This window comes from Hemiscyllium ocellatum, chromosome 47, assembly GCF_020745735.1.
Source record: "Hemiscyllium ocellatum isolate sHemOce1 chromosome 47, sHemOce1.pat.X.cur, whole genome shotgun sequence".
Taxonomy (NCBI): domain Eukaryota; kingdom Metazoa; phylum Chordata; class Chondrichthyes; order Orectolobiformes; family Hemiscylliidae; genus Hemiscyllium; species Hemiscyllium ocellatum.
In genome coordinates this window covers 6,810,194-6,918,874 of record NC_083447.1, presented here as the reverse complement: position 1 = coordinate 6,918,874, position 108,681 = coordinate 6,810,194, and the positions used below count along the sequence as shown (strand labels likewise).

The 108,681-nt window shown below is 46.9% G+C and overlaps 1 protein-coding gene across 1 annotated transcript; it reads right to left on the bottom strand.

Annotated features, from left to right (window-relative positions):
* Positions 1 to 33,050: 33,050 nt before the first annotated feature.
* Positions 33,051 to 78,959, bottom strand: LOC132836719 (B-cell lymphoma/leukemia 11B-like). The gene is made up of 4 exons (XM_060856128.1): positions 78,713 to 78,959; positions 62,945 to 63,250; positions 40,171 to 41,030; positions 33,051 to 36,732 (listed from the first exon to the last, which is right to left on the bottom strand). The coding sequence occupies exons 1-4, from the start codon at positions 78,762 to 78,764 to the stop codon at positions 35,911 to 35,913; spliced, it is 2,040 nt and encodes a 679-aa protein (XP_060712111.1). The 5' UTR covers positions 78,765 to 78,959; the 3' UTR covers positions 33,051 to 35,910.
* Positions 78,960 to 108,681: the final 29,722 nt, after the last annotated feature.

The window sequence follows — 108,681 nt, the reverse complement described above, 5'->3', positions numbered from 1 at the left end:
ACGTCGACTTTTCCAGCACCCCATTCGCGACTCCGATCTCCAGCTGTCGGAGAAATCACCCAATTGAACAGAGACCAACGAGCACGGATCAGGTGAAATTGACAAGCTGTTAGTTACAAACGATTAGGCTGGAAGACAAAATGACAAGGTGGCCTTTGTGTGGAGCCACAGGAAATGGGGGAGATACTAAATATTTTGCATCAGTATTTACTGTGGAGAAGGATATGGAAGATATAGACTGTAGGGAAACAGATAAGCCCTTCCTGAAGAAGGGCTTATGCCCGAAATATCGATTCTCCTGCTCCTAGGATGCTGCCTGAACTGCTGCACTTTTCCAGCAACATATTTTTCAGCTCTGTAGAGAAACATCTTGCAAAATGCCCATATTACAGAGGAGGAAGTGCTGGATGTCTTGAAACGCATAAAGGTGGATAAATCCCCAGGACCTGATCAGGTGTACCCTAGAACTCTGTGGGAAACTAGGGAAGTGATTGCTGGGCCTCTTGCTGAGATATATGTATCATTGATAGTCACGGGGGGGTGCCGGAAGACTGGAGGTTGGCTAATGTGGTGCCACTGTTTAAGAAGGGTGGTAAGGACAAGCCAGGGAACAATAGACCAATGAGCCTGATGTCAGTGGTGGGTAAGTTGTTGGAGGGAATCCTGAGGGACAGGATGTACATGTATTTGGAAAGTCCAGGATTGGTTAGGGATAGTCAACATGGCTTTGTGCGTGGGAAATCATGTCTGACAAATTTGATTGAGTTTTTTTTTGAAGAAGTAACAAAGAGGATTGATGAGGGCATAGCGGTAGATATGATCTATTTGGACTTCAGTAAGGCGTTCAACAAGGTTCCCCATGGGAGACTGATTAGCAAGGTTAGATCTCACGGAATACAGGCAGAACTATCCTTTTGGATACAGAACTGGCTCAAAGCTAGAAGACAGAGGGTGGTGGTGGAGGGTTGTTTTTCACACTGGAGGCCTGTGACCAGTGGAGTCTCACAAGAATTGGTGCTGGGTCCACTACTTTTCATCAGTTATATAAATGATTTGGATGTGAGCACAAGAGATACAGTTAGTAAGTTTACAGATGACACCAAAATTGGAGGTGTCGTGAACAGTGAAGAAGGTTACCTCAGATTACAACAAGATCTTGATCACATTGGCCAATGGGCTGTGAAGTGGCAGATGGAGTTTAATTCAGATAAATGTGCATTTTGGGAAAGCAGGACTTGTATACTTAATGGTAAGGTCCTAGGGAATGCAGGTTCATAGCTCCTTGAAAGTGGAGTCGCAGGTAGATAAGATAGTGAAGAAGGCATTTGGTATGCTTTCCTTTATTGGTCAGAGTATTGAGTACAGGAGTTGGGAGGTCATGTTGTGGCTGTACAGGACATTGGTTAGGCCACTGTTGGAATATTGCCTGCACTTCTGGTCTCCTTCCTATCAGAAAGGTGTTGTGAAACTTGAAAGGGTTCAGAAAAGATTTACATGGATGTTGCAGGAAAAGCACAGCAGGTCAGGCAGCATCCAAGGAGCAGGAGAATCGACGCTCCGGGCATGAGTCCTTCAGGAATGAGGAAAGTGTCCAGCAGGCTAAGAGGAGGGACTTGGAGGAGGGGCGTTGGAAATACGATAGGTGGAAGGAGGTCAAGGTGAGGGTGATAGGCTGGGGTGGGGGCGGAGAGGTCAGGAAGAAGATTGCAGGTTAGGAAGGCGGTGCTGAGTTCGAGGGATTTGACTAAGACAAGGTGAGTGGAGGGGAAATGAGGAAACTGGAGAAATCTGAGTTCATCTCTTGTGGTTGGAGGGTTCCTAGGTGGAAGATGAGGCGCTCTTCCTCCACCCGTCCTGTTGCTATGGTCTGGTGATGTTGGAGTCCAAGGACCTGCATGTCCTTGGTGGAGTTGAAGTGTTGAGCCAAAGGGTGGTTGGGTTGGTTGGTCCGGGTGTCCCAGAGGACCAGTGGGGTTCTGTCTTGGTTTCGTAACAGAGAACATCTCTGGGACACCCGGACCAACCAACCCAACCACTCCGTGGCTCAACACTTCAATTCCCCCTCCCACTCCACCAAGGACACGGGTATATGAATAGAAATGGGGTTGGAGGGATATGGGCCGGGTGCTGGCAAGTGGGATTAGATTGGGTTGGGATATCTGGTTGGCATGGACGGATTGGACCGAAGGGTCTGTTTCCATGCTGTACATCTCTGACTAGGCTGACACAGAACTGACAGCCTGTACAGGTAGTCCAAGGGTTCCCTTCCCTGAGCAGTGGGTACAGGCAGTTTTATAGGGGTTCAGTAATGTGGTGTGAATTACAGTACGATCAAGAGTATAACACAATCAATGGGAGGGCAATCAGTCTGTGATTGAGTTAAAAGATTCGGATCCTCTGAGAGAGTAGGTGATAATGTCTCTCATCCTGCCATCAACGGGCTTCCATTGGGGTTAGTCTGCAAGCAACGTACCTTGGTGCCTTTCAGTCTGAGCACTCTGTGCAGTTCCAGTATATGAGAGGAGTGAGGCTGCCCTTAGGGCATCAGGTGTGGTTGTGCTTACAGAGAACTAGGAAGTCTATTGTCAGGCCGTCTTGGGAAGTGTACTCCCCTGTCTGGAAGTGGCTTGAGTCATCCTCTGTTTGTTGCCAAGTGTCTTAGCCAGCCTTTTGGTCAAGGCTGAGGCACTCTGGGTAGTTTCTCTTGTGGCTTAGGCAGACATGGTTCCTTATGTGTTTTGAGGCCATGCTGTGGCTGGACAGGGAAGCAGATGTTCTCCCACACCAGCATCTGCAGTCCTCACTTCCTTCCTTGACACTGTCCCCATCAAACACTCCCAGGATAGGAACCGCATGGGGTTAGATACAGAATAAGGTTCCTACGCTGTAAAACTGAATGAAATGGTATCTCTACCTTTTTAAACTGAAAGTAAAGCTCCTTCTATTCTATACCCACCAAACACTCCCAGGACAGGGGCAACACCGGGTTAGATTCAGAGTAAAACTCCTTCTGTACTGGATCAGTGGTGCTGGAAGAGCACAGCAGTTCAGGCAGCATCCAAGGAGCAGCGAAATCGACGTTTTGGGCAAAAGCCCTTCATCAGTTTTTACCTTCTTCTACACTGTCCCCATCAAACACTCCCAGGACAGGGACAGCACGGGGTGAGATACAGAGTAAAGCTCCCTCTACACTGTCCCCATCAAACACTCCCAGGACAGGGACAGCACGGGGTGAGATACAGAGTAAAGCTCCCTCTACACTGTCCCCATCAAACACTCCCAGGACAGGGACAGCACGGGGTGAGATACAGAGTAAAGCTCCCTCTACACTGTCCCTATCAAACACTCCCAGGACAGGGACAGCACGGGGTGAGATACAGAGTAAAGCTCCCTCTATACTGCCCCCATCAAACACTCCCAGGACAGGGACAACACGGGGTTAGATACAGAGTAAAGCCCCCTCTACACTGTCCCCATCAAACACTCCCAGGACAGGGACAACACGGGGTTAGATACAGAGTAAAGCTCCCTCTACACTGTCCCCATCAAACACTCCCATGACAGGGACAACACGGGGTTAGATACAGAGTAAAGCCCCCTCTACACTGTCCCCATCAAACACTCCCAGGACAGGGACAACACGGGGTTAGATTCAGAGTAAAGCTCCCTCTACACTGTCTCCCATCAAGCACTCCCAGAACAGGGACAACGGGGTTAGACAGAGTAAAGCTCCCTCTACACTGTCCCCATCAAACACTCCCATGACAGGGACAGCACGGGGTTAGATTCAGAGTAAAGCTCCCTCTACACTGTCCCCATCAAACACTCCCAGGACAGGGACAACACGGGGTTAGATACAGAGTAAAGCTCCCTCTACACTATCCCCCATCAAGCACTCCCAGAACAGGGACAGCACGGGGTTAGAGAGAGCAAAACTCCATCTATACTGTCCCCGTCAAACACTCCCAGAGTGGGAACAGCATGTATCTGACCTGACGAGCAAAGCGTCTACACCAGCTTCGAGCATTGAGGTTGTAGATGCTGAGGCTGCACTTTCTGTGTATTTCCCTGCTGCTACTGGCAGAACACTGATAGCTACTGTCTCACTCATTGTCGATGCAGGAGCACTGGGGGGGGAGGATGGAGAGAGTTAATCTGAGGAAGTGCCTTTTGAGAACGACACAGAATTGCGTGGGGAAGCTGGAAGATAGAGATATGCTTGTCCTGACCGTTGAGGTTTCAGTCCGGGTGTGGGTTAGGGTAGGGATTAACCCCCCCCCCCCCCATAAATTTAGGGAATGTCTTGGCCTTTCATGTGCATTAAAGGGGAAAACTCGATGCAAATTAAGATGAAACGTATTAAAGAGTATGTGGATGAAAAGGAGGTGGTGCTAACGTGGAGAGTAAAAATATCGATCTGTTTGGGCTGGATGCAGAGAACCTGAACCCCAACAACTGGGGAGAGACAAATTGAAAATGTCAGCACTGAGACTAAGAATGGGGCGAGTTTGGGTACAAATTAGCCACGTTAGAAAGGAAGGGCGAGACGTGCATGGAGGGGCTGAATGATCATCTGTCCCTTGATTGATGCTGCTAAATCTCCCAACCCCCACCCCACTCTGGCCTTGGGAAGAAGCTGAGCAAGAGGGAAGGAGTGAACGGGGGGGTAGGGGGGAGACGCGGAGTGTGGGAAACGAAAGCTGTCAGTGGGAAATGTCAGCTCGATTGCAGCCTGACCACAATGACCATCTGTACTGACCATCGTGACTGTGTGTGTTTGCTGGTGGTTTGTGAGGCCAACTGGGGGAACTGGAGTGAGTTTCCTTATCTTCCTGACCTGCCGGATACTGTGGCTGGTGAAGTGAGTGGCCGCTCTGCTGGTGGGTAGGATCTGTTCTCAGCCAGCCATGAGAGAGGGGAACCCTGCCTCACTGGAACACTGAGGCGGGAAGGTTTCATCGTTACAAAGAATTCATCGTTTCTTTTAGCCCTGCCTGAGAATCTCCTCTCGACAGCATGTTCCTCAGGTCACCTCACCCAAGTAAAGATTCTTACTGTATATTTGTAGAGAACTGTGGCATAGTGGAGAGCAATCTTACCTGAGTCTCAGAGCCTTCGGCCCAACTTATCCATGCTGACATCTTAGGTAGAAGTACCCAGGTACAATTCTTGGATACAGCAGAGAAATAAAAGTCTTTGCATTACTTACTGAGTTAAAGTTAAAAATAGTACATCGCTAACATTGCAGTAGGGTAGGAAATTTCAAGTGGACATTACAGTGTACCTGACCTGCTGCGCTTTTCCAGCAATACATTTTCAGCTCTGATCTGCAGTCCTCGCTTTCTCCATCCCCCTCTAAACCTTTCCTATCCATGTATCTGTGCAAATGTCTTTTAAATGTTGTGATTATACCCACCTCTGACAGCTCATTCCTTACATACGCTGCCTTCTGTGTGAAAAATGTTATCTTTAGGTCCCTTTTAAATCTTTTCCCCTCTCATCCCCTCACTTTTACCTCATTCCTGAAGAAGGGCTTATGCCCGAAACGTCGAATCTCCTGTTCCTTGGATGCTGCCTGACCTGCTGCGCTTTTCCAGCAACACATTTTCAGCCCCTCTCATCTTAAACCTAGCTGCTTTGCATATTTTATGTTTAATCCTTATCAATCTGACTCAGAAGTTCATTGGTTCAAATGTCACTCATGAAATCTGAACAACTCCACCCAGGCTGTTGCACCAAGCGCAGTGCTGAGGGACTGCTGCAAGGCCAGAGGTGTTGTCGTATGGAAAGGTCTCTTTCTCAGTGCATTCACACATGTCCAGGGCAGTTCTTGACAGTGCCCGGCGCTAATATTTATCCCTCGACAAAAAACCTGAAATGGACAATCCGGTCACAGCCACGCTGCTGTGTGTGAGTTCACACTGCGTACTAGTGACCTGCTGTGTTCCCTAAAACGCTGCTGACAAAATTGGTCACAAACTTTTGGGATGGCCAGGGGTTATGTGAGGCACTGCGAAAATACGAGTCTCTTTTAGACAAACTTCAGCCCTCCCCTCAAATCGGCACACCATTGCTAGCTTTTCTAAATGATTTGGAGATGCCGGTGTTGGACTGGGGTGGACAAAGTTAAAAAATCACACAACACCAGGTTATAGTCCAACAGGTTTAATTGGAAGCCCACTAGCTTTCGGAGCGACGCTCCTTCATCAGGTGATTGTGGAGGGCTCACCTGATGAAGGAGCGTCGCTCCAAAAGCTAGTGGGCTTCCAATTAAACCTGTTGGACTATAACCTGGTGTTGTGTGATTTTTAGCTTTTCTCCGGGTGCTCCGGTTTCCTCCCACAGTCCAAAGATGTGCGGGTCAGGTGAATTGGCCATGCTAAATTGCCCGTAGTGTTAGGTAAGGGGCAAATGTAGGGGTATGGGTGGGTTGCGCTTCGGCGGGTCGGTGTGGACTTGTTGGGCCGAAGGGCCTGTTTCCACACTGTAAGTAATCTAATCTAATCTAATCTAAAGCAGTTAGTTTTGTCAGAGCTGGAGTGCTGCGAGCTGTTTTGCCTCCCCTGCACCCCGGTGTTAAAGGAAGAGTACCTTTGCATTGAAGGGGAAACAGCAAAACTTCACTGGATTGGCTCCTTCAGATGTGGGAGTTGTCCTGCAATGAGAGGCTGTGTAAATTGGGCCGATATTCTTTACATTCTAGAAGAATGAGAGGAGATCTCATTAAACAATCCAGACTCTGAAGATGAAGGGGGCCGACACAGATTTATTCCCCCCTGGCCCTGGGGAATCTGTTATAGATATAGGACACACATTAGAGGAAAGGTTCTTTACTTAGAGTAGTGTGGCTGTGGAACGCCCTGCCTGCAACAGTAATGGACCTGCCAACTTTAAGGGCATTTAAATGGTCATTGGATAAACATATGGATGATAATGAAATAATGTAGGTTAGATGGGCTTCAGATTGATTCCACAGGTCAGCACAACATCAAGGGCCGAAGGGCCTGTACTGCGCTGGAATATTCTATGTTCTAACTCAGGGAACACAATCTCAGGATAAGACGTTGCTGATCTGGAAACTGAAAGTGCGGAATCTTTTTGTGCAAAGGATTCTGAATTTTTGAAATCCTCTACCCTGGAGGATTGCGAGTCCTCCAGTGTTGAAGGCTAGGATAGATACATACTTGGGCTCTCGGTGAATCAAGGATAATGGGGAGCGAGAAGGAAAATGCAGTTGAATCCCTCAAGCTGCCAAGATCATCCTGAATGGCAGAGCAGGCTCGATGGGCCGAATGGCCTAGCCGTTATCCTAAACTCTGTGTTTCTAAAGTAAAGAAACAAAGGTCAGGCCTGAGCTGTACAGGGCTAAAGTTCAGCTGGAGGGAGCACTGAAAGTGGACTGTCAGAGAGAATAAGATAATTCATTATCCTCCCCCCCCACCACCACAGAGTAAAGTTAGATGTTGTGGAGATGAAGGGGAATTTGACTGTGTCTGGGACTCTGTAAATGGAGCTTTTCTCTGTGAGAAGATTTTTCATTCCCAAGGTATTAGTAGCAGACAGACAAGAGTCACTAATCCCTTTTACAACCCTCCAGGCTTTCAGTTAACACTGGTATTAACCTCCCCAACACCTACCAGACAGAGGTGATATCAGCAGATATCATGCTCTGCCAACCTGTCTGCATGGGGCCTCTCTGTAAAGGGTGTATTTTGTTTTGAATAATGCTTTTGTTTGGGGGGGGGGGGGGGGCTGGTGTGTGGGGGGGAGGCGAGGGGGAGGAATAAACTTGTAATGCTTTAATGTACCAAAATGCCTCCAAGGTGGATTCATAGCAATGACCATCAAGCAGAATTTGACATTGCGCTACAAAAAGAATTTGGAGATGCCGGTGTCGGACTGGGGTGGACAAAATTAGAAATCACACAACACCAGGTTATAGTCCAACAGGTTTATTTGGAAGCACTAGCTTTCAGAGCGCTGCTCCACAACCACCTGATGAAGGAGTGCTGCTCCAAAAGCTAGTACTTCCAAATAAACCTGTTGGACTATAACCTGCTGCTGTGTGATTTTTAACTTTGTACACCCCAGTCCAACACCGGCATTTCCAAATGGTTAGCACTGCTGCCTCACAGCGCCAGAGACTCAGGTTCAATTCCTGCCTCAGGCAACTGTCTGTGTGGAGTTTGCACATTCTCCCTGTGTCTGCATGGGGTTCCTCCGGGTGCTCCAGTTTCCTCCCACAGTTCAAAGATGTGCGGGTTAGGGTGAATTGGCCATGCTAAATTGCCCATAGTGTTAGGTGAAGGGGTAAATGTAGGCGAATGGGTCTGGGTGGGTTGCTCTTCGGTGGGTCGGTGTGGACTTGTTGAGCCAAAGGGCCTGTTTCCAAACTGTAAGTAATCTAATCTAATCTAGAAGAATGTTAAGCTACGTGAGAAAAAGTTTGGTCAATGAGAGGTTTTTACGAGTGGCTCAAAGGAGTGAGAGTGTGAGGGGGTCAGAAAGGTTTAGGGAGAGAATTCTAGAGCTCGGAACCCAGGCTGCAGAAGGCATAGTTGATGGTGGATCAATTAAAATCAAGAGGCTGGAAGTAGAGTCCTATGGCACGGAAACAGGCCCTTCAGTCCAACTTGTCCATGCCCACCAAGTTTCCTAAGCCGAACTAGTCCCATTTGCCTGCGCTTGGCCCATATCCCTCTTAAACCTTTCCTATCCATGTACCTGACCAGATGTCTGTTAAATGTTGTAACTGTACCTGCGTCTACCACTTCCTCTGGCAGTTCACTCCACATACGCACCACCCTCTGCGTGAAAAGGTTGCCCCTTAGGTCCTTTGTAAATCTTACCCTTCTCACATTAAATCTATTCCCTTTAATTCTGGACTTCCCTACCCTGGGAAAAGACCTTGGCCATTCACCCTATCCATGCCCTCATGATTTTATACACCTCTAGAAGGTCAGCGCTTGGCCTCCTATGCTCCAAGGGAAACATGTCCCAGCCTGTTCAGCCTCTCTTTATAATTCAAACCTTTTAGGCTCAGTAACATTCTTGTAAATCTTTCTTGCAGTTTAAGAACATTCTTCCTATAGCAGGGCATCCAGAATTGTATGCAGTACTCTAAAGGTGGCCTCACCAATGTCTTGTCGGGCTGTAACATGACATCCCAACTCCTATACTCAATGCTTTGACCGATGGAGGCAGAGATTTCAGAGGGTTGTGAAGATGAAGGTTTGAGAGAGGGTGAGCAATCAAATCGGGGGAGGAATTGGAACACGAGATTTTAATCAATACTCAAGCATTAAAGACTGACAGTCCTGAGGGAGCTGAAGAAGTGAATGTGAGGGGGAAAGAAAACTGAGAGTGTGATACCAAAATATCGACTAATAGAAAGGGATTACAGCAGAGCACAACAGAGGGAGGGAAGGAGGGATTGATGGTGAGAGACAGATATAGATAGTGATAGAGATAAGGTAAGGCCACAGGAAATAGGAGTGGGAGTAGACCATTTGGCCCCTCAAGCTTACTCTGCTGTTCACCTAGATTACAGCTGATCAACTACCTGGATGCTGTTTTCCTACACTATTAAACCATTAAAACTTGTAAATGATACACAGTGGTCCTGTCTACTTCAAATAGGATTTCAGTAATTTCACTTCCAAATATTACTGATTTCTCCCTTTGGGTATCATATCCCTTGGTATCTTTGCCAGACTTCTCGATATTAATCTATCTTGAACAAACTCAACGCTGGGGGTAGAGAATTCCAAAGATTCCCCATCCTCTCCGTGAAGAAATTACTCCTCATCTCAGTCCTCAATGGTCTACTTCTTATTCTACCACCATGTCCCCTGGTTCTTGACCCTCTCTCTAACCAGGGAGTGAACATCATTCCTGCATCTACCCTGTAAAAAATCTTGTAAACTATGAATGAGATCACCTCTCGTTTGTCTGAGCTCCCAGTAATACAGCCCTAGTCTCTTCAATCTCTCCTGAAGGGGCAATCCCACCATCACAGTGTACAATCTGGTGAATTTTCATTGCACTCACTCTATGGAATAGTGCAGAGCCTTCGACAGCAGTAAGTACCAGAGAGACTGTTTCACTGTCAGTTTGTCACTGTCTAGAGTCTGGATGGTGTTGAGACAGGCTGGGAGAGAGAATGGGAAATGGGTGTGTAAGTTATAGTCCAACAATTAACAGCACACGTGTGGTGCTGGAAATGCACAGCCAATCAGGCAGTATCCAAGGAGCAGGAGAGTTGATGTTTCAAGCATAAGCTGTTCATCAGAATGTTTATCAGAAAATACCATGTTCCATATGAGGGAAGATACCACTTTTTGACTCTGATCTCCATCATCTGCAGTCCTCACTTTCTCTGAGTTAACAGCACGCCCCTAACTTAACTGTTATATTTCAGATTACAAGATGAACATCATTTAACACTAGGTGGACAAAAAGGGTTTTCCAGGAAAATGCAACTGTGTTCACCCAAAACCAGGAAAGATGGATTTGGACAGGGCTAGGGGTTTAGAATGTGCACTACGAAGTTCGAAGGGAAATGTGGTGGGACTACACTGCAGGAGATCGAAGCCAGAGACTGGGTGAACCTAGCAATCCAAGAGTTATCTTCTCACAATCCAACTCAGGTGGTTTATCTTTTACAACCCCTTTAAAGAGGCCTTTCTGCTAGTTATGGGAAGGATACTGATAAGCTGGAGAGGGTGCAGAAGTGATTGACCAGGATATTGCCGGGTATGGAAGATTTGAGTTATAAAGAAAGGCTGAATAGGCTGGGACTTATTTCACTGGAGCATAGGAGATTGAGAGGCAATTATATTAGATTGCCTACGTGTGGAAACGGGCCATTTGGTCCAACAAATCCACTCCAAAGAGTAACTGATCCAGACCCAATTCCCTCTGACTAATGCACCAAACACTGTGCACAATTTCCCATGGCTAATCCACCTGACCTACACATCTTTGGATTGTGGGAGGATGTGCAAATTCCACACAGACAGTCACCCAAGACTGGAATCAAACCTGGGACCCTGGTGCTATGAGGCAGCAGTGCTAACCACTGAGTCACCACGTCACCCTAAGGTGACCTTGTAGATAGAGTTAATGGTAGTTGTCTTTTGCCTAGCATGGGGCAATTCAAGACTCGGGGGCATATTTTTAAGGTGAGAGGAGAGAGATTTTAAAAAGACATGAGGGGCTATTCTTTTTACTCAAGTGGGTGGTTGGCCTGTGGAATGAACTTGAGCTGAAAAATGTGTTGCTGGAAAAGCGCAGCAGATCAGGCAGCATCCAAAGAGCAGGAGAATCGACGTTTCAGGCATGAGCCCTTCTTCAGGAACTTCCTCCCTCTACAAGGATTTGAGTGAGTCCCTCTCTCACTGCACACCCCAAGTATTTTTCTTCCTCCCTCCTGTGGAATGAACTTCCAGAGGAAGTGGTGAATGTGGATAGAATTACAACATTTAAAACACATTTGGATAAGTACATGAATAGGAGAGGTTTAGAAAGATGTGGGCCAGGGGCAGGCAGGTGGAACTAGTTTAATTTGGGATTATGTTTGGCATGGACTGGTTGGACCAAAGGGGTCAATTTCCATGCTGTGTGACTCTATATAGTGTAACGTGGATATTCACAGAATCTCAGAATGACTACAGTTCCCCTGCCTTCTCCCTAGCACCAGGACTTTCTTTCAGATAAGAGTCAAATTCTCTTCTGATAGCTCCCTGCACCACTCACAGACAGCATTGGTAACGGCGTAGCCACTCACTGGATCAAAAGGATTTCTTTCACCAATTACTTTTGTATTTTCTTAAATCCCGATCTTTTCACAAGTGGGAAAGCTTCTCCCGACCTACTTTGAACACCTCAGAGGTAGATTAAATTAGATTCCCTACAGTGTGGAAACAGGCCCTTCAGCCCAACCAGTCCATACCGACCCTCCGAAGAGTAACCCACCCAGATCCATTTCCCTCTGACTAACGCACCTCACACAATGGGCAATTTAGCATGACCAATCCACCTGACCTGCACATCTTTTGGACTGTGGGAGGAAACCGGAGCACCTGGAGGAAACCCACACAGACACGGGGAGAATGTGCAAACTCCACACAGTCGCCCGAGGCTGGAACCGAACCTGGGACTCTGGTGCTGTAAGGCAGCACTGGTAAAAACTGAGCCACCGTGCAAGAAGGTCCAGTGTCTGTACATTCCTGATAGCTCCATCCCCACCCCCAGGGGAGAGAAAGACGGCGTTGGACTCCAAGGGTGAGGCAGGAGTAACCAATTTACAACATGCCCCCACTCTGTCCGAAATGGTGCTTGCAGGCATATCAGGACAACAAAGGATCCAAATTGCTTCTGCCTGTGTTGTCTCCTCGCGGTTCCCAATGCACGTTGACCCTAACCCTAATCCTAACCGCAACCTTTCCATCCAAAATCCGAATGCCCCAAACTGGGACTCTGAGGAGTAAAACCAACCAATTTAAATAGATTATACCAGAAGCAAACATCCCTGATTTCACAGAAGCTCTACAGTGTGGAAGCAGGCCACACCCACTCTATCCCCCTGCATTTCCCATGGCAAACCAACATATTCCTGAACACTATGGGCAATTTCCCATAGCCAATCCATCCTAACCTGCACAATCTTTGGACTGTGGGAGGAAACTGGAGCACACCCATGCAGACATGGGGAGAACGTGCAAACTCCACACAGTCAGCTGCCCAAGGCTGGAATTGAACCTGGGTCCCTGGTGCTTTGAGGTAGTAGTGCTAACCACTGTACCACCCTTAACCTTAATCCAATCTTAAACCTAACTCTAATCCTAAACCTTAACCAAAGCTAACCCAACCCTAATGATCCAAACCAAATGGTAGCCCTAATCCAAATGCACTAATAACCCTAACCCTAAACCAAACGTAAGGTCATGGAGAGGATGTAGGATAATGACAGAAAGGATCAGCCATGATCATATTGGTTGGTGGAACAGGCTCAAAGGGCCAAATGGCCTCCTCCTGCTCCTAGACTTAACGTTTCTAACTCAACCCAACCCCAACTTCAACCCAAACTTAACCTAATTCTAACTCTAACAAAACAAAGGGATAATGACTGACTGGTAATGTCACGGGCTAGTCGTCAAGAGGCCTGAGCTAATACTCTGGGAGCATGTGTTCAAATCCCAGCAAGTAAATTCCAAATTCACTTAGTAAATCTGGAACTGAAAGCTGATCTTGGTGATGGTGGCCATGAAACTATCAATGGTTATTTCAAGACCCATCTGGTTCACTGATGGCTGTCAGAGAAGGAAATCTGCCATCCTCACCTGGTCTGGCCCACATGGCACTCCACGTCCACAGCAACAGATGTACGTTTGCTCGCTGAGCTGGAAGGTTCATTTTCAGACGTTGTGTCACCATACTAGGTAACATTTTCAGTTAGCCTCCGGACAAAGCACTGCGGGTGTTTCCTGCTTTCTATTTTTAGGTTTGGGTTTCCTGGGGTTGGTGACACCATTTCCTGTAGATACATCATTTCCTATGGTGATGCCATTTCCTGTTCTTTTTCTCCGGGGGTGGTATATGGGATCCAAGTCAATGGGTTTATTGATAGAGTTCCAGTTAGCCAAAAAAAAATCCTCCACAGCAAATATAGCTGATTCTTAACTGCCCTCTGAAATGGCTGAACAACCCACTCAGTTCAAGGGCCAGTCGAGATTCCAGAACAGATTCTTTGCTGCTGTTATTTAACTTCTGAATGGGCCTCTCAAATTTAATGTTAATCTCACTCTTTTCTGCAGCTGTAACATGGTATTTTTTGTTCTGTTCTATTACCCCAGTGCATTTTAGATTACTTACAGTGTGGAAACAGGCCCTTCGGCCCAACAAGTCCACACCGACCCGCCGAAGCGCAACCCACCCATATCCCTACATTTACCCCTTACCTAACACTACGGACAATTTAGCATGGCCGATTCACCTGACCCGCACATCTTTGGACTGTGGGAAGAAACCGGAGCACCCGGAGGAAACCCACGCAGTCACAGGGAGAACGTGCAAACTCCACACAGTCGGTCACCTGAGGCAGGAATTGAACCCGGGTCTCTGGCGCTGGGAGGCAGCAGTGCTAACCACTGTACCATTTTGTATGGTATGATCTGCAAAACAAAACTTTTCACTGTACGTGTGACAATAATAAATCAAATCAAAAATAAAAGATGGGCAACAAATGAAGGCCTCACCCAGCAACACTCACATCCCATAAAACTGATTTTAAAAAACTCTTGGTAAACCTTAAACCCAGCGGCAAACAGTGACTGTTGAATTTTGTGGTCTCGTAAAATATGTCACGGGTCCCCAAACTCCGAGTGTCTGTGGAATTCCGGGAAAACAGAGGATGTCCGCATTTTCAGTGTGGGTTCACTGAATGAAGAGAGACAGCCAAAGTGCATGTATTCAGCAACATACACCATTCCCCAGCATGCTTCATGGTCACTCGGTGCAGGAAATACAACTGGCCCCTTCAAGGGTGCGGTTGGGGATTAGATTAGATTCCCTACAACGTGGAAACAGGCCCTTCGGCCCAACAAGTCCACACCCGACCCTCCGAAGAGTAACCCACCCAGACCCACTTCTCTCTGACGAATGCACCTAACACTATGGGCAATTTAGCATGGCCAATTCACCTGACCCGCATATCTTTGGACTGTGGGAAGAAACCGGAGCACCCGGAGGAAACCCACGCAGTCACAGGGAGAACGTGCAAACTCCACACAGTCGGTCACCTGAGGCTGGAATCGAACCTGGTCCCTGGCGCTGTGAGGCAGCAGTGCTAACCACTGAGCCACCCTGATCAGCCAGGAACAGGCAGTGAACACAGTTAGCAAGGACGGTGGATTAAAACCCCGTGTTCAGGAGAAGGAATGGGCTGGGAACGTGAAGCAATAGTGACTCAATTTAATCCAAACCTCCCTCATGATTCTTGTAAAGTCTGTCTCTGTCAAACGACACCCAGAGCTGGAAGGATTCACTGAGTTGGAAACAGGCAATCACAGGTCCCACAGTCTGGGTCTGTGAGGGTCAGGGTCACTCTCAAAGCTTCTTTCCCAGCTGAAAGGGATTCCTTGACCCCAGATGACCAGACAGAGAGGTCGCGAGGTTACCAAAAGCACCCAGACAGAGAAATAGCCGGAGGCTGGATCGAGGCCCTGGTTCAGCAGTTCCTGACAAGAATGAGACACCTGTGTTTATTGAAACCCCACCTGTAGGGGGGTGGAGGGGGGGGTGGGAGTGGGGCTGGGACCTAGGCGGTGTCTGAAAGCGAGGAGGGGCGGAGTTGGGGGAATGCAGAGAGAGAAATAATGAGGGAAGGCAGAGGAGAGTGAAGCCTGGGTGTTGGGGAGGGGGGAGTGTGGAAGAGAGCAGGGGAAGGGATAGAGGGAGGGGAGGCAGAGAGGGAGTGAGGGGGAGGAAGGGATAGGGACGAGGAGAAAGGGGGAAGTGGGAAAGGGAGAGGAGGAATGTAGGGAGGGGGATGAGGGTAAAGAGAAAGGGTAGGAGGGGAAGAAAGGGGGGAGAGGAGGGGAGATGGGGAGAGGAGGAGGGACGGGGAGAGGGGGGAAAGGAGGGATGAGAGAGTGGGAGAGAGGAGGAGGGATGGGGGAGAGGGGGATGAGAGAGTGGGGGAGAGGAGGAGGGATGGGGGAGAGGGGGATGAGAGAGTGGGGGAGAAGTGTTAGGAAAAGAGAGAGAAGAGAGGGAATGGTGGAAGGGAATGTGGGGGTTGGGAGGGAGTTTGGTGATAATGTGTGTGTGTCTGTGTGTGTGTGTGTGTGTTGTGTATGGGGCGGGGGGGGTGGTGGTGAGGTCAATGTTGGCGGGATCCCCCCAGTCCAGGGGGCTCTGACTGAATCACTCACTATCTCCTTCATGTCCGCCCTTTACCTTGATCCCAGTCTCCCCTCAGGACCTGGTGATGGAGCTGCATTTGTGTGGCGCCTTCTTGGGGGCTGGATTTTGAGCACAGGAAGGACAGTGGCCATTTTGCACACAGCAAGATCCCACCGAGAGTAGGTCTGGGAGAGACATAACCCCTTCAGGGTAATGCCCCACCTGAGGCTTCCGACAGTCCCCCCTCCCCCACCCTTCACAGGGCTAGGAGGACCCAACTCAGGCACAATGACCCCCCCACCCCAGCACCCCCCACCCCATGACCCTCACCCCATCACCCACCCTTCACGACCCCCACCCCATGACTCACCCTTCACCCCATCAGTCACCCTTCACCCCATCACCCACCCTTCACCACCCCCAACCCATCATTCACCCTTCACCACCCCCAACCCATCACTCACCCTTCACCCCATCACCCACCTTTCACCATCCCCCACCCCATCATTCACCCTTCACCACCCTTGCCCCCATCCTATCACTCACCCTTCACGTCCTCACCCCATCACTCACCCTTCACCACTCTACCCCATCACTCACCCTTCACCCCCAACCCATCACCCACACTACACCCCCTACTATTGCACACCCTTCACCTGTTCACCATCACCAACCCTTCACCCCCACCCGACACTGATCCTTCAACCCCCCCACCCACCCTTCACTCTCCTCACCCTATCACCCTCCCTTAACCCCTCTCATGCCATTGCCAACCCTGCACTCCCTCACCCTCTCACTCCATTACTAACCCTTCACCCCCTCACTCCATTAACCACCCATCAACATCCCACAGCATTGTCTACCATGACACCCCATCCCATCATCGACCCTGCACCATTACTCAACCAACTGCCCAACCCATCACGCACCCTTCACCCCCCCATTCTATCACCCCATCACCCATCCTTTACCCTCCATTCCATCACCTACCCTTCACCCATCACCCCATCAGCTAACTTGCTCCCCCACATCATCACTCACCCTGCACCCATCACCCCCCCACTCCATCGCCCACCCAACTCTAAGACCATTATCCGCTATAACACCCCAACACCATCTACACCCCACCCCACCCCCAACACCATCACCCACCCTGCTCCCCCGAGCCACTGCCACTCCCTGTGACACTATCACCTACCCTGCCCCCTAACAGTGCTGGTCTGTAGCTGTTAGGATATGGGGCCTCAAAGGAGCTTATCAGTTCATTGTTGTCTCAGGGAGATTGAGGGAGGTAGGAGGGGGATGGTGGGAGATTGACGCAGGGCAGGCTGGTCTGGAGCAAGGTTTGTCGCTCGAATTCGCCTTTCTAACATCCTTTCTCCTTGTAAAACTCAGTGAGGTAGTGCTCTCTGGCACGGGCATTGTGTAGAAACACTGACCTCGGTCATGTTAGGCCAGCTGCCTTGGCTCAGCGAGCAATGGCTGGGCATTCTATCAGCAGCCCCCCCTCCCCCACCTCCAAACCTGCCAGCCCCCACACTCCAGGACTGTAATTACCAGGCTGCTCTGTGCCCAGGTAGAAATTACCTACATCTGTTCCTTGTGGTCTCCCGTGGCCGAGGAGGGGGAGTGGAGTCTGGGCTGCCGCAGATGGCAGGGATCAGTGTTGGCTGGCGCAGCGTTTAATAGTTGAGGGCATTGCACGGGGGGGGGGCGGTCTATGACCTTATGTCAGAGTTAAATCTGACAGGGATGGTTGGGGGTGCTCTGATGAAGGCTCACTTGCATTCGCACGCTTTTCCAAATTAATTAACAGCTCCAAATTGCGAGGTGGTTAACTATAAGCAGGAAACTCTACAGGGTTTATGCTATCTGGAACCCCACTAAGTCAAGCCAATCTCAGGTGGGTTGGAGAGACTGAGTTTTCCCTGCCTAAGGAGAGGGTGCATTCACCCTCTCTCTTTTTCTCTCTCTCTCTCTCTCTCTCTCTGCATAATGTGCATCCTGATCTAGTAATTGGACACTAATTATCTGAATAGGGGATTTAGTCTGTTCATTAGACTGGGATGACAGCCAGGCCACTTAACAACAAACTTCCAAACGGCATCTAATGCACCAGAGGGTCATGAGCGTCAGTTGGAAGAGAAAAGGACTGGAGAATTTCCTGGTACGAGTTGCATTTATCCAGCACCTGGCCTGGAACAAAAGGGGTGACCTTATCGATGTTTATAAAATCACGAGGGGCATAGATGAGGTGAAAGGCCAAAACCTTTTCCCAAGGATAGGGGAATCCAAAACTAGAGGGCATAGGTTTAAGGTGAGAGAGGAAAGATTTAAAAGGGACCTGAGGGGCAACTTTTTCACGCATGTATGGTGTATGGAGCGAGCTGCCAGAGGAAGTGGTAGAGGCTGGTACAATTGCAACATTTAAAAGACATGGATAAGAAAGGCTTAGATTAGATTAGATTCCCTACAGTGTGGAAACAGGCCCTTCGGCCCAACATGTCCACGCCAACCCTCCAAAGAGTAACCCACCCAAACCCATTTCCCTCTGACTAATGCGCCTAACACTACAGGCAATTTAGCGTGGTCAATCCACCTGACCTGTACATCTTTTGGACTGTGGGAGGAAACTGGAGCACCAGGAGGAAACCCACGCACACACGGGGAGAATGTGCAAACTCCACACAGTCACCCGAACCCAGGGCCCTGGCGCTGTGAGGCAGCAGTGCTAACCACCCTAGTTTCACAGGATATGGGCCAAGAGCAGGCAAATGGGGCCAGTACAGTTTAGGAAACCTGGTCAGCATGGACGGGTTGGGCCGAAGGGTCTGTTTCCGTGCTGTATGACTCTATGACAAAGAGTGCTGCACCGCAGAATGAGTCACTCACATAGATCGCGGGAAGGCCAACAACTCAGTCAAAGAGGAGGATTTTAAAGAGCTTTCTTGAGGGAGAAAAGTGAGATGGGGCAGAGGTTTATGGAGGGAATAACAGAGCTAAAGAAGTGCCCCACCCACTGAAATCTAGGAGCAAGAGGCCAGAGTTAGATGGGTGGAGATATCACACAGAGTTGTGAGGACTGGAGGGTGTTACAGATGTAAAGAGGGTAAAGGTTATGGGGCAGTTTGTATGAAAGGATGTGATGCATCACCGATTAACTAGGGACCAGGGAGGAGACATTTATCCGAAGAGATTGAGCCTCTATCCTTTGGAGTTGGGAAGAATGAGATGTGGTGTTATTGAGATGGGTATGTTTTCCCCTCATGGGAGAGACTAGAACTAGGGGAGGACATTTTAAAAATAAGGGATCTCCCATTTAGGGAGCACAGTGGTTAGCACTGCTACTTGAACACACTAGGGACACAGGTTTGATTACACCCTCAGGTGGGATGTGCACATTCTCCCCCCTGTCTGCGTGGGTTTCCTCTGGGTGCTTCAGTTTCCTCCTACTGTCCAAAGGTTTGCTGGTTAGGGTGGATTGGCCGTGCTAAATTGCCCATAGTGTCCAGGGATGTGCAGGCGAGGTGGATTAGCCATGGTATATATGGGGTTATGGTATAGGGTGAGTTTGTTTGCAGGGTTGATGCGTGCTCGATGGGCCGAATGCCCTCCATCTGCACTATTGCGATTCTATGAGACAAGGAGAAATATTTATCTCCCAGAGAGTTACAAAACTCCTTTTCCCTTGCAAAGAGTTGCTGAACATCTTCAACATGAGGTCGATAGGTGCTTATCTAGCCAAGGGGGTGGGGTTGAGGTCATAATCAGTTCAGCCATGATCTTATTGAATGACAGAGCAGGCTGGAGGGCTCGAATGCCCTATTCCTGATCCTAATTTGTATGTCATTCTGCAAAACGATCAATGCAAATGGGGAGATCAGAAAACCTGGGGCTGGGAGAGTTCAGCTCCCTCCCTCAGGGCATTGTGGGTCAACCCACAGCAGGTGGACTGCAGCGGTTCAAGAAGGCAGCTCACCCCCACCTTCTCAAGGGGGCAACTAGGGACAAGCAACTCCCCCTCCCACTCTGCAGAGGACTTGGACATCCTGGGCCTCCTTCACCGCCGCTCCCTCACCACCAGACGCCTGGAGGAAGAACGTCTCATCTTCCGCCTTGGAACACTTCAACCCCAGGGCATCAATGTGGAGTTCAACAGCTTCCTCATTTCCCCTTCTCCCACCTCATCCTAGTTCCAAACTTCCAGCTCAGCACTGTCCCCATGACTTGTCCGGACTTGTCTGACCTGCCTAGCTCCTTTTCCACCTATCCACTCCACCCTCTCCTCCCTGACCTATCACCTTCATCCCCTCCCCCACTCACCCATTGTACTCTATGCTACTTTCTCCCCATCCCCACCCTCCTCTAGCTTATCTCTCCACGATTCAGGCTCTCTGCCTTTATTCCTGATGAAGGGCTTTTGCCCGAAACGTCGATTTCGCTGCTCGTTGGATGCTGCCTGAACTGCTGTGGTCTTCCAGTACCACTAATCCAGAACAAGCAATAAATGCTAGGCCCAACCAGCAACTCATGCATCCCATGAGTGAATTAAAAACAAAGAGCTGGCATCTTGACGAGTGCCTATCGTCCATGGGAACCAGACCCTAAGAACAGTCAGCAACTTGAAGAGAGACAAAAATAATCACAGGAAAATAATCTTTGAAAAAGTGCTGATAAAAGGCAATGACAGATTGAGGAACAGCGAACTAATTTGAGATGATTGAGGAGCTCCACTGTGGCCTGGAGTCTTGTGCTTTGTTTATTGGCAAGGGGGGGATGGTGGCCACTTTCTTTCAATCTTTGGTGACTGGGAGAATGACATTCAAAATGGCTGCTGCTTGCCGACTGGAAGACTCTCCGAGCTGACATCAGTGACCGTGGGCTTCTAGGTATCCAGAGATATCCCTAAATTCCCCTGGGTCAGGGAGGGGTCCACAATCCACTCTGCACTTGGCTGCCTATCGACCCCGACAATTCACAGGTCACTGTTATTTTGGCAGGTCAGGTCCAATCAATAGGGCTAAGGTAACCACCGTCTGCTGACTCAACAGCGTCTGAGAGACTGGGGCCATTCCAGTCTGAGTTCTTGCCCTTGGAGGGCAGGTGAGCAGGTCAAAGCCCTTCAAGGGAAAATTAACATCTGCTTTGCAAAACGTTTCTCTTTGCTTATAAAAAAACATGCTCGCCTTCCTGCTCCTGCCAAAATTGCTGAGAGTTCAGACACAGAGAGATCTGGTGCCCAGACACTTTGACAAGTTGCTCCCAGTCACGTGACCCACGCCTGTGACTCTTTCAGTGCGTGGGAGTGTTTGTCTGTCTCGCTCCCTCTCTCGTTCTCATGAGGGACCACCACGCCCCCACAACTCGCCTCCCAGCCGTCCCCAGTTTTCCCCCCCCTTCCCCCCAAATCATCAGGGATTGCAGGTCAGAGGTGCATTGAAATTGACAATTTGCAATCAGAGAATTAGCCTTAATTGTCAGTTGCGTGTTCAAGTTTTTCACCTTAGGCACTTGAACCGAGAGACTGTTTCCTTGTTGAGAGATCTTGGTGGTTTTGAAGCATTATATCTTTCAGATATAACATTAAACATAATCTTCCTTCTCCTTGTTTAGTCTGTCTCGAATCCCCTGGAACTGATGCTTTAAACTCTGGGTCATTGCTCTGAGTAACACCCTGGGGAAACTTTTATTTTGTTATCTTTAATACTTCTATTTATTAATTTTAGCAACAATGAAGGTGGTTAAGTCAGGTGCAGACGATTTCTTAAATGGTGAGCAATTGGAAAGTTTTGACGTCCAAAGGGACCTGGATGTCCTTGTTCATGAGTCAAGTGCAGCAGGAATTTTGGAAGGCAAATGGACATATTTATCGCAAATATGAACACAGCTGCAAAGATGTCTTGCTACCATTCTGTAGAATAAACCGAGACCGCATCTTGGAGCATTTGTGAAGTCCTGACCCTCTTATATTTGCCATGTAAGAAATGCAGGAGAAAGTGAGGACTGCAGATGCTGGAGATCAGAGCTGAAAAATGTATTGCTGGAAAAGCGCAGCAGGTCAGGCAGCATCCAAGGAGCAGGAGAATCGGCGTTTCGGGCATGAGCCCTTCTTCAGGAATGCAGCAGAGCTTCACCAGACTGATTCTTTGGGTGGTAGGACTGATCTTTGCAGAGATTAAGCCTGTAGTCTTTGGTTTTAGGAGTGAGAGGCAATCTCTTAAAATCTTCCATAATTCTTAAAGAGACAGACAGAGTAAATGCAGAAAGGATGTTTCTCCTTGGTTGTGGGTTCTAGAACCAGGATACACTGTTTCGGAATAAAAGGTGAGCCATTTTAGGACTGACATGAGGGGGACTTTCTTCAGGGGACGGTGAAATCTTTGAAATTCTCTGTCACAGAACACTCAAGTCATTGAGTATTTTTTTTAGATTCCCTACAGTGTGGAAACAGGCCCTTCAGCCCAACGAGTCCACACTGACCCTCCAAAGAGTGATCCACCCAGACCCATTTCCCTCTGACTAATGCACCTAACACTATGGCCAATTTACCTGACCTGCACATCTTTGGACTGTGGGAGGAAACCGGAGGAAACCCACGCAGACACGGGGAGAATGTGCAAACTCCACACAGTCACCTGAGGCTGGAATCAAACCTGGGACTCTGGTGCTGTGAGGCTGCAGTGCTAACCACTCTTGATATTAAAGACACCAAGGATATGAGGATGGTGTGGGAAAATGTCGTTGCTACACATGGTCGGCCATGATCTAAAATGGTGGCATAGGCTTGCGGGCTGAATGGCCCACTCCTACTATAAGGCATGAGGATTGACCACATAGATGACCAACAGCACAAAGCTGAGGGAGGTGGGCAACTTGGGAAAAGTATAGACTCACATTTCTCTTGGTGTCTATCACAACATCATAGAATCTGTACAGTGTGGAAACAGGCCATTTGGCCCATCGAGTCCACATCAACCCTCTGAAGAGCAACCCACTCAGCCCCATACTCTATCCCTCTAACCCTGCATTTCCCATGGTGGCACAGCAGTTAGCACTGCTGCCTCACAGTGCCAGACATCTGGGTTCAATTCCCACCTCAGGCAACTGTCTGTGTGGAGTTTGCACATTCTCCCTGTATCTGTGTGCGTTTCCTCCCACAGGCCAGGTGAATTGGCCATGCTAAATTGCCCATAGTGTTAGGTGAAGGGGTAAATATAGGGGGTGGGTCGCTCTGCGGAGGGTCAGTGTGGACTTGTTGGGCTGAAGGGCCTGTTTCCACACTGCAGGGAATCTAATCTAAAAAAACCCACCCAGCCTGCACATCCCTGCAGACGATGGGCAACTCATCACAGCTGATCCCCCTGTGGGGGGGAAGACTAGAGCACCCAGAGGAAGCCCATGCAGACGATGTGCAATCTCCACAGTCACCCAAGTGTAGGATCAAACCTGGGTCTCGGGCGCTGTGAAGCAGCAGTGTTAACCACCGAGCCACTCATCAGGATGTTTTCAAAACTCTAAACACTCTGCAGTACCTTTGAAATGTAGTCACTGTGCTGATGTGGGAAAAGTGGCAACTGCTTTGTGTTAATGTCCCATGAACAGCAATCTGATAATGACCTGGTAATGCAAGACCATAGGTAAAAACAATGACTGCAGATGCTGGAAACCAGATTCTGGATCAGTGATGCTGGAAGAGCACAGCAGTTCAGGCAGTATCCAACGAGCAGCGAAATCAACGTTTCGGGCAAAAGCCATCCCGAAACGTCGATTTCGCTGCTCGTTGGATGCTGCCTGAACTGCTGTGCTCTTCCAGCACCACTAGTCCAGAATGCAAGACCATGTGTAAATCTAATGAAGGATTGGGATTCCTAATTCATTGTTGAACCTTGGCCCAAGAAACTCATTGTGAACTATTTTGATGAAAAGCCAGGGAATATTCCTTGCTGAATATGATTTCTCTCTTAACTAGTCCTGGAATAGTCACTTTATCTTGTCGTAGTTGTGAGACTATGCTGTCTGTATAAGAAGACTTCACAATGACTGAACTTCAAAAATAATTCATGAGCTGCCAAGTGCGGTGTGACTTCCTGAGGATGTGAAAGTGACTTTATAGTAACCAGAAACAAAATTTATTTGTGTAGCACCTTTTAAACATAATCAAAAGTCCCATGGTGCTTTCATCGAAAATAAAATTTAACAGAAGGATCTGCAGTACAAGGTCAGGTGGCTGAAAGCTTGGCTAAAATGGTTGGTTTTATGTTGCATTAAGGAGGTAGCGGGGATGGAAAAACTTAGAGAGGGAGTTCTCGAGTTTGGAGTCTAGGCATGGCTGTTTCTGTTAGAGTGTTAAATGGTGGACTGGATTAAAGTCTGGGGAGACTTAAGAGGCCAGAGTTAGTCGAGGGGAGATATTTCAGGGGACTAGGGTGACATGTTGGCTCAGTGGTTAGCACCATCACATCACAGTGCCAGGGACCTGGGGTTGATTCCAGCCCTGGGCAACATAGAGTTTGCATGTACTCCCTGTGTCTATGTGTGTTTCTCCTACAGTCCAAAGATGTTGGGTACATGAATAGGAAGGGTTTAAGGGATATGGGTCAAATGGGATTAAGATTAATTTAGGATATCTGGTCAGCATGGATGAGTTTGGATCAAAGGGTCTGTTTCCATGCTGCATGACTCTATGTGCAGGTGGATTGGCCGTGCTAAATTATCCCGTAGTCTCTAAGGAGGTGTAAGCTAGGTGGGTTAGCCATGGGAAATGCAGGGTTACAAAAATAGGTGGGTTTGGATTGGATGCTCTTTGGAGGGTCAGTGCAGACCTGATGGGTCAAATCTATCTCCACTGTCGGGATTCTATCTGTGCGAGGGCTGGAGGAGGTTACAGAGAACAAATTGTACCCAAGATTGCAACCTTGCTTAATCAGGAGGAAAAGTAACATCCCAAAAGAACATTTCAAAATTCAAAACAGGGTGAAAGGTTTTGGATCTTCATTAGGTTCTCAGATGAAGAGATACTGAGAAGTTTAGGCAGGGAATTCCATTATCTGGGAGTTCACAGTTGATTCACTGATGGTGAGGTGGGGGAGGGTAAGGAAAAAAATCCAGAAGGCATTCAACAGGATGGTTTCAGGGATGAGGATTTTCGGTAAGTGGTGAGATTGGAGAAGGTTGAGGGGCGGTTTGCTCGAGTTTTTCAAATTATGAGGTGGCCACAGAGGGACTAACTGATCCCATCAGTGAAAAGTTGGAAAATGAGAGGGCACAGCTTTAAGGTAATTGGCAGAAGTGACATGAGGAAAACCTTCCCACGCTGTGGGGTTAAGGCCTGGAATGCGCTTCCTGAGTGTGGGGTGGCAGAGGTTCGGTCACATTCAATTAAAAGGAATTGGACTGTTTTCTCTAAAGGAATGGTTACAGGGAAAAAGCAGGAGAACTGATGCTAACGTGAGCCAAATGGCCTCCTGTGCCATAACAGTTCAGTAATTCTGTGAAGTGGCCAAGGAGATGGTAAACCCTGAAGGATTGCAGGGCTGCAGTAAATTGCAGTCAGTCAAAGCTGGAAGGTTGGGCAAACACAACCCGGTGTAGAATTGGACAGAAGGCAGAGTTAAGATTGGTTGCAGCTTATTTAAGGCAAAGGAAAACAAGGCTGCATTGGTCAATAATTGCTAATAAAGACTTGGGCAGAGAAGTAACAAAAATAGAAATTGCCAGTGAAACTCAGCAGGTCTGTCAGCATCTGTGGAGAGAAAGCAAAGTTAATGGTTCGGGTCCACTTCTTAAGAATGTTCTGAGCTTTTCCAGCCATTTCTTTTGATTTGATTTGATTTATTATTGTCAGACGTACCTAGGTGCAGTGAAAAGTTTTGTTTTGCATGCAGGCAGATCATACTCTGTGGGCGGCACAGTGGCACAGCAGTTAGCACTGCTGCCTCACAGCGCCAGAGACCTGGGTTCAATTCCCGCCTCAGGCGACTGACTGTGTGGAGTTTGCACATTCTCCCCGTGTCTGCGTGGGTTTCCTCCGGGTGCTCCGGTTTCCAATCGGCCATGCTAAATTGCCCATAGTGTTAGGTGAAGGGGTAAATGTAGGGGAATGGGTCTGGGTGGGTTGCGCTTCGGTGGGTCAGTGTGGACTTGTTGGGCCGAAGGGCCTGTTTCTACACTGTAGGTAATCTAATCTCAGTAATACCACACAAAGTACATAGAGCGATAGAACAGAGGGAGGAATGCAAAATTATGGCCACAATGTAGGTGCATAAAAGCAAGATCAAAATCAGATTTGGAATTTGAGAGGTCCATTAAGCAGTCTAATAACACTGTGGGGTGGGGAAGGATGTATGTGTGTTTAAGCTTTTGTATTTTCTGTCTGACGGAGGAGGTTGGTATAACTGGGGTGGGAGGGATCTTTGATGATGTTGGCTGCCTTCCCAAGGCAGTGGGAAGTGTAGATGGAGTCAATGGATGGGAGATTGGCTTCTGTGATGGATTAGATTCCTACAGTGTGGAAACAGGCCCTTCGGCCCAACCAGTCCACACCAACCCTCCGAAGAGTAACCCACCCCAGACCCATTTCCCCTCTGACTAATGCATCTAACACTATGGGCAACTTAGCATAGCCAATTCACCTGCCCTGCACATCTTTGGAGTGTGGGAGGAAACTGAAGCACCCAGAGGGGACCCATGCAGACCCGGGGAGAATGTGCAAACTCCACACAGACAGTCGCCCGAGGCTGGAATTGAACCTAGGACCCTGATGCTGGGAGGCAGAAGTGCTAACCACTGAGCCATGGACTGGACTGTGTTTTTGTTTCTGATTTCCAGCAACTGAACTTCATTGGTTGAACGATTGGAAGTGACAGTGCCACCAGGATAGAATCAGAATCAGAGCCTCAGAGTCCCACGGGCACTGGGGTGCATCATCACCCCAATAATGCTAGCTTATTTGATTTTCCGAAGCTTCTGTTAATTGTTTGATTTTGTATCGGACGCTGATAACCTGTTAAAAGTTTATTTTCAGAAGAGTCAAAATAGAAAGCATTTTTAGAGGGGGGAGGTTGTCAGAATGTTAATTTGGAGCAGATACAGTGATTAGAAACACTCTGGTTCAGCCTGAGACGCAGAAGGAGCTTGGTTTTTGAGGTAAGAGGCCAAATTTCAGTGCAATGTTCTCTCAGAGGTGACTTCCTAATGAGCAGTCTCGTCACTGTATCACAGATTCAAAGTTAAAAATCACACAACTCCAGTTTATAGTCCAACAGGTTTAATTGGAAGCACTAGCTTTCGGAGCGACGCTCCTTCATCGTTCTGAAAGCTAGTGCTTCCAATTAAACCTGTTGGACTATAACCTGGTGTTGTGTGATTTTTAACTTTGTCCACCCCAGTCCAACACCGGCATCTGCAAATCAGAGATTCAAGTTCCTCTTCAGTTCTTAATGTCAAAACAGTGAGGCTGGTACTGAGGGAGTGCTGCACTGACAGAAGGTGCCGTATTTTGGCCTAGTTACTAAACCGAGACCAGCCTAAAAGATCCAGTGATCACTAATACAAACAAGATCAGGGAGACGACTGCCTCCTCAGGCCCCTCCAGTGCCCAGGGTCCTGGCAGATGTTTGTGTTTCTACCAACATCTCCAGATTAATAACATTCAGGATTTGGACACGATGACATTGCTGTTTGTGGGACTGCGTACAAACTGGCTGCTGCTTTTTCCTCATAACAGGTACTACATTTCACAAAGGGTGTCACTGGCTCTAAAGTGCCCTGGGACATTCCTGAGAGAAACACATAAGAAACAGGAGCTGAAATAGACCATTTGGCCCATCAAAGTCTGCCGCGCCAAGTCAAGATCATGAGTGAATTGTCCTAGGCCTCAACTCCTCTTGTGTGCCAGCTTCTCATAGCCCTCAAATTTCCAATATTTCGAACATCTGTCTACCTCCTCTCTAAATATTTTCTGTGATGTAGTCTCCATAAACCTCTGAGTGGAGATTTCCGGATGTTTGCTAGTGTGTGTGTGTGTGTGTGTGTGTGTGCACGTGAGAGAGACGGGCTGGGCGCAGCTGAGTTGTTTTCTGCCTCTCATTGTTGGCCTGCTCCCGATTTGATTAGATTCCCTACAGTGTAGAAACAGGCCATTTGGCCCAACAAGTCCACATTGACCCTCTGAAGAGTAACCCACCCAGACCCATTCCCCTACACCTAACACTATGGGCAATTTAACATGGCCAATTCACCAGACCCGCACATCTTTGGACTGTGGGAGGAAACCCACGGAGACACGAGTAGAATGTGCAAACTCCACACAGTCGCTCGAGGCTGGAATCGAACCTGGGTCCGTAGCTCTGTGAGGTAGCAGTGCTAACCACTGTGCCACTCTACAAAGGCGGCACGATGGCACAGTGGTTAGCACTGCTGCCTCACAATGCCAGAGACCCGGGTTCATTTCCTGCCTCAGGCAACTCTCTGTGTGCACTTTGCACGTTCTCCCCGTGTCTGCGTGGGTTTCCTCCAGGTGCTCTGGTTTCCTCCCACAATCCAAAGATGTGCGGGTCAGGTGAATTGGCCATGCTAAATTGCCCGTAGTGTTAGGTGTAGGGGAATGGGTCTGGGTGGGTTGCGCTTCGGCGGGTTGGTGTGGACTTGTTGGGCCGAAGGGCCTGTTTCCACACTGTAAGTAATCTAATCTAATCTAAAAAAGGTTTAACAAATAATCTGTTACCAATATCCCTTCACCCTCACTTCCTCGCCCTCTAAAAATGAGATCAAAGCAAGTTCTACCTTTGCCGTTTGCAAGGACATTGAAGTTTGCAAGAATTTTGCAACTTAGCACCTAAATATGCGGGTTGTCACAGAGAACAAGGTCAGGAGTCGGACAGAATTTGGGATCCAAGGCTTGACCTTCAGACTTCAGAATGTCCCCAGTGTGCTTTGAAGTGAAAGTCACTGTTGTAACCTAAGAAACACAGCAGCTAATTTTCAAACAGCAAACTCCCATCATCTACGTCTTTGGTCGGTTGAGGGATACATTTTGGCCAGGATTTTGCGGTAGAATTCCACCTGTTTTTCTTTTCAAAGCGACATGGAATCTTTTCCATCTTACCAGGAGGAGAGCTGAAATCTCCATTTAATATCCCATTCAATAACTAGCACCTCTGACAGTGCAGCACTCCCTCAGTACTGGCACAATATTTTATGAGGTCAAGCCTATGCAGAGGGATCTGAACCCTCTACCTTTTGATGTGCGTCATTTCTTTGTTGTGTGTTTTATTGGGTGGAGGGGAGCGTTGTTGAGCTGTTTCAGCCATAAAGGGACCAGCCATCACAGCTGTGTTCAATCCTTCCCACACCCAAGACACATTTTTACAATAGAGAAGAATCCTTTCGAGTATAAAAGCAGGCCATTCGGCCTATCGAGTCCACACTGACTCTCCAAAGAGCCTCCCACCCGACCTACAACATGGGGGGTTCAGGTCCTTCTCCATTTTCCATCCCTGAACACTAGGGCAATTTAGCATAGCCAACCCACCTAACTTGCACACCTTTGGACTGTGGGAGTAAACTGTAGCAAAGAAAGATAGGGTTTAATTTGGATAAGTTGCATTTTGGTGAAACAAATAAAGGCAAGTCTTATACAATTAAAAGTAAGGCTTTGGGTAATGTTATAGAACAGAGTCCTAGGTGTTCAGGTAAATAATTCTTTGAAGTTTGCATCACATATGCATAGGCTGCTGCCTGGCTTGCTGTGTTCTTCCAGCCTCTTGCTTGTCTACCTTGGATTCCAGCATCTGCAGTTTTTTTGTCTCTAAGAAGGTGTGTAGCCTTCATTGCTCAGACCTTTTGAGGATAGGAGTTAGACATGATGTTGAGGTTGTACAGGACATTGGTGAGGCCTCTTCTGGAGTACAGTGTCCAGTTCTGGTCTCCTTGTTATTAAGTTGGCGAGAGTTCGGAAGAACAGGATGTTGCCTGGAATCGAGGATTTGAGTTATAAGGAGACACAGGATATGCTGGGACCTTTTTCGCTGGTGTGTGGGTTGAGGGATGACCTTATAGAGGTTTATAAAATCATGAAAGGCGTACATAGATAAGGTGAATGGCATATGTCTTTTCCCTAGGGTGTGGGATTTGAAGACTAGGGGGTATATTTTTAAGGTTAGAGGAGAAAGATTTAAAAAAGATATGAGGTGCAATTCTTTTACACAGGGAGTGGTTCATGTATGGAGTGAACTTCCAGAGGAAGTGGTTGATGCAGTAAAACTTACAATGTCTAAAAGACACTTAGATAATACATGAATAAGAAATGTTTGGACGGATATAGGCCAAGCACAGGCAGGTAGGCCTAGTTTAATTGGGAAGGGCTTTTGTCCGAAATATCTATTTCCCTGCTCCTCAGATGCTGCCTGATCTGCTGTGCTTTTCCAGAACCATCCTCTTGACTCTCATCTCCAGCATCTGCAGTCCTCATTTTCACCTAGTTTGGGATTATGCTCAGCATGAACTGGTTGGAACAAAGGCTCAGTTTCTGTGCTGTGTTACTCTATTTGCTAACAAAAGAGAGAGGTGAGATCCTATTTGGTGAGGTTCTCTCCCTTCAACATGGGCTGGGAGCAAGGAGAGGGGAGGGTGCTTTACAGACAGTGGTCCTGAGGCCAAACCTCTGCCTGTCAGCCAGGCTCAGTTCAACATGGGCTCAGATTAAGACCTGGGATCCTAGTTTAGGCCATGACTATTATCAACTGAGTAATATCTCATGGGTGAGAGAAGATGATAAATCAAAAACCAACTGCACTTTCCAAATCTCTCTTTTTTTAATTCAGGTGATGCAGCACGTTGCTTTTCACTGAAGTTCAATTTTATAAAATACATTAAAAATATTTGCTCTTCAAAACTTGGGTTGACAGTATTTTTACAAAATACTTCGCCAGCCCCCATTTCTACTCCCCCTCCCCTTCCCACTTCCCAATGTTGTCACTGGACTGCGATGACCACTGATAATCCAGCAGTGTAATCATAGACTAACTGCCCTTTAAAGCTGCACCCCTACCATTAGCTGTTCCACAATATAGTGAAGTGTTTATACAGCCTGCTAAGAAGGTTTAACAGCCATTCAAACATCTCTGACTTGTACCCATTGTTATACCATGGGGCATGTGGACACTTTGCACACAGCTAGCTCCCAGTGTTACAAAGACACTTGTCATTTGATATTTTAAAAATTCTTTGGAGGCGTTAGATGCGTATGGAAAAAGAATGAATGTATTGCCAGTTTTGTGGACATATCTGGAGTGATTTCTTCCAAAGAGGTAGTTGGACAGCCACTGTGGACATTGGAGGGTTTTTTAAAACTAGTCTTCCTAGAAATCACATGACAGCTTGTTTTGCTTCAGACCACTGCTAGGGCGGTTTGAACAATAACTGACTTGGGAGGTTTCACCTGGTTCAGTTGAAGGGAAGACCACTGAGAACAAAGCTGATTAGGAGGAAAGCCTGCTAAGAACAAGCTATCCAACTGATCGCTAAAAAAAAACACTCCAGGTAAAGCCTGTTTGTTTATTTGAAATAGTGATTGCCTTTTTTGAACAAAATATGCCAAAAAGGCTCCAGAGACAATTGTAAAAATCATTATAGTCATTAGAAAGAGAGGACTGCTGGTGGCTTAAACTGAGGGTCACCACACCTTAGGCAAGGGGTGAGGTTGAGAAGGTGGGGACCTTCATGGTAACCTCAGCTGGTGCAGGAATTGAACCCACGTTGATGGCGTTACTCTGTATCACAGACCAGCCGTCCAGCTAACTGAGCCCCAGAGACAAATTATACTTTATCACCAATATCATAACAGGCTGAAACTCAACTCAATTTGCTTGATCACCACCACGGCCCTTGCAAGAATCTGAAACAAGGGGCTTTCGATACAGTGAGTAGGTACCACTGGGATTTGAACAGTGCATTTCCAGTTTATTGGATAGATGCTTTAACCAATTAGGTCACAGAACCATCCTTTAGAGCTATCTATAATTTTTTCTCTTTTCCTGAAGCATGTCTGCATACGGGAATGTGTGTGTTTTTGAGGACATTGACAGTCATAAGGTTTTATACGCCTTTATTACTGACTGTGCATATAAACCATTTATTGCTTCTTTATTTAATTGGCCATCTTGGTAACTGGGAGAAGTATTTATTTCATATTGTGACCAATGGAGTAGTGGGACTAAAGCAATAATGTGTCCCTCCAAAGCCTCAGTTGCAACATCACAGCAATAAATGACTAGGTAATCAGTTTTATTGTGCATTTGGTTCAGTGATAAACATTGCCCAGGATGTCAGGGAGAAATTCCCAGCTTCTCCTGTATAGAGGCCAAGGGGTCTTTTATGTCTGCCCAAGGGGCAGACAGGACTTTGGTTTAATGTCTTAGTCCAAAAGACAACTCTTCCAAGTGTGGAACACTGTGTCAGCTTGAAATATGACCCTCATGTCTCTGCAGTGGGGACTCAAAGCCTTCACTTTCTGTTTCAGAGGGCTATGGCTGACCACTCTCCATCAGCAACCCCTAAGTGGACACCAATGAGACTGGTTGGAGACGCAGAGCTGATCCTGACAGCTAAAGATCAGGGGAATTGTGATGTGTGTGTGTGTGTGTGAGAGAGAAAGTGTTTTGAAGGTGTGTAGGTGAGTGAGAATGAGCGTGGGGCTGTGGAAGTGTGTGTAGGTGTGAGTATCAGTGTACGTTGTCAAATGTTTGAGAGAGTGCATTATGAGTGTGACTGTGAAAGTGAGAGACTATATGCAAGTGTGTATTATCTCCTGTTAACACCCAAACTAGTACATCCAGTGACAACATTGCTACATGTCAAACTCCCTTTAAACACCTACCCCACCCCCACCGCATAGTGAAACAGCCTTGCTCTAAAGAATTCCCTACCAAACATTACAATAAAGCCCATCAGCCAAAAGATATACTCCCCACAGTGACAAAGTAAAACAGATGAGGTCAGTGCTGTCTGGCAAAATATTGTACAGTTTTACTGCAATTCTACCCACCCCACCCCACCCCTGAACATGCCAGTTTTCAGTCATTCACAATATTAAACTATACAACATTCAACAAATGTACTTTTGTGCCCGTCCCACCCTCCCCGAGCTTTCTTCTTGAATTAGAATCGTGTTTGACACTGACCCAAACCCACACAAGTTATCACAAACACACTGGTAATACAAAAAATTGTCATACAAAACGCACCCTTTGCCCTAATCCTGGGGCACCCTGACTGCTTTCAGCGTGAAATACATTACAAAGAAAAAAAACTGCTTCGCTCCCAGCGCACCATGTAAAAAATACATGACTATTAGAAAAATACAGAGGAGTCTACCCAACCCTCTGACAGAGGTGCAATTCTTGCAGGCTCCTTGAACCATTACACTCACTGGCACACGTGCACCACTACCCCGACAGACACCTCGTTCACCAGCCCCTGTAGCGTCACTGATAACGTTTGCAGATCCAAGTCATTCCAGGTGCTGGGCACCGTGATTTAAAATGCTGCAGATAAAACAACCCCCCATCCCTCAGAGGACCCAGGTTTTGCTATCTTCTTGCGACGTGTCATTGCAATGGTGTACCAGCTCTCTGCACAGATTGAAATACCGCTGTTCATTTCTCCCGTGGCAAGTCCAGACCAGGTTGGTAAGCCATTCGACAAAGGATGGCAACACAGTTGAACTCCATGATGCAGTTTTCGCTGACATCTCAGGAAGTGATTGGCAGAAGGGCCTTTTTTTGACTGACTGAATCACCTCTCCTAGCCACTTCCCCACCCACCAGCCTTCCAACTAACAGAGGGTGTTCACTGGAGAAACACTGAACTGACACACCATGGCAGTGACCACCAAAGCAATTTGACAGGGAAATGTAGGCTTTGGGTGGGTCTAGAATTCTGTCCCTCAACCCCTCTGCCTCTCTCACATCCTTTTGTGCCATTCATCAAAAACTTTCATCGTCCAGGTGGGGTGTGTCTAATATCTCCTTAAATGGCATCAAACTGGCAATGCTCCTGTGAAGTGCAACCTTAGAGGGGTTACATAAATGCACCTTGTTGTTGGGAAGAGAATAGCCAAAGTTAAAATTGCTGTCGGTTTTGCCTAAGGTGCTTTGATGAGCCTGAACTGTTGAACAATATGACTGCTATCAGCTTGACATCGTCCCTGTCAATGCTGGTGAGAGGAAATCCATTATATAGGTCTTAATAAAATCCAGTAAAACTCAGGAAATTCCCTTCCATGCAAAGGGTGGTGAAAATTTGAAACTTGCAACTTGCCATCTCAAAATGGAGAGGATGTTGGAGGGGTCAGAGCAGTGGCTTTGAGGACTAGTGGGTTGGATTTTTACAGAGTAATGACTTCGAGAGGTTTGGACTTGATGTGGTGTGAAAGACCTGCATTTATGTATAGACTTTTACAAGATCATGACAGCTCAAAGCGATTTCTATTGAAATACTTGAGGAGCTGAATGGCTTTATCCTGTGCCTACGGAGTGGTGTTTAATGCGGGCATCAAGTATAATAGCCCACCCCCAAGGGAAAAAGGGACCTGTGACTCCCTCCACAAAGGAGAAGGGTATTCTCACCCCTGAGCACCTTCTTCATCACCCCAGCCCCACTGACATACACAAGCAGGCCTCTTAAGCTGGTTTTGTGCGATCGAGACCATGAGGCTGACTCATGAGGGTCAGCACAGAGCAGTGAGAACTCCACAGCAGTGCTTTCAGAGGCCTAAGGGACCAAGGAGAGTGCTTCGCTTCTGACCCATCAGAGAATGGTGCTGCTGTTCACAAATATGGAAGTCTCTTTGAGAGCAGAGGGGTCACACGCTCAGTGGTCAACACGAGTGAGCCATGACAATGAGTCTCAGCTATTCAACCTCAGTGTGCATCACAACAAATTTCGTCAGAGCAGGAGCAGGTCATCAGCCCCGCTCCTCCATTCACAAAGGTCTCAGTTTATTGAATTTTAAACTCCCACAGCTACCAAGTACCCTGAGCACGAACCTGAGCCTTTGGATTGCGATGGATGTAAACTCGGAAATACCTGGCGTTCACCCATCTGAGAGGGTTTGGTGGGGGTAGGTGGGGGGTGAGTGCCAGGAGCAGAAGGGGGTCAGGAAACCAATACAGGAGGCGTTTCGGAGATGGGAGGGCACAGCTGTTGGAGCTGTAAGGTCATGTCAAGACATTTCCAATCCATGTGCACAGCTTCAAAGGAACATGGGGTGCCGTGGGCACTAGCGCTGGTGTGGGTATTTCTCTGCCATTGTCTCTAGCCCCTTGAGAGTCCCACACTTGAAGTCTCCATGTGGGGCCCTGTGTAGTTCTAAGACACTTCCTTTCAGTGACAGATCAATGCCTCCATTCTCCTCACCCACGAGAAAAATTCTAACCGAAGAATGCTGGCACAGCGGAGTATCCTCCTGCGTGTGAGGTTGGCACCCTGCCCCTCAAAAATTGTCCAACTGGCCAATAAAGCTCTTCCTATTCTCTTCCTTTCCCAACATCATCTACCAATGGTCCTCCTCCTCACCCCATTTATCCATAACATCCCACTCCTAGCTCAGGAAGACCTCCGTCCCAACTGAAAATCAGCCGACAATGTGTGTCACGGCATCACTTGGTTCTCGTTTGTTCAGGGAAACCCCCATGCTCCCCACACTGCTAAAGTTTAAATGCCTGAAACTTTAAATGTTCATAAACACATTGGATGGGGACTGGGAAGAACATTCATCTTCATGGGGATTACATCAAATTTTACCAATTGGAACCCAGGCCGTTCAGCCCACATCTCCGCCCTGGTCCCTTATGCCCCATGAGTTCTGTACAGAATGACTGAGGGAAAGTTTGCTCACTGCACCCTCCATCTCAAAGGTCCATCTTTTCCTCTGTCAGGGTCCTACACCCCAAGCCCACCCCATGAACCGGGCTATGATGTCACTTCCCCCACCACCTCCCCACCTCAATTGGAGAGCTGGGGCTCCTGGAGGTGTTCACTGTGGCGTTTTTTCATGTGCTTCTCCAGGGTGCTGTAGATACTGAAGGGGATGTTGCATGTGTTGCAGCGGAAGACTTCCTTGCCCGGCTGCATATGCGTCTTCATGTGCCGGGTCAGCTTGCTGCTCTGAGTGCAGGCGTAGCTGCAGAGCTCGCAGCGGTACGGCCTCTCCCCCGTGTGGCTCCTCCGGTGCACCGTCAGGTTGCTGGCGTTGCGGAAGGTCTTGCCGCAGAACTCGCAGGTGTTGCGGCGGCGCCCCTCGCCCAGCCCCCGCCCCACGCCCATCCGTTTCGGCGTGCTGTGCCCGCTGGCCGTGCCGCTGTCCGCCGACGCCTCCCGGGGCGGGCTGGAGGAGCAGGAGCCGGCATTCTCGCCGGAGTTCTCGGACGACGGGGAGGCCCGGGCGCCGGCGGCCGCAGAGGAGGGGGCTCCCGCTGGTCTCCGGGAGGCCGCGCAGTCAGCCAGCCACCGGGAGTAGAAGTTCCGGCTGGCCTCCTCCGACAGGTGGTCTTTCTCGGCCTTGATCTGCCTGAGGGTCCCCCTCAGAAGGCTGGGAACCCGTGGGGGTGCAAGAAGCCGCTTGGAATGAAAGCCAAAACCGTTGGCCAGGCCTGGCGGAGAGGCCCTGGCCGATTCGGTCTCACCGTTAGCAAGGTCACTGTCCCCCTCCATTTGGAGGCGTTCTGATTCAGACAGGGTCTCATTTGCCTGGCAGTCCAACTGCTCCTTGAGTTTCCCCACCTGCTGATCTTCACTTGACTCTGGTTCCTCCTTCAGGACCTTTATCTGTCGTGATACACAATATACCACAAGAGTTATTGTGAATGTGTGAGCTCAGCAAAATGGCCCCTGCAGCCTAACAGTACAGGCCCGCATTTACATTCCTACTTCTTCACAGTTATCATAAAATCTCTACATTACAGAAAGAGGCCATTCAGCCCATTAATTCAGCAAGGACCTTCCAAACAGCATCCCACCTTAACCTCATAAACCGCATTTCCCATCGCTAACCCACCTAATCTTTGGACTGTGGGAGGAAACCTGCACAGGCCTGGGGGAACATGCAAACTCCACACAGTCACCCAAGGCTAACCAAGTTTAGATTAGATTAGATTAGATTACTTACAGTGTGGAAACAGGCCCTTCGGCCCAACAAGTCCACACCGACCCACCGAAGCGCAACCCACCCATACCCCTACAGTTACCCCTTACCTAACACTATGGGCAATTTAGCATGGCCAATTCACCTGACCCGCACATCTTTGGACTGTGGGAGGAAACCGGAGCACCCGGAGGAAACCCACGCAGACACGGGGAGAACGTGCAAACTCCACACAGTCGCCTGAGTCGGGAATTGAACCCGGGTCTCAGGCGCTGAGAGACAGCAGTGCTAACCACTGTGCCACCGTGCCAACTGTTCATTTCAATTCTTGTAAAACCAGCAAACTCTCGTCTTACAGAAGGAAGCAGGGCATTCAGCCCATCTCTCTCTGCTATGGCTTTTTTTTCTCACTGGTCACAGGATGTGGGTGTCAATGACTGGGCCAGCATTTACTGCACAAAGGCATTGAGCACAGATGTCAGTGTAAAGAACATCAACGATGGGACCTCTGACAGACTTTAATGTAACATCCTTGTTGCTGGTGTGGATCGTTACCTGTGTAAGGTGACTGCCAAAATGGGCAAGATGGAAGGTGGCCAAGGTCAAGTCCTTAATGAAAGTACATAACTACAACCACCTGATGCCAACCATTGACATTCCCCTGGATAAGACTGTTGTGAGTAAGGAGGTTTTGAGGAATCCTACTCTGAAGTGTAAAGCCAGATGGGAAGTTTGAACGAATGGTGCAAGACAGGAAAGAATAAATGGTTCTTCCAGAAGCTCTGATTTTAAATTGTATTTCAATGTAAATATATACTTATTATAAATATTTTTAAAAAGTCAACCACATCATTGTGGCTTTGGAGTCACATGTAGACCAAACCAGGTAAGGACAGCAGTTTCCTTCCCTACAGTGAACTAGATCACTTTATTATGACAATCAATCGTTAGATGTTTGCTCATTTCTCTTTTAATTCCAGATTTTTATTGAATTCAAATTTCACGATTTTCCATGATGGGATTTAGCCCTGCAGATCTGAATTACTAATGCAGTGACACCTGTTTGCAGACGTTTGCACGGGATGGGGACATCGCTGCCTAGGAGCCAGCCAGTAATTATTGTCCATCCCTAATTGCCCAGAGGGCAGTTAAGAGTCAACCACATTGCTATGGGCATACCCAGGTAAGGTTGGCAGTCTCCTTCCCTAAAGGACATTTGTGAACCGATGGGTTTTTTCCAACAAGTGATAATGGATTCATGGACATCATTAGACTCTGAGTTCCAGATTTCTATTTAATTCAAATGCCACCATCTGCCATGGTGGGATTTGAACCCGGGTCCCTGAAACATTACCTGGCTCTCTGCATTGTCTGGGGTCCAGTGATAATACTATAGGCCACCATCTGCCCTTAGTCAATCTCGAGTCACCTCTACCATTTATTAAGCCCATTAAACCACAACTCCATCTCCCCACACTACCTTGACACCCTTCAATTCCCCAAATATCTCAAATTATTCAACGTTTTCAATGACTGAGCATCCACAATGTTTTCTTCTCTAGAATGTCAAAGATCCCCACCCCCACCCCTCCTCCACCTCAATTTAAGGATTAGCTTCCTCTCTCATGTTTATCGAGTATCCAAAAGGACTACAGTGATTGGAGAAAGAGCCTCACTAGCACTTTCTCAAGGGTAATTAGGTATGGGCAGTAAACACTAGCCATGGCCAGAATCCATTCAACAATTCTTTAAGAAATCGCTGTTTACAACTACACTCATTGGCGTCTGGAAGAATCAGAGGAGGCTTAAGATTTAAATGGATTTGAGAGGAGAACATTTCCTTTCCTGAGGGAAACTAGGGTACAGCGTAAAGATAAGGGGTCTCCCAGTTACGATGGAAATGAGGAGGAATTTCTTCTCTCAGAGTATTGTTAGCCTTCGCAATTCGCTGCCCTGGAGACTGCCGGGGTGTGGCGGGATGGAGGGTGTGTCATTGAATAAATTCAAAACTGAGTAAAACAGATTTTTAATCATCTAAGCGGTCCCAAATTATAATGGCGGTAGGCAGGAATGTGGAGTTGAGACCACAATCAGATCAGCCAGAATCTTACAGTAGTGGAAGAGGCTTGATGGGCTGAATGGCCTAATCTTGCTCCTAAATATTAAGATCTTATATTTCCTGGTGTGTTTGTGGGATGTAGGTGTTGCTGCTGGTTGGTCAGCATTTATTGCGTGTTGCCTTTGGGAAGGTGGTGGTGAGCTGCCTTCTTCAACCGTCGCAGTCCATATGATGGCGGTTGTGCCCTCAGGGAGGGAATTCCAGGATTTGGGTGCAGCAGCAGCGAAAGACGCTGAGATATTTCCAAGTCAGGAGGGTGAGTGACTCAGACGGGAACTTGCAGTTGGTGGTGTTCCAATGTATCTGCAGCCCTTGTCCTTCCAGATGGAAGTTGTTGTGGGTTTAGAAGGGGCTGTCTGAGGATCTTTGGTGAATTTCTGCTGTGCATCTTGTCATTGGTACAAACTGCTGCTACTGAGGAGGCAGTATTGCAGGGCTGTGGGAAAGCAGCAGGGTGGAGGTGAAAGGAGTTGGATCGCACAATGGGGCGGATGGCCTTCTCTTGTGCTGGCTCCTGAGAGGAAGAAATTGGAGAGTGAGTAACTTGCCAGAGCTCACCTTTAGGTCAACAGTGACTTGCACAGGAAAGTCAGGGCTGCAGGAGAAAGATTTGGATAGCACTTACAAAGAGCACAATGGGGCAAATGGCCTGCTCACATGTTGTCTCGGGCTGGGGGAGGCGGTATAAGCTGGTGGCCTTGCCAGGTCACGATTGATTTGACGCAAGGAGGCTAGGAGCTGCATGACTCTTTCAAAGAGCACCTTGGGATGAATGGCCTTCGCATGTGATGGAACGCGAAGGGAGGGAAACAGGAGAGTGAGTAACTTGCTCAGGCTTACGTTTATTGACTTGAGGAAGTAATATTGCAGGGTGATGGAAAAGATGGGAGGGGAAAAGGAGTCGGACTGTACTTCCAAAAAGTATGATGGGGCGAATGGCCTCCTCCTGTACTGGGTGCTGAGGGGAGGAAAGCTGGAGGATGAGTAACTTGCCGGACCTCACCTTTATGTCATGCTCAGTGCTGAGAGCTGGGTAGTCGATGGCCGTGTGTTCGTCGCCGTCCTCGGCCATGCCATTCTCCAGGCCCGGTGCCTGGTAGGCCCGGTGTCGGTAGCCATCTTCCAGGAGGGGGCCATCGGGCAGAGCTGCGGCCCAGCCGTTGAGGATGCCGGCATGGTTGATGTGCGTCTTCATGTGGCGCTTGAGCTTGCTGGACTGGCTGCAGGCGTGGTCGCAGAAGGGGCACCGGTACGGCTTCTCGCCGGTGTGGCTCCTCCGGTGCACCACCAGGTTGCTGGGGAACTTGAAGCTCTTGCCGCAGAACTCACACTCCTTGCTGCGGCCGTGGGGCCTGGAGGAGGAGGAGGAGGAGGAAGCAGGCGGCGGAGACTGAGCCAGACCTGGGAGGAAGGCTGGTCGGCCTCCTGCGCCAGGCCCCAAACCTCCCGCCGCCAGCTTGCGCAGCCTCCGGGAAAAGTCCATTGCCTTCGCCGGCATCCTCATAGGGAAGGTCCGCTCGGTGGCACGGTGGCGGGAGACGGCCTCCTCTGAGCCGCTGTCGCTGTACTCCGGCGGGCCCAGGGCCGATGGGCCGAAGAGCAGCGAGTTGGCTGGGGAGCGGGGCCCACGCACTGAGGACTCGGGGCACCGTGGCTCCTCGAAGGGGCTCCCCTCGAGCATGGAGGCGGATGGAGCGGCCTGGTCCTCCCCGGGCGATGGAGGGATCCCCGTCCTCTCCGAATCATCCAGTTCCAGGTAGATCTGCAGGCCGTGGGTGTACTGTGCATGGTGCAGCAGGACCCTAGCACTGGAAAAGGGCTCCTCACAGGAGGTGCAGACGTAATACGCAGGTTCCAACGCATCTGTGAAAGCAAAGAGACACCAACAGTAATAAATTAAAATATCAGAATGTGCTGTAGAAACTCAACAAATGTGGTAGCATCTGTGAAGAGAGAAACAAGAGTTAACCTTTCCAACCCAATCTTCTTCAGACGAGAAAGTGAGGTCTGCAGATGCTGGAGGTCAGAGCCGAAAATGTGCTGCTGGAAAAGCACAGCAGGTCAGGCAGCATCCAAGGAACAGGAAACTCGACGTTTCGGGCATAAGCCCTTCATCAGATGCTGGAGATCGGCTCTGATCTCCAGCATCTGCAGACCTCACTTTCTCCTCGAAGATTTTAACCTACTGCGAATCCTCTTGCAAGGGTGCCTTCCTTGAAGAAGCTCTCTTCCTCCCAATCTTCTTCAGAGCCTAGGTTTTGTTATTTTAAAAATATACTTTGTTCATAAATTATCTTGAGGTACCTACACAACTTCTAAGGCAGCTCTGTACAGTCTTTGGATCTAAAGCATTGGAATTTGACATTCCCTGTAGTTCCTCCTTGAAAGCTCGGTTGTGGCAAATCTAATTGCAATCTAACTTAGGACGAACAGTGGGAGGGCATCAGAAACAAAATCAAAAATTGCTGGAAAAAACCCAGCAGGTCTGGCAACATCTGTGGAGAGGAAGCAGCGTTACCGTTGGCAGGCCCAGTGACGCTTCTTCAGAACTGAAACGTTAACACTGCTTTCACTGCACAGATGCTGCCAGACCTGCTGAGTTTCTCCAGCAATTTCTGATCTCCAGTTCTTCGTTTTTTTTTAATCAGAGGACATCAGTTTAACTCGCTCTGACCCTCCGTACTCAGCTCCTCTGATGTGCATCAGTTCCCATTCCAGTGACCTCCGCCACAGGTTCCAAAATCTTATTCTTGTTTCCCAATGCCTCTGCCCACCTCCTTATTTCCATGCAGGTAGATGGTGGTGTACTGGTAATGGTACTGGACCAGTCATCACGTTCTCAAACAGACTCGCTACCACAGCCACATCTCCTTCCTCAGCGCCTGCCTTCCTCATTTCCCCTCCCCCCACCTTGTCTCAGTCAAATCCCTCAAACTCAGCACCGCCTTCCTAACCTGCAATCTTCTTCCTGACCTCTCCGCCCCCACCCCACTCCGGCCTATCACCCTCACCTTGACCTCCTTTAGCCTGCTGGACACACTTTCCTCATTCCTGAAGAAGGGCTCATGCCCGAAACGTCGATTCTCCTGCTCCTTGGATGCTGCCTGACCTGCTGCACTTTTCCAGCAACACATTTTCAGCTCTGATCTCCAGCATCTGCAGACCTCACTTCCTCCTCCAGTCATCCAACTAGTAATACTAATATTTTAGAGACAGGGGTTCAAATTCCAGCATGGCCGCTGGTAGAGTCTAAATTCAATGAATAAAACCTGGAAAGGTGAGCTTGACAAAATGAGGGCGACATTGACAACTATCATCAATTATTGTAAAAGCTCATAGAGTTCAATAATGGGAAGGAAGTCTGCCATCTTTACATAGTCTGGGCCTACACGTGACTCCAAACTCACAGCAATGTGATTGACTCTTAACTTGCCCTCAGAAACATAGAGCCATCTCCAGCAAGGGAAATTAGGGATGGGCATCGAGCACACCCGTATCCTGTGAAAGAATAAAAAAAATCTCGGATCCTCCAATTCTAGCAGCAGCCGATTTTAACCTGTAACAATCGTGACTTTAGTTGTCTGAACCCGCCAGCTCTGAAATTCCCTCCCCAAACTTCTCCTTCGTTACAAAGCTCAACTTTGAACAGTTTTAACCAGTTGTATGGTCACAGTTCCTGCCATGTCTGTTTGCAGCTCGGAGTCACATTATTTGATGACACTCACATGCCTCGTCTCAGGAGATATTACAGATAAGGAGCTACACAAATGCAGCTTGTTGTTGTTTGCCTTACATAATATTTGATACATCTATTAATACATTACATCTGCATCCACTTCCTGCCTAAATAAATTAACTTCTGACTGTCACACGTTTGTCATAAATGTTTAATTATAGCTTCCAAGGTCTGTGCAGAAGTAGCTGACGCTCCCTCTAGTCCATGGATGTTGACGCCACTGAAAGTGGTCAACCCAAATTTAGAGTCAGAGATGTACAGCACGGAAACAGACCCTTTGGTCCAGTTTATCCATGCCGAACAGGTATACTTAATTAATCTAATCCCATTTGCCAGCACTTGGCCCATATCTCCCTAAACCCTTTCTATGCATATAAGCATCCAGGTGCCTTTTAAATGTTGTAATTGTATCAGCCTCCAGCACTTCCTCTGACAGCTCGTTCTACACGTGCACCACCTTCTGCATAAAACTAAGGTGCCCCTTAAGTTTCTTTTAAAATCTTCCCCCCCTCATCTTAAACCTATGCCCTCTAGTTCTGGACTCCCTCACCCCCAAGGAAAAGACTTTGTCTATTTACCCTATCCATGCCCTTCTATAAGGTCATTCCCTCAGCCTCTAACGCTCCAGGGAAAACAGCTCCAGCCTATTTAGCTTCGAAGTTACTGCACAGAACAGAGCCCTTGGCCTACCTACTTATGGTGATTCGGCAAAAGTAGCATGGGCAAGATGAGGAAAAACATTTCTACGCAGGGAGTGGGTAGGGATTTGGAATACTCTGCCTGGAGTGTGGAAGTGGTAGGGTATTTCGAGGCTACAGGAGGGGTATCTGATTATGCAAAGAAAAAAAATATTTGGAGGTCTGCAGGGGAAAGGGCAGGTGAGCAGCACAAGATTTTGTGCTCTTGTAGAGAGCAGGTACAGGCACAAAGGCGGAATGGCATCCTGTCCAGTGTAACTCCCTGCAAATTCATCCAGATCAGCATTTCTGCTCCATCTAGTTCTCCCCCTTAATCTTCATCCGACCTGACACTCTATACCCTTCATTTTCAGATGTTCATCAGCCTCCTTTTCTCTGGAAAGACTCCACAGAGGATGGTCTGCCCATTGTGCCTGTACTGGCCCTCGGAAAGGGCTATCTAATTCATCTTTCTCCGCACAGCTCTTGCCCCAAAGCCCTGAAAATTTATCCATTTCCCTCTTGAAAGCTATTGTAAAATGTGTGGCATCCACCAGATACTAAGATTTGGTACTAATTAACAAAACAACACCACGTAAGGCACTGCAGTTTCTATGTCGAAAGGATGGTGTTGGAAAAGCACAGCAGGTCAGGCAGCATCCGAGGAGCAGGAGAGTCGATGTTTCGGGCATAATGGTTCCTAATGAAGGGCTTATGTCCGAAATGTCAACTCTCCTGCTCCTCGGCTGCTGCCTGACCTGCTGTGCTTTTCCAGCGCCACCTTTTATAACTCTGACTCTCCAACATCTGCAGTCCTCACTTTCTCCGCACTGCAGCTTCTGCAGAACAAAATTAGACTGTTGTCTGAGAAAGAAGAAAATGCAGGGTTATAGGGCAAGAGAACAGCACTGAGTGAAATCCTCATTCAGAAAGCTGGGGCTATATCCTGCTGTAGGAAAGATGTTGTTAAACTTGGAAGGGCACAGCAAAGATTTAATAGGGTGTTGCTGCGTTGGAGGGTTTGAGCTATAGGGAGAGGCTGAATAGGCTAGGGATGTCGGAGGCTGAGGGGTCACGTTACAGGGGTTTATAAAATCATGAGGGGCATGGATAGGGTGAATGGCCAAGGTCTTTTTTTCAGGGTAGGGGAGTCCAAAATGAAAGGGAATAGATTTAAAATCAGAGGGGAAAGATTTAAAAGGGACCTGAGGGGCAACTTTTTCACACAGAGGGTGGTGCGTGTATGGAATGAGCTGCCAGGGGAAGTGGTGGAGGCTGGTACAACTATGACATTTAAAAGGTATCTGGATGGGTATATGAATAGGAAGGGTTTGGAGGGATTTGGGCCAAAAGCTGGTAAATAGGTCTAGATTAATTTAGGATATCTAGTTAGCAGGGACAGTTGGACTGAAGGGTCTATTTCCGTGCTGCACATCTCTATGACTTTAAACACGATGGGCCGAATTCCCCTGCCCCTCCCACCCCCACATTTGCACTGGAGCGATTCTACAACTGTTAGTAACTGATTATCTGGGTCATTACCTCAGTGCAGCTGCTGCAACGTTCTACAATACTATAGTGACCAGCCCTTCAAAAAATGTGCAAAGGGACGTTTGCAGTACATCGATGGTGCCCCTATCTCTGGGCCAGGAGACCTGGGTTCAAGTCCCATCCGCTCCAGAGGATGTGTAATGACATCTCTGAACAGGCTAGTGAAGGAAAATGACCTGCAGGGAGCTGGGGGGGGGGAAGAGGGAGGGGAGAGGGGGTGGTGTTGACGATCTGTGCTATTTAAATGCAGGTATTTCTTTCCAAGCATCAGCTAAGAACAGGAGGAAACAACAGGCCCGAGGGTGCAATTGGCAGTATGGGGCAATCGAGGAACAAAACATTGTTCAACCAAGATTCAAACTTGCGATAGCAGACCTATTCCAACCCTGTAGTGTTGCAGAATAGCTCCTGGGGTGAAAACATCAGGCAGAGCTCCCTTGTAACAGATAGAACGTAGAACATAGAACAATGCAGTGCAGAACAGGCCCTTCGGCCCTCGATGTTGTGCCGACCAGTGAACTAGTCTAAGCCCATCCCCCTACACTATCCCATCATCATCCATGTGCTTATCCAAGGATTGTGTAAATCTCCCTAATGTGGCTGAGTTAACGACATTGGCAGGCAGGGCATTCCACGCCCTTACCACTCTCTGAGTAAAGAACCTGCCTCTGACATCTACTGTGCTCATCAGAAGGAAAACAAATACCCCATCGCGGCTTGTGGGGGGTTAATCATTTTTTCTTTTTGTGTTTTTTTCCGCAGTGGGTCTCACTGGACCTGACACAGGTGCATCTTCCTAATCCTGCAAAGTGCTGTGGGGTAAGGATATTTTCTACCGCATCCTGGATGAGACGATTCCACAGGCAGTCACTCGAATGAATATTCAGCAAATAATAATTATCCAGACTAATTAAAAAATGCAAATTCTCTCTCCCATTCCCCAGACCCCCTCCCGTCCCCATCCCACACCCGCAAATGTTAATTTCAGAGATGCACAGGAGACTCCACAGGGAACTGTCCCGGGATTGGGAACGGGAGGAATATTAATGAACAGACAACACCTCGGGGATTTGGAGACATATGTTAATATGCAAATTAACAAAAGCTCCACTGAGTGCTTCAAATTGCACGGTGGTGTGGTTCCAGGCCTGTGTCGGGAGAGATTACAGCCAGGCTGGTTACCAGAGGCAACCACAGTGGCGTGTAACTCTAGACAGGCAGTGAAATGTGGACGAGAGTCTTTATTCCCCACTTCCAATGGCAGGCAGTCACACTGCATGGGGAGTTGGTCAGTCGCACTGCATGGGGAGCTGGTCAGTCGCACTGCATGGGGAGCTGGTCAGTCGCACTGCATGGGGAGCTGGTCAGTCGCACTGCATGGGGAATTGGTCAGTCACACTGCATGGGGAGTTGGTCAGTCACACTGCATGGGGAGCTGGTCAGGCCCACTGCATGGGGAGCTGGTCAGTCACACTGCATGGGGAATTGGTCAGTCACACTGCATGGGGAGCTGGTCAGTTACATTGCACGGGGAATTGGTCAGTCACACTGCATGGGGAGTTGGTCAGTTACATTGCATGGGGAGCTGGTCAGGCCCACTGCATGGGGAGTTGGTCAGTCACACTGCATGGGGAGCTGGTCAATCACACTGCATGGGGAGCTGGTCAGTCACACTGCATGGGGAGCTGGTCAGGCCCACTGCATGGGGAGCTGGTCAGGCCCACTGCATGGGGAGTTGGTCAGTCACACTGCATGGGGAGTTGGTCAGTCACACTGCATGGGGAGCTGGTCAGTCACACTGCATGGGGAGCTGGTCTGTCACACTGCATGGGGAGCTGGTCTGTCACACTGCATGGGGAGCTGGTCAAGCTTTAGCCTTTCCCACATCCCGCCCCCACGGAGTGGCCATTCGTCCATGGGAGCCATCGCAGCATGGCCAAACACCGTCACTTTTGGGCAAATTATAACAGCCTGCTCTTCACCCCCTAGGGATCAGCCCAGATGTGAGGACTGAAGATAGCATCTGTGTGCTCCGTATGGGGTGCATCAGAACCTGTGTGGCTTGGGTTGTACCTGTGTGTTTTAATCCCCCATTGCAAGTAAAGATTTGCATTTATATAGCACTTTACACAACCACCAAGGTTGCTTTATGGTCAGTTAGCTATTTGTTTGAAGGGTCCGCACTGCTGTAATGCAGGAAATGCTGCAACCAATCCGAACACAGCAAAAGATCTGACAACACCAACTTGAAAACAACCGGATAATCTGTTTTTATGATGTTGATTGAAGGATAAACAATGGCTAAGGCACTGGGGAGAACACTTCAAAATACTGGCCAAGGGATCCACCTAAGGACAGCTGAGGCCTCAGTTTAACACCTCACCCAAAATACAGCTCTGATATTTCATGTGGGAGACTGACAGTCTAGATTTCTGAGCTCAAGTTTGGAGTGGAACTCATACAATCGGAATTTGATAAGAATCTTCTTCAGAACGCTAAGTGTTAACTCTGTGTCTCTTTCCACAGATGCAGTCAGACCTGCTGAGTTTCTCCAACAATTTGTGTTTGTTTCGGATCTCTAGCACCTATGGTATTTTTCTTTTATTATAGATCATGGTCATGGGATGTCACACAAACATTTCATTTCTGTAGTTGAACTCACAAATCTTCTGACTCAGTATATACTCAAGATGGGACATTTAAGCTCAGGGTTCAAAGTGTTCATAGCCAATAGACAATCTCATTATGTCACAGTAGGTGACTGCCAATTTGAATCCAAGCCAGACGGTGAGATAGAAAACAAAACACCTTTCTTTTATAAGTGATGTTCCTTTCCAGTCGGGCTTCCTAAGTTATTACAGAATACCAGTAGAGCCCTCTATTGTTTTTTTTTCCACTGTTGATCAACCTGTTGAGAGATGTCATTACACACCTCAGCAACACAGGACTTGAACCCAGGACTCCTGGCCCATAGGATAGGACACCATACCACAAAACCCTTAACTAGTCTTACTTTTCTTTATTTCCGAGAGGTGCTATTGCACACAACTGTGTGCACTTCCCACCACCAAAATCACCATGACTCTTGTTATTTTTGCCTTTCTTTCCAAACAGTCACCATCATCAGTAAAACACTCGTGTAACCAATTAGATATTTACAAGGAAAACCCATTACTACAATGTGAATAATCAAAAGTGAAGAGGGGTTAGTAGACATGCAGAAAGGGGCTAAATCAAAATGGAATTGGAGGTCTGCTCAGTCTAATTTTTTTTATGTTAACCTATTTTTCTAATCAATCTGTTCTGACTTGTTATTTCACAACTCAGGAGCAGGTGGGACTTGAACTCAGGCCTCCCAGTCCAGGGAGTAGGAATGCTACCACTGCACCACAACAGGTCCTTCTACACAGGCGACTGACTGTGTGGAGTTTGCACGTTCTCCCCGTGTCTGCATGGGTTTCCTCCCACAGTCCAAAGATGTGCGGGTCAGGTGAATTGGCCATTCTAAATTGCCCGTAGTGTTAGGTGAAGGGGTAAATGTAGGGGTATGGGTGGGTTGCGCTTCGGCGGGTCAGTGTGGACTTGTTGGGCCGAAGGGCCTGTTTTCACACTGCAAGTAATCTAAAAAAAATCTAATCTACACAGGCTATACTCCTTAGAAACATCAGTCCCACCTGTTTTCCTTTTATACTATTTTGATTAAGCCAATCATACAAATTAAACCAAATTAGATGGCGACACTAACACAAATGTTAAAATCTCGAAGGAAACATGAAATTAAAACATAACATTGTTCTGGGTGGGGTGTCAAACATCACCCTGTGCAAACCATCCCTCCACCCAACCCATCTATAAATGTGGGGCCTACTGTGGGACTACAATTCCTCCTTTGCTTTTCATGATTAAAGTGGGAACCAACCTCAATGATTGAGCAGCAACTTAAGCTGCATTAACGAAGCATGTATGGCTGCAAAGGTGATACTGCCTCAAAGTATGAGAGGTGATGGAAGGTTTTGGTAGACTTTAAAGCAAGTCTTAAACGAGAAGAGGCGTATTGTGAGGATTTGGGGTAGGGAAGGGGTATGGAAGCAAAGAGGTTTGGAAAGGATGACTCCTAAACTTTAAAATGACCTGAAAGACCTTGACAAGCTTCAGGTCCCAAGAGTGGGAACACAGTATAATTGCTCAGTGTTGCAACACATCACCGACTACAGAGCACATAGCAGTAACTCACCATCCCAACTTGGAAAAGATCTTTGTTCCTTTAATGTCACTGGGTCAAAATCCTGGAATTCCCTCCCTAACTCTATACAACATGAACTACAGCAACTCAAGAAGGTGGCTGACTACTGCCCCTCAAGGAACAATCAGCAATGGGCAACAGAGGCTGGCCCAGCCAGTGACGTCAACATTCTGTGAACGCACAATAAAAAAAAAGCCATTCTAGACCAAGGCAGTCCACAGGATCCTGAACTTTGTCCTTTCTTTCACTGTAAACATCGGGTGAAAAGTCTCCACCAGCACAGATGACAGAAGGGAAGATTGACATGAAGCTCAGATTTAAAACAAAAAGACAGTTACTGTTTTGACAATCTTAAGACACCCTGAAGCATTTTATAGTCAACAGAATACTTTCTCTGAGTGTGGCCACTAGGAAACATAACAGCAACCAACTGGCACACAGCAAGATCCTAAAACCGCACAGAAACAATGACCAGAACATCTGTGTATTTTTTTAAAGAGGGACAAATATATTGGGACCGGGGGTTGGAATCTCCCCAGCTTTTCTTCAGGCAGGGAATCCACATTAGAGGGAGGAGGGCACAGTTTTGTGGGGTGGGGGAGGGCGGCTCGGTTTAACCACCTTCACCTCATCCGAAAGGCACCGTTTTCAACAGCGCAGCACTCCCTCAGTATGGGGCACAGGGAGTTTTCAGGCCTTAGGCCTGAACCCATGGCCTTATGACTCAGAGGCTGGCAGTGATCCAAGGCCAGCCCTGTGTGGAGGCTGAAGGGGAAGGGAGGAGATCCCATGGAGCCAAGGGGGGGGGAAGGGGTTGGAGGGCAGTGTGGAGCAAAGGTTGGTTACTTTTTTATAAATCTGAGAGGGGTGGTGTGAGGAACAGCATGTGTGTGTGGTGTCTCTAGGTGCAGCTAGAAGGAACCAGAATGGCACACAGAGAGTGCCCTCCCTGAACCCATTGCAAAGCTTCCTCAAAATCAAACGTGTTTAGATTATCATCTTGTCTGACTGTCCTGGCCCAGCTCCAGGATCCCCAAGGTTAAGGGCGTGGCTGCCAAATACCGGTTGGTGCAGGTTTGTGGCGCAGGTGAGAGGCGGCCACAAGGAGACCAGAGGCCGGCCCTTCAGATGCAGGCCTTCCCCAGAGGCGGACACACCCCCACCCCACAACCCCCCCCCCACAAACTGGGCGGAGGACACCGGCTGTGAACAAGGTTCCAGTCCACCCGCCTCCCCGATGTCGCAGGCGGGCTCTACCCCAAGGCCTGTTACCATGGCAGCCCCCGGGCCCACAAACAGCGCGTTACCATGGTAATCCTGGAACCGCCCCCCCGTTACCATGGCAATCCTAGAACCCCCCCCCCCCATGGGCCTGTAACCATGGCAATCCCAGACCCCAACCCCATGGGCCTGTAACCATGGCAATCCTGGGCACCCCATGGGCCTGTAACCATGGCAAATCCGGGCATCCCATGGGCCTGTAACCATGGCAATCCCGAACCCCACCCATGGGTCTGTAATCATGTCAATCCTGGACCCCACCCATGGGCCTGTAACCATGGCAATCCCGGGCACCCCATGGGTCTGTAACCATGGCAATCCCGGGCACTCCATGGGCCTGTAACTATGGCAATCCCGGACCCCACCCATGCGTCTGTAACCATATCAATCCCGGACCCCACCAATGGGCCTGTAACCATGGCAATCCCGGACCCCACCAATGGGCCTGTAACCATGGCAATCCCGGACCCCACCAATGGGCCTGTAGCCATGGCAATCCCGGACCCCACCCATGGGCCTGTAACCATGGCAATCCCGTACCTCACCGTTACCTCTTCCTCCTAACAAAATGTCAGCGAGGCCCCTGATGTGACTGGGGGAAGGGGGAAGGGGCAGGAATTTAGTGGATGGGGCGGCCACTGAGCAAAAGCAGAAGCTCCTGGAGCTGCAGATGTTATGATTTGAATATTCACTTCCTCCTCCCAGCCTGAGGGGACTTTTCTTATTTTCAAAAAAAGCTACAAACTGTGGCTTTTATTTTGTTTGTTCCTGAGCAGGCATGGGTTGGGGGAGACCAACCGAGTGTCCGGTGGTCAGGGCCTGAGGGGGGTGGCTCAGCCCCAACCTCAACCCATCCGCACCCACCCCCCAAGGCTGCAAATGGAGAGAGAAATGGAGGAGAGGGCATTGCCCCAAGTCTAAGGTTTACCTCCCACCCCTCCCCCATACCTCTGCCTGTGTTTGTCCTGGGTGAGGGGCAAGGTCCTTCTCTTTATTATTTTTTAAATTGTCACTGGCCAGGTTGTTACCCACTTAATTTTGTTCTTTTCTTTCAAGTATAGAATCCCTAAACTGTGGCAAGCATGCCATTCGGTCCAACGAGTCCGCACAGCCATGGCATCCCACTCTGTCTCATCCGTGTAACCCTGCATTTCCCCATGACTAATCCACCCTGGACACCACAGGACAATTGTCCATAACCAATTCACCCTGACCTGCACATCGTTGAACTGTGGGAGGAAACCGGAGCACCTGGAGGAAACCCACACAGACACAGGGAGAATGTGCAAACTCCAGAGAGAGAGTTGCCTTGGGCTGGAATCGAACCCGGGTCCCTGGCGCTGTGCGGGAGCAGTGCTAACCACTGAGCCACCCAACTCAATGACTTGCCCACCACTAAAATCACTGTGACCTTTTTTCTTCTCGTTTCTTTATCTCCCGGCTTTTAACTACCACCATGGTGACCAATTAAGTGTCATACAGCACAGTAACAGACCCTTTGGTCTGACTCGTCCACACCGACCAGGTATCTTAAATTAATCGAGTTACATTTGCTCTATATCTCTCTAAACCCTTTCCATTTATGTACCTATCCAGACACTTTTTAAATGTTGTAATTGTAGCAACCTTCACCAACTCCTCTGGCAGATCATTCCATACATTGAACATTTAAAAGCAATTATGCCCCATTATGGCAATACATACCATCAAAGGTGAGTGGGAGGCGAGACGGGATTGAATCAAAATGGAATTTTTATTAGATTAGGTTCCCACAGTGTGGAAACAGGCCCTTCAGCCCAACAAGTCCACACCAACCCTCCAAAGAGTAACCCACCAGGACTCATTTCCCCCTGACTGATACACCTAACACTACGGGCAATTTAGCATGGCCAATCCACCTAACCTTTGGACTGTTTGAGAAAACCAGAGCACCCAGAGGAAACCCACGCAGACACGGGGAGAATGTGCAAAACTCCACACAGAAAGTCGCTCGAGGCCAGAATTGAAACCGGGTCCCTGGTGCTGTGAGGCAGCAGTGCTAACCACTGGGCCACCCCTTATTGTTTTGGGGGAACTAAAGCACTGTATACCCCATGGGCTAATTTTGTTCTTATTCACTCATGGGATGTGGGCCTCTCAGGCTAGCCCAGTATTTATTGCCTATTCCTAATCACCAAGAGGGCAGTTAAGAGTCAGCCATGGGTCTGGAGTTATATCTGGCCAGACCAAGTAAGGACAGCAGATTTCCTTCCTGAAACAATATTGGTGAACCAGGTGGGTTTTTTTGGCAATGGGTTTAGTCATTATTAGACTCTTAAATTTTCAGAGTCTTTATTGAATTCAAATTCCACCAGTGCACCATGGCGTTATTTAAAACTTGATCCCCGAAATATTAGCTGAAAATGTGTTGCTGGAAAAGCGCAGGTCAGGCAGCATCCAAGGAGCAGGAGAATCGACGTTTCGGGCATGAGCCCTTCTTCAGGAATCCTAAAGAAGGGCTCATGCCCGAAACATCGATTCTCCTGCTCCTTGGATGCTGCCTGACTTGCTGCGCTTTTCCAGCAACACATTTTCAGCTCTGATCCCCAGCATCTGCAGTCCTCACTTTCTCCCTGAAATATTAGTTGAGTTTCTGGATAAATAGTCTAGTGATAATATGATTAGGCCATTGCCTCCCTAGGTAATTAAATTGCCTTTAATCTGAGTGCCGAGTGTCTCACTTGGCCATTGCAGAGGGCAGGTTAAGTGACAGCTACATTACTGTGGATCAGGAGTCACATATCGGGCCAGATTTGAGTAAGGAAGGCAGATTTTGTTTCCCTCGATAACATCACTGAACCAGATAAATTTTTATGACAACAGATTTTGCGGCTGCTATTACTGAAACAAGCTTTTAATTCCAGCTGAACTTGAAGCCATGGCCTGGGCCTCTGGATTACTAGTCCAGTGACACTGCTTCGTCATCATGACATTTGACATCAGCACAAGCTGGAGTAGGTAGGGTAAGAGAATCGGCCAGAGTTCCTGTTCCTGATCACTCTGCAATGAGACACTCCAGCCGGATAAGCTTATAAAGGCCGTGTGTGTCTGCAGAAACTGGAGAGGATTGTATTGAGTTATGACCTCTCCACATATTTTAAGAGTCATGTAGCACTCATCCAACCCCAGGCTCTTATTTATCCCCAATTTTAATGGCTCCAGCAGAGGTAGCCTTCAAATGCCTTCGCCCTTGGCTCTGGAAGTCCCTCCTTAAATGTCTCCACCAGTTTCTTTCTCTCTCTCTCTCTTCCCACCCCCCCCTTTAAAATTTACCTCCTTAACGGAATGTTTTGTCCTTCTTCTCTAGAGGTTCCTTTACATGGATCAATGTCAGAAAGGGAAAGAGAAAAAATGGAGCAGTTTAAGGATGAGATTCTGGAATCTGTGGCCCAGGGACACAGTCTCGGAAATAAGGGGTCTGCCATTTAGGACTGAGAGGAGGAAAAATCTCTTCACTCAGAGAGAGGTGAATCTTTGGAATTCTCTACCCCAAAGGGTTGTGGAAGCTCAGCCTTTGAGCCATAGTCAAAACAGAGTTTAAAAGCTTTCTATTTATCCAGGACATCAAGGGATAGCACCAGAAAATGGTGTTGAGATAAACAATCAGCCATGACTATATAATAAAGGATTGTACGATATCCCAGCACCAGAGTTATCCCAAAATCCCAGTGAAGAAAAATATGAAAAATAATAGCAGGGATTTGGAGTGTCAACTATGGAGCAGATAGAAATTATCTCCTTGGTGGGATAGTGGGGGTGGTGAAAGAGAGTAAGATACAGGAGGTGTTAAAGGAGTAGAGAACAAGAGGGAGTATTGCATCACCTTGAAATTACATTCTGATGTCAGAAAGCACTTCCTTATTCAAAGGGGAAGAAGTAACAAGAAACAGGGGTACTCAATGAAATGGCAAGACAGTGGAACAGAAGGATCTTGGAGTGCTTGTTCACAAATCCCTAAAGGTGCCAGGGCAGGTAATTGGTGGTTAAGGCAGCATATAGGATGCTTGTCTTTGTCATTTGAGGCATAACGGCAGGGAAGTTATGTTGGAGTGCACAGAACTTTGGTTAGTTCACAGCTAGAATACCATGTGCACATTGTGGGAAGGATGTGATTACACTGGAGAGGGTGCAAAGGATATTCATCAGCATATTGTTTGGAACAGAGCATCTTAAGAGTCATTAGATATACAGCATAGAATGGAATACTCCCAGCATATACACGCTTCAGTCCAACTCGTCCATGTCAACCAGATATCCTAAATAAATCTGGTCCCATACGCCAGCATTTGGCCCATATCCCTCCAACCCCTTCCTATTCATATAACCCATCAAGTTGCCTTTTAAATGTTGTAATTGTACCTGCCTCTACCAGTTCCACTGCCGCTCATTCCATACACGCACCACCCAAAAAGTTGCCTCTTAGATCTCTTTTATATCTTTCCCCTCTCACCCTAAACCAACGCCCTCTAGTTTTGGACTCCCCCAGGGAAGAGACTTTGTCTAATTATCCTAACCCTTCCCCTAATGATTTTATAAATCTCTATAACGTCACCCCTCAGCCTCTGATACTCCGGGGAAAATACCCCCAGACTATTCAGCCTCTCCCTATAGTTCAACATCCTTGTAAGTCTTTTCTGAAACCTTTCATGTTTCACAACATCCTTCCGATAGCAGGGAGACTAGAATTGCACACAGTGTTCCAATGGTGGCCTAACCGATGTCCTGCAAAGCTGCAACATGACATCCCAACTCCTACACTCAATGCACTGAACAATTAAGGCAAGCATACCAAACGCTTTCTTCACTATCCTGTCTACTTGGGACTTCACTTTCAAAGAACCATGAACCTGCACTCCAAAGTCTCTTTGTCCAGCAACACTCACCCGGACCTTACCACCAAGTGCATACGTTCTGCCCTGATTTGCCTTTCCAAAATGCTACAAACAGAGGATAAGCTCACGTTGTTTTCTTTACAGCAGAGAAGGTTGAGGCGGTGACCTGATATGGGCGAATCATATTATGAAGGACTTGGACAAGGTGGATAGAAAACAGCTGTTCCCCTTAGCTGAAGGGTCAATAACAAGGGGACTCACTTTTAAGGTTTACGGGATCCTTGAAGGCAAGTTTTTTTGTCACCCAGAGGCGAGTAGGGGTCTGGAATACACTGCCTGGGACAGTAAATGAGGTGGGAAACCTCACAACCTTTAAAAAGTACTTGGATGAACACTTGAAGTATTCAGGCCATTGGCCTAGTGTGGGAAAATGGGATTAGTGTAGATTTAGTGTACTTTAGGCAGTACAGACTCGATGGGCCAAAGGGCTTTTGTACTGTATGGTTTTATGCTACTATGAAACCAGGAACTCCCTCCCCTAAAAGGCTGTTGACGCTAGCTTTCCATGACAAATAACGACAACACTGAGCTCCAGTGGAATGGAGAGAGTCAAGGGTTACGAAACCAAGGCGGGAACTGGAATTAAGATAAAAGCCGACCATGATCTCATCAAGTGGTAGAACAGGTTCAAGAAGTTGAATGTCCAACACCTGCTGCCTGTGACGCTAAACTGGGTTTGTTCACACTACAGAAACAAATCGTAGGAGGAGAATTCAGAGAGAATTGTGAAGGGCTTTGACAGACTAGACTGGGAGAAACTTTCCGCTGGAGGAGTGAGGATCAGTAACCAGAGGATACAGGTTTAAAGATAATTGGCAAAAGAACCAGAGGGGAGATAAGATGACTTTTTTTTTCCCCACAACAAGTTGTTGTGATCTGGAATGCAGTGCCTCAAGGGCAGTAGAAGCTGAATGTTATCATTTATTATGAAGAGATCTGAATACAAAAGTAGGGAGGTTATGCTTCAGTAGTACAGGGCATGGGCAAGACCACATCTGGAGTATTGTGCACAGTGTTGGCCCCTTTGTTTAAGAAAGGACGTAGATGTGTTGGAGGCAATTCAGAGAAGCTTTATCAAACTAATATCTGGAATGGGAAGGTGTTTTTGCTGGAATTTCAAAGAGTAAAGGCAATTTGATTGAAACGTAAGATCCCAAAGGGTTTTGACAGGCTGGACATGGACAGGATGTTTCTCCCTCTGCCTCTTATGTGAAAATTTAAAACTATGGGTCACTGTTTAAAAATAAGGTGTTGACCATTAAAACAGAGATGGATTGCATCAGAGGGTCATGTGTCATAGAGATGTACAGCATGGAAACAGACCCTATGGTCAAACCCGTCCATGCCAACCAGATATCCCAACCCAATCTAGTCCCACCTGCCAGCACCTGGCCCATATCCCTCCAAACCCTTCCTATTCATATACCCATCCAAATGCCTTTTAAATGTTGCAGTTGTACCAGCCTCCACCACTTCCTCTGGCAGCTCATTTCATACACGTACCACCCTCTGCGTGAAAGAGTTGCCCCTTATATCCTTTTCATATCTTTCCCCTCTCACCCTAAACCTATGCCCTCTCGTTCTGGACTCCCCCACCCCAGGGAAAAGACTTTGTCTACTTATTCTAGCCATGCCCCTCATAATTTTGTAAACCTCTATAAGGTCACCCCTCAGCCTCCGATGCTTCAGGGAAAACAGCCCCAGCCTGTTCAGCTTCTCCCCATAGCTCAAATCCTCCAACCCTGGCAACATCCTTGTAAATCTTTTCTGAATCCTTTCAAGTTTCACAACATCTTTCCGATAGGAAGGAGACCAGAATTGCACGCAATATTCCAATAGTGGCCTAACCAATGTCCTGCACAGTCGCAACATGACCTCCCAACTCCTGTACTCAATACTCTGACCAATAAAAGAAAGCATACCAAACACCTTCTTCACTATCCTATCTACCTGTGACTCCACTTTCAAGGAGCTATGAACATGCTCTCCAAGGTCTCTTTGTTCAACAACACTCCCTAGGACCTTACCATTAAGTGTATAAGACTCTGAGGAATTTTGTTCATAAAGCATTGGGTGGAGAGATTCTCGATAAGCAAGGAGCTGAAAATTTTTCAGGAGAGGTGGGAATATAGAGCAATCAAGTCAGCCATGATCTTACTCAATGGCAGAGAAGGCTTCAGGAGCCAAATGGTTGACTCCTGCTCCAAACTCATTACATTCAATATTCAATCGTAACTTTGAAAAGGGAATTGAAAACAATTAGACGGCTATGGGGAAAGAGTAGGTGGTTGTGTGTTACAGTTCACTAGGGGTGTTTGAGTTGCTATAGCGACATACACTTTTAGATTTGCGGAGCTATGGATAGCGGTAGAAAGAGGCTCCAGTTTTGTTATATCACAGGGCTGACTAGCAGTCTCACCTGCTCTTACTGCCTGCCATTTGCAGGAATTGATAACCAACCTTTATTGGCTACATTACAAACTCACCTTCCTTCCAATCAAGTCCTAGGGCTGGACTTAACCCTGGAGCTTCTGGCTCAGAGGCTACCCACTGAGCCACATGGGCTTCTCTAAAGAATAGGTAAATGGGACTAATTGGGTAACATTCACATCACATAAAAACCAGGCAATGACTACCTCCAACAATAGAGAATCTAACCCTCATCCCTTGACATCCAATGGTGTTATCATCATCTTTTTCAAAACAGCTGTGGCAGATGAGATGGGCTGAATGGCTTCCATCTTTCTACATTGCCCAGTAGCACTTTTTCTCTCTGTTCTTTCTCCTGTAAGATCTTGACAGAGTTTCAAACTCCACACTTCTTCATGAGAAAAACCATCCCTTACTACCTCAATAACATTATCCAGTCCAAGACTGTCTCAGGTCGTCAACTGCTGAATTCCTCAATAGTCCTTTCCTATCTCTAGACTTGACTAATTCTGACTCACACCTGGCAAACCATCATGCCCCTGTTGATAAGTAAAGTGACAGAATGCATCAACAAATAACACTATCAAACAGTACTTTTAACAATAATCTGCTCACTGATACCCAGTTTGGCATCCACCAAAACCACTCAGCTCTTGATCTCGTTACAGCCTTGGTTCAAACATGGAACAAAACAACTCATTTCCAGGGGTCATGATGTGGAGGGGCTGGTGTTGGACTGGGGTGGACAAAGTTAAAAATCACACAACACCAGGTTACAGTCCAACAGGTTTACGTGGAAGCACTAGCTTTCAGAGTGACGCTCCTTTATCAGGTGGTTGTGGAGTATAAGATCGGAAGAGACTGAATTTACAGCAAAGGTTTACAGGGGGTGGTTTAGAGAGACAGCCCTTGACATCAAGGCTGCATTTAATCGAGTGTGGCATCAAGGAGCCTGAACAAAATTGGAATTATTGGAAGTCATGGGGAAAACCCTCCATTAGTTGAAGTCATTCCGGGCACAATAGAAGATGGTTAAAGTTGTTGGAAGTCTGTCGTCTTAGTTTCAGGACATCTTTGTAAAAGTTCCTCATCAATTACCTTCCCTCCATCATAAGGTCACAAGTGGGGATGTTTGTTGATAATTACACAACGTTCAGCACCACTCATGACTCAGGTACTGAAGCAGTCCATGGTCAAACATGACACCATTTGGATCTATTCAGGTGTGGGCTGTGAGGTGGCGAGTAACATTCACATCACATAAAAACCAGGCAATGACTATCTCCAATAATAGAGAATCTAACCCTCATCCCTTGACATTCAATGGTGTTATCATCATTGAACCCCCATTATCAAGATCCTGGGGTTACCATCGACCAGAAACTGAACTGGACTAGCCATAGACATATTGTGGTTACAACAGCAGGTCACAGGTTAGGAATCTTGAAGCATGTAGCTCACCTCCTCACTCCCGTAGCCTGTCCACCATCAATAAAGCACATGTCAGGAGTGTGATAGAATACTACTCGCTTGCATGAATGACCGCAGCTCCAACAACATCGAAGAAACTTGGCACCATCCAGGACAAAGAAACCTGATGGATTGGCCTCACACCCAGAAGAATCCAGTCCCTCCACCACTGACACTCAGTAGCTGCAGTGTGTGCCATCTACAAGATGCACTGCAGAAATTCACCAATGCTCCTTAGAAAGCACCTTCTAAACTCAGGAGCACTAGAAGGATAAGGGCAGTAGATACTGTATACTAGGGCACCACCAGCACCTGGAAGAATTCCCTCCAAATCAATTGCCATCCTGACATGTAAATATATTGTCATTCCTTTACTGTCACTGAATCAAAATCCTGGAATTCTCTTCCTAACGCCACTGCGGTCTACCTCCAGAACATTTATTGCAGCGGTTCAAGAAGACAGCTCACCGTCACCTTCTCAATGGCAACTAAGGAGGGTCAGTAAATGGTAGCCAGGCCAGCAAAACCCACATCCCATAAATCAACAGAAAAACTCACACTCAGCCTTGTTTTCCTGTCAACCACGCTCAGTAACCAACACTGGCTTCCAGTCAAGTATTGCCTTAACTTTAAGACTCGCATCTTTGTTTCCAAAACCCTCCATGGTCTTCCTCCTGTCCCTCCTCCTCAAATATGTCCTTAATTTCCTCCAGCTGCATGACCCTCCAACGATTTCAGTCCCACCTGCCAGCAGCCAGCCCATTTCCCTTCAAACCCTTCCTATTCATATGCCCATCCAGATGTCTTTTAAAAGTTGCAATTGTACCAGCCTCCACTACTTCCTCTGGCAGCTCATTCCATACACGTACCAACCTCTGTGTGAAAAAGTTGCCCCTTAGGTCTCTTTTATATCTTTCCCCTCTCACCCTAAACCTATGCCCTCTGGTTCTGGACTCCCCACCCCAGGGAAGAGACTTTGCCTATTTACCCTATCCATGCCCCTCATAACTTTATAAACCTCTATAAGGTCACCCCTCAGCCTCCGATGGTCCAGGGAAAACAGCCATTGCCTAAGGATGGGAGAGTTGGACCGAAGGGTCTGTTTCCGTGCTGTACATCTCTGACTATCTTCAATTCTGGTTTCTTGTTTGTCCCTGATTTTAAACTGAGCCACCTTGGGACCCTGAGCTTTGATATACCCCCCCTAAACCCCTCCACCTCACTTGGAACATTCTCCCCTCACTCTGGTGTTCTTGCACTGTAAAGTTCATAGACTGACGGAAGCCATCGAGTGGCGCTGCTCAGGAGACAGGAATGACTGAACAACCTCAACTCTGAAAGGTGACCTAATATTGATCTTTAAAATCCTGAAGTGGTTCGCTAGAGGAGACACACAAAAGATGTTTCCACTTCTAAAGGAGGGGATCTAAACCAGGGGTCATAAATATAAGATTAGTTACCAGTAAATCCAACTGGGAATTCAGAAAATAAAAATGCAGAGTCGGGAGAGCCTGGAATTTGCTACACAGGCAATGCTCAAGGTCAGTTGTATTGACGCACTTAAGGCAAGCGATAAACACATGAGGGAGAAGGGATAGAAGGCTGTACTGATGGGGGTGAGATGAAGCAGGACAGGAGAGCTTAAGAGCAAGAGTAGGCCATTCAGTCCTCCAATCCTGCTTGACCAATCACCTGGATCATGACTAATCTGCTATCTTCACGTCATTTTCATCAGAAACAAGAAACAAGGAGCAGGAGTAAGCCATTTAGATCCCCAAGCATGCAGTACCGTTCTAGACCACAGTTGGTAATCTACCTCAATGCTATATTTCTACACTATTCCTTGATGCCATTTGTAACTAGAAATCCAACTTTTTAAAAAAAGCATTAACAGAATGTAGGCATTGCTGGCAGGGGCAGTCGTTATTGCCCATCCCTAGATGCCCCTTGAGATGGTGGTGAGCTGCCTCCTTGAACCACTCTCCTCCCATGTGCTCCGAGTAGATTCTCAATGCTGGTTGGGATGGAGTTGCAGGATTTTGACTCAGTGACAGGGAAGGAACGCCAATATATTTCCAAGTAAGGATGGTATGTGACTTGGAATTTGTAGGTGGTGTTGTTCCCAGGTATCTGCTCATGATCTCGGTCTTGAATTTATTCAATGGTTAAGCCCCCAACGCCCTCTGGGGTACAGAATCCAAACTTTCACCACCGTCCGAGTGAAGAAATTCCTCCTCATCCCAATCTTATTCTGAAACTTTGTCTCCTGATTCTAGACTACACTTTTTATCTGTCTGTTCTTTCTACATCCTGTTGAGACCTGTATCAATCACACATGCTTCAGTTAGGTCACTTCTCATTCTTCTGACGTCTAGCAAGTACATGGCTCAGTCCTTCTTTCGTCGTCATCATCATCATCAGCGGTCCCTCACAGATGAGGATGACTCTCTTCCACTTGTGGGGTGAGTCCATAGGTGGCTGTACAGACCAGTGTGTTAGTTACACTTGGGGCAGAAGAGGTGGGTGCGGCAACACGCTCCTTACACAGTCTCTGCCTGGCTTCCACTTTTTCCCAACGTCTACCTCTCGAGGTGCTCGACGCCTTCCTGGATGCTCCTTCTCCACTTTGTGGCGGGGGAGGGGGTCTTGGGCCAGTAATTCCCAGATGTCGATGGGAATGCTGCACTTTGCCGTTGAGGGTACCACTGACGGGCTTCGTCTGTTCACTTGGGGCTTGCCTGCCATTTGGAAGCTAGGGGTAGAGCACCTGCTTGGGGAGTCTCATGTCGATGTGCCCAGTCCACCGCAGCCAATCAAGGTAGTCGATGTTGGGGATGTTGGTGTTTGATGCGACGTTCTTCCCAGGGATCAGTCTGGTGAATTCTGGAGGTTTGCAATGGATTAGAAGCGTAGAGCCAATGGGCCAAATGGCAGTGTTTCTGCATTATCAAAAGATAGCACTTATACAGCTATTCTTCACCAGGCATCTCAAGGCTCTTTATAGCCAATCGAGTACTTTTACTGAAGTGCAGTCACCGTGCTAATGAAATGTAGCAGCTAATTTGCTCTCACAAACAACAATGTGCTGATGACCTGATAATCTGTTTTCTTGTGATGCTGACTGAGGGAGAAATATTGTCCAGGAAACCAGGGAGCACTCCCATGCTCTCCTTCAAAACAACGTCATGCAATGCTTAACATCAATCTGAGAGGACTCACGGGGCCATCTCTTGGGAAAGTCAACACTCCAGTGGCAGGGCACTCCCTCAGCACTGCACTGGAGTATCATCATTGATTTTTGTACTCAGGCCCCTGTGTGGGGACTTGAACCCAGGACCTTGAGGCTTAGAGGCCAACATGCTACCAATACAGCTGTGTGCAATTTATCCAAAACTCACAAGCAGACAACATTAATGATAATTGAAGTTTCTTTTTATAAAGAAAAAAAGCAGACTTGCCTCCCACGGGATTGTCCTCCACTCCAATCTCTGAAATGCTGGCTGTATACATGTCCTCGCTGGTCACGAGTGGGTCGGCCGTTGACTGCTGGGCAGCGAGAGGGGAATGCGGACCCCCGCCCACCTCTCGGAGGCGGGTGGGCCTCTGGCAGCGGCTCTTCTTGTGCTCAATGAAGCCCAGGATATTACGGAGGAGGAAATTGCGGCCACACTGGCCACAGGTCAGGAGGTCCTGGTGCCGTGGGTCGGGCTGTGGAGGCATGGCAACCTTCTGGCCCGAGGCCTCATCCAACTCTGCGTCCTCACCTGCAAAAGAAAAAGGCCAATTTTTAGTCGGAGTTTTACAGCACAGAAACAGACCCTTCGGTCCAACTTGTCCTAAATTAATCTCAACTGAAAATATGTTGCTGGAAAAGCGCCGCAGGTCAGGCAGCATCCACGGAGCAGGAGATTCGACGTTTCGGGCATAAGCCCTTCTTCAGGCAGGGCCCTTCTTTCCTGAAGAAGGGCTTATGCCCGAAACGTCGATTCTCCTGCTCCTCGGATGCTGCCTGACCTGCTGCGCTTTTCCAGCAACACATTTTCAGCTCTAATCTCCAGCATCTGCAGACCTCACTTTCTCCTCCTAAATTAATCTCATCCTATTTGCCCATATCCCTCTAAATCTTTCCCATTCATAAAACTACTCAGATGCCTTTTAAATGTTAGCCATGATGTGGAGATGCCAGTGTTGGACCAGCATAGACTAAAGTCAGAAGTCAAGTGAGCCAGGTTATAGTCCAACAGATTTGGAGATGCCGCTCTTGGACTGGGGTGGGCAAAGGTAAAAATCACACAACACCAGGTTATAGTCCAACAGGTTTATTTGGAAGCACTAGCTTTCGGAACGCTGGCACAACCACCTGATGAAGGAGCGTCGCTCCGAAAGCTAGTACTTCCAATTAAATCTGTTGGACTATAACCTGGTGTTATGTGATTTTTAACTTCCAACGGATTTATTTGAAATCACAAGCTTTCGGAGCGCTGCTCTTTCATCAGACTTCACCTGGTGTCGTGCGACTTCTGACCTTTAAATGTTGTTATTGTACCAGCCTCCGCCACTTCCTTCAGCAGCTCATTTCATACACTGCACCACCCTCTACATGAAAAGATTGCCCTAAGGTCCCTCTTAAATCTTTCTCCTCTAACCTTAAACCTATGCCCTCTAGTTTTGGACTCCCTCACCCTGGGGAAAAGACCTTGGCTATTTATCCTATCCATGCCCCTTATGATTTTATAAACCTCTATAAGGTCACCCTTCAGCCCCTGACACACTCCTCTCCATTCCCCCTCCTGCTCCCAGCACAAAGACAGACAAGTTTTCATTTATACTGTGCCTATGATGACCTCAGGAAGTACAAAGGTGGCATGCAGCCAATCCAGTGCCTTTGTGGCTACACACAGCAAGGTCCCACTGAGGGATACACTTACAATTTGGAGAAGAGGGTACTTCTCATTCTGATTTCTGGGACAATGGATTGTCTTATTTGGTAATATTCAAACTGGTCGGGTCTATACTCATTGACGTTCACAAGAATGAGAGGTAATCTTATAGAAGACTATAACATTCTGAGCAAAGGCTCTTGTAGTGCAGTGACAATGTCCCTATCTCTGAGCCTGGAGACGCAGGCCCTGAGGTGTATAATAACATCTCTGCACAGATCAATTAGAAAACACCTATAAGTTTCTGAAGGTAGATGCTCAGAGGATATTTCCCCTCATAGGGGATATTTAGAAATTGGAAGCACAGATTTAAATTAAACAGTCTTCCATTTGGAGACAAGGAGGAATTTCTTTCTCCGAGAGAGTTGTTAAGTCTCTGATATTGCCTTCCCCAGAGAGCTGTGGGGTTGGGTCATGGAACATATTCAAGGCTGAGTTAAGACAGTTTATTGATCAACAAGGGAGCTGAGGGTTATGGTGTCAGGTAGGTAAGCAGAGTCAAGTCTACATCAGATCAGCCACAATCTTATTGAGAGGTGATGTTAGTTAGAAAGGATGAAATGCCTTCTCTCTTTGCCCTTGTTTCTCCGGGTCTTGTAATGACCTGATCATCTGTTGACTGAAGGATAAGACAAATATTTGGCTTGGATACCAGGACATAATTTAAAATTTCCTTTCAGGTACTGGTTTTAATATTCCCTTCAGGTTTTTGAGTCACCTCTGGCAGCACTGTATTCCTTCAGTCCTGCACCATAAGTGTCAACTTGAGGTTATGTGTCGCTGGAGTGAGATTTGAATCTGGAACCTTCTGACTAGGAGGTGAGACTTCTACCCACTGAGACCAAAGTGAGGATAGAACTCTTCTCATTCAGAGGAAGGAGGTGCAGAGTGCAGTAATAACACTAATGTAATTGGGTTAGTAATCCAGAATGCAAAACAAATTGGGTTCGGAGGGATTCAGATCCCACCATGGCAAATACTTGGATAAAATTATGGAATGGAAAAGGGTAGGCTAATGGCAATCGTGTAACCAGCCTTGATTTGTAACAACCCATCTGGGTTCAGTAATGCCCTTTAAAGAAGGATGTCTACCAGCCCCTCAATGTAACACCAAGCCCACATAAATATGGCTGACTCTTTAACTGCGCTCTGGCAATTAGGAATGGGCAATGACGCCAGCCAACAATGCCCACACATCACATGAACAATTAAAACAAAAATCACTCCTGGTCAGGGTGTCATAGGCCCCACCCTGCTTAGCTGCATTTTTGTTTTGTTCATTCACAGGATCTGCATGGCCAGTATTAGATTCCCTACAGTCTGGAAACATGCCCTTCGGCCCAACACGCCCACACCAACCCTCTGAAGAGCAACCCACCTAGACCAATTCCCATCCATTTACCCCTGCCTCTAACACTATGGGGGCAATTTAGATTAGATTAGACTTACAGTGTGGAAACAGGCCCTTCGGCCCAACAAGTCCACACCGACCTGCCGAAGCGCAACTCACCCATACCCCTACTTAACACTACGGGCAATTTAGCATGGCCAATTCACCTGCCCCGCACATCTTTGGACTGTGGGAGGAAACCGGAGCACCCGGAGGAAACCCACACAGACACAGGGAGAACGTGCAAACTCCACACAGTCAGTCGCCTGAGTCGGGAATTGAACCCGGGTCTCAGGCGCTGTGAGGCAGCAGTGCTAACCACTGTGCCGCCCACTAGCATGGCCAATTCACCTGACCTGCACATCTTTGGAATGTGGGAGGAAACCGGAGCACCCGGAGGAAACCCACGCAGACACGGGGAGAATGTGCAAACTCCACACAGTTGCCTGAGGCGGGAATTGAACCCGGGTCCCTGGTGCTGTGAGGCAGCAGTGCTAACCGCTGAGTCACCGTGCTGTCCCAATTGTTACCCATCCCTAATTGCCCAGAGGGTGGTTAAGTGTCAATCATATTGCTGTGGGTTTGGATCATGTGTAGGCCAGATTGCATAAGGATGGCAGATTCTTTTCCTAAAGGACATCAGTGAACCAGATATTTTGTCCCACCACCCCTGACAATCAGTAATGGTTTAATGGTCACCTTTAGACTCTTATTTCCAGATATTTATCAAATTCAAATTCCACCATCTGCTATGGGAGGATTCGAACCAGAGCCCCAGAATATTATCGGGTCTCTGGATTAACAGCCTCGTGATAATACCTCTGGACCATCACCTCCCCTTAAGGCATCAATGAAATTACAGCACTTTTGTCCCTATTCCTCACTTTAGTGGTTCTTAACCATTGACATCTTTGTAAGGTCAAGTCCAGGCTCAATGGAAGTAGAATCATAGAATCACTACATTACTGAAAGAGGCCATTTGGCCCATTGAGTCTTTTCCAGCCCTCAAAGAGCATCCCGCCCAGCCCCAGTCCTCCCACTTTATCTTCATAGTTCCCACGGCTAATCTACCGAATGTGCATAATCCTGGACACTACAGGACAATTTAGCATGGACAAAACACCTAACTTGCACATCTTTGGACTGTGGGAGGAAACCGGAGGAAACCCACGCAGACACGGGGAGAACATGCAAACTCTACACAAAGTCACCCAAGGCTGAAATCAAACCCAGGTCCCTGACGCTGTGATGCAGCAGTGCCAACCACTGCACCACTCCCAGGCTAATCCCAAACCTAGGCTCAAGTCCAGTTGAGCTACACAGTTTTACCATCAACCTAGCTGGATCTGAATTTTCTAACAGGCAGCTCTCAATACAAACCACAAAGTTGGTCATTTTCTCCCCCTTTCACTTCTTCATAGTACGTGGGTGTTGCTAGGGAGACCATTTGCTGCTTTTCCCCAATTGCCCTTGAACTGACTGGTTTCATGGCGATAGTTGTCATGGTCACCATTTACTGAGATGAGCTTGCACCTCCTGATTTTATTAATTAATTGGACTCAAATTCCACCAGCTACCATTGTGGTATTTGAACCTTTGTCCTCACAGAATTAGCTGAGGCACCTAGATTACTGGTTCAGTATCATTACTGCTGCGTCCCCGTCTCTCCAATGTCCAGTTTCATCTTGTCATCGGAGAGTGAGATTTCAGCATCAGACCTACAACCTGACGAAGAATGCCCACGCTCTGCGTCTGAACTTCCTGCACAAACCAGACCTTCAATGTGTCCTCTGAGCTCACCCCAGTCTCATTTCAATCTCCCCATCTTTGAGTTCCTGCCCTTGCAAAGCATAGTCATCTGACGCAACATCTATGTTATTCTTTTTGATCATTAATCAACCCTTTAGCCTTCTCTACAACCCACTCCTTCATTTATCTTGCGTAGACTACATTTTCCCCTTTATGTCTTCCATATTAAGAATTTTTGTCCCACCCTTTGGTCTTTCTGTGGGCCAACCAAGAAGACTCAGCTACAAAAATAACAACTTGCACTTGCGTAGTGCCTTTAACTTGATAAAACATCCTAAAGCACTTCAGTGTCCTGTTATCAAACAGGGTTTGACACTCAGGCACTGGGGCTATTGGAACCGGTGACTGTCAAGGTTTTAATAAGTGTGTAACAGAAGGACTTAGAGGCAGAGGGTTTTAGGGGGGGGACTTCTAACATTTAGGATGCAGACAAATGAAGGAACAATTAAAATCAAGGAGATACAGTACAGGAGGAGTGCAGCGATCTTGGAAGCTGGTAGGACTCAAGGAAGTGGCAGAGATAGGGAGCGGGGATGCCAAATGAGGATTTGAAAACAAGATGAGATATTTGCATAAGGTAAAATGCTTTGCATTTGTTAGGATAGTGAACCCAAGGCTGGAAACTGCTGTGCATTGTGACAACATAACAAAGAGAAGGGTAACTGTACACCTAGTACACTTCCTTCCCACAGCTTAGCACACACAGACTTTGACCTCTACCTGTCCTCTGCTTTGGTCAGCCCTGTCGAGGAAGCTGCTCAATCCCTGACTCTCACAGGGGCCAGACCAGGTAACGGCAGCAGAATCCCTTCCCGAAGAGACAATCACTGAACCAGATGGGCCTTTACATCAATTGATGATGGTCATTATCATTGGGACTAGTTTTATTTTCCAGAACCATTAATTCAATTTAAATTCCACCAGCCATTTTGGGATTTGAGCCCATTTCCCTAGAGCAATAGCCAGGGGCCGTCTGGATTAGTAGAAACTAACACCGTGCCATCACCTCTCCCTTGGCAGACAAAGAAAAGTTGTTCCCATTAGTTCACTGCACAAAGACCAAGGAACAAGCATGTAAAGTTTTTAACTGAAAAATGTGTTGCTGGAAATGCGCAGCAGGATTTCTGAAGAAGGGCTTATGCCCGAAACGTCGAATCTCCTGTTCCTTGGATGCTGCCTGACTTGCTGCGCTTTTCCAGCAACACATTTTCAGCTCTGATCTCCAGCATCTGCAGTTCTCACTTTCTCCTGTAAAGTTTTTAAGACATATGGGGATTTATATAAGGGCTACAGAAGTTTGGGGAGGGTGGTGGTGGGTGCAGTTGTGTACTGGTAATATCACTGGACTAGTAATCCAGAACGTCAGGCTGATGTTGTGGGGATTGATGGGTTTAAATCCCATCTTGGCAGATGGTGAAATTTGAATTCAAGAAATACCTAATTTAATGGCGATCAAGTAATGACCATCACTTGTCTGAAAAACCCTGCTTGTTCGTTAATGTCCTTTGGGGAAATGAAATCTGCTGTTCTTACCTGCTCTGGCTACATGTAACACCCACAGCACTGTGGGTGACTCTCAAGTGCCCTCTGAAATGGCCAAAGCCATTCAGATGAGGAGGCAATTAGGTATAACAAATGCTAGTCCAGCCAATGACACCCGTGTACCACGAATGAATAAAAAATAGTGGGAAAATGGGAATGACAGAACCAGCAAAGGATAGTGTGAGTACAGAATGAGCTGCTAGAGGTGGTGGTGGAGGCTGCTACAATTACAACACTGACAAAAAGCATGAATAGGAAAGGTCTCGAGAGATATGGGCTAAATTATGGCAAACAGGGCAAGATTAATTTTGGATATCTGGTCGGCATGGCTGAGTTGGACCGAAGGATCTTTTCCATGCTGTGCAGCTCTATGACTGAACTCCTTCTGCAGTAATGACGCTATAATGGTTTTTCTGGATCCAGATATCGTCAAAATTGAACAAAGACACCCACCTCGACAATGTTTCATGTTTCGTGGGTGGCACGGTGGCTCAGTGGTTAGCACTATTGCCTCACAGCACTAGGGTCCCAGGTTCGGTTCCAGCCTCGGGCGACTATCTGTGCGGAGTTTGCACATTCTCCCCGTGTCTGTGTGGGTTTCCTCCCACAGTCACAAAGATGTGCAGGCCAGGTGAATTGGCCATGCTAAATTGCCCGTAGTGTTAGGTGCATTAGTTAGGGGAATGGGTCTGGGTGGGTTACTCTTTGGAGGGTCAGTGTAGACTTGTTGGGCCGAAGGGCCTGTTTCCACATTGTAGGGAATCTAATCTAATCAAGCCTCTACCACCCATTCAACCTATCTGTCAACTTAACAAGCTACCACTTTCTCTCTCACACATATCCACTTACGCATTAAGTGCATTATACATGTCCAGAGACATCAAAGGTGTTTTCATTGAATCCTACAGAATCACAGAAATCTTACAGGAGGCCATTCAGGCTATCTGCTCTTCAAATGAGCATCATTACCTAATACCAAACTCCTATTCTCCCATTGCCCTTCCATGTTATTTCTACCAAATAGTCATCCAATATTCTCTTGAATGATTCAACTGAACTACTGAACCTCCAAGCAATGCATTTCACACCCTAACTATTTGCCAAGTGGAAAAGATTTTTCTCGTATCATCTTTATTTCATTTGCAAATCTCTTTAAATCAATATCTTCTCGTTGTTGTCCTTTTACAAGTCGATAGTGTCTTCCCATCTAACCTGCATTCATATAGCAGGTATCATAATCTCAAAACGGTAGGTAACCAATGAAGTACTTCTGAAGTATGGTCAGCGTTATAAGGCAGGAAACACAGTAGCTAGTTTGTACACAGTGACCTCCACCAGAAAGGAAAATGAGAATGACCAGATAACCTGTTTTTAGTAATGCTGATTGAAGGATAAAGATTGGTCAGGACAACCATTCCTCTGCATTTTGAAACAGTGCTGAGCAATATTTGTCCCCCTCTCTATTTGTGAAGCCTACTGTATCTGTTGAAAGGTCGTACATCTGACAGCACAGTACTGGGTATCAGCCTAAACATCACACTCAAATCTCTGGAGTGGGAATTGAACCCACAGTCTTCTGACTCAGAGGCAAGTGGTGCTGACCACTGAGCCATGGCTGGCCATGACAACAAGTAAGGGGTGATTGGAGCACACTTCCTCCTCACAGCATGCACTGCCAGACGACGCAGAAGCTCAGAAACCGACCAAAGTTGCAATCAATGTTTTCCAACTGACAAAGACGGGCTTTGAGGTATGAGCTAGCCGCTGCTTCATCAGTCCTGCCGTCAACTGCAACCCAAAATTCCACCAGCGTGTATGGCATTTATGTAGCAGCCTTCACATCCTCAGGATGTTGCACAGTGCAAGGCTGGGTTATTTAGGAAACAGAAGAGGGAGACAATTTGCCTGCTAGAAGATCTCACAAACAGTACATAGATAATTGGCCAGACATTCTGTGTACTTTAAGTGACATTGGTTTGCAAAGAAGTACTGACCCCATAACATTGGGAAGCATGTTCTTCCAAATAGTGGCAGTGGGATGTTTTGACACCCACTCACACAAAGCAGACAAGTGCCTCAGTTCAAGATCTGATTAGAAACGCTGCACCTCTGTCAATGTAACACAAGCCCTTCCTTTGGCCCAGAAATGGGGTATAAGGCAACTATCACACTTGGCTTACATACAGCGTGTTTTACACTAGAATTTCCCTCTCATTCTTCAAGAAGGCACCTTCTCCTCTTTTTTATCCTGAAGACACCTGGAGGGGTCATTTTGACCTTTCCGATGGGAAAAGGGGTCAAACTGGTCGAATTAGTATCCCACCGGTCCCTCTGTTCCAGACGTCTGCCATCCCAAACAGCAATGGAGGGTATTTTGAGATGTTCAACCTATGGGTTCCGCTGAAGTCTGTCACTGGCAGCAGCAGGGGTTAATTGTGTGGGGAGGGGAGGTGCTGGTGGTGAACAACTTAAAAATGTCACACAACTTAATGCATTCAAAATGAGTGATTTGGGCAGATTAGAAACAGACAAACTGTTCCCGCTCATGATGGGACCTAGAATGAGTCAGACCAGATTTACAGTGATCAGCAAAAAAAAATGCATAAGTAGAAAGCTTTTCACACTGCAAGTGGTTAGGGTCTGGGATGGGCTGAGAGCAAAAGTGGGTACTGCAGATGCCAGAGATTAGAATCAAAATTAGAGTGGTGCTGGGAAAGCACAGCAGGTCAGGCAGCATCCGAGGAGCAGGAAAATCGACATTTTGGGCAAAAGCCCTTTATCAGGAATGGGATGGGCTGCCTGAGACTGCTTTTGCCTGAAAGGTCAATTCTCCTGCTCCTCGGATGCTGTCTGACCCGCTGTGCTTTTCCAGCACCATCCTCTCGACTCTGATCTCTAGCGTCTGCAGTCTCGCCTCCTGAGAGTGAGGCACGTTCAACAGAGGCTTTTATGAGGGAATTGGATTATTATCTGAAAAGGAGTAATGAGTGGAGTTTCAGGGAGTGGTGCTAGGTCTACTGGTTGTTTGTAGAGCCTGGGCAGACATGATGAGCTGAACAACCTCCTACTGTGATTCTGCATCACATAATTGTGATGGTATTCAGGTCTAGTTAAACAGACATCCTCAGTTCCTTATGTCAGTGATCATTCTTCAAGGGTGACTACATACAAGAGACCACAAACATGTTTGTGATGGCATGGTATAGTGGGGTAAGCACAGTCACGGCCCATCCTCTCCCTGCTACCTCTCCATTACGCCCTCATAGTACACGAATCACAAGTAGATTTGAAAGTGGAATGACAAGTTGAGGCTGTTAAAGAATTCACACACGATCCTAGGATTTACAGTACATATTCTAAAAGCAAGAAAGCTATGCCAAACCTTTAAAAACATCAGTTTACAGACCTCACTATGCAATTCTGGGCCCCACACATTAGGAAGGGTGTCAGGTCCTTGTGACAGGGTACAAAGGAGAGGTGGTAGAATTGGACCAGAGATGAGGGACCTCAGTGACATGGAGCAATTGGAGAACTCTGATTGTTCTCCTCAACGTAGGGATGATAAAGACACGATTTCATGGGGGGGGGTGGGTGGGGGTATTCAAAAGAATGAAGGGTTTCATCAGAGTAAATATGGAGAAACTGTTTCCATTGGCAGAAGGCTGAGTAACTATGGGGGCACATTTTTACAATTGAATGGACAAAGGAGTCAGAGAGGGGAGGTGAGACTAGTACACTGCAAGTTGTCATCATCTGGAATGCAATGGAAGTAGACTTGAAGATAATCTTTTGAAAGAAAACTGGGATAAACATTTGAAATGGTCTATAAAACAAATTGCAGGATAATGGGGGCAAGAGCAGTGAGTGAAACTAATTAGACAGAGCTGAAGAGCTGGTACAGGAACAATGTGCTGGATGGCCTCTTTCAGTACAATATGGCTCCATGAAAGGTTGCTTTATATTGAGATATCAGCTATAACAGACCTGGATTCCAACACATTCTGCCATGAAGACTACGTAAAAGTATAAGATTCTTAATGGGTTCAACCAGGTAGACACTGAGTGATTGGTTTTGCTAAATAGAGAATGGGGAGCAAGCATCCCAGTCTCAGGATAAAGAGTTGGCTATTTAGCATTGAGACGTGGCAAACTTTCTTCAGCGGGGAGGTAATGATAGCATCACCGCAATAGTAACCAGTCAGACCTGGTCAGTGCTTGGGAGACATTGGTTCGGATCCCATTGTGGCAGCCGGTGGGATTTAAATTCAAATAATAACTCTGGATTTTTATAGAAAGCCTACAGTGTGGAAGCAGGCCATTTGGCCCATCAAGTCCACACTGACCTTCTGAAGAGCAACCCCACCCAGACTAACACCCCTATCCTCTCCCTGTAATCCCACATCCCACGGCCAATCCACCTGACCTGCACATCTTTGCCCTATGGGAGGAAACAGAGTTTCCTAGTTCAGTCATGCCAACCATCGTCTTTTGACAATGACATTTTACAATTAGTCTCTTGGGGAAAAGGAAATCTGACGTCCTGGTCTGGGTCACAGGTAGCTCCAGATCCATAGCAATGAAGGTGATTCTGACATGGCTAAATGGCTGAAGAAACCACTCTGTTCAAGGGAAAATAGGGATGATCAACAAATATTGGCCTTACCAGTGATACACATATCCCATGAAAGAATACATTAAAGAAGGATTATAAATCTTGGGATCCTATAGCCCTGGAGCTGTGAATGCTCTGGCATCAGCTTCATTCAGGACAGAGATATAAGGAATAGTATGGGGAAGTGGGACCAATGGGGAAGATCAGCCATGATCTCGTTGAATGAGCCTATGACCTGCTCCTGCTCCTGTTGTGTTCCTAACAGGCGGTGGAGCATGACAGACGTTGTCTGGATCACTGGGGAAGGGAGTCTCGGCTGCAGCACACTGGGAGGGTGTCAGGTGAATTGCTTCAGGCCAATCTTGCACAAGGTCCCAGCGGATTGAGACCAAGCTCCAGCTGCCTGGCTCCGTGTTTGGGCAACTTTTGGCATCAGGGGAGTGGCAGCGAGGGGGGGGGGGGGGATGGTGGGAGGAGCGTCAGTGCTCACAGAGGGGTTTAGATGATGAGGAGCCATTATCTTAAAAATCGAAGTTGCGTACAACAGAATTATAAGCTGATTCTGTTACAATGTCACAGGAAACCCTTTGATGGGAGATTTGATTACTGCGCACAAAGTGACAAACACTCTGATTGTTTCCTCCACTTAATCTAGTAGACCTTAGAAATGCGATAGCAGCCTCACTCATGTAACACTCAATGTGCCCCCAGTACTGCCAGTGCCATCGACAGCCTGGTACTCATCCCCTAAGTCAGAAAACAACAACAACTTGCTTTGGCATAGCGACTTTTAAAAGGCATTTCCCTCACGCATTTTCAGACACCAAGATGCACAGGGAGATTTTGGAGCGGGCAGAGCCTAAAGGTGAGGGAGAAGTTTCTGAAGGGGATTCACAAACATTAGGGACTGAGCGCATGAAGGGAAACTCCACCAATAGTGGAGTATTGGAAATTGGGAGTGTCCAAGAGACTAGAATTGCTGAAGCATAGAGATTTCACAATTAGAGTCCTAGCGCTGTACAGCACAGAAACAGACCCTTCAGTCCATGCTGACCATATGTTAATCTAGTCCTATTTGCCTAGATCCTTCTAACCCTTCCTACCATGTACCCATCCAGATGCAGTTTAAATGTTGTAATTCATAGATGTGTATCAGCCTCCACCACTTCCTCTGGCAGCTCGTTCCATACACACACCATCTTCTGCCTCACACACAACTCCTAGGGCTTTGCTGGGAAGTAGGCAAACCTGGAATTGTGTGTGTTACTTCCCTCGTGACGAAAAGCACAAAGCTTTCTGACTGTCCCCACAGAAACCCAAATAAAAATAGTAGATTGGGGTCCATCGGATTCTACAGAAGATTGAGCGAAGACATTGTTAGTAAGGCTAGGGGCGGCCATGCCATTTCCATAGGTGTCAACGGTGATGATCTCATTGATCCCACTCTCAGCCTTATTCAACTAAACCTTGATCACACTCTCACTCAACAACCAGCAAGACCCAAACTGGTTGAGATGGGAGGCCAGAAGAGATCCGAGACCAGGAGAGCGTTCTGAAGGGACAAGGGAGCATCTGGGCAAACTCCCCTCCCAGTCTGATGGCTTAATCCCTCCTCTATGCCAAGATCGAAGCTAAGTGGAGCAGTCACATGGTAGATGCTTAATAACTCATGTTTGCTTGCTTCACTGAACCTGCGTAGCATGAAGCCATTTATACAGAGTCCAACTACAGAGGAAGTCAGGTGTGAATTTCTATAGCGTCTTCCATGACCCCCTCCAACACCAAGCATTTCACAGCCAACAAAGTATCAGGTATATTCAGGACAGAGATATAAGGAATAGTATGGGCAAGTGGGACCAATGGGGAAGACCAGCTATGATCCTGTTGAATGGCGGACTGAGCCTATGACCTGCTCCTGTTATTTTCCTAAGAAGCAATGGAGCATGACAGACCTTGTCTGGATTACTGGGAAACACTGCAGCCAATTTCCACACAGCAAGATCCCACAGACACTATGTGATAGCCACCAGCTTAAGTTGTATTAGCCCCAGAACAGAGTTCCCCTCCTCTCCATCGAAACAATGGGCCGTGGAGATTAGATTAGATTACTTACAGTGTGGAAACAGGCCCTTCGGCACAACAAGTCCACACCGACCCGCCGAAGCGCAACCCACCCATACCCCTACATATACCCCTTACCTAACACTACGGGCAATTTAGCATGGCCAATTCACCTGACCCACACATCTTTGTGACTGTGGGAGGGAACCGGAGCACCCGGAGGAAACCCACGCAGACACGGGGAGAACGTGCAAACTCCACACAGTCAGTCGCCTGAGGTGGGAATTGAACCCAGGTCCCTGGCGCTGTGAGGCAGCAGTGCTAACCACTGTGCCACCGTGCCGCCCCTTGTCGAGATCTTGTGCGTCCACGCAAAAGGCCCCTTCGTTTTAATATCTCATCTTGAGATGCCAACACCTCCGAGAGTGAGGCACTGCCTCTGTGCATGCCATTCTGGATTGCACACTCAAGTCCTCTGGAGTGGGACTTGAACCCACTGCCTTCTGAGTCAGAGGCAACAGCCCTACCCACTGGGCCACAGTCATCACTATTTGATTTACAGCAGAGGGTTTTTATGAAACAACACAAGGTTCTAAGTGCACTGGAAATAGCACAAGTAGCAGAAAGTAATTAAGATGTCTCTCTCCCCTCAGGTCAGGAACTAGGTGAGTAAGAGGTTTATCAAGGCACCTGGTCGGGACATGTCTCAATGACTGGCTCCTCCTGAAAGCCTCGTGTGTCTGACATCCAGGCTCAGTACTGGACCGGGAGAGGGGAATCAGCCTTGAAACCAGTTAACAAAAGGCATTCCCCAGTCTCCCTGTTCTTTTGTTCACCCTGTAAAAACTCCGTGGTGCACCTTGATCCTAATTCCCCCCCCCCCAGTTCCTACATCGCCCCCACCCCATTAAAAAAAAGCTTCAGTTTAAAGGCAGCGAAAAACATTCAGTGCTGGTCATGTGGTATTCTAATCTTGTAGGTCAAGTGTCACAATGAGCCATGTTGCCGTTTGAACTTGTAATGACTCCACCTTGAACCCATTGAGAATCTTCCCAGGCCAGAGTCTAACAGGCTTTGGCTATTCTGCTGGAAGGGGTGCCAACTTATCTAATGTGTCAAAACCTCCTTGACCAAAGGTCAAACCAACAACAACTTGCATTTCTGTAGCACCTTTCACACCGCATTTATAAACACATCCCAGGATGCCGTGCAGCAACGTAAGCCAACACAACTTGACACAAGGTCACATAAATCCTTTTGTGGCCTCCCCCCCCCATCAACGCTTCCATTCCCTTTTACTGTAACCTCCCCCCAGCCTTGCAATCCTCTCTGCTCCTCCCACCTCCGGCCTCTTGTACATCACCAGGCAGAAGTATCCACCTTTTTTCTCTCTCTTCCTGTAAGATGCTTTTTAAGAACATGCTCCTTTATCTAACTTTTTATCTTTTTTTATGACTCCATGTCAAATGTTCTTTGATTAAAAAAAACACGACATATTTAGAGACATCTTGATAAATTTTAATTGTCTAGATACTAGAACAGGGCATAGGTTTGGACGGGCCATTTTAAAGAGAGGGGAGGAGGGGTGGAGAGCATTTAGAAAGGGAATACCACCCTAACATCATGTGATGGTGTGCTTGGAAGCTTAGATTTAGATTCCCTACAGTGTGGAAACAGGCCCTTCGGCCCAACAAGTCCACACCGACCCTCCAAAGAGCAACCCACACCCCTTTGACTAATGCACCTAACACTATGGGCAATTTAACATGGCCAATTCACCCTGACCTGCACATCTTTGGACAGTGGGAGGAAACTGGAGCACCCGGAGGAAACCCACACAGGCATGGAGAAGAATGTGCAAATTCCATACAGACAGTTGCCCGAGATTGGGATTGAACTTGGGACCGTGGGGCAGCAGTGCTAGCCACTGAGCCACCATGCCACCCCATAGTATAGAATCCCTACAGTGTGGAAACAGGCCATTCGGCCCATCGGTTCCACACCGACCCTCCAAAGGCCATCCCACCCACCATAACCCTGTAATCCTGCATTTCCAAAGGCAAATCCGTCTAACCTGGACATCCCTGGTCACTATGGGCAATTTAAGCACTGCCAATCCACACTCACCTTGGGTTGGGATCTAGTAGATCACCCTGGGGAGGGGTGGGGGGGGGTCAGGGAAGGGTAACATGAGGGGAATGTGGCACCCTTAAGAGGCGGCCAGCCTCTAAAGGCCTTAAACTGGGCACCTGGAGGTGGGGTTATTCCCACTGGGGCTGCCTCACTACCTCAGGTCAAAGAGGAAGAGAACAGGGACACACAAGCGGCAGACTTCCTCCTTGTGCAGTGGGCAAGTGTGTCTGCTTTCTGCAACTCATTACAGGACTAACAGTTTGGAGATCCCTCACCAATTTTCATTCTGACTGAGGACAGCTCATCTCTGACTTGACACTCGACCTGGATTCAAAATAAAATGCGTGTTCTGCAAGTTGCAGATGTCCTCTCTCTCTCTCTACCTTTCAGTCTTTGAACAGAGTTAACCTCCCTACCCCCTTAGATTATGATTTTTTTAAAAAAAGGCATGGTGGAGATGCTCAAAAGCAAAGCCCTAGATTTAAAAGCAAAACTCTCGATCTCCAACCTGCCTTTACTTGTGGCTCAGACAGGGTGGCGGGGCTGCAAGGGTTAAAGCACCTCTCCAGACCTGTTTATCGGCCTATTTTCTTTCTCCCACACTTATCCCGGCTCTTTGCTTTCGTTTCTGCTTCGGATTTTTTAACTCTCTCTTTTCCGCCCAGGGTTGCCCCGCTTCGTGCCTCCCCTCGCCCCCGTTTGCCCCTTCCTCGCCCTCCCCCGGGGGGTCAGTACTCACGGTTCAGTTCGCTGCGGTGCTGCGGTTTGCTGCCTTGTTTGCGGCGGGACATGGTCCGGGGGCCGGGGTCTGGGGAAGCCTCCAGTGACCGCTCCGATCCTGCTGTCAGGCTATCATCCCCCTCCCACCCCAACCCCCAACCCCCCTCAGATCCAGACAGTTCCTGCCCCTCTCCTGCCGTGGGTCCGGGATCGGCCGCTCCGGGGCTGCGAGGCGATGAGTGAGACAGAGAGGAGCAAGTTCAAGGCGGAGAGACTGGGACTGGGGGAGGAGACAGAGAGAGAGGGAGGGAGGGAGAGGGGGAGAGAGAGAGAGAGAGAGAAAGAGGGAGGGAGGGAGAGAGGGAGGGATAGGGAGGGAGAGAGGGAGGGATAGAGAGGGAGAGAGAGAGAGGGAGGGAGGGAGAGAGAGAGAGAGGGAGGGAGGGAGAGAGAGAGAGAGGGAGGGAGGGAGAGAGAGAGAGAGGGAGGGAGGGAGGGAGAGAGAGAGGGAGTGAAAGAGGGAGGGAGAGAGAGAGGGAGGGATAGGGAGAGAGGGAGGGAGAGAGAGGGGGAGAGAGAGAGAAAGAGGGAGGGAGGGAGAGGGAGGGAGGGAGAGGGAGGGAGAGGGGGAGGGAAGGAGAGGGAGAGAGAGAGAGAGGGAGGGAGAGGGAAGGAGAGAAGGAGAAAGAGGGAGGCAGGAGACAGAAAGAGGGAGGGAGGGATAGGTAGAAGGAGGGAAAGAGGGAGGGAGGGATAGAAAGAGGGAGGGAAAGAGGGAGGGAGGGATAGAGAGAGGGAGGGAGGGATAGAGAGAGGGAGGGAGAGAGGGAGAGAGAGGGAGGGGGGAGGGAGGGGGAGGGATAGAGAGAGGAATAGAGAGAGGAATAGAGAGAGGGAGGGAGGGAGGGAGGAGAAAGAGGGAGGTAGGAGACAGAAAGAGGGAGGGAGGGATAGAGAGGGGGAGAGAGAGGGAGGGAGGGGGAGAGAGAGGGAGGGATAGAGAAAGGGAGGGAGGGAGGGATAGAAAGAGGGAGGGAGGGATATAGAGAGAGAGGGATAGAGAGAGGGTGGGAGGGATAGATTGATAGAGAGAGGGAGGGAGGGATAGTGGAAGGGATAGATAGATAGAGAGAGGGAGGGATAAATAGAGAGGGAGGAGAAAGAGGGAGGTAGGAGACAGAAAGAGGGAGGGAGGGATAGAGAGGGGGAGGGAGGGATAGAGAGGGGGAGGGAGGGAGGGATAGAGAAAGGGAGGGAGGGATAGAGGGAGGGAGGGAGGGATAGAGAGAGGGAGGGAGGGAGAGAGGGAGGGAGGGAGAGAGGGATAGAGGGAGGGAGGGATAGGTGGAGGGAGGGAGGGATAGGTGGAGGGAGGGAGGGAGGGAGAGGGAGGGATAGAGAGAGGGAGGGATAGACAGAGAGGGAGGGATGAGACAGAAAGAGGGATAGAGAAAGGGAGGGAGGAGAAAGAGGGAGGGAGGAGACAGAATGAGGGAGGGAGGGATAGAGAGAGGAAGGGATAGAGAGAGAGAGGGAAAGAGATGGAGGGGGAGGGATAGAGGGAGGGAGGGATAGAGAGGGGGAGGGAGGGATAGAGAGAGAGGGAGGGACGGAAGGATAGAGAGGGGGAGGAAGGGATAGAGAGAGAGGGAGGAAGGGAGGGACAGGGAGAGAGGGAGGGACAGAGAGGGAGGGAGAGAGAGAGGATTGGAGAGATAGAGAGTGAGGAAGAGAGAGAGAGGAAGAGATAGAGAGGGGGAGAAATGGATAGAGGGAGGGAAGAGGCAGAGAAAGAGAGGGAGGTATAGAGAGAGGGAGATGGTGGAAAATTGGGAGGGACGGATAGAGGGGGATGGAGAGATGGAAAGAGGAAGGGGAGGGATAGAGAGAGGGGGAGCAGGAGAGACAGAGGGAGACTGGAGGGAGAGGGAGGTAGAGAGTGGGAAATGGTGGGATAAATAGAGAGGGAGATGGAGAGTTAGAGAGAGGCAGAGCGATAGGAGGAGGGATGGATGGAGAGAGAGGGAGAGATGGAGATGGGGAGGGATAGGGATCGAATGAAGGAGGGAGGGAGAGATAGAAAGGGAGGGATAGAAAGTGAGGGAGGGATTGAGAGAAAGGGAGGGATAGAGTGAGAGGGGGATACAGAGAGGAGGGTTACAGAGAGAGGGGGATAGAGAGGGAGAAAGGGATAGTGGTAGGAAGGGATGGATAGATAAAAGGGAAGAAGGGAGGGATAGAGAATGTGGGTGGGATAAAGTGGGAGGGGTAGAGAGCGAGGAGTAGGGAGAAAGGGATAGAGTGAGGGGTATAGATACGAGGAGGAATAGAGAGAGAGGTGGTGGGATAGCGAGAGGTGGTGGGATAGCGAGAGGTGGTGGGATAGCGAGGAAGGGATAGTGAGTAAGGGATAAAAGGGGCTGACGGATAAATAGGAGAAAAACAAAGAGGAAGGAGAGGTGTGAGATATAATGAAGAATGGTTAGAGAGACAGGGTGGAGGAGAGACAGCAGGAAGGAAGAACAAGAAAGATTTAGAGAGAGGGGAAGGAATGACGATGGAAAGAAGGCTAGGGAAGGAGAGAAAGAATGGATGAGGAGATGATAGAAAGGCAGGGATGGGAAAATAGCAACAGGTGAAGTGAGATTGGAGGAAACAGCAGAGGAAAAAGAGGGAATGAGAGAAGGAAAGAGGAGATGATAGCAAGGGCAGAAACAGAGGATGTGCAAGTAGAGAGCAAGAATGAGAAAGAGGTGAGGAGGCATAGAGGGAGAATAGGAAGGTGTGGCGGGGGAGAGCTACATAGTGGTTTCCTCCTTCTAATTGCTTTATCTTTGTTGTCTGCTCACCTAAGCAGTCGGCTTAACATCCCGAATCAAAACAGGGAGTCAAACTGTCCAGCTTCACTGGCTACTTGATTAATAGACAGTAAGGATGGTTCTGCAAACTATCCCGTGGAACACACACACAATTAACCTCCAGCTGGTAAACACCATTCTTGGCTCCTTACGCCAGGTTTAATTGTGTAAACACAGAGAAGGCCTGGAAGATCACAAGCTGTCTCGATGAGGACATTTGTACCAGGATGCTCCCACCATTGTCACCGCATCGTGACAGAGAACAGGATCTCCTTCCTGCTTAATTGGGGACATTTCCCTCACAAAGGGAATGGACTGTCCCCAGCACAATGGAGGACTGATTTAGAATTAGCCAGATCTGATAGAACTGCAGGAGTATTGAAAAGGAGAAAAGGGTGTGGGTAATGTTAAGAATGAGGGACAATGCAGAGTAGGAACAAGAGGCCAATCAGTCCTTTGTATCTGTTCTATTTTTCAAGTAGATCATGGCTGATGTTTATCTTAATTTAATTTCCTCTCTCTGGTTCTGTGACCCTTAATAGAATTATCTCTCAATCACTCAATATTAACATTTTCAATTGACTTCCTATTTGTAGTTTTGGGGAGAATGTTCCAGATTTCAACCGTCATATCACAGGAAATAGTTTTCTCCATCATCATCACCTCAGTGAGATAATCCTATCCTGTTCTGTACTCAAAGGAGTCAGGATTGGGACTAGTTGGTAATATGTGGTGCCCTTGTAATTTCAACCTTTAAATCCCAGTGTCATTTTAAAAAAAATGAATCTACACTGAATTCCCTCCAAGGTCAGATCACACTGTCCCGAAGTTTGAAGTTGAGAACAATCGAATCAAATAAGAGTTTCAATGGAGATAACATGCTCAGTGGTGGGTGAAAAGTCTCCTAAAGATGTATTTGCTCAGGCAAAAGTCAGCATTATTGTTGTTGAGGAGAGGCTACTGTCCTGCCTTGTATGAATGGAGGTTCTAGAGTGGCTTTCTAGAGCAATTTCAGAGAGAGCACCACCTTGCTGTGTGTCCGGATTCACAGGTAATCTGATAAAGATGGCAGATTTCCTTCTCTAAAGGACATTTATGAACCATAGAATCATAGAGATGTACAGCATGCAAAAGACCCTTCGGTCCAACTCATCCATGCCGACCAGATATCCTAAATTAATCTAGCCCCATTTGGCCCATATCCCTCTAAACCCTTTCAATTCATGCACCCATCCATGCGTTTTAAAATCTGTTTTAATTATAACACCAGATTTATTTAATTGACTGCATTCCAATTCCTTATGATACCACGTTAGGACTCTGTACCTATCTCTCCAGTTCATCAGGCCTCTGAATTACAATCCAGTAACATAACCACTGTGCTACCATTCCCATTATAACATCAGGAAGTCCACAGGAGGGTTGGAGCCAGTGCAGGAATATAAAACAGGAACGATCTAGGATTGAGATGCTTCCAAAAAAAAATGTTACACTGGCCTCATAACGTTAACTCTGTTTATGTCTTCACAGATGCTGCCAGACCTGCTGAGTTCATCCAGCACCTTCTGTCTTTGTTTAAGATTCCGAGCATCTTCTGAATTTTACGTTATGCTTTTATATGGGATTAAGAGTAACATCTTAGAATCACAGACATCATGCATGTACCAGCTCTTCAAATGAGCATCATTACTCAATGCCAATCTGCTGATTGTTCCACATATTTTTGTACTCTACCTGATGAAGAAGCAGCGCTCCGAAAGCTAGTGCTTCCAAATATACCTGTTGGACTATAACCTGGTGTTGTGTGATTTTTAACTTTGTAGCGGGAATGATATAGACGATTAGGAATTGTATACAGAACTATTGGAGTACAATGGAGGCAACTGCAAAGGGGAAAGCATTAGGAATTGCAACATCTATCAGTAAGATCAAACGTAATGGAACAGGAGAAGATCCCTCTGTCCAATGATCCCATTCTGCCCTTCAATGAGATTGTGGCGATCTATTAAAACACCATTTTCCTGCACTATCCCCATTTCCCTCGATACCTATAGTATCTACATATCTCTTGGTTTCTGTCTCAATGACTTGGCCTCCATAACCCATAGGATAGAGAATTCCAAGGATAGGGTTAATAGACAAGGTCTTTTCCCCAGGGCAGGGGAGTCCAAAACTGGAAGACTTAGGATTAAGGTGAGAGGGGAAATATTTAAAAGGGACCTAAGGGGCAAACATTTTCTCACAGAGGGTGGTGCATTCATGGAATGAACTGCCAGTGAAAGTGGTGGAGGCTGGTACAATTACAACATTTAAAGGGCATCTGAATGGGTAGGTGAATAGGGAGGGTTTAGAAGGATATGGGCCAAATGCCAGCAAATGGGACTAGATTAATTTAGGATATCTGGTCAGCAAGAATGAATTGGACTGAAGTGTCTGTTTCCAGGATGTACATCTCCGAGTGAAAAAATTCCTCCTTCATCTCAGTCCAAAATCATCTACCTCTTCTTCTGAGACTGTGTCGTCTGGTGATGGGGGTAATACATAGGGTAATGGGAATACTCTGTGGAGTAATACTACAGGGGAAATTAGGGATCATGTATGAAAACATAGGAGGGCACTATTCAATACCCTCGGGTCTATGCCCTGATTCAATCAGATCCTGATACTCACCCTTAACTATATTTCTTAATACAACACTTCCCAACACCTTTCCCACTGTGACCCCATTTTGTGGCTTGAAAACTGCTGTGAACCCCTCAATGGTGGGGGAGGAAGACCTAAAGTTGTAGGAGCAAAAGCAGGCCATTCAGTCCATCAAAATTGGTCCACCATTCAAAGGGATCATGGCTGGTCTGATAATCCTCAACTCCACTTCCTTGTCCATTCCCCATAAATCTCAATTCCCTACCTAGTTAAAAATCTTTCTATCTCAGCTTATTGAACTAGCCTCAAAACCTCTCTGTGGTAAAGAAATCCACAGTTTCACTGTCCTCTAAGAGGAAAAAATGTCTTACTCACCTCTGCCCTAAATGGGCAACTCCTTACTCTGAGATTATGCCCTCTGGTCCTTGATTCTCCTACAAGGGGCAACAACCTTTCTATGGTGGCACAGTGGTTAGCACTGCTGCCTCACAGCGCCAGAGACCTGGGTTCAATTCCCACCTCAGGTGACTCTCTGTGTGGAGTTTGCACATTCACCCCGTGTCTGTTTTTGGTTTGCTCCGGTTTCCTCCCACAGTCCAAAAATGTGCAGGTCAGGGTGAGTTGGCCATGCTAAATTGTCCATAGTGTTAGGTGAAGGGGTAAATGGGGAATGGGTCTGGGTGGGTTCGTGTGGACTTGCTGGGCCACTGTAAGTAATCTAATCTAATCTACTTCTACCTTGTCAAGCCCTCTAAGAATTTTACGATTAAGTGGAGGATTGGCCTTGTGGTATTGTTGCTAGACTATTAACCCAGAGACGCAGGTAATGTCCTGGAACCTAGGTTCAAGTCTCACCAAGGCAGATGGTAAAGTTTGAATTCAATTGTATAAAAAATATGGAATTAAGAATCTCATGATGATCATGACACCATTGTTGAATATTGGGAAAAGCCCATCTGGTTCATTAATGTCCTTTAGGAAAGGAAACCTTCCATCCTTACACAGTCTGGTCATAGAGATGTACAGCACGGAAACAGACCTTTCAGTCCAACCCATCCATGCCAACCAGATATCCCAACCCAATCTAGTCCCACCTGCCAGCACCCGGCCCAATTCCCTCTAAACCCTTCCTATTCATATACCCATCTAAATGCCTTTTAATGGTCTACTTGATGAAATCAGAAATTGCTGGAAGAACTCAGCAGGTCTGGCAGCATCTGTGGAGAGAAAGCAGAGATAACATTTCAGGTCCAGTGACCCTTCCTTAGAACTGTTATAACAATTACAGCAATTTCTGATTTTGTTTCCGAGAACGACTCGGACAATTTTGTATCATTGTTTCTTCCCTTCACATATCAACATTTATTTGGCCAATTTTTTTTTGTGCAGAGAAAGTTTTTCCTAAACTGATGTGTGCACATGCATGTGTGCTTTAGGTTATTTCGAAAGGTGCTGAAAATGCGTTGCTGGTTACAGCGCAGCAGGTCAGGCAGCATCCAAGCAACAGGAAATTCGACGTTTCGGGCAAAAGCCCTTCATCAGGAAAGGTATTTAGAAAGGTATCTATTTTGAGTTACATTCCAACCAATGTTAATAAGTTTTGCATCTTTATTGAATTTGTTTTGTTGTATTTAAAAATTGAATAGTTCTTTTGATTATTAAAGAAACTTGGTTAGTGGATATGTTGGCTACCAGAGTTAAAAATCACACAACACCAGGTTATAGTCCAACCGGTTTATTTGGAAGCACTAGTCTTCGGAGTGCTACCTGATAAAGGAGCGTCGCTCCGAAAGCTAGTGCTTCTAATTAAACCTGTTGGACTATAACCTGGTGTTGTGTGATTTTTAACTTTGTCCACCCCAGTCCAACACCGGCAACTCCAAGTCTTGTCTACCAGAGATTGATTAGTATATATAATTAGTCATACCGATAACTGAGTAAAACATTTTTCTAACATATGCTGTAACTAGTGGAGTAGTGGGACTTCAGAGAGACAATACATTCCTCCCCCAACCTTGTTCATCACAGTAGAAAGCGCAGTAGCCAATTTACACAAGCTCTCAAAAAAACAATGTGATAAGAACTGTAAATAATCTGTTTTGGTGATGTTAATTGAAGGATAAACATTGGTCAGGACTCCAGGGAGAACTCCCCTGCTCTTCAAAATAAAGGCCAGTGGATCTTTTAAATTCCCCTTGCCAAGGCCTCAGTTTAGCAAATCATCTGAGACATCGCATCTCTGATGTTGTAGCACTCTCTCAGTATTGCGTTGACTGTCAGCCTACACTGGTGTTTATAATACACATGAACTTCCTCCCAAAATCTCACATGACCTTTCTTTCAGTAATTTTCCTCATAGATTCATAGATTTGTACAGGATGGAAATAGATCCTTCGGTCCAAAATATCCACGCCAACCAGACATCCTAACTGATCTAGTCCCATTTGTCAGCATTTGGCCTATATCCCTCCAAACCTTCCTATTCATGTACTCTTCAGATGCCGTTTAAATGTTGTAATTGTACCAGCCTCCACCATTTCCTCTGGCAGCTCATTTCATGCCATGCATCATTCTCTACATGAAAACATTGCCCGTTAGGTCCCTTTTAAATCTTTCCCCTCACACCTCAAACCTATGCCCTCTAGTTTTGGACTCCCCAACTCCAGAGAAAAGACCTTGGCTATTCACCCTATCCATGCCCCTTATTGAGTTATAGATTCTTAGAGTCAAACAACACAGAAACAGACCCTTTAGTCCAACCAGTTCATGCCAACCATAATGCCAAATTCAAGTAGTCCCACCTCCCTGATCCTGGCCCATATCCCTCCAAACCTCTCCTATTCATGTATCTACTCAAGTGTCTTTTAAACACATCCACCACCTTCTCAGGAAATTCATTCCATTCGCAAACCACCCTCTGTGTTAAAGAATTTGCCTCATGTCTTTTTTAAATTTCTCTCCTCTCACCTTAAAAATGTCCCCCCTACTCTTGAAATCTCCCATCCTAGGGAAAAGACAACTACCATTAACTCTATCTATACCCCTCATGATTTTATAAATCTCTATAAGGTCTTCCCTCAACGCCTGATGCTCCAGGGAAAATAGCTCCAGCCTATTCAGCCTCTCCCTACAGTTCAAACCCTCCAACCCTGGCAACATCCTTGTAAATCTTTTATGTGTTTTTATATATTCATGGGAGTTGCTGGCTGCACAGCATTTATTACCCATTCCAAACTACCCAGTGTCAACCGCATTGCCATGGGTCTGGAGTCACATGTAGGCCAGACCAGATAAGGGTGGCAGATTTCCTGCCCGAAGGTTGGCTGAACGACTAGTTTGTGATACCAACAATCTGGGGTCAATTCCCATAACAAACAAGGATACCATAAAGGGCCTGTCTTCTCAACCTTACCCCTCACCTGAGGTATGGTGACCCTCAAGTTAAACTCACATCCTGTCCTCTCTCTGATGAGGCCTAAGTATGGTCTGGTAGATCTATGGTGACTTTAGTTACCCAGATGGTGCTTTATGACAATTAAGTTTTTTTTTTAAATTTCACATTTTTATTTCGTTCAAGTTTCATCATCTGCCGTGTAATATTCCATCCTTTCTTTTCTCCTATGTTCGGCTTGGGCAAGCACAGAACCTCACAGTAGCAATCATTTAAGAGAAAACAAGCTGTTATTGTGGTATTTGAACCTATATTCCATGACCATTAACCTGGGGTCTGGGACTACTAGGCGAAAGTGAGGACTGCAGATGTTGGAGGTTAGAGTAGAGAGTGCTGGAAAAGCACAACAGAAGGGCTTCTGCCCGAAATGTCAATTTTCCTGCTCCTTGGATGCTGCCTGACCATCATCTGCTTTTCCAGCGCCACATCCCTGAGACTACCAGTCCAGTGCTACAACCACTATGCCACCACCTCTCCTTGAGTTATCTAGCTTCAGAGATCCTTCAATCAATACTAAGGACATGGGACAGGGATGGCGTTCTTAATATATCAAGATTTATTGCATTGTATGGATGCTGGTATAGTTAAGGAAATATGTTGTGGGCACTCAAATATAGATTAGATTATTTACAGTGTGGAAACAGGCCCTTCGGCCCAACAAGTCCACACCGACCCACCGAAGCGCAACCCACCCATACTCCTAACCTAACACTATGGGCAATTTTGCATGGCCAATTCACCTGGCCTGCACATCTTTGGACTGTGGGAGGAAACCAGACCACACCCACGCAGACAAGGGGAGAATGTGCAAACTCCACACAGTCAGTCGCCTGAGTCAGGAATTGAACCCAGGTCTCAGGTGCTGTGAGGCAGCAGTGCTAACCACTGTGCCACCGTGAGACAATACAATGTATGTGGATAATACTATGTAGTGAGGTGCTAGAGTTGATAAGGGGGATGCACTGTTTTATACCCTTGGGGAGTGAAAGTGTTACATTGCATGGGGCAATGCATTAATGAATTCTGAAGAGCTATAACACAGGGGAAATAAAATTACTGACTTGCATTGATGTAGCACCATCACAAACTGTCCTATGGCAATTTACAGCCAATTAAGCACATTCAAAGTGTTCGCACTTCTATTAGGTAGGAAACACAGGAGTCAATCAGAGCACAGCTAGATCTCACAAGTAACAATCTCACAGTGATATTCTTTTTGCAGCGTTCATCGAGGGGTAAATATTGGTCAGGGCACCAAGGAGAACACCCCTGTGCTTCCTTGAAACAATGCTGTCCGATGGATTTGATAGTGACATTGTTAAAGAATATGGGGTAACACTGAAATAAGGGAGAGCTGGGTAGTGTGTTGGGAGTGCTGTTTACACATAATAAACCTTTGTGCTATGTACAATTAGACAATAAAATGCAAGAGCTGAAGTAGGTCATTCGGCCCATCTAGCCTGCTGTGACATTCGATGAGATCAAGGCTGATCTAGTAATCATCAGCTCCATTTTTCTGCTTCATTCTCATAGCCCTCGATTCCCTTACTGAACATAAACCTAACAAGGTAAATACAATGACTGCAGATGCTGGAAACCAGATTCTGGATCAGTGGTGCTGGAAGAGCACAGCAGTTCAGGCAGCATCCAACGAGCAGCGAAATCGACGTTTCGGGCAAAAGCTCATAAACCTAACGACCCAGCCCTCTGTGATAAAGAATTCCATAGATTCCCTACCCTCTGAGAGGAGAAATCCCCACTCATCGCTGTCTCAAATAGTCAATCCCCTTACTCTGAGATTAAACCCTCTGGGTCCTCAACCTTCCTACAAGGGGGAACAACCTCTCCCGCTTCTATCCTGTCTAGACCCCAAAGAGTCCTGTTTGTTTCAAAAGGGTCACTGCTTCTTCTTAACTCCAATGACTACCACCCAATTTTCACAACCTCTCCTCATAAGACAGTTCCTCCACACCCGGGATCAGCCAAGTGAACCTTTTCTGGACTGTCTCCAATGCCAGTATATGTCCCCTTAGATAAGGGAGCAACCACGTTCACTCTGTGTGTGGTCTGTCTGATGCCTTTATAGTTTTAGCAAGACTTCACTACTTTTATGTTGCATTTCCTTTAAATAAAAGGCCACATTCCATTTTCCTTCCCTATTACTTGCTGAGCTTATACGCTTGCTTTTTGTGAGTTATGCACAAAGACCTCCAATCCATTTGCGCAGTAGCTTTCTGGATTTAAATAATATCATTCTTCCTGCCAAAATGCATAAACTTTCATTATATTTCCCACATTGTATTTCATCTAGACACACTATAAGTTTCCATTTCATAATATGGAGGCTTCAGTCTGCAAATTTCAAAGTGATGTTTAGGGTGGTGTGGTGGCTCAGTGGTTAGAACTGCTACCTCAAAACATGAGGGACCCAGATTCAATACCAGTCTTGGGTGACTCTCTCTGTGAGAATTTTGCACGTTTTCCCCATGTCTGTGTAGGTTTTCTCTGGGTGCTGTGGTTTCCTCCCACACTCCAAGATGTGCAGGTCAGGTGAATTAGCTATGCTAAATTGCCTGTAGTGTTAGGTGCATTAGTCAGAGGGAAATGGGGTCTGGGGTGGATTACCCTGCGGAGGGTTGGTGTGGACTTGTTGGGCTGAAGGGCCTGTTTCCACACTGTAGGGAATCTAATTTAATTTAACATCAACCCCAGACCCTGGCTTTTTTGAGAACAATTTGCAAACTCCCTACAGCCCAAAGTCAGTGTGAAGTAAAAAAAACTATAGATTAAAAATCTGCAAAGTTTCCTGGCATGTGCAGAGACCTCTGAAGCTGTGGGAGGTCCACACTTCTCTCGTACCACACTGCCTGAGCCCATGAATAAGGCTGCTGCTGCCCTCTGTTGGTCACCAATTGTCTGACCAGTTTTGCCTGTTGTAGGAATGTTACATCTCCTCCTTTCCTGAAATTTCTTAGAAAGAATTTACATTTACCTACGTATTTATTTATATACAGGACATCTCAAAGCACTTTAAAGCCAGTGAGCTTTGTTTCCAAAGTGTATGCAGTGTTGTTTTGTGGGAAATGGCACATTGTGTATAGCAAGCTCCCAGAAAATGCAGAAGGGTCCCAGTGTTGCTTGTAAGTTATATGTTCACCAGGATGACTGGGGGAAGATATGCTCCTACTTGTTACAGTGCCAGAGGAAACTTTACACTCAGATGATTGGGCAGACAGGTATTGTGAACAATTTTGGACCCCTTACTGAATAAAAGACATATTGGCATTGGACGCAGTCCAGAGTTCACTATGTAGATGCCCAGCTTGGAGGGATCACCTAATGAAGTGAGTTTGGGTAGTTTGGGTTTGTACCCACTGGGGTTTGGAAGAATGAGAGAAGACCTTATTGAAGCACAAAAGATTCTATGGGAACTTGATAGAGTAGATATGGAGAGGTTGTTTCCCCTTATGGGACACTCTAGTACGAGAGGGCATAATCTCAGAACAAAATGATTGGCTATTTAAGACAGAGGTGAGGAGGAATTTTTCTCTCTCAGAGGTTAGAGATCCTCTGAAATTCTTTACCTCGGGGGAAGTGGAGTCACAGGTAGATGGGATAGTGAAGAAGGCATGTAGCATGTTTTCCTTTATAGGAAATTATAGACCAGTTAGTCTGACCTCAGTGGTGGGAAAGATGCTGGAGTCTATTATAAAGGATGAAATTACGACACATCTGGATAGTAGTAACAGGATAGGTCAGAGCATGGATTGCTTGACTAATTTTCTGGAGTTTTTGAGGATGTGACTCTGAAGATGGACGAGGGAGATCCAGTAGATGTAGTGTACCTGGACTTTCAGAAAGCTTTTGATAAAGTCCCACATAGGAGGTTAGTGAGCAAAATTAGGGCGCATGGTATTGGGGGCAAAGTACTAACTTGGATTGAAAGTTGGTTGGCTGACAGGAAACAAAGAGTAGTGATAAACGGCTCCCTTTCGGAATGGCAGGCAGTGACCAGTGAGGTACCGCAGGGATCAGTGCTGGGACCACAGCATTTTACAATATATATTAATGATATAGAAGATGGTATTAATAATAACATTAGCAAATTTGCTGATGATACTCCTGAAATGTGATGAGGATGTTAGGAGATTACAGGGTGACCTGGACAAGTTAGGTGAGTGGTCAGATGCATGGCAGATGCAGTTTAATGTGGATAAATGTATGGTTATCCACTTTGGTGGCAAGAACAGGAAGGCAGATTACTACCTAAATGGAATCTATTTAGGTAAAGGGGCAGTACAAAGAGATTTGGGTGTTCTTGTACACCAGTCAATGAAGGTAAGCATGCAGGTACAGCAGATAATGAAGAAGGCTAATAGCATGCTGGCCTTCATAACAAGAGGGATTGAGTATAGAAGCAAAGAGGTTCTTCTGCAGCTGTACAGGGCCCTGGTGAGACCACACCTGGAGTATTGTGTGCAGTTCTGGTCTCCAAATTTGAGGAAAGACATTCTGGCTATTGAGGAAGTGCAGCATAGGTTCACGAGGGATTATCGCTGATGGGTGAGTACTGAACCAGAGGACACAGTTTAAAAATACGGGGTAGACTATTTAGGACAGAGATGAGGAGAAACTTCTTCACCCAGAGAGTGGTGGCTGTGTGGAATGCTCTGTCCCAGAATACAGTCTCTGTATTCATTTAAGAAAGAGTTGGATAGAGCTCTCAAGGATTGTGGAATCAAGGGTTATGGAGATAAGGCAGGAACAGGATACTGATTAAGGATGATCACCCATGATCATATTGAATGGTGGTGCAGGCTCGAAGGGCAGAATAGCCTACTCCTGCACCTATTGTTTATTGTCTATTGTTGGTCAGCGTACTGAGTACAGGAGTTGGGAGGTCATGTTGCAGCTGTACAGGACATTGGTTAGGCCATTGTTGGAATATTGCATGCAGTTCTGGTCTCCTTCCTATCGGAAAGATGTTGTGAAACCTGAAAGGGTTCAGAAAAAATTTACAAGGATGTTGCCAGGGTTGGAGGATCTGAGTTATAGGGAGAGGCTGGGACTGTTTTTCCTGGAGCGTTTACAAAATCATGAGGGGCATGGATAGGGTAAATAGACAAAGTTGTTTCCCTGGTGTGGGGGAGTCCAGAACTAGAGGGCATAGGTTTAGGGTGAGAGGGAAAAGATATAAAAGAGACCTAAGGGGCAACTTTTTCACGCAGAGGGTGGTACGTGTATGGAATGAGCTGCCAGAGGAAGTGGTGGAGGCTGGTACAATTGCAGCATTTAAAAAGCATTTGGATAGTTATATGAATAGGAAGCGTTTGGAGGGATATGGAGGGATATAGTGCTGGCAGGTGAGACTAGATTGAGTTGGGATATCTAATTGGCACGGACGGGTTTGACCAAAGGGTCTGTTTCTGTGCTGTACATCTTTATGACTCTATGACTGTCAAGGGTGGATCATCAAAGTATTTTCAAGGCTGAGATCGATTTTTTGATCAGTTAGGGAATCAAGGGTTATGAGATTGAAGCAAGTAAGTGGAGTTGAGGATTATCAGATCAGCTATGATCTCATAGAATGGCAGAGTGAACTCGATGGGCTGAATGGCCTATGTCTGCTCCTGAAGCTTTCTGCCTGGTGGTTTCCATTTGACATTCCTCTTGTAAGACAGCACAGCAACTCTTTCAATGCTGGCTCTAGGTATGCCGACCTTTTTTCTGTGTTCATGTCTCTCACTGGAGCTCGAAACCAAAACCTTCTGACTCAGAGGCAAGAGCGTTACTTTCCAAGCCATGTCTGATACTTCACAGAAGCATTATCAACACAAATCTTCCAGCATCTTCAATCTTCACAGCTCTAAGCATACAATGACAATTAGCAAGGAAATTCAAACACAGATCAGACAAATACATTGTGTGTGAATGTACCCATGCAACATGTCACTTTGCCACTCACAATATGTTGAGCTAACGGTGGACATGTAATTATTCATTTCTGGATAACTCAGCAAATCGTTTAACCTCCAAGACTGAAATGAGTAGGAAAAAAGATGAGACAATTCAAGACCTTTGATTATTGGTGGCAGCAATTTTCATTTCAGCAGCTCTGCAACATATGCAAAATGAAAATCAATCCTGAGTGAAGATATGGAAGATTGAGTTACAGTTGGAGATGGTTATCATATGATGGACTTGCAGGCAGGTGTGATGAGTGATTGTGAGCTCAGTGTTCACTGTTTACAAGCTCTCATTGTATCCTTGTCACCATTTCCTAACGATCAAAGATGGATCATAGCGATCAAGCTGAAAACTCCACAAGAATTACCTCGATGGTTCAGGCATTGAGCAGTCAGACCCAACAGGACAAGGGACTCCCTGTTTAGGTTTCTGCTCTTTGTTGAGTTTGTTTGAGGGGGGAGGGGGATGAGTGTATTTATTTGGGTTAGAGTTGAGGGGCTACAGTGGACAAGACTTGTAGTCAGGAAGTTGCGTGAGGAGGTATGAGAATATAAGTTGGGCTTTGCAATTGGGGTCAGGGGGGTTGGATTTTGGGATTGACTGGATTGGTGTTGAGGGGGTGAGAATTGAGGGGAGTTGGGATGCTGGAGTCATTGAATTTGGGGTGAACGTTCACAGGTTAAAGTTCGCAGGTTGGAGTTTGGCGTCAGAGTTAGGAAAACAATCGTTGGGAGAGGGGTTACAATTGGGCATGTTACGATTGGAAGGGGAGCTGCTGTTGGTCTCCGTGCTATTATATTCAATGAGAATCAGGCAGAGTTCTTGATTATTTTTCTTTTTAATTCATGGGATGTCAGCGTGTTTTTGAAGACTTCAAATTGAGTTACTTGTCCCAGTATTCCTAACCGCTGACCTGCCCTTGTTGACACAATATTTACACAGCTAGTCAAATTCACTTTCTGGTCAATAGTAGCTCCCACAATGTTGATAATGGGGAATTCAGAAATGATAATTCCACTGAATGTCAAAAGGACAATGGTTAGATCTGTCTTGTTGGAACTGGCCATCGCCTGGTACTTGTGTGGCAAAAATGTTACATTTTTTATTCATCCGTAGGATGTGGGTATTGCTGGCTGGGCCCGCATTTATTGCCCGTCCCTAATTGTCCCCTTGAGAAGGGTGGGGGTGACCTGCCCTCTTGAACCGCTGCAGTGCACCTGCTGTGGGTTGACCCACAATGCCCTTCAGGAGGGAACTCCAGGATTTCGGCCCAGCGACAAGGAAGGACCAGCGCTGTATTTCCAAGTCAGGATGGTGAGTGGCTCGGAGAGGAAGTGACACGGGGTGGTGTTCCTGTGTATCTGCTGCCCTTGTCCTTTTAGGTGGAAGTGGTCATGGGTTTGGAAAATGCTGTTGGAGAATCGTTGGTGAATTTATGCAATGTATTTTGTAGATGATCCACACTACTGCTCCGGAGTTGTGGTGATGGACGGGGTGGATGTGCTGCCAATCAAGCAGACTGCTTTGTCCTGGACAATGTCAAGTTTATTGAGTACTTTTAGTGCTACCCCTATCCAGGCAAGTAGGTAATATTCTATCACACTCCTGCCTTGAGCCTTGTAGATAAACGCTGAAAATGTGTTGCTGGAAAAGCACAGCAGGTCAGGCAGCATCCAAGGAGCAGGAGAGCAGGAATCTGAAGAAGGACACATGCCCGAAACGTCAACTCTCCTGCTCCTTGGATGCTGCCTGACCTGCTGCGCTTTTCCAGCAACACATTTTCAGCTCTGATCTCCAGCATCTGCAATCCTCACTTTCCCCTTGTAGATAAACGACAGGTTTTAGGGAGTGAGGAGGTGAGTTACTTTCCCCAATATTCCTAGCCTCTGACCTGCCGTTGTAGACAACATTTATATAGCTAGTCCAATTCAATTTTCATCATGGCACCAATGATGTTGCTTAAATGGGGGATTCAGTGATGGTAATGCCATTGACTGTCATGGAGACAATAGTTAGGATTTGCCTTGTTGGTGGTAGTCATTGCCTGGCACTTGTGTAGCACAAATGTTACTTGCCACCTGTCAGCCTAACCCTGCATCGTACACAAGGATTGATGAAACAATAATGTGAGTTCTGCATTTGAAGATTAGACGACATACACAGAATGTTCACTGGGAAACAACAGCTGAAGACTAACGACAAGTTTTAGGACATTTTTATCACATTCTGCCAAGGTAGGAGTGATTGACAGTTTAAGATACACACCCTTAAAGATACATAGGGTCATAGACATATACAGCACAGAAACAGACCTTTCAGTTCAATTTGTCCATGTCAACCAGATAGCCTTAAATTAACCTAGTCCTATTTACCAGCATTTGGCCCATATCCGTCTGAACCCTTCTTATTCATGTACCCTCCCAGATGTCTTTGAAATGTAATTATATCAGCATCCACCAATTCCTCTGGCAGCTCATTCCATACACACATCACCCTCTGTGTTAAAAAGTTGCCCCTTAGGTCTCTTTTAAATGTTTCCTCTCTCACCTTAAACCTATGCCATCTCGTTCTGGACTCCTCCATCCTGGGGAAAAGACTTTGTCTATTCACCCTATCTATGCCCCTCATGATTTTATAAACCTCTATAAGGTCACCTTTCAGCCTCCAACGCTCCAGGTAAAACAGCCCCAGCCTGTTCAGCCTCTCTCTATCTCAAAACCTCCAACCCTGGCAACATCCTTTCCTGAACTCTTTCATGTTTCACAGCAGGTTAAAATGGCTCAACACTTCAACTCCCCCTCCCATTCCGCCAAGGACATGCAGGTCCTTGGACTCATCCATCGCCAGACCATAGCGACACGACAGCTGGAGGAAGAGCGCCTCATCTTCCGCCTAGGAACCCTCCAACCACAAGGAATGAACCTATATTTCTCCAGTTTCCTCATTTCCCCTCCCCCCACCTTGTCTCAGTCAAATCCCTCTAACTCAGCACCGCCCTCCTAACCTGCAATCTTCTTCCTGACCTCTCCACCCCCACCCCACTCCGGCCTATCACCCTCACCTTGACCTCCTTCCATCTATCGCATCTCCAACGCCCCTCCCCCAAGTCCCTCCTCCCTACCTTTTATCTTAGCCTGCTGGACACACTCTCCTCATTCCTGAAGAAGGGCTCATGCCTGAAACGTCGATTCTCCTGCTCTTTGGATGCTGCCTGACCTGCTGCGCTTTCCCAGCAACACATTTTTAGCAAGTTTCACAGCATCTTTCCTACAGCATATTAGCATATCATAATCCTGACAGCTATAAAATAAAATCAGATGCTCTTTGACATTAGATAAATGAAAGTTTTTGCTGAAAATGTTCAGCCTCATCATTCCACTGCCTTAGGCATACCCTATGGCTCCTGAGGGGCCTTTCCTCCCAGGTTTTAAGCTACTGTCGTAATATGAGGGGTAGAAAAAAGATTTCTTTGTACTCAGCCTCTTAGATAATGATCAGAGTTTGAATATACATGGGAACCATAGAAAATAGGAGCAGGAGAAGGCAACTCTGCTATTTGAGGCTGCTCTGCTATTCAATACAATCATAGCTGATCATCCAACTCAGTCACCTGTTCCTGCTTTCTCTCTCACCCCTTGATCCCTTTAGCCCTAAGAACTAAATCTAACTCCTTGTACGTTCATAGAGTTATACAGCACGGGAACAGATCCTTCACTCCAACCAGTCCATGCCAACCATTATCCCAAACTAAACTAGTCCCCACATGCCTGTGCTTGGCCCATTTCCTTCCAAACATTTCTAATTCATGTATTTATCTAAATGTCTTTTAAATCTCTTCAACTGTACCTGCATCCACCATTTCCTCTGGATGTTCATTCCACATATGAACCATTCTCTGTAGATATATAAAAAAAATTACCCCCATGTCTTTTTAAAATCTCTCCCCTCTCATCTTAAAAATATGGCTGCCTAGACTTGAAATCCCCCACCCTAGGGAAAAGACACCTACCAAATACCTTAACTACGCCCATCAAGATCTTATAAACCATCTTGAAAACATACAGTCTTTTGGCCTTATCCACTTTCTCTGGTAGAGACATTCATGAGCTCATCACTCTCTGGATTAAAATATTTCTCCTCATCTCAATTTTAAATGGCCTACCTCATATCCTTTATTCATGACCTCTGGTTCTAGACTCCTGGACATTATGAACATCCTTCCTGTCTAGTCCTGTCAAAGTTTAATAGGTTTCTTTGAAAAGCCCCTCATTCTCACTCCAGTGAATATGATGATTAGACTACTACCCAATGAATGTATGTCACATTAAACAGGTAAATAAACAGCATTCAACACAATCGGGTGATACAATTCACCAAATTCACTAATTTTCAGGTTGAATGAACAGCGTTTGAACTTTGTTGAACTTTGAACAACTTTATTGTTAACGTGGGTGAGGTAATGGCCTAGTGGTATTATCACTGGACTGCTAATCTAGTAACTCAGGGTGTGTTCTTGGGACCTGGGTTCTAATCCTGCTATGGCAGAGCTATTGTCCTGAGGAAGGGTTACCATGCCCAAAATGTCAACTTTGATTTCTCTTCATCGATGCTGCTGGACCTGCGGAGCTTTTCCAGCAGTTTTGGTTTTTAGTTAACATTTGACGCGTGTGTTAGAAAGTTTGACGACAGAGGGAAAGAAGCTGTCCTTGAATCTGTTCATACCTGTATTCAAAGTTTTATATTTTCTGCCTGATGGAAGAGGGTGGAAGAGAGGATACCCAGGGTGGAGGGGTCTTTGATTATGTTGGTTGTTTTCCTGAAACAGCCAGAAGTAGAGATGGAGTCAGTGAACGATATGATCCGAGCAAGAGGATTCCCAAATCCCTCTGATCTGCAGCTTTCAGTAATATTTCTCCACTTTAATAATATTCAGCTCCTTTATTCTTCATGCCAAAGTGCAAAACCCCACATTTTCCCTCATTATATTCATCTTCAAACTTTTTGTCCACTTGCTCATTCTGTCTCTATCCTTCTTGTGTCATCTGCAAACTTGACTTGAGTATATTCATTTTCCTCATCCAAATCTTTAAATTATATCATAAGTAATTGTGGTCCCAGCATTGTCTCCTGTGGAACTCCACTAGTTACAGATTGCCATCCTGAAAACTCCCCTTTATCCCAGTTCCCTGCCTTCAATTAGTTAGCCAATCCTCTATCCGATGCTAATACATGACCTCCAACACCATTGGCCCTTTTCTTATTAAGTAACCTAATGTGTGTCATCTTACTAAATACCTTCTGAATATCCAGATATATTACCTCCACTGTTTCCCCTTTACCTATCCTGCTTGTTATCTCCTCAAAGAATCTTAGTAAATTGCCAGGCCTGATTTCTTCTTCATGAAATCATGCTGCCTCTACTTAGAGTCATAGAGTTGTACAGCACGGAAACAGACCCTTCAGTCCAATTTGTCCAGGCCGACCAGATATCCTAAATTAATGATTAGATTACTTACAGTGTAGAAACAGGCCCTTCGGCCCAACAAGTCCACACTAACCCTCCGAAGAGCAACCCACCCAGACCCATTCCCCTACACCTCACACTACGGGCAATTTAGCATGGCCAATTCACCGTAACCTGCACATCATTTGGGCTGTGGGAGGAAACTGGAGCAAACCCACGCAGTCACAGGGAGAATGCGCAAACTCCACACAGACAGTCGCCCAAGGTGGGAATTGAACCCTGGTCTCTGGCGCTGTGAGGCAGCAGTGCTAACTACTGTGCCACCATGCCACCCATCCAGACTAATCTAGTCTCATTTGCTAGCACTTGGTTCATATTCTTCCAAACCCTTCCAATTCATTTACACATCCAGGTGCCTTTTAAATGTTGTAATTGTACCAGCCTCCACCACTTCCTCTGGCAGCTCATTCCATACACACACCACCCTCTGTGTGAAAAAATTGCTCCTTAGGTCTCCTTTATATCCTGCCCCTCTTACCCTCAACCTATGCCTTACCTGATTGTATTACATTGGTCTAAACACTCTGAGATTGCATCCCTGTATAACAGACACTACCATTTTCTCAGTAACAGAACATTGAGCTAATTAGTCTATAGTTACTCATTTTTTGACAGCTCCTTTTTTCAAATATTTGGCAGTTTCCGATTCTCTGGGACTATTCTAAAATCCTGGATGATTACTACAAGTATATCCAATATCTTGGGCGGCACGGTGGCACAGTGGTTAGCACTGCTGCCTCACAGCGCCAGGGACCTGGGTTCAATTCCTGACTCAGGCGACTGACTGTGTGGAGTTTGCACGTTCTCCCCATGTCTGCGTGGGTTTCCTCCGGGTGCTCCGGTTTCCTCCCACAGTCACAAAGATGTGCGGGTCAGGTGAATTGGCCATGCTAAATTGCCCATAGTGTTAGGTAAGGGGTATATGTAGGGGTATGGGTGGGTTGCGCTTCGGCGGGTCGGTGTGGACTTGTTGGGCCGAAGGGCCTGTTTCCACACTGTAAGTAATCTAAAAAAAAATCTTTGTACCTTGCACATTCTTCCTTTTCAGATAATAATCCAATATCCTCTTGAAAATTCCATTTAAATTTGCATCCCTGACACTCTCAGGCAGCACATTCTGGATCCAAACCACTTGGATTGTGAGACAGCTTTCTCCTCATATCTCCACTACTTCCTGAAGCCTGTGCCCTTTGGTTCTCAATCCTTCTACCAAAGTCAGAAGTCAACGCCACCAGGTTATAGTCCAACAGAACCATAGAGACGTACAACATGGAAACATACTCTTTGGTCCAACTCCTCCATGCCGACCCAGATAGCCTCACCTAATCTGGTCCCATTTACCAGCATTTGGCCCATATCCCTCTAAACCCTTCCTATTCGTATACCCATCCAAGATTTATTTGAAATCACGAACTTTTGGAGCACTGATGTCTCACCTGACAAAGGAGCAGTGCTGCGAAAGCTTGAGATTTCAAACAAACCTGTTGGACTATAACTTGGTGTTGTGTGACTTCCACCCCAGTCCAACACTTGCACCTCCGCATCACTTTTACCAATGGGAATAGATTCGTCGTCTCTGCTGTTTTTGAACACGATTTTGAACGCCTCAACCAAGTCTCCTCCCGACCTTCACTCCTCTGAGGTGCACAATCCAAACCTCTCCTGCAACCTTCACCCTCTAGGAGGACAGTGGCAGCAGACACATGGGAACACCACCCTCTCCAAGCCACTCACCATCCCGACTTGGAAATATATCGCTGTCCTTCACTGTTGCTGGGTCAAAATCTTGGCACTCTGTCCCTAACAGCGCTGGGGGTTCCCAGCATTACCCCCACCCACAATCAGCTATAAACATAAACATCACTTTGCCAACAGGGTGGCATCTTCTTATGCAGAACACCTCACTGCAATGGGGAGAATTACTGCAGTGGAGAGAATCCCAAGTGCGTCACTGTCAGTTGTGATGTTGTTTGTCATCTCTCTGAAAGTACTGCTTGAAAGAAGGAACTGATACTGCAGCCTTGTGGAATTCTGCGGTTTGGTTGTTGCAATACGTTCCCCCTTCTTAGGACAGTTTCATTCTCCCAGAGAGTGGACTGAAACTGCACCAACATCTGACCGAGCAATCTCACAAACCTCTGCGAAGGACATGCATTTCACTAGCACCTCTCACAACCTCAGACCTCCCCTTTACAGGCAAAGAAGCACACTGGGGTCATCATGTCCACATTGCAATATTCTACTTTTTTTTTCATTCATGGGGTAAGTGTGTCGCTGGCTGGGCCAGCATTTATTGCCCATCCCTAAATGCCCAGAGGGCAGGCGAGAGTCAACCACATTGTTGTGGGTCTGGACTCGTGTGTAGGCCAGACCAGGCAAGGATGGCAGATTCCTTCCCTAAAGAACATTAGTGAACCAATGGGTTTTTGCAACTACAACAATGGTTTTGTGGTCGTCATTAGACTCTTGATTCATAATAATCGATAATGGATTGCTGCCTGTCCTTTGTTTTAGAAGTTTGACTTCGCAGGAGTCTGTCATAGCCCAGAGGGCTTACATTGGGCTGAAGTTCTAGAAGGTTTTGTGAGTGGGCTGCAAAGTGACACACTAGACAGCTCACTCATTATCTGTTGATGGTCAGCATTACATGACTGAAACTCCTTTGGAATTTTGGTGAATTTCCAATATGCTTCAATCAGTCCTGTCTGTTGACATCAGCCAAGAGAAACACTAATAGACTCCAGGCTACGCACTCCGAGACAAACATCGACTGCACTTGGAGGACCATCAACTTGGTGAAAAGCGCTCTTTGCTCTGCCCAAAGTTTGTTGGTCTTCCAGAGCAAGGAGTTGATCTTGACCGGGTGTTGCAGACTGGCACATTCCAAAGGTCCAAGACTACATGCTGAAGGAAGCATTAAAGCTTGGGGCAGTTGCTGCCAAGGTGCAGTGGGGAAAGACCACCATCTAAGCTCTTTCTACCAAAACACAACACGGGTCTGTTCAGTTATTAGACCCTCTCGTTGCCTCAGTGTATGTAAATAGTGTCCTGCACGAGTAGGAAATACCTTTGGTTTTTGTAACTGCAGGAAATGTCAGATTCTAATGTTTTGTTTTTCTTGACACGGAAGGACTGTACAGGATTGCTTTAATACCTGTGAATGTAGATAAAGGTTTTAAAGTAATAAAAACAAACTCCAGGCTATTAATTCAGCCTAAAGTTAAAATGCTCATCCATGTTTGTTTATCCAGTAGTCTGATAATGATCGATGACTGTGTGTGCGTAAGCTGATTCTTAGAAATTAAAATTAAAATTCGACGTTTTCCTCAGCTGATTTAACGTTTCATTAGCATGTTTCCATTGTTAGGTATCTGTCACTCTAGATTGAATATAGTTATGGGAAATCTTGCTACGATTGGATGTCAATAAGTCCAGCCCTGAAAGAAAATCTTCTTTCTGAAAAAACTTCAATTCTCCTGAAAAGCCACCTGAGCATGACAAGAAATTGCTGTTGTGTCTCCATCTTTGAAGAAATTCCACGACTCTGAAATTCAGACATATGGTTTCTAATATTCAACTTGGCTGATAATTCTCCCATTTCCCTTTGCATATTACTAGATATGAAACCCTTCTCTGAGTGTGTCTCTCGTCCACATGTCTGGGTGGGTGTAAAGTTTCTGTAATCATTTGGCAGATCGAATGTGAGAATAAATAATGTACCTGGTTTAGTAATGTTTAAACAGAGTGTGCTCTGAGTTATTTTTAGCAATTGACCTCCAACAAACAAAGGTTTGGCAAACTCTGTCCTGCCTTTAAAAAGATTAAAAACAATCTCCTTACAGACAGAAAGTGAGGAGAATAAAGGGGACGCAGTCAGTCTCACTCCCTTGCCAATCATTCTAAGTGCAGTCAATGTTTCAATGTTATAAGATATATGGGAATTTTATTTCTATGTGAGTACTTTTAAATTTACTGTAAATGAAGTGAGCCATGTGATCTGACAGTCTGTCTGACAGTAAGCCTTGTTGGGTTATGCATCACATCAGGAGACCTTTGAGAGACATGCCCAAAATATCATCACTGCATCACAGCGTGCAGGCTGAATGTATAAAGATCGTATGCTCCATGTTACCTCAAATCACTTGAAATATGATATTCTATCGGAAGCATGTTTCTCTGTTGTAAACCTGTAGCTTAATACTAGCACAGACACTTATGTAATGCAATGTTTGTAATGTAATGTTTGTGAGGGTGTGTTAGACAGTTGGTTTGTAAAGGAGTGTGATGCTAGCAGTGTGGGTTCAATTAGGTTATCATGAAGGGTTTTCTTTCTTAACCTGTCCCCTCACCTGAGATGTGGTGACCCTTAGGTTAAATCACCATCAATTGTCTCTCTCTAATAAAAGAGCATGGTGAGACTTGACATGTAATGTTTGTATTTAATAGTCTGTTGTTACAAATTTCTGTCGGATTCTCTGATACCAGTGTTTGGTTTCATTTTTTAATAGTAGATAACACAAACATTGCCACATCAAAGCTCGAAACCTGCCACAGCAGATGGTGAAGTTCAAATTTAATAAAAACCTGGAACTAAGAGTCTAATGATGACCACGAAACTATTGTTGATGTTGGAAAAATCCATCTGGTTCACTAATGGCCTTTAGGGAAGAAAACTGCCATCCTTACCCTGGTCTGGCCTACCAGTGACTCCAGACCTATAGCAATGTGGTTGACACTTAACTGTCCTCTAGACAATTAGGGATTGGCAGAAAGTGTTGGATGCCCACATCTGTGAGTAAATAAGTTTATTAAAAGGCACTTAAAGTACCCTGTTGGAGGCAAACTGAAGTATGAGCAGGTGCTGGAAAAGCACAGCCGGTCAGGCAGCATCCAAGGAGCAGGCGAGTTGATGTTTCGGGCATAAGCCCTTCATCGGGAAAGTATAATTGTTAGAGATCAAAGGAAAGTCTGGATTGTTTTACTGAGAAAAAGATACAAACCCCTTAAGCTTGGAGCGTAAACAGCATCTGGATTCATATTGCATAGACTGAGATTCCTAAAGTCCCAAAATCAAAGTTGAAGGTGCCAGATTATAAACTGTCCCTTCACTTCCAAGATGAAAGGGAATGGAGGTCGAGGACAAGGTGAATAACCATTTAAGATTGTTCAGGATTGTCCCATAATTTGGCTTTACTTAGAAATAAGCCCGTTGGACTATAACATGGTGTTGTGTGATTTTTAACTTTGTCCACCCTAGTCCAACACCGGCACTTCCACATCTTCAGACACTGTGTCTGCGTATGCCTCAGCCTGGCAGGTTAGGGTGTCTCAGACTGCGGGCAGGTTGTGGCATTGAGCTGCTAGAGTCATGTATAAGTCGAGGAGCACTCCTCCCCAGCTCTCAAAGTTGCACCAGCAGCCACCCCCTCCCATCCCTATGCCCCGCCCCCATCCCCACCCTCCAAGGGAGAAGTGTTCCTTATTTATTTCACTCAGAGTTAGTTACCCTGGTCAAGGGCAGCTAATTAGCATTTCTACCTGATTGCAATGATGTGTGTTTCATGGGAAAGAGAGCAAATGAAAAACCTTTCTGAGATCAGGTTACAGGCCTCCTTAGAGGAGATGATGACATGCTGATGCTTTGGCGTCACATGCTCAAATCTCAACATGGCTACTGGTGGAATTTAAATTCACCTAATCAGTCTGGAATTGAAGGCTAGTCTCAGTGATGATGATCATGATCAGTTATTTTTAGAAATGTAGAATCCCTACAATGTAGAGGCAGGCTATCCAACCCATCAAGTCCACACCAACCCTTTGAAGAGCATCCCACCCACCTATCTGATCTATGTAACCCTGCATTTCCCATGACTGATCCACCTAACCTGCACATCTTCGGACTGTGGGAGGAACCTGAAGCATCCAGAGGAAACCCACACAGACACGGGGAGAATATGCAAACTGCGCCCAGCCTGTCAGCTTGAGGCTGGACTCAAACTCAGGTCTGTGGTGGTGCGAGGCAGCAGTTCAACCACTGAGCCACCATTCCGCCAACATTGTAAAAATTCATCTGGTTCACTCATTCTCTTTAGAGTAAGAATCTGCCAACCTTTTCCGGTCTGGCCTACATGTGACCTCAAACCCACTGCAATGTGGTTGACGCTTAGCTGCCCTCAGAAGTTATGTCAGAGTCACTCAGTTCAAAGGGCAAATAGGGATAGGAGAAAGAAATACTGGATGACTGCAGCAAGAAAGTATAAATGTAAAAGATATTTCATGTATGGCAGACAGGAATGTCTGTGCGGTCAGCAGAGATGAAATTTACTTGGCTTTGCAGAATAGCCAGGTGTAGTCTAATTTGAAAAGATAGCTGTTAGACCATTCCAGGACTCTTCTCAGGTCAAGGTCAAAAATAGTTATCAGAACTATTCAAAAACTGAGGCAAGTCCTCAGAAATGGTTCCTCAAAGTTCCTACTCAGTGATATGGGACTACAGATCCCATTGGAATCTATGTGCAACTATGGACTATTTGCCCTAAGGGTTGTATTTCTGTGTGCAAATCCATGTTAAAGTTACACGCTCATCTCTGTAGTTGAAAGTACATATCCCTGACAAAAAGATTGGTTTTTTCTTCACAGTTTAAACTTTAATAGCTGAATTTTAAATCTTATTTTGTCATTCCTTTGCTATTAACTGAAAGTTTGAATCTTTTTAAAGGTTACAGGTCTCTACGATGATTGAAGCAAAGTTCCCACAATCAGTAATGCTGATAATGAACCACCGGTGATGTGGATTGAGGGTAAATATTGAGCAGAACAGGAAATAAAACTCAAATAAAAGTAAAATACTGCAGATGTTGAAAATCTGAATAAAAACAGAGAATGCTGGAGAAACTCAGTGGGTCAGGCTGCAACTGCAGAGAGAGCAATGGAGTTAATGTTGAGTCCAATATGACTGTTTAGAATGAAGTCATATTTGTCTATTTTTAAGAACCTTTTTAAAAATCCATGTGTGGGACATGGGCATTGTTGGCTGGCCAGCATTTATTGCCCTTCCCTAATTGCCCTCTTGAGAAGGTGGGGGTGAGCTACGTTCTTGAACCGCTGCAGTCCATGTGCTGTGGGTTGACCCACAATGTCATTACTTTGCTATTAACTGAAAGTTTGAATCTTTTTAAAAGTTAGAGTCTCCACGATGATTAGGGAGAGAATTCCAGGATTTTCATCCAGTGGTAGTGGAGGAACGGTGATATATTTCCAAGTCAGGATGGTGACTGGCTTGAAGGGGAACCTGCAGGGGATGGTGTTCCCATGTATCTGCTGCCCTTTGAGATAGAAATGGTCGTGGGTTTGGAAGATGCTGTCTGAGGACCTTTGATTTGAGTTGGTTTATTGTCATGTGTGCCTAAGTACAATGAAAAGTGTTGTTTGTGAGCAGTACAGGCAGATCATAGTAAGTAATTACATACAGATCATAGAGTGCTTGGACAGAGTGAGGCAACCAGGTTACTTTGCACAGGAGGTGTGTGAAACAAGATCAGCATGAACAAGATCAAAGTCAAGATTAGAGTGATGCTGGAAAAGCACTGCAGGTCAGGCATCATCCGAGGAGCAGGAGAGTCAACGTTTCGGGCCAAAGCCCTTCATCAGGAATGAGGCTGGGAGCCTCAGGTGTGGAGAGATAAATGGGAGGGGGTGTGGGGCCGGGGGAAAGGTAGCTGAGAGTGCAATAGGTGGATGGAGGTGGGGGTGAAGTTGATAGGTCAGAGAGGAGGGTGGAGTGGATAGGTGGGAAGGAAGATGGACAGATGGGACAGGTCATGAAGGCGGTGCTGAGCTGGAAGGTTGGAACTGGGGAAAGGTGGGGGGAGGGGAAATGAGGAAACTGGTGAAGTCCACATTGACGCCATGGGGTTGAAGGGTCCCGAGGCAGAAGATGATGTGTTCTTTCTGCAGGTGTTGGGTGGTGAGGGAGCGGTGGTGGAGGAGGCCCAGGACCTGCATGTCCTCAGCAGAGTGGGAAAGGGAGTTGAAAAATCAGCCACAGGGCGGTAGGGTCGATTGGTGCGGGTGTCCTGGAGATGTTCTCTGAAGCGCTCTGCGAGTAGGTGTCCAGTCTCCCCAATGTAGAGGCGACCGCAATGGATACAATAAATGACATATGTGGAAGTGCAGATGAAACTTTGATGGATGTGGAGGGCTCCTTTGGGGCGTTGGATGGGGGTGAGGGAGAGGGTGTGGGCACAGGGTTTGCAATTCCTGTGGTGGCAGGGGAAGGTGCCATGAGGGAAGGGTGGGTGGTTGGGGGGCGTGGACCTGACCAGGTAGTCATGGAGGGAACGGTCTTTATGGAAAATGGATAAGGGTGGGGGGAGAAATATATCTCTAGTGGTGGGGTAGAAGTGTTCGACGTCACAATGCATATTGAATTTGTTGGTGCGTGGATGGAGCGGGAGAAGTTAAGGCCTTTGCTGAGGACTGATTGTTCATCCTCAGTGAGAGTGAGGTCAGGGGGAGAGTGAAAACTCGGCAGGGCTGGGAGCTAGGACCTATTATAGGGCTGGAGATGGGAGTGGGTAACAAGATCAGCATTATTTGATGGATCTTTGGCGAATGTCTGCAGTGCATCTTGTAGATGGTACACATGCTGCTACTGAGAGTTGATGGTGGAGGGAGTGGATGCTTATGGGATGTTGTGCCAATCAAGTGGGCTGCTTTGTCCTGGATGGTGTCAAGCTTCTTAAGTGTTTTTGGAGCTGCCCCCATCCAGGGCAAGTGGGGAGTATTCCATCACACTCCTGACTGGTGCATTGTAGACAGTAGATAAGCTTTGTGGAGTCAGGAGATGAGTTACTCAATGCTATATTCTTAGCTGTGGAGAATATAGAGGGGAATATATGGGGAATTTGGAGTTATGCTGGACTCAAAAGGTTTACTGTGTTTCTATTTCTGCAGATGCTGTCAGACCTGCTGGGTTTCTCTGGCGATTAAGAATTGTACAGGTTGTACAGCATGGGAAAAGACCTATCGGCCCATCATGTCCATATCAATCATCAAGTAAGTATTCATTCTCATACTATTTGTTTGTTTTGACACAAGGGAAAGCTTAATGTCCTGGAATGTTTTAGGATTCAGAAAAGATTTTACAAGGATGTTGGAGGGCTTGAGCTGTGAGGAGAGGCTGAGTAGACTGGGGCTATTTTCCCTGGAGAATCAGAGGCTGAGGGTGACCTTATAGAGGTTTATAAAATCATGAGGGACATGGATAGGGTAATGAGCCAAGGTCTTTTCACTGGGATCGGGGAGTCCAGAACTAGAGGGCATAGGTTTAAGGTGAGAGGAGAAAGATATAAAAAGGATGTAAGGGGCAACTTTCTCATGCAGAAGGTGGTGTGAATGGAATGAGCTGCCAGAGGAGGTGGTGGAGGCTGGTACAATTAAAAAGCATCTGGATGGGTATACGAATAGGAAGGGTTAAGAGGGATATGGGCCAAATGCTGGCAAATGGGAGTAGATTAATTTAGGATATCTGGCCGGCATGGATG

What these genes read in the sequence shown, in the direction of transcription:
- LOC132836719 (XM_060856128.1), bottom strand. Translation starts at nt 78,764, where the DNA reads ATGTCCCGCCGCAAACAAGGCAGCAAACCGCAGCACCGCAGCGAACTG. An exon ending in GCACCGCAGCGAACTGAACC is followed by an intron (nt 63,251 to 78,712) that starts GTGAGTACTGAC and finishes TTTCTTTTGCAG; the next exon opens with GTGAGGACGCAGAGTTGGAT. An exon ending in GCACTGAGCATGACATAAAG is followed by an intron (nt 36,733 to 40,170) that starts GTGAGGTCCGGC and finishes GTATCACGACAG; the next exon opens with ATAAAGGTCCTGAAGGAGGA.